The sequence below is a fragment of the Megalobrama amblycephala genome, linkage group LG5, assembly GCF_018812025.1.
Source record: "Megalobrama amblycephala isolate DHTTF-2021 linkage group LG5, ASM1881202v1, whole genome shotgun sequence".
Classification (NCBI taxonomy): domain Eukaryota; kingdom Metazoa; phylum Chordata; class Actinopteri; order Cypriniformes; family Xenocyprididae; genus Megalobrama; species Megalobrama amblycephala.
This window is the reverse complement of record NC_063048.1, coordinates 12397420-12541598: the sequence shown is the minus strand read 5'-3', so window position 1 is coordinate 12541598 and position 144179 is coordinate 12397420. Positions and strand designations below refer to the sequence as shown.

Here is a 144179-nt window from a genome sequence, read left to right as displayed (position 1 = left end):
TTTTACTGTATTTTTAATTAAATAAATGTAGCCTTGGTGAGCAGACAAAACTTCTTTTAAAAACATAAAAAATCTTAGTGGTTCCAAACTTTTGGACTGTACTGTATGTACATTTAACTTTTCTGGCCTCTTATTGCTACCTGTCCCAACTTTTTTGGAATGTGTAGCTCTCATGAAATCCAAATGACCCAATATTTGGCATGACATTTCAAAATGTCTCACTTTCAACATTTTATATGTTATCTATATTCTATTGTGAATAAAATATAAGTTTATGAGATTTGTAAATTATTGCATTCCTTTTTTATTCACAATTTGTACAGTGTCCCAACTTTTTTGGAATTGGGTTTGTAAAATTTTTAGGTAAACTAACCTTTAAAGTTTACTCTTGGTTAATTTCACTGATTAACTTGGTTAATTTAATCCACGCACCTTCAACAATAACATTTCTCAGAAGTATAAAAGGATATGATGGGACAACAGTGGAAACTGGAGGGTTAAAGGTGAAATTTTCCACCAAAACAAAACAGACAAAGTGTAATTGTCCAATGGTGGGTCGAAGTTTTGAGAAGAAGCCAAAGTCAGGGTCACAGAATAGAGCAACATTGTGAATGAAAACAAAGGATTCATCGCTGAGTGTTTTCAGTCAGTATTATGAGGCTCTGAAGAATGGCTGCATTACAATCTATAAGCTGTCTACAACACAAGAAGAGCAGTGGAGGACTGCCAGTGAAAACAAAAGAGCAGGCTTAAACGAGTCGCCCTACTGTTGTGTTCAATGACTAATGCCTCATGCAAATATGCGTGTGTGTGTTTTGTGTCCGTCTCGCCATTTCTGGTAGGAAAAATAAGAGAGTGAAAGTGGGAGAAGGGAGCATCAGAGAGAGAGAGAAAAAAAAAAAATCAAAACATGCAAAAAATTAAAATAAGTCATAATTTAGTAAGTAAAAATAAATAAAAGAAGTTAAAAGTTAATCCTACATTAACATGAATATATTATATAGGTTTCACAGGTGTTTTAAGTTTTGTATGTATATATGAGAAAGATCAAACCTGTCTCCATTTTTTTGTGACATAACTGAGTAAGTAAATTAATTTTTAAATAAAATGTGAGCAAAATGCAGCTTCTTGACCGTCATTGGCACATGTGGGGGAAAATAGTACAATAGTAAAATTATACCACTACCTCCCCAAAACATTTCCTCAGTCCTGATATTCTTCCTACAATTTAGGTTCATGTTTCCATCTCATGCATAATTAATGCTAAGAAATTAAAATTTCAATTTCCTTCATTAATAATTCAGCAGGGAGAAGGAGATATACATTTCCTGTTTGTAGTAGGCTACATGTTACCACCACAAAGACACCTCGATGTGTGCGCAAGGAGGATAATCTGAACATCTGAAGTCTATAAACTCCATCTACTGGGTTCATAGGATCCAAATAAATTCCTACTGACCTTCTCTAGATGTAGATTCATCCATCTGGTGAATGTCCTTTTCTGCACCACCTCCCTCTCAACTGGAAGAGAAACAAAAACAACAGTGTCACGTCAGCAGAGGTAAATGATGCACGGAGATGAAACGGCAACGGCAAGAAGTTGCTTCATCTAAAACAGCAGCTCCATGTTATTAATCACATGTAGCCTGAAGCAATGGCTCACTTGTGAGCAAGCCATGGCAACAAAGGCAAACAGCACAGAATCATTATGGTCAATGTGGAATGACCAGTGCCTATAAATGGCAAACCTTCACTGAGCTGTTTTATTTAATGAGAAGTCAATGGCAACTTTGCTTGTCTTTGCATTATTATGCTAAGAATGCACATACACTTGTAGAAACATCATTAAAACCCAAATGTTTTACACTTTGCTGTGTAGTGCTGACATGAAGAATAGACATTAAAAGGCAATGAGCAACGCAAAGTAAAAAACTACCATCATTCTGCTCTTGAGCAACGCACTTTACGTAAGGCTGCCGTCTCTAGCAAGTATACCATAAATTTCTTTGCAAATCAGTGCAATCAGGGTGTTTTCCTATGCAGTTTCACACACTGATTATATGTAATATGCTCAAAACATCATGAAAATGCCTCAAATGGTTTTTCTTTTTGTGATAAAGACCATAAACTGTTTATGCAAAATTCAGAATGACACACCTACATCTTTGCCTTTCACCCCAATTACATTTTGCATGTAAACTGCTTTTATTCAGGGTATCTGCAGGTTTTTAAAATCAAATTTGAGGGTTTTTAAGACCTGGCTTTTTAAGGCCTTTTAAAGGGAGGTGGTAGGGTTAGATCAAACAAAAATTAAAATTCTGTCATCATTTACTCACCCTCATGTCATTCCAAACCTATAAGACTTTAGTTAATCTTCAAAACACAAACGAAGATATTTTAATGAAATCTGAGAGTTTACTGTCCCTCTTTTGAGTCTATGCAATTACCACTTTGACGCTTCATAAAGTTCATGAAGAGATCATAAAACTAATCCATATGAATTGAGCAGTTTAGTCCAAATTTTCTGAAGAGACTCGATCGCTTTATATGTAATTTAGGCTTTTATTCACACATTCATAAATACACAAATCTGTTACGGTAAACGGAAGTTTAAGCTTACTTGCTTGACATGCGAGAACCAATGAGGTTCATTCTCATGTTACGCAGCACGTTTGAGCTTCGCAAGAACCAATGAGGTTCATTCTTGTGTGTTACTCAGCACATTTGAGTTTCCACAAGAACCAATGAGGTTAATTCTTGTGTGTTACACAGCACATTTGAGCTTCGAAAGAATCAATGAGGTTCATTCTTGTGTGTTACACAGCACGTTTGAGCTTCCACAAGAACCAATTAGATTCATTCTTGTATGTTACACAGCACATTTGAGCATCCACAAGAACCAATGAGGTTCATTCTTGTGTGTTACGCAGCACATTTGAGTTTCCACAAGAACCAATGAGGTTAATTCTTGTGTGTTACGCAGCACATTTGACCTTCCAAAAGAACCAATTAGGTTCATTCTTGTATGTTACACAGCACATTTGAGCTTCGAAAGAATCAATGAGGTTCATTCTTGTGTGTTACACAGCACGTTTGAGCTTCCACAAGAACCAATTAGATTCATTCTTGTATGTTACACAGCACATTTGAGCTTCACAAGAACCAATGAGGTTCATTCTTGTGTTTTACGCAGCACATTTGAGTTTCCACAAGAACCAATGAGGTTAATTCTTGTGTGTTACACAGCACATTTGACCTTCCAAAAGAACCAATTAGGTTCATTCTTGTATGTTACACAGCACATTTGAGCTTCGAAAGAATCAATGAGGTTCATTCTCATGTTATGCAGCACGTTTGAGCTTCACAAGAACCAATGAGGTTCATTCTTGTGTGTCACGCAGCACGTTTGAGCTTCGAAAGAATCAATGAGGTTCATTCTCATGTTACGCAGCACGTTTGAACTTCACAAGAACCAATGAGGTTCATTCTTGTGTGTCACGCAGCACGTTTGAGCTTCACAAGAAAAAAATGAGGTTCATTTTTGTGCGTTACGCAGCACGTTTGAGCTTCGCAAGAACCAATGAGATTCATTCTCATGTTACGCAGCACGTTTGAGCTTCCGCAAGAACCAATGAGGTTCATTCTCATGTTATGCAGCACGTTTGAGCTTCGCAAGAACCAATGAGGTTCATTCTTGTGTGTTATGCAGCACGTTTGAGCTTCCGCAAGAACCAATTAGGTTCATTCTTGCGTGTTACGCAGCACGTTTGACCTTCCACAAGAACCAATGAGGTTCATTCTTGTGTGTTACGCAGCACATTTGACCTTCCACAAGAACCAATGAGGTTCATTCTTGTGTGTTATGCAGCACATTAGAGCTTCGCAATATCCAATGAGGTTCATTCTTGTGTGTTACGCAGCACGTTTGAGCTTCCGCAAGAACCAATTAGGTTCATTCTTGCGTGTTACGCAGCACATTTGACCTTCCACAAGAACCAATGAGGTTCATTCTTGTGTGTTACGCAGCACATTTGACCTTCCACAAGAGCCAGTGAGGTTCATTCTCGTGTGTTACTCAGCACATTTGAGCTTCCGCAAGAACCAATTAGGTTCATTCTTGCGTGTTACGCAGCACATTTGACCTTCCACAAGAACCAATGAGGTTCATTCTTGTGTGTTACGCAGCACATTTGAGCTTCCGCATTAGAATTAGTTCTGTAACTGATGCTTTATCTGTATTTTATCCTTATGTTGCCACAGAGAATGGTGGGGAATGTAGTTTGTCACACAAGCCACATAAACCAGCTGAGTAGCATTTTCTGTCAAGCTTTATCATTATTCTTCATCAACAGTACAAAAACATGTAAAAAATAAATCACATCTGACCTACAGTATGACTAATAACAATCTGCTTCTACTGTGAAAAAGGTAGATATGGTACTAAGTGGTGACTCTATTGCTTAATGTTTGGGAGGAAAGGTTAGATGTTTCTTTGGACCTTGTGTACACGCTTTGAAATACAAGACATCTGGCCTAGAGAGATGGTGGCGGTTGGGGAGACTCCCATGAGACTGTGCCTGATTACATGATCCGTTAGGCAGAGCGTCTACACAGTCTACCTCATGATGAATGGTTTCTTCTCAAGTTTTCTTTTCCTCTGCCGGCGGCTCATTTGGATTTTATAGGTGTACAGTACACACATGGGAAGATCCTGATGGGGATATCTCTGGAGGCATGGCTTTCCTCATTCATATTTAGTGCCACAACATAAAGAGGCTCCATTTGCTGGAATCAATAACTGTGGTCCAAATGTCGTGATGGAATAATGACCCAACAGTCTAACAGGAAGTCTAGGCATGTCGCCACATACACAGAACTCAACAGCACAATAGTCCACATTCAGAGAGTGGCCAAGTTAAAACCATTTTTGTGACAACACATTTAATAAGACCATAAATGCTTCACAGTGAAGTGCTTTATAATAAAAATTATTTTGCCAGATAATTCATCATTCAGAATACAAGGCCAATGTTTGGGTAATGTGACCGCTCTTAAATGTCTCCTTGAATTCAGTTAGTGATAAATTACGTCAACTAAAACACTTTATTTTACATGTTTATCTACGTTTTCCATGTGACTTTTTTCATTAAAAAAGTTTAATGAAACAACACAGTGCTTCCTGGCTTCCAAGAACTAGTCGTTTCTGGTCGGCACTAATAAACAGTTAATCCTTGCAAAGGATTCTGGTTACTATTGGCTGATCTTGCATTACCAAGCCCAGTATGACATGCTGGGGGTTGGTAAAGTTTCGATCAACTATACAGCGATTAAGCTGTTTTGTCAAGCTCAAAGATAAATGGAGTCAGTTCACACTATAATGGCTGATATTTAAATCCTGTACTACTTTGAAAAAATAAAACACTCATGCTACAAATGAATATAAGCATGATAATATTATAATGTACAGAATGAAAAAATTCGAAATTAACTAAATATTACATTAAACAGTGCTATTAAATTAACCTAAAGTGAGAGTTTGATAATGGCAAAATTAATCTAAAGGTAAAAATAGAAGAAAAATGCACATATACACAATACTGACACAGAAAATAACATAAAAAACTCTAGTATCAGCCAAAACATGATATGATACCAATATACCTTAGTTTTCCCATCTAGCAGGTTCTGAACAACAATATTAGAAGTTGATACATGTTTGTGTACTATATAAAATCATAAAATATATGAAACAAGATAATAACTTTAATCTTTAGTGAAGCAATATCAATTTTACAGTACTACAAAAGCAATCCCTTTGTAGAAATCACAAAGAACATTAACACGCCAGCCTCCATTTCTTTTTTTCCTGCCAAAGGAGCTATAAAGCATTTCAGGCCAGGGGCCCCAGCCAAGAACACAGTCATCTCCATCTTTCTACACAGACCATGTCTGTTTAATGAGGGGGCCGTCTTCCAGCTCCAAAGAGCCAGCGCTCGAACACAAAAGGCCACTGCCTGGCTGTGCAGGACAGCTTTGAGCTCTCAAGTGTGACAGACGGGCCTGAACTCTGTTTGTCTGAAGGTTCAACATGAGCAGAGCTGGAACCCTTCATGAGAATGTCTTTGTTAGGACTGTTACTTCGTTTTGCTGTGGTCAGCAGTTCTGTTTGTGTTTCTGTTCACCAAATTTCATACAACCCGAATTCTGGAAATGTTGGGACGTTTTTTTTAAATTCAAATAAAATGAAAACTAAAAGACTTTCAAATCACATGAGCCATTATTTTATTCACAATAGTACATAGATAACATAACAAATGTTTAAACAGAGAAATTTTACACTTTTATCCACTAAATGAGCTCATTTCAAATTTGATGCCTGCTACAGGTCTCAAAAAAGTTGGCACGGGGGAAACAAATGGCTGAAAAAGCAAGAAATTTTAAAAAGATTCAGCTGGGAGAACATCTAGTAACTAATTAAGTTAATTGATATCAGGTCTGTAACATGATTAGCTAAAAAGGGATGTCTTAGAGAGGCAGAGTCTCTCAGAAGTAAAGATGGCCAGAGCTGTGAAAGAGTGCGTAAAAAGATTGGGGAATACTAAAACAATGGTCCTCAACATCAAATTGCAAAGGCTTTGCAAATCTCATCATCTACAGTGCATAACGTCATCAAAAGATTCAGAGAAACTGGAGAAATCTCTGTGCATAAGGGACAAGGCCGAAGACCTTTATTGGATGCCCGTGGTCTTTGGGCCCTCAGACGACACTGCATCACTCATCAGCATGATTGTGTCAATGACATTACTAAATGGGCCCAGGAATACTTCCAGAAACCACTGTCGGTAAACACAATCCGCCGTGCCATCTGCAGATGCCAACTAAAGCTCCATCATGCAAAAAGGAAGCCATATGTGAACATGGTCCAGAAGCGTCCTGTCGGCCAAGGCTCATTTAAAATGTTTCAAAGTGGAAAAGTGTTCTATGGTCAGACGAGTCCAAATTTGACATTCTTGTTGGAAATCACGGACACCGTGTCTTCAGGGCTAAAGAGGAAGGAGACCTTCCAGTGTGTGTTATCAGCATTCAGTTCAAAAGCCAGCATCTCTGATGGTATGCATAAGTGCATACGGTATGGGCAGCCTGCATGTTTTGGAAGGTACTATGAATGCTGAAAGGTATATAAAGGTTTTAGAGCAACATATGCTCCCCTCCAGATGCCGTCTATTTCAGGAAAGGCCTTGTGTATTTCAGCAGGACAATGTAAAACCACATACTGCAGCTATTACAACAGCATGGTTTCATCATAGAAGAGTCCAGGTGCTGAATTGGCCTGCCTGCAGTCCAGATCTTTCACCTATACAGAAAAATATGTCAAAGAAGACCACAACTCTTCAGCAGCTGGAAGCCTATATCAGGCAAGAATGGGACCAAATTTCAACACCAAAACTCCAGAAACTCATAACCTCGATGCCCAGATGTCTTCACACTGTTTTGAAAAGAAGAAGAGATGCTACATCACTGTAAACATGCCCCCGTCCCAACTATTTTGAGACCTGTAGCAGGCATCAAATTTGAAATGAGCTCATTTTGTGCATCAAATTGTAAAATTTCTGTTTAAACATTTGTTATCTATGTTCTATTGTGAATAAAATATTGACTTATGTGATTGAAAATCTTTTAGTTTTCATTTTATTCAAATTTCAAAAAAAAAAAAACGTCCCAACATTTCCGGAATTTGGGTTGTAAATACTGCATATAAACTGAATAATCTGAAGATTTTTTCATTGATTAGTTGAATTTTCTATTTTTTCCATTATGGTAATGACTACTAATATTTCCTTAATTGTCATGAAAATAATGTCACAATGCAAAAACAATGAATGGTCTTAAAAATATCTTCATTTTCTTTGTGCAAAAATAATTCTATGTTTCCTGTAGTTTTTGGTGAGAATTACGCACCAAATATTTTTTTGAAAGGTTTTCTTATGTGCGAAAGGTAGAGATTCACACATAAAAAATCATGAAAAAAAATAAATAAATAAATCAAGCATTTACAGCACTTACACCTGTAAATATGTTTTATGTTTATGGTTGGTGATTAGGTGGTTTTGAAGTTATCATTCTTAAAAGAAAAGAAAAAAAAAAAGGAAAATAAAAATATAAAAATATAAGCATCTGTGTTGCATATAAGATTAAGATCCATTTAAGGGTAATTCATTTATAACTTAACCTTGATGTTTAACAACAAATTGTTATTTTCAACAAAATGACTGTGCTTTCCTCCTCTGTGGGTGTGCTATTATTTGATTAAATGTGGATTTTTTATAGAAATGGATTTTCAACACTTCAAAGTGTCATCACTGATGGATGTTCTCTGTGCGAAGACTCAGCTAATTAATAATAAAATCGTTAATGAATAAAAGTGACTAATCAATAATGAAGCAGTCGTTTTCATTATTGTATTTTATAAAAGTTTAGGGGTTGCAGCCCTCATTAATGTTATTGTATAATATCAAGTGCTGAATGAATTTATAACATGAAGGCTTTAGAAATATTCTTATGCTTTTTTCATATGCTATAAGTATTAGCTGATTTGCAAAAATGTTGCCTAACAAAGCAAACTCTGCTCTATTTTCAGTTCCCAGGCTCCACATATAACTTCTTATTACATAACACTGACACATTTTCATTTTGTCCAACGTCTACATTGCGAGGTCCACAGAAGTTCACTTCAGAGTGGCTTTATGCTATGATGACTGTACATGCTCTTTAAAATAATAGTTTATAGTAAATCAATCAAGAAACAACAAAGCTAAAAACTAAATTCCTTCCGATATGTGTATGCGTCAATGAAAGCATGCATTCATGTTCTATCAAACAGAATGACATAATTCTTCTGGTGAAATGCAAATCCTGTGAAAGAACCTTCTCTCTGATATATAAGTATCTCTTAAAATGCTTAGATTTGCCAAATATTATCGAATTCAGAATCAAATGCAAACAATTCAGAACCAACAGAATCACTTAAGTCACAGTTACCAGATTCATTATTGTTCAGGAATCTTTACTTTCAGTCACCTGATAAACACACAGAGACTCTGAATCATGTGACTCTTATTTGCTTAACATGCAAAGAATGGGTTTGCCAAGTGAGATATCATCCAGCAGGAAACCAACCGTTCTTATCATCAGGCGACATTGTGAATTTCAAACAGGAGAGTTTTCCATTTATGGTGGGAGAGGGGCATAAAATACAAACCACTAGTTGATTATGTAGTCATCTCATGAAAAGGGCTTCCAAAAGCACAACATAAAAGTTTGATTTATGGTGCAACCAAGGAGGTCTATAAACTCTGTTACCCTTCCCATTCATCTCAATGGAAGTTGATCGGCTGGTGCAGGATCAGAATTTGAAATCTGTTCTATAAATAGTTGTTGAAGAGCCATAGTGGAATAACCGGCATATGTTGGGTAACACTGAAGCACTGTGAGAAAAACAATCCAAACAGCATGCTTTCAAATACTATCAGCAATGTAGGTAGAATTTGCCTGAATTCGCTTATTTGGGTAGGTTACCAAATTAAAGGTGAGCTAATGGCATATTTAAAATTAAAAATGCCAATCGCGATTTTCATTTTTGCAAAAACATAAAATGTAAATGCACTGGCTGGATCAGTATTGTCCCTATATTGGCTCCTTTGTAATATTTCAAATTGTACCAAATGTAATGGCACTGTGATTTGGTGGTCGTGAACTTATGTGCCTGCATTTTGCTGTCCATTCTTTCTAGTGCACATTTCTAAAACACTATACTACACAAAAGGTCTAGTGAAATGTATTTGGGGGTTTCCACACACAAGTTAAATGGTCAAAAACTCTACTGTATTCATTTAAAAGATGGCACACAGGATAATGTCACCAAGTCATGCTTCAGTTTTTCTAAAACTCTGAAAGCAGCCATTGTGAGCATGTCAATGTTTTCCCTGGTCTAAATAAATACATTTACACATGCTGATTAAACAGGTTTTACTCCAGAATTCTCATTGCCGGAATGCATTCAAGTGTTTTATTTTTTAAGGTCTGTAATAAGGTCTAGGCCTTATAAACCGACATAATTGAAGGAAAAAGATTGAGAAAAGGGTTTTTTTGCATTACGGTAATGACTAACTAATATGTCATGAAAATGATGTCACAATGCCACAAACCTCTTTATGGTCCTGAAAATAGGCTTTATTTTCTTTGTACAAAAATATTTTTGTATTTCTTCCTTTAGATTTTGGGGCGAAATTTGTTTTTGAACAGTTTTGTGATATTCAGCCATAAAAATATTTCCAAAGCTAAAGAAAATGAAGCGTTTATACTCTCAGCAGCACTTATACTCCCGGATAAAAGAGGTGAACACTAAAGTGTTTACATGCTTAAAAAGGGATTAAATGTCACAATTATATTTGTTTAGAGGCTTAAGGACTTCACAATGTGAACAGCACTTTTCAAACATCAAACGAATCATACGCATGTCCCCAGAGTGGGAATGTGGTAACTAGTCAGGCTGTGCGATGTCAAGAGAAAAGAGCTCACTTCCGATCACAGATGCGCAGAATGCATAAAGAGATGAAAAGAAAGAAATGATGTGGGTGGGTGAATGAAGAACAGTACAAAAAATATTACTTATAAATACATATTTTAGGGGTGTACTAGAATAGGTTGTCATGCTTGATTGTTCAAAAAATGCATTATTTTTCACATTTTACATGATTGCAGCTCTTCTCTTCCCAGTCTGTCTCAAACACCCCGTTTAGCTCCTGTTCTGATGAAGCCCTTCCTTCCGAAATGCAAAATGTGCTCTGATTGGTTAGCTGGCCCAGTGTGTTGTGATTGCCGAACCGCTTAGAGCGTGTTCTGGAAATGTCACGTCCATTACCATAAACACAAGTTTCATCTGATCAGGTGTAAAAATTAACAATGGCATCAATTTTGCCATACCAATTTGAGCCCAATTCAAACCATGAGAATAGGGGCTTTCACATCGGAGGAACCTTTTCATAGTTCTTAGAACTATTGGCTGAAGTACCCAGATTTTGCCATGTTCGCACCACAAGAACTAGGAACGATTTTAGTTCTAGGAAGTCCTTTTGGGGCTCCTACTTCCTACTTCAGAGTAGGGTCTAAACCAGCACTATAGGAACTATCAGTGACGTGAGTGTACGTTAATTGGTCAAACGCATGTCAAACACCAGAAAGCTGTGTAAACATATTTACTTCACAAACATGGAAAATAGCGATAACAGCATTTACCCGTCTGCACTCTACAGGGTTGTGAAAGTTGTCATGGGAGATTTTGTCTCTTAGCCCCACTTTTTGCTCTTTCAGTCGCGTAAATTATGCGTTTACATTCCATCTCCGTTATCACGAAACCCACGACACACAACAAACACAGCTCCGATCACGGCATCCTCCATTCACCGGTTTTGTAACTGCCGTTCTTAAAAGACGCCGCTGTCGGCCGATTCAGAGTTCCTATTCCCAGTGTGAATGCAACTAGGAACATGGCCCGGGGGAGAAATTAGTTCCTGGGGAACTATCCTGGTGGCTAGTTCCTAGAACCGAGTTCCTAGAACTATTTGGTGTGAAAGCCCCTGTTTACGAACAAGAGGATAATACAGAACTTTTGCAAGAAGTGCGCTGTAGTCCCAATGAGCAGTTTGTTGTAGTTCTTGAAAAGTGTTCCCTTAAAGAAAATATTTCTCTTTGGAGTGGACTTTGAGCTTTGTAATCTTGCAGATATTTTTTGTTCCCAAACAGCAACATTACACACTAACTAAAGTTAAAGAAGTGAAAAAGCATAATAGGACCACTTTAATGGAACATATGTATACAATCAAAAAACGTTGTATTATCTCAGTTTTGTAACCCTGGAGCATTTAGCTCTGAATATCAGCAGAAGTAGTGTTTTTGTTGGACAATGGCTATTATCTGTCAGCCGAAAGAGTTTAATTAATCCCTTCACAAAAGCTAAACTCTACTTGACACCAAGAGACTCTTATGCAAGAGCAATTAGAGCTTGTTTCTCTCCCCAAGCAAGTTGCAGTCAACAATGTAAAACTGACAATTTTGCAAAACTGCCATGGAAAAAAACCCTCTTGACTCCTGACGGTTTGTGTATCACGAGAACAAAACCATAGCGTTAGAGACAAAGGATGGATGTGTTGTTATGGCGCACAATGCAACTCATTTAAGTCCAAGTCATTACACCATTTGCTTTTAAATCAGACTTTTATCATCTTTCTATCAAGATGACTGGCTAATCAGGAAAGCTAGGTTTTAGACAATGAGACTATTTATAAAACTGACAGAAAAACACTGATACTATTCATCACCACTGGCCTGTGCCAGCCGTCAGAAACACCTGCAACTAATAAAACAGCTTTCTTGATGTTCTCATTACCTAAAACAGAAAAACTAGTTCAGCAACCATCACCAAAGTCACAAGGGTCATTTTTTCCCCACTTCTTTTTTTCTTTTGTCCATACAATGTAAGTCAATTGGCAATGTTTTAGAAAAGTTAAAAGCCAAAGTTTTGTACCATGACTCAAGAAAATCAGACGTGAACAATATAGTGATGATTTCATTGGCAACAATCACTAATAAAATGTACGCTGTCTCCATGATATAATCAATATGAAAATCTATATTGCATATACAAATTTACTATAAACATCCCATAAGCAAAGCTTCATCAGATTCACCAGTAACTGGCCTGGAAACTATAAGCTTACATAATTTCTCAGCTGCAGAGGTTTCTAGCACTCAGCTGCATCCTCCTTACATGCAGCCTATGTCAGGCGAGTCGCTCATGCGTGCTGGAGAAAGTGCCGGCTAAATATAGATAATGGTACACCTACAGTACGGCTCTCCTCCACCGATGATGTGGCTCTAGATGTTCCAGAGCCAAACAGAATCCCTCAAATCTAAAATAGAAGATCAAGGGAAATGCCAGCAACATTCCAAGGTTTCCAAGTTCCTTTCTGCACTATAACAACAACTTTTATCTTCAGACTCTTCAGGTAATTCCAAAAACATATAGAACTATGCTTGATGATAAACAACAGGAAAAGAACGTTTCAAAAAGTACATTACATTTTAGTGAATGGTACATTGTATTGTATGGATTCCCATCAGCAAATATATATGAATGCACATAAACTGACTGCATAGGGTTATTAATCATTTTCAGTAACATTGTGTAGGTCTTGAAGGGATAGTTCATCCAAAAATTAAATTCTTCATTACTCAGATTAAAGGGGTCATGAACTGCGTTGTTTTATGTTTTATGTTTTATGTTTCCTGTGGTGCACTCAGTATGCTTTTTACATCAAAATTTGTTATAATTAAGAAATAAAAGGCATTTTTCCTACCCTGATTTTAACCCTCTTATTTGACCGCACTTAGGGCTTTAATGGGAGTGTCTGCTATGAGACTTCAGTGTAAACACCCACTGCTGTGATTGGCTAACATCTTTGCCTATGAAATAGCTAAGTATTACTGTGGAACTCTCAAAAACTTTTCATTTTTACTATTACAGTTCTCAAGGTTTACTAATCGTGAAAAGTGTTCATAGCATTACATTTATATATATGGACATTATATTTAGATCAAGAAAGGTTGCAGTGATGAGCATGTAGCTGATCACAGACATGTTGCTGAACACATGAATTTAGGGATCTCATCATTGCAACTCAATTTCTGCACACTAACGAATGCTTTCATCATCACTAACAGTGCAAACACAATGTAACTAAGAGATTTGTTGAATAAAATGGGAGTTTTGCAAGTCCAGAACTCGATCACTGATAAACTTACGCTGCTTGATTGACAGCTCTAACGATTGTAAAGGGAGCGTTCTTTGATTGGTTTCTATATATAATTTAATCATGGTTTAAATAACAGATTAATTTCATCCTACTAAGAGAAACAATGTGAAGTTGACCGTTTGGTCACTGGTTTGATTTACTGACAAACAGACAAAGAACATCTGACTGTACATGAATCATTACATATCAGATCAGGCATTAGAATTAACACAGTTACTTACATGTTGTTGCATTACTGAGTCCATATCATAGGAGTCTGTTTGCAAAGCCTGCGCTGAAATGCGATTGATTCACCAAAGAATCCACAGTGAAATGTACCGAATACAAATAAATAATGCTCAACTGAGACATTCACATTGTTGAAAATAAATAACCATATTCCTAGCATTAGGATCCTTTGAAAGGTGCTATTTTTAGTCCTGTATCGCTCTTCTCTCCTCGTCATCTCACTAACACGCCAGTGGGCGGGGCTAGCACCGACTGCGGTGGCGGATTTAGGTGCATTCTGGGACCAGTCGTTCCCTGGGCCTGGTGTCAATAAAAGCTTTTATTAGACTAACAAGGAAGTTTTCAGTTCTGAAACTTACAGGATATTCGTATAATACAATGACCTCTTATATATATCGAAGACTCAAGGAAAAGTTAATTTCTCAATTCATGACCCATTTAATGTTTTTCCAAACCTGTATGACTTTTTCTTCTGTGGAACACAAAAAGGAGATAATTTGAAGAATGTTACAAATATTGGACCCCAAAGACTTTCACTGTTTGGACAAAAGTATTGTGATATTTCTTTTTCAACATCTTTTCTTATCGGTTCCAGAAGAAAGTAAGTCATAAAAGTTTGGAAGAGTATAATGAGGGTGAGTAAATGATGATCCCTTTAACCAAACAACATGCCACAGGACAGGAATGAACTATTTAGATTTCATCATTTCATCATGTTCCCTGCATAAACAGGGAACAGAAGGGAAGACTTTAAAGTGAGGCTAAATTTGTGCTGAGTGGATATCAGAGTTGCTTCAGTTGCCTGAGGAAAATTACAGATAAAAACAGGAGAATAACGGAAAAGACAGGGAGATACTATCCTGATTTCAAGTTGTTTCTGCAAACTCAGTCTTCTACCCTACAGTCAACTCTTTTTGAAAAGCCTTCTAATGTAGACCAGCACTTCCTAAAAAAAAGTGCCTAAAAAGTATGCAAGTGTGCATGTGAAACAAGGGAGGGAGGGGTACTTGAGCAATTTCTCATTCAACACTTCATATGAAAATCTGTCCTGCTTGACAACTCATCCAAACAGAGTCCAGTATAGTCGCACTGATCTCTACTTTATTGCACTTTTTCTACCCTAGTGCACACTGGCTCTGTTTCAGCACTTCAGAACGCTTCAGCAGATGTCGGACTCTTAGACTGCTATCATCAGTGGTGCTCTGCATGCTTCGTGGCAAGTGGTTTTGTTTTATCACCGTTTTAGAAGATTCGTAAACCTTTATGATAAAAAGCACTTACAGATCAAGTTCGAAACCTGAATACAAACAGATGCTTTCCTTGTAGCACATCAGTCTTCCTGCTTTATTAAGTCTGAATAAGGGGGGAAACGCACACAAAAGTCTGAAATATTCAAGCATTATTTCTGGGAGGAATGCAGCGATATGGAATTTCTGGGCCAATAATGATAACCAATGATCAACAGTTTGTTGTGGCCAATATGACAACAATTACAGTGTGGTTAAAAATATTGATTCTTATTTATTATAAGAAAAACTGCCTTGTGTGTAATTTAAATGTTTACTCAGCATTAGTTAAGTGTATATATTTATCTGATGAACTCTTAATTTGCAAAATATGCTCACAAAAAAAATTTAAATAATTAAATTAAATTAAAAAATAATCGTCAAAATAATTGACTGATTACTCGATTGGCAAAATAATCATTAGTGACAGCCGAATAGTTAAAATTTCAAAATGCAACCGCATTGTTGTACACATGCATTTTTAATAAAGATATGGATTTTGCCTCCTTTTCAAAACAAACCTGCAGCAGTAGACATGCACTGAGATGAGTCTGCATCCCATTTATCTGCTCTCAAGGGCCTGCAGACTATTGCACTGAAATTCCAGTGGTCCAATGCAGAGGGCATTGCTCTTTCAATGAAGACAAAATGTTATGTAATCTACTTCCAGCATCTGTTTTTTGCTACGTTTCATTTATATTCTCCAGTAATTTCTCTGCCACTAAGCCCTATACAAGCCACATTACATCCTAAATCCCTATTGCAATGAACAGCACTAGGGCACAGGAGCAGCCCAGAGGCCTTATATTCAATCTGAAAGTTTTCAGAGAGCTACTTTAAAGGCCCTAATGTTCATTCTCTCCCTTCTTGACATGTATTTAGTCATTCATAGTCATGAAACCTGCAATACTAAAACACATATAACAGCCTGGAATGCCATCGGCCAACACTGAGCAGCGATTAACGGTGCACATTAAAGTAATTGATGGCAAAGCCGAGAACATCCACAATCAGTGATGTGTAAAACTCCTGCTCATTAAATCAATTCTTTCCAGGGCAATGATTTATTCTTGTTTATGCGTCAAATAAGTAGGACCTGATGCTGCTTTGCAGGTGAAGAGTCACATGCAGATTATATTCAGATAACTGTTGCTTCCCTTCTCTAGAAAGTTGTCTTTGAAATTAAAAAGGCCGAAATTCATTCACAGCCTTTTTCAATGACCCGATGGTTCTGTTCTATAAATTCAACAGGTTTAGTAATTCAGTCTGGATAATTTGGTTGTCTGAACTTCTCAGATTTATAGGGGTCTTCTATCAGCCGCCAAGTTACTAATCATACAAAGTACTGAATAATAAGAACAACTATGGCAAGCCACTGTAACATTTATTCCTTAAAACTAAATACTTGTTACTTACATTATTTTAAGTACTTATTTAATAATAGAAATTATCCAGTAGTGACTAGAATATTTTTCAATTTTACAAGTACATATTACTTCTAACATCTCACTAGTATTTTATGTTTGTGGGTGAGTACATATTTTCAAATTTGACAATTTGGTGAGTTGCCTGAACAAGATGTAATCTGTCTTATTTCAAAGTCAGTTAATAACAAACATGTAAAGATTACATCAAAAATACAACATCAACATACAATAGAACATTCTAAAAATAATAATAATTATCCTCCTTTTCCTCCCAAAAGCAAATTCAATAACCATAATATTATACAGTGTAATAACATTCCACTGTAAATAATTTCTTCATAAAATTTAATAGTGTTTCTTTTTTGTTAATAATAAGCATTAAACAAGTCTATTTGGTAAAAAAAAAAAAAAAAAAAGTTACATTTTGCAACTTTTAAGCCCAAAGTATACTTTTTCTAGTGTTTGCGTAATGTGTAGCCTTTCAAAGCATATGCCATTTGATAGTGTGCACGAATGCAGGTGGTCGACACATGCATTCTAGAAAGTTTGTCCACTTTGTCCATTGTCTGCACTATTTTTCTCCAGAATCCAGTATTTTGTTGTTGTTTCGTCTCTTTAGTTTCTTTTTCTAGTGTGAAACTACGATCCAGGTTAGTGTTGTCACCTTGTGGAACAACTGATTTGTGCAAAACAAATTCAATGCGCATGTGTGACCTGCACGTACAAAGTTACAAACGGGCGTGCGTACAGTACGCACTATACTGGTGACGAAATTTGTATCATGCATAAAAAGTATACTTTGGGCTTTAGAAGACTTCGGTAAAGTTGGTTTTATATTCGCACATTCGGACATCCGTATTCAATAGCCTTGTTAATCACACTACATTGGACATTCAGTGGACATTCACAAGTAAATATGCCTTTAAAACAATACTTGCCTATTTTAATCGACTGTGAAAAATGTTGTAAGTTGACAATCGTTGGTTGTCAATATCATGTCGCTGCTTAAAATTCGCAAACATTCATTTATTGCACATTTATTGGAAAGTCTGAATTTATCAGAAGTCCGAATGTGCGAATATAAAACCAACTTTACCGAAGTCTTTAGAAGGCCAAGGAAATCTAAGAAACCGTACACAACTACTAAGCTGTCTTAATTCCAAGTCAAACAGGTTTCAGCAAATTTAAATATTGACACATCATCTCAATACTTAGGCCTATGGCAAGATGCTCAAAAAAAAAAAAAAAAAAAAAAATCGAAATCATTGGCAATGGCCTCTGTTGATAGTGTCACTGGAAATCACCGGCTATCATTGAAAATGAATGATGTCTGGTTTATGTCTCTCCAAATCGCTGACAATGTAAAGCAGCCCCTTAACAGCTAAAGTACAGTGCTAATTGAAGTACCCGCTAAATATATCTAAACTAAACTTGTATAGGAAAAGAATTAGATAAGCGAGATAAACTCACTATTTCAAAATTCAGTGACAATTACTGAATTGTTAGTAGTGAGACTGAAAAATGTAATAGTCACTACTGAATTAATTATTAGCTAGGCTAATACTTAGAAAGCAGGTACGAATAACATAAAATAGGTACAGTAGGCTACGTTTTAAGGAATGCATGTTAAAATGGCTTGCCATAATGGAACACTAAAGCGCAACGCTGTAATATCTCGCCGGTATATTGTTACATGTAAATGTATCTATCTTCTTCAAAGCGAATGGTGAATGGAGAGACTGGATCAACTCCAGTTACTTCTATACCAATGTTCGTGATCATACTCTTCTACCCATCCCATGCCTCCAGCACTCTTACCTTGCAGATTCTGCACTCGGATGTCGCTGATCTGCCCGATCAATTCCTCCCGTTCAAACCAATCATCCCATTCGTGTCCCGCCATCTGGATCAAACAGCGAGTCGCTCGTTTTATGAAGCTCTCGTCCCGTGATTTCGGTAGATTTCTTTCTTAAAAAGTGATCTGTGTGGCGGGTGGCCAGGCGGTGGCCATGAGTGGAGTTTGTGGGGGTTTCAGGGGTCTATATCCGAGGAGATGTTGGTTTTCGGCTCCCGCATTGCTCCAGTAAAGTTACTTTAATTCCTCGTGACGCACAGGAAAGCCTCTCCAGCGCAGCTTGGAGGATGAAAATGAGAGGGAAATGTGCAAGGAAAAACCACCTGGTTAATGTTTGCAGGATTCTCTCTCTGTGCACGCCCACACTACCTCTGATACTCTGAGGACGGGGCTGTCTCTCTCTCTCTCTCTCTCATGTTTGATTCATGAACGAATCATTGTATTGAACTGATTCATTTTCAGTCGAACCGATTGGCGAAGCGAGGGCAAAACTGAGGTGCAAACTATGGTTTGTATCAATAGCCTATTTGAGATATAGGCTTGGTTTCACAGACAGGGTTTAAATTAAGCCAGGATTATGTTTTAGTTCATTTAGGACATTTAAGTAGCTTTTATAAACATGCCATAGAAAAAAAAAAACAAACATGTAGCCTAATTAATTCTCATAATATGACTTAAGATTTATGATATTGAGAAATTGTCTCATAAAAATGACTCTAGATCTAATAATGATGTTTGATTGTCTTATAATATTTAAACCTTTTAATGTATTTCCAACTTTTATTTTATTTTTATTAAGGAATCAATTCAACAGATTGCAAGACGGTTGACAATAAACAAGAAAAGATTACTTTAAAATACATATATTATGAAAAGAAAGAAAGAAAGAAAGAATAATTATCTTCCCTTTTCCAATAAGCAAATTCAAGATCCATAATATTTAGGAGTGTATAGACATTAGGCCTACAGTAATATCTCTTTTAAATTTAGGTCCTATTAGTGTTTGTTTATGTTAATAATAAGCAAGTAAGTGAATCAATTCCTAGAAAAAATTACATTTTGAAACTACTGATACACATTCACTTTTAAGCAAGTAAAATGCATAAATAAATTAAAGTTCCCATATATGATGCTATACGTTTGCAAAAACAGGTGTGTACAATTTTTTCTTAATACCCTCTTATTATGAGAGCAATTATGAGAATCGATAACTCATAATAATAGCTTAATTATATCTTATTATTGTGTTTCAATAAAACTTTCCTAATGAAATGAAGAAAGAAGACTTATCAAACTAACAGGTGAATCAGTCATGCGATTCGATTCATTTGAACGGGTCGTCAGAATGAATCAGTTCACTAAAATGAATTGGACTTCACGGAGCTGGCTGCTCTCTCTCGCTCGCTCTTTATCACTGACGAAAGACGTCTTGGAGGAATCGTGTCTGTATGCAGCGTTGTGCGGCATGTGGGTCGTGTAAATGTGAAGGACACTGTAGTCATTCGTACGTGGCTTCGCTGCACGTTTTACACAATGACCGAGCTAAATCTGCTTCATGTGATGTGCAAATCACCTTACCCACCCCCATCTCGCGAGCACATATCCGACTGATCGTTTAAAGTGAGCTGTAATGGACAACCATCTATCGTTCGTGACCACTCCTGCAGTGCTTCTGTAATGACAGTATGACACCAACAAATACTGCACAAGACAATCTGATAATGAAGAATAGTCAAGGTGAAGGTTATCGATTAAGCCATAGTAAATGGTTACTGCTGCAAAAAGCACAGTAGCTCACAGTAGAACTACTGTTTTATCTTCATCTGTCCTGTTTTTGATGGAATGTAATCATTCGTGAGCTCGAGATTACTGATATATCCTCACTAGTGAAGCAAAATCAGATTCTAAATCAGCAAACATATTCTTTAAAGGGATAGTTCACTTTCAAATAAAATTTTCCTGATAATTTACTCACCCTCATGTCATCCATGAGATGTCCATGTCCTTCTTTCTTTGGTCGAAAAGAAATTAAGGTTTTTGATGAAAACATTCCAGGATTATTCTCCTTATAGTGGACTTCAATGGCCTCCAATGGTTGAAGAACGATTACAGTTTCACTGCAGCTTCAAAGGGCTTTAAACGATACCAGACAAGGAATAAGGGTCTTATCTAGCGAAACGATCTGCCATTTTTGAAAAAATAAAATAAAAATACAACTGTATATGCTTTATAAACACAAATGAATGCCTTGAACGTGCTTCCGCTTTCCGTATTCTTCAAAAAGCTTATCCTACGCCTTCCCTATTCTACTTACGAAAAAAACGGAACTGGCGCCGCGTTCGTTACGTAAGTAGAATATATAAAGCATACAAAATAATGCATCCATCCATAAAAAAGTAAGTAAAGTAATCCATATGACTCCAGGGGGTTAATAAAGGCCTTCAGAAGTGAAGTGATGCATTTTTGTAAGAAAAATATCCATATTTAAAAGTTAATAAATTCAAATAATCAGCTTCAGGTACGCAGAATGCACAAGTCGACTTGCGCCAAATGAGTAACCCCCTGACGTGATGTATGATGTATTGGGGGGACCAATTTTTTTATAAATCATAAAGAAACAGAAGTGAAGGTCTAAATCTAGTTGGGAAATAATATTTTTTTTAACTATTTGCAAATAATATTTGCGTTAATTTGCATTAAAATATGCACACATGTAGTTTTATTTGTAGCTATGCCTAATATGTCGAAAATGTTTGTCTCGTCATGTTAGGAATTACATGAATCACATAAATGCATATTTGAGAAGAAAGTAGAGTAGCTTTCATTACTGGATGATGTTACTGTCGGCCGTTTAACATTTCTATCACAAAACAGTTGACAGATGCTTTGCTATATCTTACCTCACTCTCTTTCAATGTTAAACTGATGCTTCCCGCGGGAATTCACGCTCTGGTTCTGTGAAAAGTAAGCCCTGCCTACTTTAATTTGATTGGCCATCTCAATCATTTTAGACATTGACGAGCGCTGTTGGACCGCTGAGGCAGACCAGACTAACAATGTAACTTTTAAAACTTTTTTGTCGTCCTAACAACATACAGAGCTGTGTAGTGCAGCAGAGCAGTGCAAGAATTAAAAATAGCTACTGGAGGGGACAATTTGGCCATTTCTAATTATTGGAGGGGACTTGGAGGTTACAGCTCTGCTGTGCAACAAATTTAAGCTCCTCTTCTCTTATATCGAAATCCTATGACATTTCTCTTTAAAAAATTATCGTTTTAGACTTATAATCCATGACCGGTGATTTGTTTTGCTCTATCCTCTGCACCTCCGCGTTCGTCATTATGTTGTGCGTTGGGTCAGGATACTCCTCCGCCGCAAGTCGACTTGTGCATTCTGCGTACGGTCGTCCGCCGTAAGCTAGTTATTTGAATTTATAAAGCTTTAAGGATGGCTTGAGGGTGAGTAAATCATGGGATAATTTTAATTTTTGGGTGAATCCCTTTAAGTCTCATGAGCCTCAACTCCAAACTTGGTAGCCTACAAGTCATGACATCATTTATGAAAAATGTATCACATTAATTTCACTCTTTACTGTTTAGTTTACAAAATTACTGTTTGCAAAAACACATTTATGATTACACATACATAAAGCCTAATATTTCAGAATGAATGCTTCTTTAGTTCAATAGTAGATTTATTTTGAATACAAAGTGAAAGCTTGTGTCTTGTAAATGTCTGTAAATGAGGCCATATTGAGTGTTTAACGTATTGTAGTAGTAAGGTGTACAGCCACTGGCTATAACATCCTGATACTTGGGCTCAAAACAAGCCACTATATTATCATGGATTTCCTGTAGAAGAGCAAATGGAGTTCTGAGAGAGATAGAGAGCAGGAGGTATAACAGCTCTGTTGTTTTTGCTTTGCAGTGATTATGATGAGACATGTCTGCGAGGGTCAGTTATGCAGAATATTCATAAAGATCGATGGGTAGCAGCTTTCACCCACCCTCTGTTCCAGGCAGAGGCGGCTGTTGTGTAACAGGGAAGAAGATGAGAAGTAAAATCCGCCCACAAACAGAAGCTGGAACTAAATATTTCATCTTTGTCCTTATAGCATTCTACTCTTATAATGCAATGCTCACTATAATAGGCATTTGATTTGTTAGACTGTTAGTTTAAGAGCAGGCTATAAGACTGTCCATGTTTCCTGGAAATGAAATAAAATTGTTTGAGGACCTTGAGATAATTACTCTTTTGTGTTTCAAATATATCTCACTTTGTAATAACCACTCAAGAATGCTGTGCAATTCACCACAAGCCATGTTGGGACTCAGTTTCAATTACAGCAGCCTGAGGGCTTCATGGTAGGTATGGTGCTGTTGCAGACAATCTCTTGGAAAACATGGCAGATATAATAGGGGATATGAACTGAAGATTGAATTAACCACTGGACCACTGGAACTCAATGAAGCTTATCAGGTTATAAAACCAACTACATGTGAGATCATTAAACAATTTGATTTACAACAATAGTGTTGGTGGATTTTCTTAAATGTCATTTTATTTCACTGGTCTGTTTATGCAAGTATTCGTATATGTGTCCAAAATGAACTCTACACAAACTCTACTGTTCAGAAATGTGACAGTCATGAGTGCAACTGATAACCCAATGCTAGTCATCTAAATGTTGCCGTAAGAGGCACTATAGCGGGAATTAATTTTTTTCTTGTTTTACAGTTTTCGGTCGTTTTTCTCTCTCAAGGATGATGAAGCAACAATTTTAAGAGAATCTTGTGCGCAGAGAATTTCAAAAATGTGGTGCATGGATGACGTATTTTTGTAGGCCAAAACACAGAAATGAGTTAGCTTTAGCACTTCTGGTTCCATCGTCCGTAAAGGTATAGTTCACTCAAAAATGAAAATTCTGTCATCATTCACTCACCCTCATGTTGTTCCAAACCTGTACGAGTTTCTTCTGTTGAACACAAAAGAGATATTTTTAAGAATGTTGGTAATCAGACAGTTGACGTTAGCCACTAACTTCCATATTTTGTTCCTAATTTTGAATGTAACTCTACCGCCCCCTTGAGTTTTTTTTTTTTTTTTTTTACTGATAGATCAATGCAAGCACTTGCACGTGCAAATGTTCAACCAGACCATGCATTTGTTTGGCGTACTTGCATATAGTACGTGCCAGCCAATACATTCTCGAAACATTATTTTAGTGACGATATCGAAGAAATCTGTACGAAAATGTACAATATACAAAAATTAAAAAAAAAAAGTAAAAATGAAAATCATACCCTGGCATACTATGGAAGCCCGTTTCCGCCACTAAATAATAATAAAAAAAAAAACAGTAATTGGTACTTTTTATCTTACAATTCTGACTTTTTTTCTCACAATTGCGAGTTATAAAGTCACAATTCTGTGATATAAACTCACAATTGCGAGTTATAAAGTCTGGGATATAAACTCGCAATTGCGTGATATAAAGTCAGAATTAAGAGATATATGCTAAACTCGCAATTGCGAGATATAAAGTCAGAATTCTGAGATATAGGCTAAAATCTCAATTGCTTGAAATAAAGTCAGAATTCTGAGATATAGGCTAAACTCACAATTGCGTGATATAAAGTCAGAATTCCGAGATATAGGCTAAACTCGCAATTGCTTGAAATAAAGTCAGAATTCTGTGATATAGGCTAAACTCGCAATTACGTGATATAAAGTCAGAATTCCGAGATATAGGCTAAACTCGCAATTGCGTGATATAAAGTCAGAATTCCGAGATATAGGCTAAACTCGCAATTGCGAGATATAAAGTCAGAATTCCGAGATATAGGCTAAACTTGCAATTGCGTGATATAAAGTCAGAATTCCGAGATATAGGCTAAAATCTCAATTGCTTGAAATAAAGTCAGAATTCTGAGATATAGGCTAAACTCGCAATTGCGTGATATAAAGTCAGAATTCTGAGATATAGGCTAAACTTGCAATTGCGTGATATAAAGTCAGAATTCTGAGATATAGGTTAAAATCTCAATTGCTTGAAATAAAGTCAGAATTCTGAGATATAGGCTAAACTCGCAATTGCGTGATATAAAGTCAGAATTCTGAGATATAGGCTAAACTCGCAATTGCGTGATATAAAGTCAGAATTCCGAGATATAGGCTAAACTCGCAATTGCGTGATATAAAGTCAGAATTCCGAGATATAGGCTAAACTCGCAATTGCTTGAAATAAAGTCAGAATTCCGAGATATAGGCTAAACTCGCAATTGCGAGATATAAAGTCAGAATTCCGAGATATAGGCTAAACTTGCAATTGCGTGATATAAAGTCAGAATTCCGAGATATAGGCTAAAATCTCAATTGCTTGAAATAAAGTCAGAATTCTGAGATATAGGCTAAAATCTCAATTGCTTGAAATAAAGTCAGAATTCTGAGATATAGGCTAAACTCGCAATTGCGTGATATAAAGTCAGAATTCTGAGATATAGGCTAAACTTGCAATTGCGTGATATAAAGTCAGAATTCTGAGATATAGGTTAAAATCTCAATTGCTTGAAATAAAGTCAGAATTCTGAGATATAGGCTAAACTCGCAATTGCGTGATATAAAGTCAGAATTCCGAGATATAGGCTAAACTCGCAATTGCTTGAAATAAAGTCAGAATTCCGAGATATAGGCTAAACTCGCAATTGCGAGATATAAAGTCAGAATTCCGAGATATAGGCTAAACTCGCAATTGCGTGATATAAAGTCAGAATTCCGAGATATAGGCTAAACTCGCAATTGCGTGATATAAAGTCAGAATTCCGAGATATAGGCTAAACTCGCAATTGCTTGAAATAAAGTCAGAATTCCGAGATATAGGCTAAACTCGCAATTGCGAGATATAAAGTCAGAATTCCGAGATATAGGCTAAACTCGCAATTGCGAGATATAAAGTCAGAATTCCGAGATATAGGCTAAACTCGCAATTGCGTGATATAAAGTCAGAATTCCGAGATATAGGCTAAACTCGCAATTGCGTGATATAAAGTCAGAATTCCGAGATATAGGCTAAACTCGCAATTGCGTGATATAAAGTCAGAATTCCGAGATATAGGCTAAACTCGCAATTGTAACTTTATATCACAATTGCAAGAAAAAGTCAGAATTCTGACTTTATATCACACAATTGCGAGTTCATATCTCAGAATTCTGACATTTTTTTCTCACAATTGCGAATTTATATCTCAGTATTCTGACTTTATATCACGCAATTGTGAGTTTATATCTCGTAATTCTGACTTTATAACTCACAATTTGTGGGAAAAAAAAGTCAGAATTCTGAGATAAAAAGTCACAATTACTGTTTTTATTTTTTTATTTAATGGTGGAAACGGGCTTCCATAGCATACAGAAACGTACAAACGAGATCCTAACGAAATGCTCCTTTGTGATACCAGGATATAGTAAATAAGAGTTGCCTAGTTAAAAATTGGACGAATGCCCTCTCAAGTCGTATTTCCATTTGGAATCTTGGGGATAATTTTTATACCTGACTTCCCTAGTTAGGCAGGCCATTTGCTTTAAACATGGCGGAGGGGAGAACGATTGTTGCTGTGATGGTATATTCTTTACTAGTTTTTTTCCACAGCAGCTACATTGCCTTGTCTTGTCTTTAAAATAATATGTTTACATATATGGATATATATATAACTTGGAGCGTACTGAATAGCAAAAATAACCTGTATTTGACCAAAATTCCACAATCATCACCAAGCAGACTATCTAGATAGCATGGTGAATGTTTATTGTTGTCAATGAATAGGACGCTAAATGTAATTTTGGCTTTAATAAGATTTTCCCAAAAAATAGGCAAGAATAACATGGTGTCCTCCACGATTCCTATTCTTTCCGACAACAAAGCACTTGAATGTGATGAGGAGAATTTGGGGGAGTGTGTTGTTTTGGCCTTTAGGTTTACAATTTCCAGAGCCAGCACTGTAGGATTAATGCTTCCATTATCGACCAGTATTGGAAACAATTATTTAAAACCTCAAGGGGAGGAAAGTCACTGAGCTTTGAATTTTGATTAATACTGACACCAAATGAATCTATATTTAATTTAGGCAGAGATTCTGCGGCTAGACTTGACACTCACCTTTATTTTAATGTGGGCCACAGCTGTTTTGTGTATCTTGTGCATTGACCCGAGGCTCTGATGAGATGCCACTAGTTGCTGCAGTAGCACTGATTGGATTTATTTTTTCTGCTTTACAGAACAAGTGCCCTGCTAATGCTGCCAGCACACTGGTGTCGACCATCTGTCCTCTGTGAAACATGGAGGAGTAGGCAACAGTGATGTCACAGTTGATGAGGGGTGAGTAAATGAACACTAATGGAGCACAATACTTAATCTATTCATTGTAACTCTCTGATGGTATTATCATTCTGTGACATCACATCACCCCATCTGGCACCTGATCCAAAGCTGAAGGTCAGTGGGAAATTTTAACTGGGTTTTGTGGTACACCATAAAGGGGCGTGTCCCACAACCCCACCTTATCTCTCTTCTAAACACAGACCACTACAAAGGCATCATTAAGCTGGGTTTAGCCAGCTTTAATTAAAAGGGTCATTTCATATATCAGGTCAGTCAGCCTGAGCCGTTTGCAGTCACTGCAGCTGAACCCAGCCTGTGTGGCTCTGAAGAACATAATTGCTGGCATACAAAATATTCAACTACAGTAGCTGCAATAAAGAGCTTATGATAGGAGATGTTATCACATGCTCTTCCCTTAGTGAATTATGTCTAAATAATATGCACTCGTCTAACTATTACAGTGAACACACTGTTCAGTTCATATCATGCACAAAAACTGGTATTTTATATCCTGTCTGGATGCTTAGCTTGTAGATAATAACCTAAAATTATGAACTAAACTAGACATTATCAACCATATCCATGACATGCTGTGGTTTGTGAAAGAAAATCATTCAGATTCATCTCCCAGTTTGTAAAAGGAAATAAAAATCATGTTTACAGTGATGCACTTATTGGAAGGCTTTATAAACAAATGAAGGGTATATTTTTATTAGATCATTTATATTAACTCTTCCATACAAAAATGTATGGTAATTAAATAAAAAGAAAAACCACTACAACATTTGTCTACAGCATTGTTTTAGTGTTGAGCCTGTTAGGTGGATGACAGTTTAATGTTCTACAGGTGTAATTCTTTTGGGTGGTGTTTGCTCTGTGTAAACAATAATTTGTGGATTATTACGTCATGTACACCATTTCTAAAATGCTCATGCATTGCAAAGTTACCATGTTTACTGGCTTTAAATGGTTGTGACTGGAAATTGAAAGATTCATTGTTAGCAAATCTTACGTTTAACAATTTTAATATTAAAATACTTTAAAAAAATATTAATAATAATAATGATTTCAACAATTTACTGTTTTCAACATTTATAATAATAATAAATGTTTGTTGAGCAGCAAATCAGCGTGTTACAATGATTTCTGATTACTGAAAACTGAAGTAATGATGCTCAAAATGTATGAAATTTTTCAGGAATAAATTACTTTTTAAAATATATTTAAATAGAAAACATGTCTTTTAAATTGTAATTACATTTAAAAATATTACTGTTTTGTAATTAAATAAATACAGCTTTGGTGAGTGTAAGAGAACACTTTAAAATAAGGTTCCATTTGTTAAAGGTGCCGTAGAACATCTTTTTAAAAGATGTAATAGAAGTCTAATGCTGCGTTCACACCGAACGCGTCTGGGGCGTCTGAGGCGTCTGATTTACATGTTAAGTCAATGTAAACGCGCGTCTAGGTGTCCTGCGGCGCGAATCAAGTGTCTAGCGCGGCGCGAATCGGCCGTTGACGCGCGAATGGCGCGGCGCGAATTGAGCGTTCACGCGGCTGACGCGCGAATTGAGCGTCTGACGCCCAAACGCCCGAGTTGAAAAATCTGAACTTTGGCGTAAATTCGCGGCGCGTTAACCAATCAGGGACTCTGCTTTGGTAGTAACGTGTTTATGATGTGATCAGCGGTGGAGACCAGAACAAAGATGTCGCTGCCACCCTGAGCTCTATGATGTGTCATTATATTTTTATCGAGACAGGAATAAAAAGGACCTTGCCTGGAAAAGAATAAGCGAAGAAATCGGACAATCTGGTTAGTTGTAAAACTTTTTGCATGATTTTAGCCGTTGATACTAGCCCACCTTCAAAATCCGGCCGGCATAACCGAGTTAAATTGCCGCTACAGGTTTCCATCTGACGAGATTATGTGTTTATTCAGAGGATCTGTGCAGAAAGAGATGAAAGCCCCTCCCATGACGCGAATTCGCGTCTGAACACACTTTGTTTAGACGCGCGAATTGAGCGAATTTTACGCGCGTCCGAAGCGTCTGACTTCAAAATGTTCAAGCGTCCAACTAGACGCGTCTGGCGCGAATTTGACGCCCCAGACGCGTTCGGTGTGAACGCAGCATAAGGTGTCCCCTCAATGTGTCTGTGAAGTTTCAGCTCAAAATACCCCATAGATTTTTTTTTTTTTTTTTTTTTTTTAACTGCCTATTTTGGGGCATCATTAAATATGCGCCGATTCAGGCTGCGGCCCCTTTAAATTCTCGTGCTCCCTGCCCGAGCTTGTGCTTGCCTTAAACAGCATAAAGTTCACACAGCTAATATAACCCTCAAAATGGATCTTTACAAAGTGTTCGTCATGCAGCATGTCTAATCGCGTAAGTATGGCATTTATTTGGATGTTTACATTTGATTCTGAATGAGTTTGATAGTGCCCCGTGGCTAAAGCTAACATTACACACTGTTGGAGAGATTTATAATGAATGAAGTTGTGTTTATGCATTATACAGACTGCAAGTGTTTAAAAAATGAAAATAACGACAGTCATTTCTCAGTGAATACAGTACATTAGCAACATGCTAATGAAACATTTAGAAAGACAATTTACAAATTTTACTAAAAATATCTAGCCTGGATGCCAGCCGAACTTAGCCCCGCCCACAACATTTTGAGGTCGGGGACTCTTGGAGTTCGGTCTGGACTCGATCCGTAGAGGAGTAATTATGCCCGAACAGAAACTGTTCGGACCAATCACATTGTCAGGGCGATGATTGACAGATTATCACCAGAAACGTAATCAGCCACGTCATCAAAGAGCGCTTGGGGAGTTTGATTGACAAGCGATCTAACCAATCAGAACGCCGCATCCGCCATTTTGTCCGACAAAGCAGTCAGGAGTTAGAAGATTAACCTCGGTGGAGTTAAACTTGAAAAATTGTGCATATTGACGTCTTTCCGCGTTTGAAACAACATTCATTCTCATGTTCATTCATGTTTATTTGATGCTATAAATGGACTAGTAGGAAGAGATGATCGGTTCACGAGCCTCTGCAATCTGTCACGATCATGGTCACAACCCATTAAAGAGCCACAAAACGGTTTTTATTGTTTGAATTTTTTTAATAACTACACAGTTTGAAAGCTGGGACTTTGTTTAATATCATAAGTAACCTGCTCTGTCTCGTCTGTCGATGTGTTGTCAGTTTCCTCTTTGCTCCGCGATGTATTTTCCACTCTGTGTGGCGTGACAGCGCCACGGCTTGTCAGACAAAGCAACAGTAACTAAGGGGGGCGGGTCTTTGCGAAAGGTCAATTAGTTTCCAACAATGATGGCTGTTGAAGAACTGAGATGTGTAGATTCCGCCATCGCGTCCGTTATAGAAGATATCGACAGCGCATTAATTTTAAAAGAGGAACAGAGGACCGCGATCAAGGCATTTGTCGATGGGAAAGATGTCTTTGCCGTCCTTCCTACAGGATTCGGCAAAAGTTTGATTTATCAGCTGGCCCCGATGGTCGCTAACAAGAGTTCTGTTGACAACTATGCGTCGCTCAACATACGTCACTTACTCTGTAGCTCTGATTGGTTGTAGGTCTATCCAATTGAGGTCTTTCCTGGATCGGTTGAAATACGCCCCCATAATCAAAGCCCAATGGAGCAGTATCAGACTCATATTCGAACTAGAATTGAGTATGACCACGTCAGGCTAAAAAATATCATGATATCATGGATCGTGTCAGTTATTATCGCTCCATCTGCCATTTTTCGCTTTTGTCCTTGCTTGCTTACCTAGTCTGTTGATTCAGCTGTGCAAATCCAGACGTTAATACTGGCTGCCCTTGTGTAATGCCTTGAACATGAGCTGGCATATGCAAATATTGGGGGCGTACATATTAATGATCCCGACTGTTACGTAACAGTCGGTGTTATGTTGAGGTTCGCCTGTTCTTTGGAGGTCTTTTAAACAAATGAGATTTATATAAGAAGGAGGAAACAATGGTGTTTGAGACTCACTGTATGTCATTTCCATGTACTGAACTCTTGTTATTTAACTATGCCAAGGTAAATTCAATTTTTAATTCTAGGGCACCTTTAACTATAACATGAGCCGAATTTACACTGAAATTACCTGGAACAATTTGTCCCAGGAACTTTTTTTCCTCCCAGACATATTGCTAGTTGTGTTTCCATAGCGGTCTAAAGTACTGTGAAAAAGAGTCCGGTGACGTAGGACTGAGTGCGACTTTCCAGTTCCCGCTGAATATTCGTCCTCCGCATATAAGCTTAATAAAGTCTGAACCTCACTATCAGTCCATCTGTGATATTTTTTAAACTCCATTGTTGATTCGAATAGCAAACAACTGCACGCACCTCAACAGACTTAAAAAAAACGATGGTTGAAATAAAATGCGTGGAGTCAACCAATCAAAATGCTGCGTGAACTCAACCAATCAGCATGTTCAACGCCCAAGTCCCACCCCCGAAAGTTTCGTAACTTTGAAAAAGTACTACCTAGGGAGCAGGTACTTTCTGGGGGGATTTTTTTTATTTATTTTTTTTTACCCTTAACTTCATTTAGACCCTGGTTCCTGCGGTTGAAACACACCGAGTACCACCCCAAAGTTCCTAGTTCCTGGGAAAAGTACCTGCGGTGGAAACATGGCTATAAACTAAGCATGAACTAACAATATAAATACTTCTAAAGCATTTATTAATCTTAATATTAAAGGTGGACTCAGTATTATTTCAATTACACTGTTTGGAAGTTAGTCAGGCCGATACCAACAACAAACGTCTAACCAATCAGCATTAGGGGGCGTATGGCGATCGAGGAGAGAGAACGAGCAAGAGAGAGATTTGAAAATAAGAAAGAAAAAAAACTGCAGAGGGAGAGATGGGATACAATACAAAACAGCTCAAAAGAATATCAGTGGAATGAAGGTTTATGCCTGGGCAAGCGCTTTAGGACCCGCGTTTATATTAGAAAAGCTTTCCAGCGCTGAAGAGAGCTAAGCGGGAAGGCCTAAAAACAGATGTGGAGGCTGCTTTGATTCCTTATCATGTAAATAACACTGGGTTTTGATTGTCTGGAGCTGCTGTGCTGTTGGCGATTAATAACAAACTCTTGTTTATATTTACTCGTGTGTACTGTACATTCATTTTTTGTGCTTCCTTGTCGTTCGTTCATCTGCGCTTTATTTTTTGTGAAGCATTTTGTTGCGTGTCACCTGTGATAAACAGACATCCACTCTCGCGTTGCGTGTGTAACAGCGGCCAGATAGTGAGAGTTTTACAGTTAAACTACTGCACACTGATGACTGCTAGAGAATGCAGTGTTTAGCATCATTGGTAGAGCATTCACCTCGCCTGCCAGCAGCGATCGGGCCGGGGTTGGAGTAGGGTGGTTAGAATTGGAGTGTGAGTTTTGGAGGCGGAGCAATGAAGAGAGGGGTGTGTTTGTTTGGGTTGATTTCAAATATCAGCAGTGTTCAACAACGAATTTGAGAAATCGCATACAGCACCTTTAATTTTAAAAATGTGATGATACCAGCATTTCCCCCTAGGATTTTGAGCGCCGTTGAGCGGATTCTTAAACACCTCTGATTGGCCATTGTGTTCACACGCTCAGCAGATATGTCTGTGATTGGCTACAATGATCAACGCATCAAAAACATGTTGTAAATAGACATCTTTGACGTTCTTCACCAAGCGCTTACACAGATACACACGGGAACATTTGAAAGCAGGCGTATAGTGGATCAGTCTATCAGTGGATATATTAAGGATCCGCTAATAGACGCCTGCTTTCAAACACTCCAGTGTATCTGTGTAAGCGCTCTGTCAAAGATGTCTATTTACAACATGTTTTTGAAGCATTGATCATTTGTAGCCAATCACAGACATTCTGTATCTGTTGAGTACATGAACACAAACGCCAACAACAGCGCTCAAAATCCTAGGGGGAAATGCTAAAATTTCAGGACTGACTTGGTACCGAAGTCGGTACTTTTGACAATCCTAATATACTGTGTATATATACATATATATATATATATATATATATATATATATATATATATATATATATATATATATATATATATATATATATATATATATGTGTGTGTATTTATACACAGTTCTGTCATGAAACTCTAGATGGCCGATAGGTCCTTAACTCAATCTGCTTGCCATTACATCATCTCAACAGGGCCCCACTGATTGGGTCCTGCTGTATCAGTAGCCAATGAGATCGCTGCTCAACCTTCAAATATTCGGTCAGCATTATCTGTAGCTGTTGCAGTGAACTTTCAGAAACCCTCCATCTTCCCATGCTCCACCTGTATAAATCCATTATTGGTAATTCATGTATGATATATTGTACAGCAGCAGCATGTCTTACTTGCTCACAGCAGCGTGTCGTGTGTGTATTGGCAGTAGCAAGACCCGTACTTGCTCTGCAGCAGCAAAAACCAACAGCAGCAGATCTGTTCCGCCAAGGCCAAACATATCAACATTGTCATATCCATTACCATGCCAAAAACTCAGCAAGTTGTCATAACAGAAATATATGCACATACACACTCACCCAACCTTCATAGATAATTTGCATTCGTAGACCTCTCTATAATTCAACAGCCAGACAGGGCAGTTCTTCAAATGTCTTCAAAAAGCTTTTTTTTTTCTTCTTCTTCTTCTTCTTTTTTTTTTTTTCAGGAGCTGTCAATTTGCATTTACAAGACTTTCCCAGTGGAAAGCACCTCTGACATGGAAACCTTGGCTGCCATGGCAACATGCCACAGAATTAAATATTTACTACAGAGGTACTGGACAGCCAGTGTAATAAACTAGATTCCTTCAGCCTCAACTTTAACAGACCAGGTGTACAACGACACTAACCTTTTGTTATGCTTACTGATTAATTAACAACGACAGCGCTAAGAGTCAACCAGTTTGCTCAAGTGATATTGCTGTTTGACATTTATAGTCACACAAAGCTAAAAAAATTTTTACAGACTTTGGCACAGTATTAAGGCAACATGAAAATCCCAGTCTTAAGCAATGTGAGTCATGTCCGGCACATTAACAACAGAAGTTCATCATGTGACCGGGAGCTCTTGGTGTGTTTTTCATATCCTATTTAAGCCAGCAAATGTGTAACTTGTACTCAAGTCAAAAGTTAAGTGGCTAAATCTGATTACGCCACATACAAGAGCACATCCGGCTAGTGTGACTAGAGCTTCATCTTTTAAATGTCTTCTGTCAAGATAATTCTATTACAGTGCAGATTTCCGTACACATTAGGTTAATGTGGTTCATCTTTATTTATTCAGTGAATGTGGAAGGACTATGCCAATAAAACAGAGTGAACAAAGTTATAACTTGATTGGTGGGTCAGAGTTTGTTATTTTAGTATTATTTATTTACTAGTATACTATTTATTAATATTTTGAATTAGATTGTAATTTATATTTTCAGTTTTCATTTTAGTTTAAGGTTTTGTAATTTGATTTTGTGCTTGTCATTTTTATTAGTTTGCTTTTTTTTTTAAATATATATATTTATATGCTTTAATTGTATTTTATTTCAGTTTTAATAATCTTAGTAGGCTACTACAACTTTTTAATTTCAAAATTTCTTTTAATTTTTTTAAAAAGGGTTCACCCAAAAATGAAAATTCTGTCATTTATTACTCACCCTCATGTCGTTCCACACCCGTAAGACCTTCATTCATCTTCAGAACACAAATTAAAGGTGCCCTAGAATCAAAAATTGAATTTATCTTGGCATAGTTGAATAACAAGAGTTCAGTACATGGAAAAGACATACAGTGAGTCTCAAACTCCATTGTTTCCTCCTCCTTATATAAATCTCATTTGTTTAACCCTTTCGAGCGTGAGTTTAAAATATTCTAACTGTCCCCCCAGAGTGAGTTTTCTTAAGGCGACCGTTATTTTAGAACGTTTGCCTTTAATGTTTCCATAGCGACGCATCTTGCGTGTCACGAGCGCTGAGCGCAGCCACAATAACACTGTATGACAGATGGATCGCTATTATTTTGTTTTTCCTTGTTTATTTAAAATATTCACAAACTTGCTTACCATGTCATCAACTATCTGATATTCCGATCCTCAAATATGTGTAAGTGAGTGTGTTTTGTCCTTTAAAAGCCTTTATAAATGATCTTTATCTTGATCTATAATGCGAGATGGGCGCCGCCATCTTAGTTTGCCCCGCAGTTCGCAGAGTCCTGTCAGTCGGATTTACAGCAGGTGAATTCATAATTTTCTCCCGAAATATATGCAAGTAAGTGGCTGGTGAACTGGAGGAATAATAGAGTAAACTTTGTAGTTACTTAGGCCCATTATGTGTGTCTGATATGAATAAATGTCGGCAAATTGTTATTGCTCCTTCCACTGATGTCTGACATCAGTGTGTGATTTATAAACTCTAAATATATTGTTTTAATGGTGCTTATGCGTATTTAAATGTCTGAAACCTTAAAAGAAACATTATGTGGCTGAAAACACTGCATAGTTGTGATATATGACAAGAGCTGCGCGCGTCCGTCTTTCAGCCAAAGCGCGAAAGAGCAGTTTGAATCTGGCAGTTATGTGACGTCGCTGAACGTTCGAAATCCCATATGTGGGACCGTACGCCCAGGGGCACTGAAATAAAAATCCCATATGTGGGACCGTACCGCTCAAAGGGTTAAAAGACCTCTGAAGAACAGGCGAATCTCAACATAACACTGACTGTTACGTAACAGTCGGGATCATTAATATGTACACCCCCAATATTTGCATATGCCAGCTCATGTTCAAGGCATTACACAAGCCAGTATTAACGTCTGGATGTGCACAGCTGAATCATCAGACTAGGTAAGCAAGCAAGAACAGCAGCGAAAAATGGCAGATGGAGCAATAATAACTGACATGATCCATGATATCGTGATATTTTTAGTGATATTTGTGAATTGTCTTTCTAAATGTTTCATTAGCATGTTGCTAATGTACTGTTAAATGTGGTTAAAGTTACCATCGTTTCTTACTGTATACACGGAGACAAGAGAGCCGTTGCTATTTTCATTTTTAAACACTTGCAGTCTGTATAAACACAACTTCATTCTTCATAAATCTCTCCAACAGGGTGCAATGTTAGCTTTAGCCACAGAGCATAGCCTCAAACTCATTCAGAATCAAATGTAAACATCCAAATAAATACTATACTCACATGATCCGACGCATGCATGCAGTATGCATGACGAACATCTTGTAAAGATCCATTTGAGGGTTATATTAGCTGTGTGAACTTTGTTTATGCACTGTATTATAGTCAAGAGCTCGGGGGGCAGGGGGCGCACAATTTAAAGGGGCCGCAGCCTGAATCGGTGCATAGTTAATGATGCCCCAAAATAGGCAGTTAAAAACATTAATTTAAAAAAATCTATGGGGTATTTTGAGCTGAAACTTCAGACACATTCAGGGGACACCTTAGACTTGTATTACATCATGTAAAAACTGGTTCTAGGGCACCTTTAAGATATTTTTGATGAAATCCAAGAGGTTGTTTTTTTTTTTTTTTTTTTTTATCCCCCATAGAAAGCAATGAAATTACCACATTCAAGGCCCTGAAAAGTAGTAAAGACATCGTTAAAATAGTCCATGTGACTACAGTGGTTCAACCTTAATGTTATGAAGCGACGAGAATACTTTTGTGTGCAAAAACAAAACAAAAAAATTACTTTATACAACAGTTTCATCTGTCCCCTGTTAGTCTCCTACGCTGTTTACGGTCACTGTATGTGATGTGAATGTGAATGACCATGTGAATAACCGTGATTTTAAACGGTAAAAAAACTGTAAAAATGCCATGGTGAAAAACAGTTAATTGGTTTACAGAAACTTTCCATATTATATACGGTGAATAATTGTGATAGATCTAACGGTACATTTATGTAATTTTACGGTAAAATACTGTTAAATTTAGTTTTTGGAAGTGAAAAATAACATCATTGTATAATTTACAGTGAAAAACCACAGCTGCCGGTGTTTTATCGTAATTTTTTTTTTTTTTTACAGTGTTGTATAGACAATGCAGCGCTTCCGTGTTCTACGTCCGAATGCCGGCTCATTATTGTCCGACTCTGTTCATGTGAGCACCACGACGCATGCGTGTGATGTTGACTCAGGAGCCGGCCAATAATGAGTCAGCGTTCTGACATAGAACCTGGAAGCTCTGCACTGTGTTTACAACATAAACTATTTTATGTCTTTACTACTTTTCTGGGGCTTGAATGTGGTAATTACATTACTTTCTCTCAGATTTCATCAAAAATATCTTAATTTGTGTTCCGAAGGTCTAAGGGGTTAGAACGACACGAGGGTGAGTAATTAATGACAGAAATTTAATTTTTGGGTGAACTAACCCTTTAAGTTAGTGTTTTTCCATCTTATCTTATTATAACTTCATGATTTTCAATAGTTTTCTAGTTCAAATTAACAAAAACAACACTGGTGTAAAGCCATACCTTTAAAAAATTTCATACCACGTAAGAACTGCTAAAGTCACCTCTTGTTTTGCAGATAAAGGGCACTTTTGCATTGGTTTTTGGTTAATGTTTCAGCGTTTAAAGGATGGAGAGCTGCAAAAACCGATATGTTTCATAGTCGCGCTGCAAATGAATCTGGGTAAAGGATCACTGTATTATTCAAACCCCATTACTTTCACCTGAATGGCTAATTAATTTCTAATGTACTTCAACCCTCGATCTGGTTCCTTGCTCCATAAATATTTGGGCATTAACAAACAAACCTGATTTAGATTGCACTGAGATGACATTTCCACACCAGAGAAATATCTTCTCAATGCTAAGCAGGAAGGAAACGGCAGTGTGAAATCTGTTGGTTGCGCACGTGGGTGAGCGTGTAGGATAGATCCAACTCTTTCCCACTCATAGGAATCGCATTTGAATTAATTCGGCCATGCGAATGTGCTTTCAGCGAGTGGGCTTTACCATAAAATCATAGATACAGTCATAGCATATCTTTATGCCAAATAGCCTAGAGTTCACATACACACCTCGAAGACAAACATCCACCTGACTACACAGCGAATATGTCAATAAATGGACTCTGCTATGACCAATGTTTAACTAACATGTATCAGTGCAGTCGGATAGTGACTTTAAATGCTTAGTTGTTCTGACAGTGCTGTGCAATATTCTTACAACTAGATTCCCTTTGGCTGGTGACCTAATTATATGGAAATGGAATAGGCATAGAAACACACATGGTTACTTAGGCAACCAAGAAATGACAAATCTATGCAAATAAACACACAAATGCGCATTTCTTTAACCATAGCTTTTCTGGTACTAAAATGTAAAACCTTCCTATAGCTTATTTGAAGCAAATCAGATCATTCATAGATCGTCAAGTAACCTCGGGCTGACCTCAGGACCTTACATGGCCCCTATATTCCCACCTGCATGCTGGTTTTGTGTTTCGTTATCATTGCACATCTCGTCAGACCAGTTTAATGCTTTGGTTTAATGCCGAATGCAGGCAAACAGATACGTTTCCTGCTAAAAGAGGATTTCTGAATGGGAATCTTGATACTGAGTCACACATTTATCTATTCAATCTCAAGTCCATAGCAACAAAAGAAACACAAACAGCACTGAAAATGCACTGCATGTTTATTGCCTGGAGTAAAATACAAAAATACTGTTTATGTTTTTTACTGTATATACTTATCAGTTTAAAGATACATCATACAAGTTTCACTCAAAATATGGTAATAAAATAAATGTTCAACCTTTTTTTGTTGTTGTTGTTGTTATACACGGTCTTACAACCCTTCATGCATTTGAAGTCTAAATGTTATCTCAATAATTTCTACATGCTTTCAATTTTGTTAGCTGTCTTTGAAAATAATTTCCAGTATTTTCTTTCCAAATGAAAGATTTCTTCAATGAGAAAACTCTCCCATGCACACAGTGCTGTAAACTAGCTCTATTAGCATACGTTTAATGATCTTGAACCATTTAACAGAATTTTGTACAGTATAGCATTTGCACCCTAACACACAGTATCATTGATGAAACCTCAATAGATCATTAAAGGGTTTGCATTGACATAAAAAGAGATTAAATTCAAGCAATAAAGCAGTGCAATAAATTGAAGAGCCGAGCTTCAATATTACAGTTTCTTTTTAGAAAATGCAGCATATTTTCTGTTAAGTCTCTTTCAGACTATGCACTTAACATTACATAGTGCATCACATATTAACGAGCATTACAGTTTTAGCATAGCAGAGATATGCAGAGAGGTCTGAATATGATTTTAAAAATGGCATTTTGCTACAGGATAAAAGCAGCTCAGTGCATTGTGCGTTTGTTTAATACTTAAAGCTGAAAAGCCATGCAGTTAGCCTCTAAATAATGTGTCTCACACTGCAAAAAGAGTTTTGACTTTTGCCAGCTCTGAAAGACAAAGAAGCCTTCGTTCTGGATCAAAAAATAAATCAAAGCATTCTTTTCATTAAACCATGACCTTAAAGAAGCCGTCCTGAAAGAATAACTGAACTCAACCTCTGATGGTTTTGGGCCATTCGAAATCCCAGCTGAGACACTGCTTGTAAAAAAAAAAAAGGAAAGAAAAGAAAAACAGACCAAGAAGGTCACAGAGTTCCAAAATTCTGTTCAAAAAAGGACATTTTCCCCAAACAGAGCTATTTTTACTCCATAATCTATGCCTGCAAAACACGCTTACAATAACCTATAACAACAATCAGAGGCCAGCCAATGCCAAAACTAAAGCCCAACAATGTGATTCTGCGATCTCAATTTCCAAAAACCGTTGAAGGAAAACTGTGCAGAGCACCTTTGTTAAGGAGTGACACAGTAATGTCTGTATTGATTTTGCCAATTTCCTCTTGTAAAGCTCACCGATATATGAAGAACACTTTAAACTGAGCTTATATTCTTGTCTATCGTGACTCAATGAGATCAGAATCAATACCCGCAACACAGTGATAAGTTAAATCCTATTTTTAAACACAGTTTAGTTTTTGAGTGGCCTGAGTAAAATAGATTTTAAACAAGTGGTATATATAAAAACATGCACAAAAATTCTGTTTAAATATAAGACATACCACAGTTAAATTATTGAGAGAGAGCTCACCCAAAAATGAGAATTTTGAAATCATTTACTCACTCTCATGTTTTCAAAATAAGTGTTTTTATCCATACAATGAATGCCAATGATTGGACCCTACTGACTTTAATTGTAATGACAAACAAAATCTCACAAAAGAAAGTCAAACAGGTTTGGAATGACATGAGGGTGAGTAAATGATGACAGAATTTTCATGGTTTTGTGCGAACTATTCCTTTAAAGGATTAGTTCACTTCAGAATTCAAATTTCCTGATAATTTACTCACATCCAAGATGTCTTTCTTTCTTCAGTTGAAAAGAAATTAATGTTTTTGAGGAAAACATTCCAGGATTTTTCTTCATATAGTGGACTTCACTGGGGTTCAACAGGTTGAAGGTCCAAATTGCAGACGAGGAATAAGGGTCTAATCTAGCGAAACAATCAGTCATTTTTAAAAAAAAAAATTAAAATTATATACTTTTTAACCACAAATGCTTGTCTTGCACTAGCTCTGCGATGTGCCACGCATTACGTAATCACGTTGGAAAGGTCATGCGTGATGCAGGCGGAAGTACTGCGGTAGGGTGAAATACGGCATCTCATTTTCTCCTTCAACTCCAAAATCGTCCGACATCATTGTTTAACCTTTTTTGTAAAGGCAGTTTGACTTAGTGTTTGTTCACTTTGTAGACACTGGATCGTTACATCACACATGACCTTTCCAACATGACTACGTAATGCATGGCGCATCACAGAGCAGTGCAAGATGACCAATGACCAAAATGGCCAATAGTTTCGCTAGATAAGACCCTTATTCCTCGGCTGGGTTCGTGTAGAGCCCTTTGAATCTGCACTGAAACTGCAATTTGGACCTTCAACCCGTCCAAAAAATCCTGTAATTCTTTCCTCAAAAACCTTAATTTCTTTTCGACTGAATAAAGACAGACATAAACATCTTGGATGACATGGGGGTGAGTAAATTATCAGGAAATCTTAATTCTTAAGTGAACTAATCCTTTAACATGTAGTGACTAGCAATAACATAGAACAAACATAAAAAAACAAGGAATTTGCAATGGCTCCTGAGAAGATATCTTTAAGGGAGTTTTGCTCTTTGTAAAGGCTGCATTGGTTTCTCTAAAGCCTGTAGAGAAATGAACAGCTTGAATCATGTTGAGCAGGTTGTGAGCATCTATGCCATCCACCCACTCACTCTTTCACTCTCTCACACACAAACACAGTTTCTGATCTGCCTGGGTCCACTGGTGGGTGTATGGTGGAGCAGCTGAGAACCAAAAATAAAATGACTTAACATTAACGGAACAATGATAAAAAATATAAGTATTTGTTACATAAACACAAGAGCAGATTGGCGTATTTAAAAAAGCTGCTTTCGACTGTCGGCGCTTAAGTGGGCGGAGGTCCGTCGTAGCGGAGCATGATGTTGAAGGAGCGGGCGAAGTTGTTTGACAGTGAACAGCTGGTGCCCTCGTCCATCATGGGAAGCAGGAAGGCCAGCAGCAGAAGAGCCAAGAGGAGGAGCTGGAGAGGAAGAGCCACGCGACACACACGGTACAAGAATCCCAGACTGCTGTTCGCCTGCAAAACACACATCCACAGATGCTGTTACATGCTGAATGGCTCGATTACAAAACCTAGTGAGTTTCTATAGGTGCGTTCAAATGACTACAACTGTTTGAAACACACTAGTTTCACTGTAGTTACTGCTCAACTTTCCCGTAGGAAATTGCAAACTCTCATTGAAAATGAATGACTTGCAGTCACTGCTCATCACTGTCGGTGTGAATTACCCATAAGGCAACATCCTAACTTGTATCAAAATGTGATGAATTTAGTTAATGATGAAAAGCTTATAATTATAGAAAATAATTTAAAATGATATATAAATGTAAAATTAAAATGAATACATAATTTTAAAAACAAATCAAAATAAAACAATACAAAAGGGATTTTTTCTTTAATATTTTGTTTAACCAACATAAGAGAACAGTGAATATGTTGTTAAATTAATGAAATATTTCAAATCTAAGGGGATACTTAAAATATTATAGGACAAAAGGGGTTCAGCTGAGAAATAAGTGTAGGAATCACTGCTCTCATAACACAAAAAATACATAACCAAAGTCCCTTTAAGAAAAAAAAAGTGTGATTTTTCAGGCTGGATCAAGCTAATGCACATGCGCAGTCCTAAGTACACGTCTCTATCCACCTTATTCCTGACTATCCTACTGCGTTTCGAATTTCCGGTTTGGGGAACTTCCATTCAAAAAGACTGAAACAAATCGTTTCAAATCATAAGGTTGCCCTACAAATAAAGCTTATCCAGTCAGTTTGACTGAATGAGCTGTCAATTTTTCTTTCATGTTTTATTTTCAGACATCATGAGAATAACGTAACGCTTGGTATTTTAACGTGACATATTGTAACAAGAATATCTATGGCAAGAGCTCTTCTCAGTCACTGCTTTCTAACCTCGTGATTATTTTCTTTTGTCCTTTTGCATACCGCTGTAATAGTATGAAAAGGGACAACATATGCTGCACATCTGTGGTCTGTTCTCCCGATTTAATTTACGATATATCCCATTAATAATTCACTGGAATGCACAAAGAATCTCTCATTTTTCTCATGTCTCTTTTCAGGTTTTTTTCACAGGTAAATACAATTTATTATCTGTAAAAATGATGGAAATCACTTTGAAATAGTATCACGCAATGCTGAAGTTCATGAACATTTTTTATTAAGGCAACGTATATTGCATAATACAGTGCTTTCCACACATAGACTTTACTTGGGCGGGCCGCCCAGGTATAATAACGGCCGCCCATGTATATTGGAGACACATTTTTGCTTTTATTATTTTTATCCTCTTTTACTTTTATATCTGCCCAAAATAATGAAACCATCCGCGATCGATTAACTAGTCGTTTCGTACCTGCTCATTATGTGTGCGTCAGAACTGTTTACTCCCTGCTGACATTCCCACAGGTGCTGCATGTTGCAAAGTCACAAGTGGGCGCTGTTGCGCTTTCTACAAGCTCGTGCAAAACAGCGCTTCAGACTGCTTCAAAGTGATTCTCAATCAGTGAAAAGCGCAGATTTATGCCAAGCGATTGCTAATGAACTCAAGTTGATGAATTATTACAATGTCTACTTTATGGCCTTTATATAAAACGTTTTATACGGTTGTAAGAATCTGAAGGATCAGCCTGCAATAGTACAGACATTTCAAAATAAGAGTCCTGGTGTATTTCGGGCTTGTTTATAATTAAAAGTCACATGCCAAGTTTTTTCTCTTTCTTTTGGGCATTATTGGTATTTTGGTTACACAATAAATTGCATTTAATTTGATTTTCATTTAATTCATATTAAATTATTGTAGTCTCCCCCACAGGAAGAAAAGACTAAGAACATTATTTGACACACAAATTATTCATTATATAAATTTTACTAGTAAAATCTGTGTCCCATTCACTGAGAGAGACAGCAAGGAGAACATAGGAAAAGGATAACCATATTTAAATGCTATATATATATATATATATATATATATATATATATATATATATATATATATATCACTACAGTTGTATTTAACCTTTCGGTTATTGCTGTGGAAGAATCACGCTTTTTCATGACCTGTTGAAAGTACCTTGTTGATGTTTTTACACTTTTAATGTCCTTTTAATGTTTGTTGGTTGAAGGGTGGGTAGAATAATGTTATCTCATTGTACCCAGTTTAAAAAAAAAAAAGTATTATTGCGTTCATAGAGCGAGCCTTTCACTGACTGTTTACAGCTTAACGGAAGTTACACCCATAATTCGCGCAAAGCATCATGGGGCGTAGGAATAAGGTGGATAGGAAGCGTGCATCTGACTGTTTCTATAGGAACCGGAGCTTCTAACGGCCGCTGCAGTACCATCAGAAATTGGCTCTTATTTAGAAAGCGGGACTTATTCCGCCATATTGCGCATTGCACTTTCTCCCATTCAAAACAATACGCAATCTATGTATTATTCTATAGTCTTTGACATAACACAAATATAGTTCATTTTTTTATAAAGTTATATTTATGGGCTTTTTGTGCCTTTATTCGGAGAGGACAGTAGAGAGCAGACAGGAAATCATTGGGTGGAGAGAGGGGGGGTGGGATCGGCAAAGGACCTCGAGAAGGGAATCGAACTTCGGTGTCGCCATGAACGCATTTGCGTCATATGTCGGCACACTAACCACTAGGCTATCGGCGTCTACATTCATTTTTTATTACATGCAAGAATTTTCAACTGATGCGTTTCAGTTTTTTTTTTTTTTTTTTAAATAGCTCATTAAAATCAACTTTTTTATTTCCTTTTGTATAAAAACCTCACCTAAACTGGTTGCAGTGCATTCTATGGTTTTACTGTCTATGGTATCTAGCGGTGTTTCTTGCCACACGACTCCCATGATGCAACACGACAAACATAAACAATGACGTCACAAAAGATCCGCCTATAGGAGAGCATCACCAAAAAATATTTTTTTAGCGATCTTATTGTGTTCCTGAGTTATTCCATGTCAAATAAAAAAAGAAAAATTATTTTTAAAAAATTATATATATTTTTTTGTCTTTTATCAGCTGTTTCTCGGCAAGAAAATGTCCATATGTAATGTAATTTATATTTTCTTCTACCTTTTGACTCTCCTTGCTAGAGTTTTGGAGTTATGAGTCTTTACTTTTGTGTGTGTCGCTCAGAAAAAAAAAAAAAAAAAAAAAAAAAGAACTCTAAAAAAGCCTTCAGGTCTTAAAGTGTTAATTCAAATAAATACTTTCAAATAATTTGAGCTTCAGCCTGGTTTAGCATTTATATATATAAAAATGTCTTTGGTCAAATTAAGCTGTAAAATAAATAGTTTATCCCTTTAAATGCAATGGATTTTGAAAGATATCAACAAAAAAAACGGGCAAAAAACTTTAAAAAAGATTTTCTCAGGTTTTCAATTTGAAAAAGAGGGCAGACGACCATAATTAAAATGGGTATATCTTTAAAACCATTCAAGGTATGACTTTGACTAGGATATCATTTTAAAGCTTATTGTCTCATCTTTCCATTGATACCAAAATCTCAATTTTGAAATTTGGGTCACTGTGACTCATTTTGCTGGATCAGGTCACATATAGCCTTTAATCCCTTATGATACCTAAAAATTGTTGCCAAAGTAGGTGACTCACTAGGGTTTATTACACAAATGTGTACACACGATGAGCTCAGATTGTGTAAAGGTACTTCTCTGAGTTTTAGAAGTCATTTTAAATAGCCAGCAAAAATATATAAAACATTAAAAAACAATGTGCTATCACTTTTTTAAGCTATTGGACTTATACTTTTCTCCTGGTGGATGATAAAAGGGAAGGAAAATCCCATATAAATCTCTTATAATTCCTCAAAGTCTTAAAGCAGATTATAAATAGATCTTGGCTTGTGACTTGATGCACAAACACAGTGACAGCACCCATCTCTCATTCAATATACATCTGATAAAAACCTCACAACGATTGCGTCATTTTGCCGAGATGACTCACTGGGTGCCGAAAAACAAATTCACAGAGACAAATGTATACCTGATGAAATCACAGGGGAAGTTTTTCATGCACCTGTGGAATTGTGGGAGTGAATGTCCACCCACAGCTGCTCAACAACCGCCATCGCTCTGAGCGGTGGACTGTCAGATATCTGAACTTAGTACGACCCTTTTCTATTTAACGCCTCTGTAGCAAAGCTGAGGAACATGGGAACTTTTACTTTCCGTTTGAGAGAGAGTGTAGAAGTACGAGAAAGTGAGGAGGAGGAAATGTGGGTGGATGAAAAGCAGAAATCTCTTTCCACTCTTTTCTTTTGTCAGTCTCTATTCAGGAAAACCTAATTACACTGAAAGGTAATTACAGCGGTGCTCAGGCCTGGTGTAATGTATAAAACAATAGACTGTCCTTACAGATACACAACTTCCAATCATATTGTTCTGACTTGATAATTATACAATAGGAAAATAAACTTTATCACAACAAATAACTATATATTCTATGTGAGGAGCCTGTAATTACAGTTGCAGAAAGATTACCTCATTGACAACTGAAGTGTCATCTTCACAATTAGATGATTGTATTTGGTCAGTGACGGAGACAAACATAGTGTGTGCAGAGGGTGTATTTACCCTGCATGATAATGACAGGACCACCAAGACAGCAGAGGCTGATGACAGTTTCCACAACAGAGTCAGACGCTGTGGTTCAGGTGAGCAACATTTACTTGTGCCGTCTTAGGGTGTGTTCACACTTGTCATGTTTGGTTCGATTAAAATGAACCCTGGTGCGATTGCTCGGATAGTGCGGTTCATTTGAACATATGTGAACACTGCCATCCGAACCCTGGTGCGCACCAAACAAGCGGACCGAGACCGCTGAAAAGATGGGTCTCGGTCCGCTTCCAAACGAACTCTAGTTGCGGTTTGAATGATATATGAACGAAACACGGACCAAAGACATGTAAACTAACCAAAAACAGGAAGACGAGACCCTAAAAAGGACAGAATCATCACGCATGTCGGTTTTTCTTGTCATAGTCGCGAGTTTGCCCATCACAGGCATCAGACGCGCATCTCCACGCAGCAGATTGTTTGTGTATGACGGATGGATTCCCGACGCTGTTTTGACTACTTTACACTTTACACATTTTATAAGCTCTTCACAAGTTCCCAGCTGGCCAAATTACCATCACATACAGGCTACGCACACACAACAAGCACATTTACCTCAGCACACAGCATTGTTTTGAATGTTCTGCAAGTTCTGTCTCAAAATAGGCAATACGTCATAAAATCCGACCAATCACTTGTGAATGTATCCCTATGCCTTAAGGTTTGGTATCTTTTGGTTAATAAGTATTTGTATAATTTGTATAAAATTTGTATAAAATTGCCAATCTGAACGCTAATCGGACCAGGACTAAATGGTTTTTTTTCTTCTTTGGTCCGGACCAAATGAACCAAAAGAACCGAACTACAAGTGTGAACGCACCCTTAAAGGGTTAGTTCACCCAAAAATGAACGTTCTCACCCTCATGTCGTTCCACACCCGTAAGACCTTCGTTCATCTTCAGAACACAAATAAGATATTTTTAATAAAATACGAGAGATTTTTTTAATCCTCCAAAGAAAACAATGTAAGTACCACATTAAAGGTCCAGAAAGGTATTAAAGTCATTGTTAAAATAGTCAACGTGACTACATTTTGTGCGCAAAAATAAATTTATTTCTCATCTTTGTTTTTTTGCACACAAAAAGTATTCTCGTTGCTTCATAACATTAAGGTTGAACCACTGTAGTCACATAGTCAACAATTGCAGTCTATCAGAGAAAAACCATGCTTTACGAATCTTTTGTTTCGAATCGGTGCTTTGGAGCGTCACATGATTTCAGCAAACAAGGCTTCGTTACATCATAAGGGTTTCGATATTTCAATGTTTCACGTGACTTTGGCAATTTGATACGTGCTCCGAACCACTGATTCGAAACATGAACTGTTTTAAATATAACTTTAGTAGCTTTTCTGGGCGTTTGAAAGTGTAAAATAACTTGCTTTCAATGGAGGCCAATTCAAAAATATCTTAATTTGTGTTCCGAAGATGAACGAAGGTCTTACGGATGTGGAACGACATGAGGGTGAGTAATTAATGAAACAATTTTCATTTTTGGGTGAACTAACCCTTTTAAAAAAGGTTTTTGTGCCTATTTTGCAGAACTAGTTCAACCAAAGCGTCCGTAAGTAGCCTTGATAACTGGAAGGTAATGCTGCATGTGCAAAACAACGTTTCTATCTCCATCCACTAATATCTGATAATGTAAATAAAGCAGGCCTATCAGAACAGCCTTTCATATGCAGTCCAGCAGGGCACCTGCGTCTCTTCTCAAGCAGACGTGACCGCTCACGAACAGATGGCCAGAGAGTGAAGGAGTGAGAAGAGAGGTGCTAAAAAAGGTGTGAAGATGAGAAATTTGAGAAATTACTCAAAGATTAACACGCTCCCCAGAGAGACGCAGTGGAGCAACTGTCTTGATGTTTCCAAGCGGTGCCACAGAGCCAAAAAATAGCATTTGTTTTTGGAGGCTAAGACAGTGCTTTGGTTCAGGCTTTCAAAATGCTGTTCATGTGCCTCTATTTCAAAGCCCTCTTACTAATCCAGCAGAACAGTGTCCCACTTCACTTGAGAGTGCTTACAAATTCTTTAAGTCAACATGAAACGGCATTCACATCCCATTTAACTTCCGTAATGTGACATATTTTGAAACGCAATATTCAACAAAAACATTAAGCAGTTGATTTGAACTGCTAAATGAGCTGCAATTTATTTCATGTTTAATACAAAATGCTAATAAAAATCCACATACCCTCCTCCAATATATTACATTAAATCAATTTGTGACTATTAAACACATGACGACATTGCACTGCATTGCACTCCAACAGCCCCAGTTGTGTGTCAACAAATAAACACTGCATTCAATTCTGTTCTCAGCCTGAAGAGGGAATACTTATTTTTCAAAGATTGTTCAAACATACTTCACTGTCAGATCAGAAAGATTTTTGAAACCCACTTTAAACACAAGCCCACTCACAGCATCAAGGCCTATGTTCAATGAATAAAACCTACCTTTCCAGCTCGGACAAGCTCCTGTTCTCGTCCACTGACACCCTGAAACAAAAAAGAAACATTTGCTTTAGTTAGTTAGATCCGGCTACAAGCTGCTGCCCCCTTCTGGTGGACACATGATACTACACCAACATCTTCACTGCTTAATATATGACTGTTTCCTAGTATTCCTTGATTGTATCTTACTCAAACGTGAAGCCTATTGGATATATAAATTAAGGACTCTTATCCCTTACGGTCTGAATGTTGAATTCGATCTAAGCTGTTTTCTATAAGTTTCTCTTCTACTTTTTATTGTTGGTGATGTTTTCTATTGTTGACGTGTATTTATTCTTGTCATGTATATTGGACAGTTTCTTAGAATACTTAATTGGTTGATTGTATATTTGATTGGGATTAATTGTATGCACCTGTTGATTGTCTATTTATGCTCTTTCCACTTGGAGTGAAATTATACCTTGACAAAGGCTTTTTGCCGAAACGTTGGTAAATAAACTAGTCGCAAGTTGAGTGTGCGGTCATATATTTTTTATATACATTTGAATTCATCTCTCCTGACTGGCACCTCAGACGGTAGTGCGTTTGTTTCTTTTTTCTAAAATATGTTTCCTAGTATTCAACATATAACAATTTTGTTCACCATTTTTCAAAATGATGGCTTCAGGTTAAAAACATTTTATTTTCATGGCACAAGCAAATAAATGTAAAAAAAAAAAAAAAAAAAAATGTACAGACAGGCTCTTGAGGAAAAATTGAATAATAATTATTACTAAACTCTAAATACAAAAATCTAAATAAAAATATACATATAATGTAATATAAAAGGAAAATATATTTTTTCTTTGTACCTTGTGTTTCAGCAGTCCTCTGAGGTCACCAGCCTCTTGAAGTTTGGATTTGTATAACATCCAGCGATAACGCAGCTCTTCTAGTTCCATGTCCTCCTCCGCCGCCATACTTTGCTGACCAGCCATCAGTTTCTGGAACTGACTCTGACCCCAGGCCAAACCGGCACGTAAACCCTATAAAGACATCAAGACAGAGTTACTATTAGGGGTTTGTGTGGGTGTGGTTGTTAGAGATGTGTGCTAATAATTGGATCAGAACTCATTTGAAAAATCTAAAATTGACCTTTTGTTTAAAAAAAAGTTACCAATTCTGCCTTAGCATCTTGCCAGCTATAACCAAACAAGTTATGACTATAAAATACAGTTAAAACAGTTTTTTTCCAATTTAAAATACCTGCTTTCTATTTTAATATATTTTAAAATGCAATTAATTCCTGTGATGCAATTTAGCTGAATTTTCAGCATTACTCCAGTATCCAGATTTCCTTCAGAAATCATTCTAATATGTTGATTTGCTGCTCAAGAAACATTTCTTATTATTATTAATGTTGAAAACAGTTGTGCTGCTTAATATTTTTTGGTAACTGTCATAAATTTCAGGGATTTTTTGATGAATAGAAAGAACAGCATTCATTTAGAAATAGAAATCTTTTTACATTTGAAATGTCTTTAAATTGATCAAGTGATAGTAAAATGTATACTTTCTAAATAAAAGTATTATTTTCTTAAAAAATAAAATCATACTGACCCCAAACATTTGAATGGTATTGTACATGGAAGTCCTGTGCATTTGTATGGAATTTTACAGTAGTATTACAATGAATTTTATGAAAATTTTCCAAAAATACAGTAAAGCATTATTACTGGAGCACTTAATAACAAGGAAACAAGTGACAAGAAAAGGTACCCAGAGAACATGCAGTGTTTTCCCCCTTTCTAAAACTTTAAATACATCTTGAGATGCGCATGGTGTGAATTAAACTCTCAGCCCACATTCAAAAATGCCGAACATCAATAAGAACATTTGCTCTAAGGTAAACTAATGTTTACATACTAATTCAGCTCATAGAAGAGGAGGTAGTTACTAAAGAGTTCACAGTACCATACTGAGTATGCTGAAACTCCAGGAACAGCTCTATTATCAGCTGTTGTAATAGCGATCACATGAATTATCTTATTCCAGTTGACTGATAAGCAAATCTGATTCCGTCGTCAGTTTTTAATCACATTAAAAAAGTTTTTAAATTACTCCATATTGAAAAAATGGCTGATAAAAATTTCTTAATTCATTTCAGCCCATATTGGAATAATTTCCAATCATTTTTTTAAACACTTTATGAGCACTTTATAAGTTATTCCTATAAGATGTTCTGTGTGACTGCATTAGCAAATAGTAACTTAGGCCCTGTTTACACCTGGTATTAAGATGGGTAAATGTATGGGTTTTTTTTTTCTTTTCTCAGATCTTTCGATCTAATGGACAAAATAAGCTCACGCAATTTACAAATGAACGCGAAAGGAGAGGATGGAAAAAACACACAGAGCAACAGCTGTCGTTTCTGCTCTGATAGCTGCAAGACCAGCATGTTAGAAATCAGGAATGGTGAGAGAACATTGTTCTTGCTGTCTTTAAACCAAACTTGGGTCTTCACCAGTTTAAATCCTGAATGGCTTACCATTATGTTTACTCATTAAGTCAGCAGGAGAGGGTGGTCTTTTCTGGCTGTCGAACGCATTTGACAAGCATCTACACTAAGAAAGCAATCTGGTCAAATGCATTTTAGATTACCTCGGGAAGCGGTAGACCCCGTTTACACCTGTATTTACCTGTATACACCTGTATTTGTCCACTTGTGATCCGTTCGACCAAAACGCATCTTAACCCTAAAAGGGGCGACGTATCCTGGGGGATACAAACATTCGAGAGGCTGCGGGGAGTCAGGGAAAGTTTAGGTCTCATTTCTTGGTTTCATGTTGAAAGGCTGTTTGTTGTGAATAATTAGCTATATTGACTTTGTTCATAAATTTTTTGTTTACCTTACGGGCAGCATTCAAAATCAGCATGACCATCTGTAGTTGAAAATCTACTAACCTTATGATAAAAGTTGATATATTTCACATATTTACAATATTTGGAGGGGACGTACATGTTCTTACTTACATGTAAATTTTTCATTATTTGTCTTTAAATGTTTGTATCTCCCAGGATATGTTGCCCCTTTGGGGGTATAAATCAATTGAAAAAAGAATGCTTGTTTGGCAATGCATATTACAACATTATAGCCAGATTTTTTAAACATTTAAGAACTTTTAATTTTTAACATTAAAATATGGTGTATGAATAATCAAAGTAAACCCAAGTTGCAACAGTACATTAAATGTTTATCTTACATTTACTTTATAAAAATAATTAAAGATTTCTGTCACGGTTTGAGTTGTTTTGTTCTGTTTAAAGGTGCCCTAGATTCAAAATTTGAATTTATCTTGGCATAGTTGAATAACAAGAGTTCAGTACATGGAAAAGACATACATTGAGTTTCAAACTCCATTGCTTTCTCTTTCTTATGTAAATCTCATTTGTTTAAAAGACTTCCGGAAAACACGCGGATCTCAACATAACACCAACTGTTACGTAACAGTCGGGGTGTACGCCCCAATATTTGCACATGCCAGCCCATGTTCCCAACATTATGAAAGGCATTAGACAAGGGCAGCCAGTAACGTCTGGATCTGCACAGGTGAATCAACAGACTAGGTAAGCAAGGACAATAGCGAAAAATGGCAGATGGAGCAATAATAACTGACATGATCCATGATAGCATGATATTTTTAGTGATATTTGTAAATTGTCTTTCTAAATGTTTCATTAGCATGTTGCTAATGTACTGTTAAATGAGGTTAAAGTTACCATCGTTTCTTACTGTATTCACAGAGACAAGAGCCGTCGCTATTTTCATTTTTAAACACTTGCAGTCTGTATAATTCATAAACACAACTTCATTCTTTCTAAATCTCTCCAACAGTGTAGCAGCCGTTAGCCATGGAGCATAGCCTCAAACTCATAGAGAATCAAATATAAACATCAAAATAAATACTTTACTCACATGATTCGATGTATGCACACAGCATGCATGACGAACATCTTGTAAAGATCCATTTGAGGGTTATATTAGCTGTGTGAACTTTGTAAATGTACTGTAATATAATCGAGAGCTCATGTGGCAGGGAGCACGCGAATTAAAGGGGCGGCGCGCTGAAAAAAATCAGTGCATAGTTAATGATGCCCCAAAATAGGCAGTTAAAAAAATGTATTTAAAAAAATCTATGGGGTATTTTGAGCTGAAACTTCACAGACACATTCAGGGGACACCTTAGACTTATATTACATCTTGTGAAAAAGCATTCTTGGGCACCTTTAATTCATGTTTAGAGTGTTGTTCTTGGGTCACATGTTCCCCTTTGTTTTCAGTTTCCCACCACTTGTTTGTTGTCATGGTTCCTGATTTGATTAGTGTTTGAGTTCAGCTGTGTCTTGTTAGTTAGTCTCATTTAGATCTTCTGTTCACTGTGTATTTAAGCCCTGTGTTTGTTCAGTTCCTTTGTCAGTTCTGTTATGTATACGTTGCTGTTCTGTTTCTGTTCATTAAAACTTGTAAATTGCTGCAATTAGATCCTACATCTCATCCTTTGCTGCAACAACGTGTGACAATTTCTGAGCAAAAAAGACTTAATTAAGACATAATAAAAAAAATGTATGAATTATCAATCAGAGTGCAGAAGGCATGAAGTAGATTGTGTACAACAGATTTTTCAGCAAAATCTTGGTCGTATTGATAATTTACAGGCCCTAGCAATTTGCATATTAAATATTAATGTATATATTAAATATACAGCATTATACAGTATATTCATAACAGTGGTGTGCGGTGGTGTTTTAAATTGAGGAGGCAAAGTCCTCATTTATGTCCCTGTTACACAATTTTAAGTTAACATTACATAAAAAGAGAGACCAAATACAATTCTATTGTGTTATTTTTACACTATATGTAATGTTCTATTTATTAAAACCGAGTATAAATTGTCAAGTTAGTGTTTTTACTCATTTTTACATTTATTCCAAAATAATAACTAAGGCAGTAACAATTTAAACAATATATATATTTAGAAATTAATATTCAGCTTTTCTTTTTAATAGTCAATTTATTTTCAGTAGTCATCAAGCTTGTACACACTGGTCAGTGGTCAAAGACATGAAGATGTACCTTTAATTTCACCACGCTGATTGCTCACTAAAAAAACCCAGAGTCATCATGTTTTCAGACCATTTCAAGCTTGATTTTAACATGACAAAGCGCTGATATGTAAGTGACAGTTGTTTTCTTACTTTTTAATTAGTCTTCCCATTAACGCCATCACTGTCTTCATTCAGGACGATTCGACGAGAATGCGCATGAAAACAAGAGGCGGGATTTATCGCAGGAACCAATCATGTCCAATCGTAACCAATCATATCCAATCATGGCGCAATGGAGGCACTGCCTCCTCTCACGTGACTTTCCCCCATTGATTCTCATTTACCCCCCACTAAACCCACCGCACACTTTAGAGGCTCTGCTTTATTTCTATGAGCTGAAGGGAGGCACAGAGACGCGGACTCCCCGCTCTAACTTTACCTGCGGGTGACGCTGTTTGACTGTTTCTTTAGAAAACTTAGTGACTTTTACACTTTTTAATGTCAAATTTTAAAACATTTGCGTTGTTTTATTTTTGTAATATCGATTATTTTCTCATCCAGTTTTTTTGAGGAGGCACTGCCTCCCTTGCCTCCTCGGAGGAAACGCCCCTGATTCATAAATAGGCATTATACTTATTGTTCAATAGAATTTTAAAAAGAATGTTTAGTTTATGTTATGAGAGAATAAATGGTTTTAAAAATGTGGCTAAAATGTTGAACATGCATTGCCAAACATGCATTCTGTTTTCACTTAATTTATACCCCCAAGAGGGCAACGTATCCTGGGAGATACAAACATTAAAATTAAAAATAAAAGTCATGTTTTTTTAAAAAAAATCATGAAATTGTATTATTGGTGTCCTAAGAAGATGGAAAATAGCAATAAATTAATTTTCTGATGTCTCTTTATGGTCTTGCCATTTTTAGGGTTAATACCAGGTGTAAACAGGGCCTTATGGAGGAGGAAGTGGTTTCTACTATCATAAAGTCAGATATAGCATTGAAGTGTCTGGGCACTTTGTCAGCTATAGGAGAGATTTAAATAAATGAAAACAATCTTCAATGTGGCTTTTTCACATAGCACAATCTGAAAAAATGTTTGATGTTGTTTCATGGTATATTCAACAGGAAGACCACCTACTGTATGAATTACCGTTCAAGAGCTTTTCCAAATCTGAGCGGTGAAAGCTATGACTGAACAAAAAAAGTCAACGTGACAGTGGCTGTCAGCTCAAATGTTACCAGATATGACAGCTTCCAGGTACTTGTGAAGTTTGAATTTTTCCAAGCCTGAGGTAAAACCTGAGCACAAGCCTTTCAAAGCTTCACAGATCTGCAGCTACAATTGCATTGATGGAACAACACACAGCAGACTCTCACAGATATGTAGCTTCACATACTGAACATTATCCAGCATGTTCTGTGTGACCAAAGTAAAACATCATGCTGCGCTTTGTTGAATAAGATATCAAAGCTATCAAAGATTGTTTTTTACTCTAACACTTTTTGATATTTTGGACTCTTTATGAAACTTTAATCAAAAACAGATAAAAAGAAAGCAAAAAAATTTAACAAACACCACCAACCTTGAGTGTATTCTGTCTTATCCTCAGTTCTTTAGCGCTCAGGGATCTTTGGTTGTTCAGAATTCCTGTGAGTTTGTCATTTTCCTTGTGAAGCCACACTTCAAACTCCCTCCTCTGGGCCTCCATATCAGCATGACGCTGGGGCCCCTGAGAGCCCATCTACAGGAGAAACGGAAAGAGACATCTCTCTGTCCATTTATTATAGCCTAGGTATCGCTTGTTTAATGGTGGCTTTAGGGCTGAGAGATCTAGCTAAAAAAAATTTAAGTTCTTTTGATGATATATCTCTTAATGCATTTGCTCTGAAATAATTAGAAGGTTTTTTTTTCCCTTCAAAGTAACATTTTGACCAAACAGCCACTGGTGCCAGAGTATGACTCAAAATGTTTGATAAAGTAAATTACAGGAAAAAAACTTTACAAAAAAAGTCTTTTTAAAACTTAAAGTCCCTGTAAAGTCATTTTAAAGTATGTGTTTTGAGTTTGTCACACCACAGAAAAATGTGTTATTAACCACCCTGCCAAATTTGAATGATTAAAAAATCCGTAAGTAAATGAAATAAGTTATCAAAATCTCGAAAAAATAGGCAGCGCTCTCTGCTCTCAAACGCTGGGGGCGTGTCCGCTGTCGGCGCTGAAACCACACCCACTCGTGAGAGCTGCCGTCTCAACTTACTTGTCTAATGAGTCAAACATACTGATGCATATAAACAAAAGAATCACGTTAGAGGGTTGCACATTTTAGTAGAGTTACTGTGGACTACACTCATTGGTGGGCACAAACTGCCAAACTGTTGTCGAGTCGACAAATGACGGTGCCGCGAGACGGGAGGATGAAGGCCGGGACGGGAAGGCCTCTGTCCGGCCCCATATATCATCGGTTATCGTCGGGACGGTAAGCTGTCTGATGAAAGTTTTTAAATAAGGAGACCGAGCATATTGTATATTTTAACAACCATGTAATATGCATTTGCGTGACGAAGGCATTACTAGCTAAATGTGCAAAGGGCTATATGACTGTAATGACACTCGAGATTGAGCAAGTGAACCGCTGTAGAGTTAGAGGCGGCGCCACACTCGGTGCGTCATCGACAGTTATATAGTGTTAGGGGAGGGGCTATGCTCAGGGGACGATACGCGTCATTAGACCCCCGTTTTAGCTCCGCCCAAAAAATCCTGAACAGAGTGAAAAACTGAGAAAACTTGGTGAAAAACTCTAACTTCACAATTAAGCATTACACAATTCACAGACTTTGTAATGTGTTTCAGCAATACATTTGTAACATTTATAAAATGTTTAGAAAGAATTCTCAGAATTGACTTTACAGGGACTTTAAAAACGGCATAAAATCATTGCAATATTCACTATGTAATTTAATTATATTGCATACAAAATCGCTGCAAATACATTGCATATTTTTGATATAATGCAAGCCCTAATGTTGACAGTCAGAATAACAAGAATGATATTTTAATAATCCTAACCTGATTGTCATCAGTTGAGCCAATAGTTGCACTGGTCTGTGACAGCCGTGCCCCTTTCTGTGCATCATCAGAGTCAACCCCACGCAAAAAGCTGTATCTGCCTTGCATATCCAGGTCTTCAATCCCAGAACTAGCCATGTGCTCTTCAACCCATTCACCAGTCCGACCAACGCTCCTGAGCAAATCACCTCCGTAAGAGCCTTCCATCCCTATCTGCTTCCTGTTAACAGTGCGGTCACTTCCAGACATGACTGCATCCACCTCATCATCCGTGGACCGGTCTTGGTAAGTCCTCTCTCTTCTCCTGACCTCAAAACGTCCAGGTCTTGCGATGCCCTCAGGGACCAAAATTCGAATTCGATCCTGATTTGCTTCACTGTTCCTCTCCAGCTCTGGGTGATCTGTTGATTCTGATCTGTGCAGGAATCTCTGATGCTGGTCCGAATCTTTGTCACCTGTGTCAAATCCCACTTCAAAGTCTGAAGCCGTTTCCTGATGATGCCCTTCTGCCCATCTGTCCAGGAACTCAGTTCTCTGTAATAGGGAATCTTGGTCGCCTGTGGCAGCATGTCCATTTAGAAGCCTAACAATGTTACGGTGAAATTAATAATTATGTTGTCAAAAATTCCCTTTTGAATTTTATTTTATATTCATTAGTGATAAAGAGAAATATATTGGCCATGTTGGCAATTATTGTTGGCTAACACTTGTCTATTTTTAAATTGGCAAAGTATTTTAACAATGAAAAACTACAAATATCACCTTTAAAGGGATAGTTCACTCAAAAATGAAAATTATCCCATGATTTACTCACCCTCAAGCCATCCTAGGTGTATATGACCTATCTTCTTCCAGAAGAACACAATCGGAGATATATTTAAAAATATCCTGGCTCTTCCAAGCTTTATAATGGTAACGAATGGCGCTCCTGATTTTGAAGTCCAAAAAATGCATCCATCCATCATAATAGATAACCACACAGCTCCAGTTGGTTAATAAAGGCCTTCTGAAGTGAAGCGATGCGTTTTTGTAAGAAAAATATCCATATTTAAAACTTTATAAACTAAAATAACTAGCTTCCGGCAGATGGCCTACGCAAGTCGACTTGCGCCAAAAGAATAAACCCTGACCCAATCCTGGTGGCACCCCAACACTGCACATTTTGCATGTCTCCTTTCTCTGACACACCCTTTTCAGGTCTTGGAGCAAAGCCACTGGAAGGCAAGCCTGCAACCTTTAGCCAAAAAAGCGTAACGGCTAATGCTAACACACCGCGGTACGCTGGGAATGAGACCGGAGGCTGTTTTTTTTAATGGAAGTCAATGGATGAGAGGCTTCACTATGCTGATTAAACAGCTTTTGTGGGGAAATAGCTAATCATTTAATTAATGGACAGCCTGTTTGCTAATCTTCAGAATGTTTTACACTAAACAATACTTTCATTGGAAACTGTATGTATATTTTAGCTTGATAAAAATGTATTTTTTCAAGAGAAGGCAGACTAGGGAACGTTGCGACTGCCATTACACGATAGGCTGAGAGGTGAGCACGTGATTAAGTTAGCCGTTACGCTTTCTACAATGATAAGAGATACAGACCCTCTTATCTCCCCATTATATACAATCTCTGCTTGGAGTCTCTACTAATGAGCTGATGACCTGGATCAGGTGTGTTTGATTAAGGAGACATGCAAAATGTGCAGTGTTAGGGTGCCTCCAGGACCAGGATTGGGAACCACTGGCTTAAGACACCTCTTGCAGTTCAAACAAATAGGGCTGGGCAACTCAACTCAAGCTCCACTTCTCTCATATCAAAATCCTCCAATATTTCTCTTTAAAAATTCTCATTTTATACTTCTAATTCGTTACCTGGTGTTTTGTTTTGCTCTATCCTCTGCGCTTCCACGTCGGTTCAATACGTCATGAGACAGGTCATAGATTACTCTTTTGGCGCAAGTCGTTTTGCGTAGACCGTTTGCTGGAAGCTAGTTATTTTAGTTTATAAAGATTTAAATATGGATATTTTTCTTACAAAAACCCATAGCTTTACTTCAGATGGCCTTTATTAACCCCCTGGAACCATGTTGATTACTTTTATGATGATTGCATGCGGGTTTTTGGACTTCAAAATCAGGAGCGGCATTCACTCCCATTATAAAGCTTGGAAGAGCCAGAACATTTTTTAATACAACTCCAATTGTGTTCGGCTGAAAGAAGAAAGTCATATACACTTGAGGGTGAGTAAATCATGAGGGTAATTTTCATTTTTGGGTGAACTAACCCTTTATATTACGTTGTTCAATAGGAAATGGCACATTCTAGATCTTTTTCCCTAAACTCCTGACTAATAAACACAGATCTGATTCACATAGCAGTCAACAATAATTGAAATCAACATGACCAGGTGAACCGGTTGCAATTTAAACAGAATGTGAATTATGCTTTTGGAATTCCTATTATGTTTTTGAATATGTCTGAAAAAATTATATCACAATTATGCTTCTTGAGTCATAGTTTCTGTCCATGTAATACCATCAACACCCTCTATAACTGCAAGCATGACTTCTTCTAACCTGTAAAGATTGAGACTAAGCCTGTGGAGGGACGTCCAGGACTCTCTGAGGCGTTTAAGGTCTTGCAGGATGTGAACTTTTCCTTTCTCAGAGGTTCTGGCCAGCACAGTCTGACCCTGAGCCTCCGTCTTATGAAGCTGAAGTTCCTTCTCTGGAAACTCTCCCAACGCCCTCTAGAGGACAACAACAGTGATATAAGATTGAGTCTAAAATACTACAAAAACATGCATGCACAGGCATTTGCACATACAGTGCTTTTGTGACATGACTCAAGTGACTTAAAATGACAGTAATACATCAAGGATTTAAATCATGTCAAATACCTTTATGAATTGGGTTAAAGTGTAGAATTTTTATGTCTTACAAAAATACTATGGCATTCATGATTTCAGCCAAAATGCAGGTGCAATTGTGTGACAAAAAGTGACAAAATGTGATAAATTAAATAGCTGACAACAAATGTTATTATTTAGTTTTTTTCTGTAATCGTATATGCAGGGATTCCACTTTTTTTAACCAATTTCCATGACTTTTCTTAAGTTTTTCTAAATTTCCATGAGTGAATTTTTAATTGCCTGATATTTCCCAGTTTTCCGTAACATAATTTACTGTATATTGCATCAATCATAAACATTTTAATTTATCAGTATGTTATATTTTATATATATATATATATATATATATATATATATATATATATATATATATATATATATATATATATATATATATATATATATATATATATGAGTGTCACTCATGGGCGTACCTCAGCCTCATGCTGGCGGTTATCAATGCTCCATTCCCCATCTGATCCACGAAACGACTCCAGCTTCTGTCTCATGATCATTAACCACTTCTCCAAATTCAGAATATTTTCATGTAAACTCTCATGTTCCGCAATGTTCTCCTCACTTTCATTCACCTTCATCTGGTATGAACAACAACACATATAGATGTGAATACACACATACATTATGAACCTGAAACATACGTGAGAAGGATTTTAGTGCAATAAAATTCTGGCATCTGTTCAGAAAATAAAAAAAATATATATCTCTTCGGGCCACAAGTGCACATTAAAACTGAAGTAAGGAGGTTTGATCAAGGCCTTCATAGTCATCTTCTTCATCACCATCATGATCAACACACAGCATGAGGTACGGAAAACGGGGTGTGATCTCAGCGGTTTCCACAGATCTTCAGGGTTAAATCAGAATCACTTGTGAAGTTGGGCATTTTTGAAGAGGCTAGTAAAAAGATATGTATCCTCCCCTCATTATTCAGAATTTCATATTTCTATCAATTAACGATGCAAAAAATATATGGAATAAAAGTAGTAGTTCAGAAAGAAAGAAAATTAATTTTATGAAAATATGCCTTTTGCAAAGGTTCTAAAATCTCATTTGTGCATAGCTAAATTCGCCACAGACGCTTTCACACAATTTCTGTACAGTTGCGAGTGCAATGTACGAGTATGATAATATGATTGGATAAAATTTTCAATAGACTGCAAGTCTGGGAGGATCTTTAGATATGTTTTTGTAAATTCCACAACAAATCATTGGTTGGCCCAAAGAATCATTACACAAACACACACACAAAAAAAAACAAGTTACAAAAATATATATTTTTAAAATAAATGCTGTTCTTTTGAACTTTCTATTTACCAAAGAACCCGTGTAACATGGTTATCACAAAAATATTAAGCATCCTTGGGCACCCATAAAATGATTTCTGAAGAATCATGTGACACTGAAGACTCAAAATTCCCATCCTGCTGTGCTCACAAATACTCCACACAAAGCTAGTGTATGGCTTTCAAAAAATTGGAATATAGCATAAGAAACAACTTCATTGTAGTTTGCTTTCGTTGTACAGAAAAGAGTCGCACAAACACACTTTAAATGATCTAATTTTGTGTTCCACAAAAAAAATAAGAGTTGTTTTTTTTGGGGGGGTCAACTACAACTTGAATTAAAGGGTTAGTTCACCTAAAAATGAATTACAGACGCTCATGTCGTTCCAAACCCTAAGACTTTTGTTCATCTTTTAAACACAAATTTTAATGAAATCTGAGAGATTTCTGTCTATGCAACTACCACATTGACACTTCAAAAAATATATAGAGAGATCGTAAAACTTATCCATATGGTTTAGTTCAAAATTACACGATACAACACGATCGCTTTACATGATGAACAGATTGAAATTAGGCTTTCACACATAAACATTGATCAGTGAGCATAAACAGAAGCTCAACTGTACTTGCTTGACACAAGAATAAACCTCATTGGTCAAGCAAGCGTGCTTGAGCTTCCGTTTACCATAACTGATGTGTGCATCGATGAATGTTTATATGCGAATAAGAGCCTAAATTAAATCTGTTCATCATATAAAGTGATCACGTCTCTTCAGAAAATTTGGACTAAACTGTTTTATTGGATTAGTTTTACGATCTCTTTATTATCTTTTTGAAGTTTCAGTGTGGTAGTTGCGTGGACTGTCAGTGGAAAGACAGAAATCTCTCAGATTTCATTAAAAGATCTTCATTTGTGTTCTGAAGATGAGCGAAGGTCTTACGGATTTGGAATGACATGAAGGTGAGTGATTAATGAGTGAACTAACCCTTTAAATTTAAAACCATTTATAAGAAATTCAAAAAACCTTGAGCAGAACAGATCTTACCCGAACTGCCTTATAAAGCAATTTCCAGTCCGCATACAAACGCTCAAACTTTGTCCTGTTTGCAGGGTTGGATGAAACCAGCGTCTCCAGAGCTATGATATGGGCTTCGCAATCTTCCAAGTCCTTTCTAATGACCTGCAGAAAGATGCACATTCATTTTACATTCAGTCTGCCACTAGCGAATCTTTCCCGCTCCCACCTGGACAAGCCACTCTGATCAACCAGTGCAAACACATTGAGCTCAGCGTGACATAACTCCTAGCTCCTTAAATTATTCACATAACTCTTTTAGTGTGTGCCGAAAGACGATCTAATCAAAAGTCACTGTACATCTACAGCTTACCACATGCAGAGATTAAAACCAAAACAGCTGTTTAAAAAGAAATTCAAAAAGCTGCGTGCAAAGCAAAACTTTTTGAAGTCGGAAACAGCTATACTCTTCTGTTTTCTCTGCTGCTCACCCGGAGTTGATCGGCCTGGCTCTTCTTGGCTAGAATGTCAGGTTGAAGTCCATCCGTCTTGACAAACCGTTCCTTTATGGAGGTCAGTTTTTTGTGTATGGAGTCATAGGCATCGGAAAAGTCCTTCGTCTTTGATATCAAACCCTAAGGGTGTACATAGGATACCACATGGTTCTGGGGTGTGTAGACAACATTAATAAGATTTAAGACAGGGATCAGCATCTTTATTCAGGGATATTTGACATAAAGCATATTTGACACACACACACACACACACATATATATATATATATATATATAAATGCCGCTTAATGTCAAATATCCCTGAATAAATATGAATAATAAAATAAATATATATATATATATATATATATATATATATATATATATATATATATACCCACTGATAGAAATCTGAAAATGGCGCCTCATGTCAAAAAGGATGCAGACATAATATAATATTATAATAATATATATATAATACTCTTAATTTCATAATAATTTAATAAAATAAAATAAAAAAGAAAGTGATTTTGAATAATTGAATAAAATAAGTCCTCTTTTACACACCCCTTTTATCTTATCTCATATGAATATTCTTATAGTCATAAACATATATGTATGTAGATATATATTAGACATTTGTCTTAGTGTTATAATTAACATATTGCACATACGTATTTTAGTTTTTTTTTTTTTTTTTTCAATATCACAACTGTTCTTTGCTGTAGACATTGTTAAAATACCAATAAAAAAATCCTCTAACCCATCAAAAATTAGGAATACACTGTAATTTTTACAACTTTATCTGCCTGCGTAGATTTACACCAACAAACAAGGCTTCTCATTTTTCAGCCTGACATGATAAGCTTTGACTTTGACCACACTTTCTGTTATGTAAGCCTATGCATGTTATGGCTAATGGCGGGGGTAGAGATTGTTGATGTAGCTCAGCTCATCTACAGTCTATATACAGCAGTAAAATTTTGAGCTGTGGCTGGTAGGGTACCTGCAGGCGGTTCTTGCGCTGTAGGAGCTGGCTGTGGAGTAACTCTCTCTTCCTCATATCCCCGCTGAGCTCTTCCAACAAATCGTCAGCTTTCTCTTGGCCAAAAACAGAGCTGAGCAGATCACTCTTCACCTGAAGCAAACTCAAGCGCTCCTGGAGCTGCACGCTGTTTTTAAGTAACTTCTACAAAGAACAAAACAAAAGAAGAAAGAGCACACTCAATAACTTCAAAGAGAACAAAGCACTAACACCAAATTAAGGTGCCAAGACAAAGGCAAAAATCACTGCAAATGCTTAAAGTACAATATGATCATATCCACAACAGATTGTAGCATACAATGGATTTGTAACCTTTATTTTCTCAAAAAAAGAAGCGTAAATCAGGTGTCAAAAGTACATAATGGGAAAAAACATTGCAACATTCAGAGTGAAAAAAAGAAAGAAAGAGGCTAACCTTCAATACAGCTCAAATCTCTGCATCTCTTCAAGGTTCAACAAAAACCCAATATGAGAGAGATTCAAACCACAGTATCACACAGTAATGTTATTTAACTGGCTAACATAAATGACAAGAATTGTAAGAATAACTTAGGATAACCCTAAAAGCACAATTTAGAATGAACTAAAATTATAAATAAATTATAAAGTATTTTGCGCCGTAAGCATGTTTAGGAATTTATAGCTATCAAGTTACATAACTATATAGTTTCTAGCTATTACTGCAAATTAAAAAAAACATAATACATTATTTGTTAAATATTTATTTATTTTTAATTAATTTATTTTACATTTTTGGAATGTTTTTGTTGAGTCCTGGGGTTAATATTTGCTCTGAATGATTTGATTCATATACAATTCTTTACTAAACGATGCAATGTATGATGCAACATGAAGTCTGGGCATAAAACAATTGAGTATGATTCATAATTATTTAAAAAAAACCAATACTGTGAAATATTACTACAATTTAAAATAACCATTTTCTATTTTAATATATTTTAAAAGTAATTTGTTCTATGTAGGCAAAGCTGAATTTTCAGCATCATTATCCAGTCTTCAGTGTCACATGATCCTTCAGAAATCATTCCAATATGCTGATTTGGTGCTCAAGAAACATTTCTTATTATTATCAATGTTGAAAACAGTAATATGTTGAGATTCAGTATATGCTTAATATGTTTCTGAAAACTGTGATACATTTTTTCATTATGAATAGAACAGCATTTATTTGAAATAGAAATCTTTTATAACATTATAAATGTTTTACCTGTCTTTTTTGATCAATTGAATAAAAGGATTAATATTTCGAGAAAAACAAATCAAATATTGATCTGGAGGGACACATTTTACACCACCCTGCACAAGAAAAAAAGTCTTGTTGAAAGTTCACACGCTTTATGGCTATAAATAATTTACCTCTATATTCTGCACGAGCAGAGCGATATGGGAGAACTCCGTCACCTCAGCGGAAGCCTCCAGTACCTGAGAAACCACCTGACTCCACTGGCTGAAGCCATACAGAGGGTCCTGCAGTATCTGCCGGAGAGCTGTCTCACTTTCAGAGGACAGCCTGAAAGATCTGCCTTTCACGCTGTCACAGGAAACACAAAACAACAACTCTACAGAGTAGTCCTTTACAGTACGAGCTTATAGAGCTTTCAACAGATGGCTTCCACAAAACAAATGAATAAATAAATGCGGTAAACCCTGTGTGTAATGCACTAATTGTTTGAAGTGCTTACATTAGCACTCTTTTATTGCTGGATACACATTGTTTACGGCTGACTAGACCTATGTGAGTGACATCCCACTGACAGTAACACAATGGGGATGAAAACCTACATGTGACGAGCCTCCCACAGTTTCTGCATGACAGAATGTTTACCAACGTCAGTATCAATAGCTAATGATTAATAAAATATCCATCAAAGTATTTCTCCTTGCCTCGTTCCTCCTTTGCCGGAGGCTCTTTGGGTGTGCGTGTAAGGTTGCTGCTCACCTCTGGTACTCTTTCACCACTGCTAGCACCTCATCAGACAAGTTTTTGGAATCTTGTGGGAATCGGAATAGCTCTTTCAACCGGGATTTTAGCTGTTCCACCCTGGGCTCCTCTGCGATGAGCTTGTTGCGCACCCCCTGAAGTGTGGATGTAGAGAACAAATCAATGAAATTGGTACACACATGGGGAGTTTGAAGGGAGCTCATTCAAGCAGGGCATTAATGCAGAATTTCTCCACATGGGGTCCAGACAGCTTTCATTGATCTAAAAAAGGTTTTCATCCTTGTTGGTTTCTCCCCACTGCTAACAGTAAACTTGGTCCAATTAGTAACTTTGTCAAAATGAAATAAAAACATTAGTTTTCAAATACCATTATGATCATCTACAATTGATTGGGTGTTTTTCAGTAAAAGTTCAACTGTGTGCAAACAGCATATGGGTACTAATAATGGGTACTAATAGTGCTAAGATCGAACAAGGATAGTTTGAGTGAAACTAACAACAGTGAAAGTTCATTTTTTTGATTGTGTAGATATATCTATCTATCTATCTATCTATCTATACACACAATAAAAAAATTAACTTTCACTGTTCGTTTCACTCAAACCATCCTTGTTCAGATTACTTAAAAACTCATGTAACTACATGAACTTAATTTAACCGAGTTGCTTCTACTAAAAATGAGTATTATCAGCTTTACTTTATCAGCTTTTTTAAAGTGTTTGTTCAGTCAGCTTAACATTGCTGAGTGAAACGCACAAATTAATGTTGACATAACTAACTGGGCAGTGCATCCATAGTTCCCAGCATGCTTTGCAAGGAACTGCATTAGGAGAGTAAATTTAGGGATTAAAGTGTTATTTTATGTGTTTTTTAGTAAAGGGAAAGATGTTGTTAGTTTATGTTAGTGTTTAATGTTCAGTTATGTTGGACATTTAGAGCAGTTTCTGTAATGATTCTTCATGCTCTCTGAACCATTCTTTCACAATTTTAACCCTGATGAATCTTGACATTGTCACCCTGGAATATGGCCATGATGTGTCTTCCTACATTGTTGTTTAAGAAATTAAAAGCTACACACTCCATCTTTTAGGGTTAAAAGAACCGTTGCCAAACATATAACATGCTAGAAACATAATAATCACTGTAATAATGATCCATTGATAGATTCTTAAGTATTTGCCTATTAAAATCCAAACAGCGACTTTTTTTTGGCCGGGCAGTGTATTATGTAACAGTGACAAATTCCAATGATTTGAATTTACTCAAAGAAGTTTTGTGAGCTTTACTTGAATTTCTTTTGTTCATACAACTAAATTGTTATTTGTACAAACTACTCAATATAGTTGCATCCCATTTGATATATATCCATCCCATTTGACACTGCTTTTTTAAATAAATCCAACAATTGATTATATATATATATATATATATATATATATACACACACACACACATATACACACACACACACACACACTACCAGTCAAAAGTTTGGACACAGTAAGATTTTTAATGTTTTTAAAAGAAGTTTCATCTGTTCACCAAAGCTGCATTTATTTAATTAAAAATACAGTAAAAACAGTAATATTGTGAAATATTATTACAATTTAAAATATTTTGTTTTCTGTTTGAATATATTTTATAAAGTAATTTATTCCTGTGATGCAAAGCTGAATTTTCAGCATCATTACTCCAGTCTTCAGTGTCACATGATCCTTCAGAAATCATTCTAATATGCTGATTTGCTGCTCAAGAAACTTATTGTGTGAAACAATTTATTGTGTACAATTGTACAAAATATTTGTGTACAATATATATTTTTTTCAGAATTATTTGATGAATAGAAAGTTCAAAAGAACAGCATTTATTTGAAATATAATCTTTTGTAACATTATAAATGTCTTTACTGTCATTTTTCTTTACTGTCGATTTAATGCATCCTTGCTGAATAAAAGTATTAATTTCTTTTCAAAAAATAAAAAATAAAAATTCTTACTGACCCCAAACTTTTGAACGGTAGTGTATAATGCTACAGAAGCTTTGTATTTCAGATAAATGCTGTTCTTTTGAACTTTCTATTCATCAAGGAATCCTGAAAAAAAGTGTTAAAAACTGTTTTCAACATTGAAAATAATCATAAATGTTTCTTGAGCAGCAAATCTGCATATTAGAATGATTTCTGAAGGATCATGTGACACTGAAGACTGGAGTAATGATGCTAAAAATTCAACTTTGCCAACACAGGAATAAATTACTTTATAAAATATATTCAAACAGAAAACAGAAAAGTTATTTTAAATTGTAATAATATTTCACAATATTACTGTTTTTACTGTATTTTTAATTAAATAAATGCAGCCTTGGTAGCAGACAAAACTTTTTAAAAACATTAAAAATCTTACCGTTTCCAAACTTTTGACTGATAGTGTATATATATATATATATATAGTATATACACACACACACGTCACATGTCAACATTGCTTATTATCAATGTTGAAAAAAGTTTAGTGATATTCGATATATATCTTAATATTCCTACTAAATAAATAGATAATTGCTCTGAAATGGCTTAAAAAATACTAAATGAAAACAAGAAAAAAAAAACAGACATTTCATAACAAATGTCATGTAATAATGAAAAATATATAATGCATATATTGTTGTTCTTGAACAACATTACCTACAATATCAAAAAAATTATCTAAAATAATGCTGTTTTTATCACATATATTATGCCCTGTAGTCACTTCTGTGAACACCGTTTAGTGATAGTAGAGAATTCTGATAGAAAAATGTACTGAACATAAAACTTTTGACACTATTTTTGCTAAGTTTAAATGAGAAAACATTATTAAATCTCAATGTCTAATAAGTCGAATTTAGATAGAAAAACGGTGATTGTGAGTGGTGAAGCCCTATGCAGTTAGTGAATAAGATAAGATGTTTGCACTGAAATACTAATTAGAAAGTGTTACAACATTTTACCCTTGTGTGTCCATCATTCAGGAGGTATTCCACACCACAGAGATCTTCCAAAAACAAATATGATTTACTACAGCTCAAATTACTGTCACACCCCCATAGGAATTTACCTAAGGCATTCCCTAAATCACCGTAGGTATCATGTACTGTCACAAAAATATGCTGATTCTCCATCTGTGTCCTACAAAAAGACATCAAAAGTATTTGGGAGTGGTGAGAGAGATGAACATAGTGCTAACCGTGTGCGTTTTCCATTGAGCTACCAAGTGTTCCTCAGTCCTCTCTCCATCCCTGCTCTCCAGCTCACTGCTGAGGTTCTGGACCAGGGATCGGACCTGTGCCAGGTCCGCCCACAGCTCCTTACAGCGGTTTGAATACTCGCTCTCAGAGTCCAGTGAGCTCTGGAGCTCTTTTTGAATCTCCATCAGCGCTTGGCGTAACTTCTGCCAGTCCAGCCTCAACTCCTCTATCTCTTCTGTGATCTTCTCCGCACCTGCAGGAGACGTGTTGGCCTTCACCACTTCAGACAACTTTTCAATGTGCTGGAGAGTGCGTTCTTCTTTGGCTATGCTTGCATCCAGCTCCTGATAGAGATAGGAGGGGTGGAAAATATTGAATTACTTATGATTCATTTCACATATTCTTCATAATATGTTTGCAACAAGGCCATACAAGAAGTCCATCTAGATGTGTACACAGACTAGTAATTAAGAAATACTGCAGATTGAATATACAATTACTACTAAAACTCATACAATCATTGTAATTGTTAATTAAAGCTACAGCTAAATCTAGTAAAAAATAGTTTTCGGTAATTGAAATAAAGTTGACAATATAAAACATAATTATTTTAAACGAAAATTAGAAATGCTGCCTTAGCAACTAACTGAATTACTTACAAAAACTAAAACTAAAAATAATAAATGCTATATAGAAATATAAAATAATAATAATAATAAAATGTCAACGACACATGACAAAATTACTAAAACTTAAAACTAAATTTTAAAATGAAATCTGAAAATGTAAAAAGTAAAGCGAATTCAAAATATTAATAAATACTATAATAGTATATTAATAATATGAAAACAGAAACTGAATCTAACATTGTATATAATCTACAATTATATTAAATTATATATATTGATATTAATAATTAATTGTTAATAGTTTTATCAATAATTATTAATAACTATAATTAATTATAGTTATTATAATTTTTTTAATCAATTTGTTTTTGTCCCACATTTTCAGTTCACACCATCAAGTACCATCAAGTTCACATCTGTCAAACTCTAACCACAGTCATATAAAAGAATATGCAAAATGGCAGCAGCCTCAACAGTGAAAGTCAGGCCAAGTTTATTTGTATAGCAATTTTCAAAATACATATTGTTTCAAAGCAGCTTTACTGAAAATCATTACTTAATCCCCCAGGGAGCAAGCCAAACATAACTGTGGCAAGGAAAGAAGCCGCATAGGATAGAGGCAGTCAGGGAGATACCTTGACAAATTTGATTATGGTTGATTTTATTGTTCAATATTTTGCATGGGAATATAGAAATGAATTAATGTAATGATGGAGTATCTTCCTGTCAACAACAACAAAGTCATGGATCCATTTTGGCATGTTGGACGTTGCTATGGAAACAAAGAATGAGTCCAAGGATGTGAACAGCTCAGAAAGGAATTTATGTGTTGTCAGCTCATAGTTGTATTTATTCTGATGAGAACATTAAGTACTACAAAATGGAGTATATTATAGTGAAGCATAATTTTCTTTGGGTGTTTAGCAATAATAGTATTTATCCAACTTCCTCATTATTCCTTCCAGTTCCTCAACATAGAATTTGTGTTTATTCATGAGTCGCTTTTGCATCTAAGATTGCAATACATGTTTTACTTAACTGGGGTACTGCGTGTTTACATTGTACTAGAGTAGTTTTAGACATAGTAATAAGATTTTACACATGACCCCTTTAATACAGTAGCCCGAAGTGAAAACGAGGACGCAAATTAGCAAGTACTCAGCCAAACTTATCCACAATTTGACTTCCAAATCAGGGATGATTTTCCCAGTTGACCATTCTGACCTCCCCTCCCCCAAATAAGTAGGTCAGTGTACCTGCAGGGCTTTCAGCCTATTCTGTGTCGTATCCTCCATGTCACTGAAACGTCTGACTTCTCCTGTTTTAGACACCAGCCAGGTTTGGAATTTATGAACGCAACTTTGGTATTGCTGGTGCTCCTCTGCTACCTTCTGTGCCAATGCCAACCTTTCCTGCAAATAAGTAATGCATTTCAATTAAAAGACAAAGTCATATCTTTGACATTAGTATTATTTTCAATTTGATAAACTCATTTATGCAGGTAACATCAATAAATATACAATTTATGCATTAAGAAGGTCAACATCAATACAGATTATAAATTATACACTACCATTCAAATTTTTAAAATAAATATATGATACAATAAGTGACGGTAAATATTTTGCAATTATTTGCATTTTTGCAAGATTTCTATTTCTATTTCAAATAAATACTGTTCTCTCTCTCTTTTTGACTTTTTATTCTTTCTAATGGCTGCTGAAATTCAGCTTTGTCATCACAATGATAAATTACATTTTAAAACATTTCGAAAACAGTTGGGCAGTTTTAATTTACATTTTAAAATATTTTCAAATAGAAAACAGTCGGGCAGTGCTCCGACATGTAGCGTGGTTTTGCTTTGGGCGACCTGAGTTCGAGTCCCGGCTCGTGGACCTTTCCCGATCCCGTCCCCCGCTCTCTCCCACTTCACTTCTTGTCAGTCTTCTACTATCTTAATAAAGGTAAAAAATGCCTTTCACAATGTTAATGTTTTACTGTATTTTCGATCAAATAAATGCAGTCTCGGTGAGCATACCTCCTTTCAAAACCATTTAAAAAATCTTACTGAAAAAAAAAGAAACTATATGTAGACCCCTAATAATACATACATTCTTTCATAATAACTATGGAAGAGCAACACAAGTTACAGCCAGTCAGTGAAAGTAGTGGAGAACTGAAGGGCAATGTACCTTGAAACTAGATAAACTGAATGACCTTCAAAAGTGGATATAAAAGATATGGAAGATTAAAAGGCTGTTTTTTTTTTTACTTATTTAACAACCTTATAAAACATTAACAATAGAAAGCAGCTTCAAAGGTTTTCAAATAACTGAAATGCATAATTTTAATGTGGAACAAAGGCATTACCTTAATTCCCTTTAAACTAAAATATTCTGAAATGATTCAACACACACACACATCTGTTCTGGTTGTCAGTGGTAACTAAATTACTGACCTGAACAGATGAAGGTTTACCTGTGCTCGGTCTCGAATGTGGTTGTAGGTATCTTGAAGACCTTGCTGAGCCTGCTCATTTACACTGGGGTCCTCGGTCCGGCTGAACAGGGCTGCAGCCTCATCCAGGAGCCTCTCCAGAAACTGAGCCTGGGCTTGGATGTCACTGTGAAGGACACGCAGATGATCTACCTGCCACAGCTTCTCTTGGAGACCCAGCTGCATCTCAAGCAGGGGCTCCAGAGCCCTGTGCATCTTCTCCAGCCACATCCCAAACTCCTCATGAGCCTTCAGGTATTCACTCCAGTGTAGCCACACCCACTCGATACGACTATCAGAGGGGCACAAAAATATGAAATAAATAAATACTTTTACATTTTGTATTCTGATTAGTCAATCATGCCATTCTGTAGTCAAATATTATTGTATAATGACTTCAAATTTAATAAATATTTTATACATAGCTGTGCTAGTTACATGTTTCTCGTACCTGCACATAATACTATATATTAGAGCTGCACGATTCTGGATAAATTGAGAATCATGATTATTTTGTTTCAAATAGACATCACAGTTCTGAATAGACAACCAAACAAAACATGTAATTTACTAGAGTATCGAACAAAATGGTAATTGATGCAGTCTATTTAAAAATATTTAATTAATTCGAATTTTTTTATTTTTTAAAGTTGGTTTGATCGAATGATTCAATGACTCACTCATAAAGACTTCACTTGTTTCATTATTGGATGAATTTTTGAACAAATCTCTTTACATTGAATGATTCAATGTAAATAGGCTTTTTTTAACAGTCAGTTGCCGCCACCTACTGGTGTAACAATGTAATTGATACAACCTTTATTTTCAGCGTCAAGTTATTTTCAAAATGTGATTTACTTTTTGATCGCTATACCATAGACATCAGTGTTTATATCCAAAATATGAACTTTTATCCCAAGTAATTGAACAATAAAAGTAATTGAAATAGCTCAACACAATGAATGTTTTAAGTAGTTTCCCCAAATTCAACACAAAAAAAAAAAGCAACTTTTAATGACTTCTGCAGTCTAAAAATTATTTAACCCCCTTCATGGCAAGAATTTTTAGTACTTAGTAGAGCACCTTTTTGCTGTTGTGACCTGCTGCGAACTAGATGCATAGCCAGACACCAGCTTCTGGCAGCATTCCTGAGGAATCTTAGCCTATTCCTCAGGAGCAATGGCCTCCAGTTCAGTTCTGTAATACTCTTAGGTTTGTGTGCTACAACAACCTTCTTCAAAACCCACCAGAGATTTTCTATGGGGTTCAAGTCAGGTGACTGGGATGGCCTCTGTAGAATCTTCCAGGACTTCTTCTGCAACCAAGCTTTGGTGGAATTTGTGGTATGCTTGGGATCATTTTCCTGTTGGAAGGTCCAATGATTCAACTTCAGCCTTCACACATATGGCATGATATTTTCTCCTAGGAGTTCCTGATACTTCAAATGAATCCATCTTGCTTTCCACACGCTTTCTAGTGCCAAAAGATGCAAAGCACCCCAGAGCATCACCATGCTTAACTGTAGGCAGTGTTCTTTTCACACTGTAAAAAGAACACTGTAAAAATGTACAGTAACCTGCTGGCTGCAATTAGCAAGTAAGTTGCTGTAGTCCATTCCACAGTATGTTTACTGTAAATTTAAATCACAACAACTTCAAAAATACTGTATTTATTACAGTACTAATCACAGTATGCTACTACTGTAAATTTAATCACAGTAACTTGCTGGCAGCAATTTGCAAATTGCTGTAGTCTATTCCACAGTATGCTTACTGTAAATTTAATCACATTAACAATATTATTACTATGATTTCTATTACGGTAATAATCACAGTATTATTAGTGCTGTATTTTCATAACAGCAAAAATAAGATTACTGTTAACAGGCATTACTGCTTTAATTTTGTGTACTTTAAAATGAAGACACCGTTTTTGTCACAAAATGACATTTAAAACTTTCAACATACCACTAATCCATAGGGCCAAAAAGGTCCAGTTTTGTTTCATCGCTCCACAGAACAGAATCCAAAAACTTCTGTGGCTTATTTATATGATTTTGAGCATATTGGAGCCAACTTATCTTGTGCTTTTGGGTCAGTAGTGGTGTACGTCTTGGAGTTCTGGCATGGAAACCGTTTGTGTTTGGTATGTGCCAAACTGAAACCTCAGTGCCTGTTGCCACCAAGTCTTGCTGCAGGTCTTTTGCAGTCACTCTAGGGTTTTTCTGAACCTGTTGTCTCAGAAATCTGGTTGCAGCCACTGATAACTTCCTTTTTCTGCCCTGTCCAGGTAGTGTAACCACTGTTCCTTTAACTTTGGACTTGCAAACTATGCTTCCAACAGTGTCTCTAGGAACATTTAGTTGCCTTCGCTATTGTATCCTGTTCCATGTTTGTGAAGGGTGATGATCTCTTCTCTTAACTTTTTGGAGCATTCTTTTGACTTTAAATGTGACACTCAACAAACCCCTAGCCAGTTCAGGTATTTCATGTGTTCTAGCTCAAGCACACCTGGTGCAATCAATGAAGCCCTTGATTAGCTGCATCGTGTGTGCTTGAGACAAAATCTGTTTTGCAGATTTTTGCTGTTGTGAGGGATTCTATTCAGGTGGTTGAATAATTTTGAGATAGCATAAGTTGAATTTTCAGTTGAATTTGGGGAAACCACTTGAAACATTCATTGTGTTGAGCTATTTCAGTTACTTTTGTTTGATTTGTTCATTGCAAACAGCTGAAAGTCTGTAAATTTAGCCAATTAACCTGATTTTTAATGGGGGTTGAAAAATAAATTATATATAGAATAAATATAATAATTATATTTATATAAATAAATATAATAAAATATAATATAATAATTTCTAATTGAAAATTGATGGAGCAAAATAATTTGTGTAAAAATGATTGTTAAAAAAATATTTGATTGAAAATCATGTAAACACAAAAGTCCCTACATCTGAGGTAAAAGAACCAAAAAGATCCATCAGGAATGGACAATGGCTGAAGTAATATAGTGGCAAAAGTCATATTGCAAATGTCACCATATGAAAATACTTTTTTTAATATAGGAAGACACTTTTAAGTATCATTTAAGTACAAATGAATATGATTGATGATACATTGGTGATATGATTGGTCTACCTGTGGACAAAATCTGTACCTGTGACAGTGAATGATGTAGGTTAACGTCTCATCCCAAAACACTTTCAGATCTTTGAGTTTGGAATGAGTCTGATTCTTCATCTCTTCATCCCCATTTCGAAGCAGAGCTTCAGAAGCCACAAGCACCCTGTCCATCTTCACATGGCCTTCAGGCTCTGAGCTATGGATTTTCTTTACAACAAAGAAAAGTCATGCTTAATTGAAAATTTAAAATGATGAGATTATATGCAATTTATCTCTGTGAAATAGAGCTGCAGGATTCTGGCTAAATTGAGAATCACATTTTTTTACGTTAAAATAGAGATCACAATTCCCACGATTCTGAATATACGACAAAATAAAATAACATGTAATTTACTAGAAGTGAACTTCTGACAAAATGTTATTTGCTGTAATCTATTAAAAATATTTAATTAATTAATATATAAATATATATAAAATCCAAATATTTAATGAATGTTTCAATGACTCACTTATAAAGACTTCACTTGTTTCATTACTGGATGAATCTGTGTTTTTGAATGAGTCTAATAAAAGATTCAATGAAAAATACAATTTCTAGCAGTCACTTGTCACCAACTACTGGTGGTGTAACAATGTAATTGATACAGTCTTTATTTGAAGAGTCAAGCCACTATTTTGATCACTACTGTAGACTTCAGTGTTTATATCTGAACTATAAACTTTTATCCCATCACTTCTGTGATGATTTTAAATATTGTAACACAGAAATACTGATACTGTGCGGTTGAAAAAAAGACTGTTTGTGGATGTTTCATTCCTATACATGACAACTGCTATACATATCTATACATGACAATTGATTCTACTTGTCAAAGGTTTAATAGACATAGCCGAATCATTGTCATTTAGGAATAAGATCGCATGGGTTTTTGAATCGAGATCGCAACCTTTCAACGATTAATCATGCAGCTCTACTGTGAAATGATCACAACAGCTTCTTTAGCAAACATGAGACACATTTGAGAAACTGAGATGGTTCTATTTCAGCACTACCATGCCCACAATAGGTTAAAGGTCAAGGAAGGTCTCACCTCTGTCTCTCGGAGCCTGACCTCCAGCGCTGATCTGGGCCCTTGGGTGTTATCATTTTGTTTAAGCCTCTCCTGGATGGCCTGCATCCAGGACAGGGCTTCCTCCAAACTTTCCCTGAACTCATGCTGCTCTTGCTGGGTCATTAGTTTAAGGCTGACCTAATGCAAAAACATAGGGGTCACATTTTCTAAATTGCAAAAAAACCTGTGAATTTACTTGTTTAAAATTAAAATTAAGAGAACAAATGAACAGTGTTATACTGACATGATCTGACTGGAACTTCGTTAAAAAATTAATGTTCATTCACAGTTTATTAAAGTTAGGATCACAAAAATGGCAATGCAAAGACTTTTTTCCACAACTTGGCACTTTAAAATGTCTTGTAATCCTCAAAGGCATCTCTGGTTTTGTTGCTGACGTAATCCCTTTGTTTGTATCAGTCTCGTATTTAATCCTACATGACATGTGAATTGGTGGGTGGGGCTAAAGAGGCAATGATGTAGAAGTAGGCGTCGATCTTCTTCTGAGGTGGTTTTTCATCGCACTATGACGTAATAATGTGAAAAATGAAAAATCCGAAAAAGTCGTTTTCTGAGCTTGGTTTCAAAAGCTGTTTGTGGACTAATGAGGAAGTTTTGAGTTCTAAAAATTAAAGGACACTTTTATAATACAATGGCAAAAGATCAAGGAAAATTTTATTTCTCAATTCATGACCCCTTTAAGGCAAGTCTGTTCACTCAGCAACCATACTGGTAACAGCTATTTTAAGTCACACAAGTGTAGTTTTACCTACTTGAAAGGGGAAAGACTGAAATCTGGAAAAATGTTGGTCAAAATTATGTCCCTATAAAATTTCAAATTTGTGATATAACCTGAAAACAATGGTATCAAATTGTGCTTCTTAGCTTAAATCACACAAAAAAATTATATATTATATAAGGAAAGGGCTGGACGACTATGACCTGAAAATTAAATCTCGATTAATTGAACATTTTACCTCAATTACGATTAATGAACGATTATTTTGTTTCTGTTTTTTTTTTTTTTTTTCACTGAAACTGTGAGTTGTAAGTAGTCACTACAAAAGTAGAAAAATACATGCTATAAATGTTGACTTTCTACTTCAGTGATAAATCACAAGACAGCGCTGACAACTAGTTTCTGCGTTCCTCTCTGTGCACGCGATCTTCATGTGATGTGCAGCTACTGTCAGCAGTAGCTCAATATAATAATACACATCCGATAGTCTAAAATCATTTGAATGTCCAAACTGGCAAGCCTTAAAAGCACATACAATTGACAAAGTTTAGTGAAGACGCAAGTGAAAGTGATCTCACTTCAGGGCTCACTGCTCGCGCGCCGTCTGTGTGGGTTGACTCTGCGTTCGCTCCATGTTGCTTCCATGCCGCTGACTGGACGGGGCCGCGTCACGTGACTACACATGCGGTAGTATGTTTTTAAAGGTGCCATAGAACGTCTTTTTGAAAGATGTAATATAAGTCTAAGGTGCCCCCTGAATATGTCTGTGAAGTTTCAGCTCAAAATACCCCATAGATTTTTTTTTTATTAATTTTTTTAACTGCCTATTTTGGGGCATCATTAAATATGAGCCGATTTCAGGCTGCGGCCCTTTAAATGCTCACGCTCCCCGCCCACGGAGCTCGCGCTTGCCTTTAACAGCATAAACAAAGTTCACACAGCTAATATAACCCTCAAAATGGATCTTTACAAAGTGTTCGTCATGCATGCTGCATGCATACATCGGATTATGTGAGTATTGTGTTTATTTGGATGTTTACATTTGATTCTGAATGAGTTTGAGGCTATGCTCCGTGGCTAAAGCTAACATTACACTCTGTTGGAGAGATTTATAAAGAATGAAGATGTGTTTATGAATTATACAGACTGCAAGTGTTTAAAAATGAAAATAACGACAGTCTTGTCTCCGTGAATACAGTAAGAAACGATGGTAACTTTAACCACATTTAACAGTACATTAGCAACATGCTAACGAAACATTTAGAAAAACAATTTACAAATATCACTAAAAATATCATGATATCATGGATCATGTCCTTGCTTGCTTACCTAGTCTGATGATTCAGCTGTGCACATCCAGATGTCCTGCCCTTGTCTAATGCTTGGACATGGGCTGGCATATGCAAATATTGGGGGCGTACATATTAATGATCCCGACTGTTACGTAACAGTCGGTGTTATGTTGAGATTCGCCTGTTTGTCAGAGGTCTTTTAAACAAATGAGATTTACATAAGAAGGAGGAAACAATGGAGTTTGAGGCTCACTGTATGTCATTTCCATGTACTGAACTCTTGTTATTTAACTATGCCAAGATAAATTCAATTTTTAATTCTAGGGCACCTTTAAGGGGAAAGTATTAACAGGATTAAAAAACCCGAAATAACCAACAAGGGAAAATTACTTTAGTTAGGGGTTCTGAATTTCGGTTTTGATTACTTTTCGATTAATCGCCCAGCTCTATACGCTGTTTCATTTCGTAAATGGCAATCAATTGACCATACTGTTTTTGCTGAATCCATTGCCTCTTTGTTAGATGGGTTGTCTTCAGCTCCCCTTAAGGATAAAAATGTTCTGTTAAATAATGACCACACTGCCAATTTGAACACATTTGCTCTTTTAAAATCATACACGGTCTCTTTTGTACACTCAGCTCCTTGGTATAATGACGATCTGCGCTCATAGGAGGTGCCTTCACAACTGAAAAAGCAAGATTTTCCTACTTTTCACAGATTATTGAATATAATCAAAATAATCACAGACAGCTCTTTCACACTATATTAATAGTCTACTCAAAGCTGATGTTGCTAATTCTCCAACTGCATCAGTTCAGTTATGCAATGATTTTCTCAACATTTTAAAATCTTCCATTCTTGGCAAAAAAATTTAGAGGGTGTTGTGGCTTCTCAATTACACAATCATTTAACTGTTAATAACCTTTTTGAGCCCAATCAGTCTGGGTTTCAGAAATTGCAGAGTACTGAGACGGCCTTTGTTAAAGTAGCTAACGACCTGTTATTTGCATCAGACTCCGTCGATCACTCACTACTACTTAGTCGATTTGAATCTGTCTTTGGTGTAACAGAGACTGCTCAGGACTGGTTAAGATCCTATTTTTCTGATCGCAGTCACTTTGTTTTTATGGATGGGACACAGAGGTTGGTTCTGTTAGTATGGGTGGCTCTATTCTTGGTCCTTTGTTTTTTAGTATTTATGTTTTCCCATTATTGAGATCTCTCGACCTTAACTATCATTTTTATGCGGACGATACCCAGATTTACATCCACTCAAAACCGGGTCAAGACGTGGACATCTTTCAAACTGTATTTCGGAGATTAAGATATGGATGTCTAAGAACTTCCTGTGCTTAAATAGTTGCAAAACTGAAGTCATGCTTCTTGGCTCTTCCCATCAACTGCGTAATGCTGGTTCTTTCGCTTTGTCTGTTGATGGTGTTGCCTTGGAGTTACAAAGTAAATTTAGAAAATCTTTGAGTTATTTTTTGATGCCAGTCTGTCGTTTGAGTCATTTGTGCAGAGCGCTGTTAAGACCTTGTTCTTTCATCTCAGAAATATTGCACGTCTATGACCTATGCTGTCTTTTTCTATTGCTGAAAGGTTTATTAATTCATTTGTATTCTCATGAATAAACTATTGTAATGCTCTTCTTCTTGGAGTTTCCAAATCCTGTATTAACAAACTTCAATATCTGCAAAATTCGGCAGCTAGAATTTGTCTGAGCCTAGGACTGTTGACCATATAACCCCTATTTTGGCATCGCTGCATTGGCGACCAGTTAGATTCCGTATTGATTTTAAAATCCTTATGTTAAAATACAAGGCTTTGCATGGTCTAGCCCCTTAGTACTTGGCTGAGCTTTTAACACCTAGTCACAACTTGCGTTCCTCTCAGAGTGGACTATTGCTAAAACATTTCCTAAAACACGGCTTCACGGTGTGACAGGGCTTTCTCATCTTATGCCCCCAAATTGTGGAATTCTCTCCCGTCTGACATCAGGAAAGCAAATTGATTAGTCCTCTTTAAATCATGTCTTTTTATTTCAGGATTGCTTTTAATTAACTAATTTTGTTTTATTTTGTTATTTATTCAGTGTTATTTCATGCTTCTTTTTCTCTGTTGCTCTGTACTTTGTGATTTATTATGTTGTGCTTGCTTGTGTTGTTGTAAAGAGATTTGAGAAAGCAACTTTTAAAGGCGCTATGCAAAATAAATGTATTATTATTATTAACAATATTTTACAAAGCACAAAGTTTTTAAAATTGATAATAAGAAATTTTTCTTGAGCGCCAAATCAGCATCAGAATGATTTCTGAAGGATCATGTGACACTGAAGACTGGAGTAATGATGCTGAAAATTCAGCTTTACCATCACAGAAAACAGAAAAGTGTAATTTTAAATTGTAATAAATAATGGTTTACTTTATTTTCGATCAAATAAATGGAGCCTAGCAGCAAAAGAGACAAATCTTATTGACCCTAACTTTTGAATTTGTATGTACATCAGGGCCTGAATTTCGGCGCGGATTTCGCGCATCATTTAAAGGGATAGTTCACCCAAAAATGAAAATTTGATGTTTATCTGCTTACCCCCAGTGCATCCAAGATGTAGGTGACTTTTTTTCTTCAGTCGAACGCAAATTATGATTTTCAACTGCAACCGCTGCCGTCTGTCAGTCAAATAATAGCAGTAGATGGGAACTTCAACTATAACAGTAAATAAAACATGCACAGACAAATCAAAATTAAAACCTGCGGCTCGTGACGACACATTAATGTCCTAAGACACGAAACGATCGGTTTGTGCGAGAAACCGAACATTATTTATATAATTTTTACCTCTAATACACCACTATGTCCAACTTCATTCAGCTTCCTGTTAGTGAGGTCAAAAAACGCGTTCTGGTGATGGAAGTGATGTCTCGCCCATATACTTCAATGAGCGCGAGACATCACTTCCGTTGTCAGAGCGCGATCAGACCTCACTAGCCGGAAGCTGAACGAAGTTGGACATAGTGGTGTATTAGAGGTAAAAAATTATATAAATACTGTTCGGTTTCTCGCACAAACCGATCGTTTTGTGTCTTAGGACATTAATGTGCCGTCACGAGCCACAGGGTTTAATTTGGATTTGTCTATGGAAGTTTTTTCGACTCTTATTGTTCAAGTTCCCAATCACTGCTATTATTTGACTGACAGACGGCAGCGGTTGCAGTTAAAAATCATAATTTGCATTCGACTGAAGAAAAAAAAGTCATCTACATCTTGGATGCCCTGGGGGTAAGCAGATAAACATCAAATTTTCATTTTTGGGTGAACTATCCCTTTAACACATTCCCGTGGTTTCGTGATTATAAAGCGGGATATTTTCGCAAACATTTATGCAATAGGCCTTATAGCAGGATGAATGAGAAGCCTAAATTAATCCACAAAGATTATCAAATCAAATCAGTTAAAAACTTTCTGCGAGACATAATTTCACAAACAGTGTGAGTGTTTCTCTCTCAAAATGTGCAAATGGCTTCACATCAAAACATTGCGTCTTAATCCCTCATTAGCAAATAGACACACAAAAAACTTCATACAATGTCATAAATCACTATTTTCCAGAAACTCAAAATTAGATTAACCTCAAAACTGTTTCGACTGACTAAATCTCATAAATATTGATATTCAGATGAAATGACAAAATAAAAATAGAGTAGCCATTCATCAAAAGTGCTGATGAATGGCTACAGTTTGTGCCATCTATGAAAAAATAAAGAAGGGCTCAGGGGGCATCTATCTTACCCCATACCCTATGTGTGTGTATATATACACCCAAATAATTATTATTGTGTTCAATGACATAAGCGTCAAATAGACATTACAAAAAGTAGCTTTAGAAAGAAATATTTTATTTGATTCCACATAGTATTTATTACACACACACACTTCCACCCCTTAAAATGCCTCTGGTAAAGCAATGCCAAGTCATAGATTTGATTTCTAGAAAACAAATATACTGAAAAACTGTATACTTTGTTGACCATACACCAAAAGTCACTTTGGATAAAAGGTTTTTGTCAAATGGATAAATATTTTATATTATCCATTTGACAAAATGGATTGACTTACAGTACACCTTAAGAAACTTCTCTTAAAAAATAAAATAAAATGGTAACCATCATTTCTGCTAAAAACTTTGTAATTGCAATAAAACTGCCATCTAAAAATAAAATTAAACAAAAGAGTAAGAGTAACAACGATTGTGACAGCATCTTACACTGCTGGAAGGAGATCCCCTATAAATTTACATTACTAACATACCGTAGTAATTATAGGAGATTGACGGGTTTGTTTTGCTCACAAATTCATGAATCAGTTCATGAATCACCCCTGGCAGCTGGTTTGAACTAAACACCTTTTGGTTGCCAGCCAATATTTGTAACTACTAAACCACTCCACCCTACAGCACAATGTTTCCACCAAACCCTGTACAATGGCAATGCCGCATAACTTTTCGTAGGGGGCACTAAACATAGTTCCCTGTGGCAACATATGTTCTTTCAAAACACGAGATTGAATTAAAAGCAAAGCCAAATGTGCCCTTTTTCCTCTTTACAGAAGGCGCCCTGAAAAAAAAGGATTACAAGCCACTTTTCTGCATGAGTCATATCTCCCACAGCATTCCCTTCTCTGGCATTCCCATATCCCTTTTCATATGAAAATACACAAACAATACATCTGGAGAACACTGTAATCCCCTAGTGCCTTGGTTTTCAACCTTAAGGGGTCTTCTAAGGTTATGCAGTAGGTACGTGAACAAAACATACAAATAACAAATATCTATAAAGTTTGACCATGTATAGAACATATAATATTTATCAATTATATATTGGTAAATTGCTCAAATTGCAGATTTTAAGAAACAAATGCCCCTTAAATGAAACCATCTGTCCACTTTTAACAAGATTATAAACATAAACACAGATAATCATGTCCATTCATAACCAAAACAAACCACACGCCCTCTTTTACACATGCATTAGGTATTTGCATACATTTGAAGGTCTATTCTCTGCTTGAGTCTGAATATAACATAAATTCAACCTTAAAGTCACGTATAATTCAGTGTAACAACAAAATACAGAGGATTACTGCCTCGACTGAACCATGTAGACACGGTTAAGTGCATTAAATCCCACAGTGCTGCACTTTATAAGCTGTAAACTTTGTGTTTAGAAAGTGACACAGCACAGCAATGCAGCTATACTGAAATGACTGCGTATTCAGATCTTAAACAATCGATAAAGTGGTCGTACTTACGGATATATGCGCATCTGTTGCGAGTATTTATGATAAGAAATGACCTTAAGTTGTTCTTCGAGCTACAAAGTTACTGTGATCCGTCAGGAAGTCAATGCAGGCCTGTCAGTTGCTTGGGCTGTTGGAGGAGATCAGGCAGAAGCAGTTCATCCGCTGAGTAACTGATGAGCGCACGTCACTGCGCGCCGAAACGATTCAAAAATAGAGCGGGCTTTCTGACCGTTAGAGGTTAACAGAAGTAAATAAATAAATAAATAAATAAATAAATAAATAAATAAATAAAATTGTAAAATAATTAATAAAAAAATTAATATAATAAAAAAATATATATAAATATTAAATATCTAGAATTACTTCAATGAATAAAATAAACTGGCAGGATGCAAACCAATGATCTATAAATATCTGATCAGTAGCTTCAGTCTAAGTTTCAAACTATCTATTGAATTATCACTATTAAACAGAAAATTATAAAATAACCTAAAAATTAAATGTTGTAGCTTTTTTAAAATTTTATTTTTATGGACAAATAATCTATAAATTCCACACAGTTTGGAAGAGAATTAGCATCTTTGAACCATGGACTCCCTCAAAAGGGTTATAAGTATAGCATTTATTATTATTATTTATTTATGAATAAAATAAGGCTTTTGTACACAGCTCTACTGCTTAAAATGAATATATATATATAATAATCTTACCAGAGCCTATATGACCTTGTTGAACTCAAAGAAAAATGACATTCAGGATAAAGGCTGACTTTAATACTTGAAATACATGATTTTTTATGTGCTTTCATAAACATCTGACAGTGTTGACAGAAAGCAGGGAAAGCCTTCTGTCAGGACACAGTAGTGATGTTGTTTTGTTTTTTTATTGAGTTATCATCTAGGACAGGCGATTTCAGGGGTACTCAGTGATAATGTATAACATAACTAACAATAACCTGAACTGCATTTAAAAAAATACAAAATATGTTTACGTCTATACATACATACACACATGTATATGTATATACACACATGTATATATATATATGCTATATATATATATATATATATATATAGGCTATATATACACATATATACATACACAAACATTTAATTACATTGCACCTTTTTCTGGTCAATACATATATTACATTCTTAACCTTTCAACAAATACAGAAAACATCTTATGGAGTGGAACTGCCAGATTTGATGATTTGGTTATACCTTTCAAATATAAACAAACTTCAAGTACATATAGTTCACAGTATTTTCATTTACAGTAACAGGTATTTTGAAATTTTGCATGTGATGCTTTTATGTGTACTAACGGGCACTAAAATCACCCCACCAAAATGAACCATCACCTTCAGTGTTTAACATTACACAAGGCAGTTTCAAGTTGTATTCAAGACCATTTCATCACAAACTAACCTTTAGCCTACACTGACTGACTACATAAACCAGCTTTGTACTCCACTCTTGTAAGGTATCATGGCAAGTTCAGGTTGGAGTATAACTGATATAAAATAATAAAACTAACATGCATTCAGATGAAGCACAGTAAAGACATACTGATTTATTTTGCATGAGAAATATAATGGTATCAAATACACACACACATACACACTCACTCCACATAACACGTACATCCACACAAACCTCAAATTGAAAGAAGATTCTTTCTCATTACTGGTAATTGCGATATATTAACAGGAGTGATTGCCTTAGCATAAACAAACGACCTTGCCTAAATTAAATAAAACTGGACATTGTGCAGATAAGCAAATACATACTTAAAGGTGCACTGAATCATTTTAAATTAGTGTTATTGCAATATATTTTGTTTATTAACAACTGCCACTTTACGTCAAAGCTGTTTAATTTGTTATTTGTTTTGTTCTGTTCCATTTCGTAGTTTTTTTTTTTGTCTGATGACAAATTTTGTTGAGTTGTATCCTTAATATGTATATTTTATTTGGTTTGTTTTATATGTCCTTTTCATTTATTTTTTGTAAAGCACCTTGAGCGCTGTAAAAAATTATGTATAAATACTTGCTATATATTTATAACAAGTTTATAAATATATCAATTTGCACAACACAGATAGTCACATGATCTCAACATGGCAGCTTCCATGAAGGTGCAATCCACCTTATGTAGAAAAAAAATATTTTCAAGGCCAATGATATGACTGGATCTCATGTGACTAACATATTTGTCAAAAGCACTATTAATTTTTTTTTTAGGTATAAAAAAAAGTACTTTTTTGCTCTGTACATACCATATCATTAACTCTTTCCCCGCCCTAGACTGAATTTTCTCTGTGTTTTCACTGTTGTATGGTAGGGGGCGCTATTACACATCTTCTGAAAGAGTACAGAATCTCCAGATCAAAACAGACAAAAAGAAGCAGAAACAAGCAATAAAAGCATTGCTTATGTACATTGTAGTCTTTGAAAAATATGTTCAATATGTTGTATTTTTTATGAAATTTACCCACATTCAAGTGTTGTTAAAAAAGAATGCATGGAGCTAGAATAAAACAGCAGTTTTATTAAAAGCAGAGGCTCTGTTCTTTCTTTTGTTATATATTTCATGTTCAGATATTCATACAAGAATATATTTTGGGGGCCATGAAATTTGCGTGAAAATTATCAAAAATACTGGCGGTGGCTGGCAACTTTTAAAAAAAAAAAACGCTGGTGGGGAAAGAGTTAATAGTCCAATAATGCAAACATGAGAAAACACATAAGCCTGTACAAAAGTCCAAGTGTTTTACAGTTAATTTGTCATAAACCTGAAAAGGCCTATATGAAGCACTCAACCGTTTTTCTCTTCGTCAGTCTTTTTGTGTATGAAAATGACAAAGGTAACCGCAGTTTAGTATCGCATGAGCCAATGTTTGATGTGCATCAAAAAGTCAGAAGGATGGTTGTATAAACCTCCAAAAGTCCAAAAGAGTGCAAGATGGATGTAGCTGGAGAATGATCAGCAGTACACCGACCAGTAAATAAGGTTGAAAATTATATAGGCTCCTGGGAAGATCATGCGGGAGTACTTATCAATGGCATGCGTGTTCTGGTAAATGCCCTTTTTAAATGCCCGGATGCCCTTTTTTTTAGTGGCGGTGGACTCGCTGCTCATTGACATGTGAACCACCATATGCTCCTGTTTCTCTGGCACCACTTCTTCTGGAACCATGGGAGCCTCTGTGTAGCCAGCCAAGCTGTTGGTGTCAGCCTCACTGTAAGTCCCATCCAACATCATGGTCCTGGTGTGGGACATACCGCAGGTGCATGGTAATGACTGGAATATGTTGAGTTGGGCGACCCAGAGAGAACAGAGAGCAAAGAGAGAGAAGAGACCATTAACAAGGGAAAATTATCAGTGGGCATTAATAAACAAGGGCACTGAAAAAGATGTTTGTGCACAAGATGGGATTAAAATTACTTTTAGTTTTATTTATATTTACATAATGAGGTCATGTGGGATATGACGTGAGGTTATGACAACAAAGTAACGGATTACAGTTGGAAAATACTGCATAATGAATACATTTTTGTTTTAAAATAGTAACCATTGTGTAGTAAGTATTATGCTAGTATTCAAATATCAATTCTAAACATAGCTTGAGGCTATGTCGCATACTACCATACAACTTTTATTATTGTTGCAGTATATAGTATGTATAATGAGCCGGAATTACTTGCAGAGCAACACAAGAGTATAAAAAGAGTATGCCGTTATCAGTACCATATCCCACAATGCATTAAGCTCAGTTTTCATTTCCAGTTTGATGAACTGGTAGTCATATCAGCCATGATTTTCAACAGCTCTTAAAAATCGAATTATTATATCTCATTATTTGATTGGATTGCTAAAAGTGAAGACATTTTATAAACATTAAAAATGCAAATAACCATATTTATTTCCGAGAAAAAAAAGCTCCACAAACAAAATTAAATATGCAATACAGTCTAGCATTCAATAACTTAAAATGTTTATATTTTTATAGCAATATTTTGGTCCAAATTTCCCTCCCAAAATATCACAATTTTAATCACATTTTTCAACTTATTTTTAGGTGTATGTTTGCAGACAGATTCCACTCAAAACTAGGGTTGGGTATTGTTTGAATTTGTCTTACTGATTGCTAATTTCGATTTCAATAAGGTAAAAAACAAACAAAAAAACGTAGATATCCTTCACATTTATTCTAAGTTTTTGTGAAAAACATTTCATTGTTGCTGAATACCATTACCAAAAATCAACAGGCTAAAGAACACTTACACAAGGAACCTTTGCCTATGGTTTAAAAATACCACAGAAAAAAAACAACTAACCTAACTAATATAAATTTTAAGCATTATTAAAGGCAAGTAAACACTCAGTAATTAAAAAAATGTAATTAATTAATGTCTTTTGTTGTTTTATTAACGTTATTATAGAGGCGGAAGCAGGAATATTAGGCTTCTGTCACTTTAAGAGCTACACAGATCCTATATACTGTTGATGAATGCACCAAAGACATAACCAACTGTGTTTACGAGAATATTTTGACATATTTTTGTGTGTATGTGTCTGTTCAAGTGCAAAAAGATGCGAAAGAAAAGTCTCAAATATTGGCTCATTTTGGATTTCATGAGAGCTACACATTCCAAAAAAGTTGGGACAGGTAGCAATAAGAGGCTGGAAAAGTTAAATGTACATATAAGGAACAGCTGGAGGACCAATTTGCAACTTATTAGGTCAATTGGCAACATGATTGGGTATAAAAAGAGCCTCTCAGAGTGGCAGTGTCTCTCAGAAGTCAAGATGGGCAGAGCATCACCAATTCCCCCAATGCTGCGGCGAAAAATAGTGGAGCAATATCAGAAAGGGGTTTCTCAAAGAAAAATTGCAAAGAGTTTGAAGTTATCATCATCTACAGTGCATAATATCATCCAAAGATTCAGAGAATCTGGAACAATCTCTGTACGTAAGGGTCAAGGCTGGAAAACCATACTGGATGCCCGTGATCTTCGGGCCCTTAGACGGCACTGCATCACATACAGGAATGCTACTGTAATGGAAATCACAACATGGGTTCAGGAATACAATCCACCGTGCCATTCTCCGTTGCCGGCTAAAACTCTATAGGTCAAAAAAGAAGCCATATCTAAACATCATCCAGAAGCGCAGGCGTTTTCTCTGGGCCAAGGCTCATTTAAAATGGACTATGGCAAAGTGGAAAACTGTTCTGTGGTCAGACAAATCAAAATTTGAAGTTCTTTTTGGAAAACTGGGATGCCATGTCATCCGGACTAAAGAGGACAAGGACAACCCAAGTTGTTATCAGCGCTCAGTTCAGAAGCCTGCATCTCTGATGGTATGGGTCACATGAGTGCGTGTGGCATGGGCAGCTTACACATCTGGAAAGGCACCATCAATGCTGAAAGGTATATCCAAGTTCTAGAACAACATATGCTCCCATCCAGACGTCGTCTCTTTCAGGGAACACCTTGCATTTTCCAACATGACAATGCCAGACCACATACTGCATCAATTACAACATCATGACTGCGCAGAAGAAGGATCCGGGTACTGAAATGGCCAGCCTGCAGTCCAGATCTTTCACCCATAGAAAACATTTGCCGCATCATAAAGAGGAAGATGCGACAAAGAAGACCTAAGACAGTTGAGCAACTAGAAGCCTGTATTAGACAAGAATGGGACAACATTCCTATTCCTAAACTTGAGCAACTTGTCTCCTCAGTCCCCAGACGTTTGCAGACTGTTATAAAAAGAAGAGGGGATGCCACACAGTGGTAAACATGGCCTTGTCCCAACTTTTTTTAGATGTGTTGATGCCATGAAATTTAAAATCAACTTATTTTTCCCTTAAAATGATACATTTTCTCAGTTTAAGCATTTGATATGTCATCTATGTTCTATTCTGAATAAAATATTGAAATTTGAAACTTCCACATCATTGCATTCTGTTTTTATTCACAATTTGTACAGTGTCCCAACTTTTTTGGAATCAGGTTTGTACAAGTATGCGACTCCTGACCTTAAGTATTTGATTCCTGACCTTAAAATTCTCGCTTCCCAACCCTACTCAAAACTAACAAACAAGAACTAAGAGTCACAACACTCTACATTTCATGTCATGGGTTCTTTAAAAAATAGCACACCCATAATTGAAAATAAATTTTCATTTTGGTATAAACTGTTCTCTTGTTTACCTGCTCTCGAGCTGCTCGATCTCTGAGCTTACGCTCTCTCCTCTCCTGGACCGTGGTCAGATAGTTGACTGCCGCATACTCCAAGACAGACAGGAACACAAACACAAAACTAACCCACAGGTAAATGTCCACAGCTTTGATGTAGGAGACTCTGGGCATGGAGGCGTTCACCCCAGTGATGATGGTAGACATAGTAAGCACCGTGGTGATACCTGGATAAAATCACCACATCCTGTTAAGATCTGCAGGTGCGTGACACGACATAAGAAGCAGCAGTGATGCCTGAGGCCAAAATACTGATTTGTGATAATCTTACCTAATGAAACTCTGGCTGGAACAGCCCTGCGATCAATCCAGAACGACACCCAGGACAACATAACCATAAGAGTGGCAGGGAAATATGTCTGCAGCAAGAAGAAGAAGATGTGGCGGCGAAGTGTAAAGTTTATGTACAGGCGGTTGTACCATCCTAAAGAGAGAAAGATAGATAAAAATGCAGATGGATGATAGAATCAAATATTAACGCCATCCACACTTATAAAACTTTCAGTGGATTAAATGGGAAAAAAAAAAAAATCAAAACAAGTGACATTTACACTACTGTTCAAAGGTTTGGGGTTGGTAAGATTTTTTCATGTTTTTGAAAGAGTTCTTTTAAGGGCCTGATATACTTCAAGCGAAATCGAAGAACGAACTAATGTGACGTCATTTCCAACAAAATCAATGCCAAATCAAAGTTCGTTTGCCATTCGTTTTGGGAGTTCGAAACAGCTTGCCAAAACAAACTTTGCTGAAAAGTTTCACTCTGACTAGTAAACACTTGCGAACTACCATTGGTCTGTGGCAAATACATAACAGGTAGGTGACATGAAACTCTTTTCCGGTTCATTTCTTCTGTTCAGTCCATCGAGGTCAGATGTCCGTGAAACTTGGTAAATGGTAAAACTTGAAAACACTGGAGAGCTGCTTTATAGTAAAAATTGAAGTTGTAATTCTAAATGAAAGGGACACTGACACTGTTTGTTCATGGTTAAAACTGTAAAGCTGTTTGCTTTTATACAGTCTATTGTATAAAGTGCTAAGCGTCACGTGATGTGACTTTACTGGAATGCAGAATCGGAGCAAACATATCTACGTCACTATGATCAGATGCTTTCTTAACTGCTATTTTCTCACTGCTTTAAAGCAAGACAGCATGCAAGCACACTTTTCAAGCTAAATATTTCACAAAAAGATGTAATAAATAAAAATATTTATACAATCAGCACACATTGTGGTTGTTGAACACAATCTGATGAACCAGTGGCACCAGTTGGTTAAATGTCACTGTAAACCCATCACAGAGAAGTGAAGTTTGCTTGCAGATGCCACTTGCTTTGATATTTATTGTAATAACATTCCTACACTTTTAAGTGTGACTTAAGTGTCCAAATCTGTCTTAGGGCCACAGTGTTTGAAATAAATCAACTTGACAAATAATCCCCAGATACCTGTGCTGCTGTAGAAAGCCAGCCGAGAGGTAGTGTGAAACTTCTGTATGAGGAACTGAGAGAGAGAGATTTTGTCATCTATACTCAAAGACTCATCTCCACTTTTCCAGTATAGCATCAGATCCTCATCCGTGTAGGCGTCTAGAAAAAAAAGGATCCAATTCAAGAAAAACTAACTTGGCAGAGTGGATTGAGCATGTGTCGCACTAAAATAACACAAATTAGTCATTTACTCACAGCTCTCCAACTCCAAAGTGCAGGTCTGTGAATCCAGTGGGAAACGGCTGAAGTCCATGTTGCAGGCTGCTGTAACAGTGACCCTGGGCATAAGAACCATGTATAACATGGATGAAAATACAGAAACCCACCGTCTTAGATCTTTATATTTCATCATATTTCTCACAGACTTTAGTTTTCGAGCCCAAAATCCATGGAATTTTCATTTGCAGTTACAAGGGAAGTGGTATCTGTATTGATAATTCACCCAAAAATGAAAATTCTGTCACCCTCATGGCCAAACCTGTATGAGTTTGTCAATAACTACTATGAGACTACTAACTACTTCTAAGATTTAAATTAATCATAAATTTGATAGAATGCACTTATTGTTATTATACCTGCATATAATCACATCTGTTATTAATTTCTGTAATTATATCTATAATTTCACTGTTGACCCTACACCTACCCCTTAAAGGATTAGTTCACTTTCTAATTAAAATTTCCTGATAATTTATTCACCCCCATGTCATCCAAGATGTTCATGTCTTTCTTTCTTCAGTCGAAAAGAAATTAATGTTTTTGATGAAAACATTCCAGGATTTTTCTCCTTATAGTGGACTTCAATGGATCCCAAATGGTTGAAGGTCAAAATTACAGTTTACAGCGATCCCAGACAAGAAATAAGGGTCTTATCTAGAGAAACCATTGCTTATTTTATTTTTTTAAATTTTATACGTTTTAACCATAAACGCTTGTCTTGAACTAGCTCTCTCTTCTTCTTCTCTATTTGAATTCCAGCAGTGTAGACACTTAAGTGTATTACTGTGCTCCACAGGTCAAAGTTTGAACTAAATTGTCATATACAATATTCTAGTGCAAGTATATAACAATTAGGTCAAACTTTGACCTGTGGAGGGCAGTAATACACTTAGCAGTGTCTACACTGTCGGAATTCAAATAAATAAGAAGAGAGCTAGTTCAAGATGAGCATTTATGGTTAAAACGTATATCAATTTGTAATTTATTTTTAAGAAAATGAGCAATGGTTTCTTTAGATAAGACCCTTGTTTCTCGTCTGGGATCATGTAGAACGCTTTGAAGCTGCAATAAAACTGTAATTTTGACCTTCAACCGTTTGGGCTCCATTGAAGTCCACTATATGGAGAAAAACCATGGAATGTTTCCATCAAAAACCTTTCTTTTTGACTGAAGAAAGAAAGACATGAACATCTTGGATGACATGGGGGTTAGTAAATTATCAGGAAATTTTAATTTGAAAGTGAACTAATCCTTTAACAAACACTTAAACCTAACCATACCACCAAACCTGTCTCTAACCTTACCCGTATCTCGCCTCAATAGAAGCAAAAGTATTTTGCAATACAACATGGACACAATAAGTACACTATACCAATTTTTTAGATGTAAATACATAATAGTTAAAGACATCTAATATAAAGTGTGACCTGACTTTCTTGCATTTGTGAAATGCAAAAGGAGTTTTCTAGCAGAATGTCCAAGCTGCTCTTTTCAATAGAATGGGTGTAAGGGTAGGGACACACCAAACTGACGCCAAACAACTAGCACTGATAAAAACCGACTGTGTTGTTGCCTCACGTCGCCTGCATCTGGGCAAAAACACCTGCACGTGAACAAACAAAGAGAACTAAAGCCGACTCTCAGCCAGCATGCACGTTTTTTCATATTTATTTGTCTACATTCGTAATTCAGAAAGGGAGACCGGCACTGCAGGCTGCAGATACACAAACCATAAACAAAGCAATTTTGAATATGATTCATGCTGATCACTTTCTATATTTGACTCAGCTCGTTCGCTAAACCAAAGTCTATAGAATAACACAAGATGCGTTACTCGTATTGTTTTGAATTGGAGAAAGTGCAACGCGCAATATGACAGAATAAGTTCCGCCTTCTAAATAAAAGCCAATTGGCTCTCAATCAATTGGTAAAGTCATCGCATCACTGCAGTTGCCGTTAGAAGCTCCGGTTCCTATAGAAACAATCAGATGTGCACCTCCAAAATGAGGCACAAGAGACACGCCAAAAAATACATTTTTTTTGTCATGATTTTAGCGTTAAGAAACAAAATTCATGAGACAGTTGTTGTCAGATTTCATTGGTGATTTCAAATATGAAATTTAATCGAAAGCTTGGCAAACAGCTTAGGAGAATTTGATGTTTCCTCATTCAAAGAGATAGGAGCTGCACTTGAATGCCCGAGAGGCGTTTCAAAGATGGCCGCCGAGTGAAATGACTTGTCTTAAAGGGACTTTGGCTAAACTGAACAGCCAATCAGAGTTCTCTCTTAGAACACACCAGAAAAACTTAGTCGATCGACGCTTAAAAACGATCGACGTTGCACGGCGGCCGATCATCGACTTGGCGTGTCCCGGGCTTAAAAGAGCATCTTGAACATTCTGCTAAGCATCTCCTTTTGTGTTCCACAGAAACAGAAAGTCATATGGGATTAAAATGACAGTGGCTTTAGTAAGAAAGCTTCTGCTAAGAATAAAAATGTAAATGTGATGCAAATATGCTTAGTAATGCTAGTCAAAAACAGAATATTAGTGCCATTTACTGAACTGGCACTAAGGCCATCTCATTTTTCTCTCAGTATTTCTTTCCTCTGTTCTCTGCAGTGGTGTCCATCATTTGTCGGACAATGGAAATAATCTGGGCCAGTCCCATCAATAATGACACTTTCCCTGGAGCCAGAACAGTGTCTGAAATTTGACTTTGAACTCAGCACTAGCCCTTGATTATAGCCTGCATGCAGGTAGCTTGGCCTAATTTTTTAACTTGCAGCACAAAAGACACGGCAAAAACATCACAGGCCAGAAGCATCGTTCTAATTTTAACACCACAGCAATATGCAAATGCTTAAGCCCAGCGATGTGCTTTTGTTTCAAACCACATTTTATTTAAATGAAACCACATGCAGTAGTTCAGTTGCTTGGAGGTGTAATGTAGCAACTGCTGAACAACTGGAAAAATATTAACTTTTTCTTACATTGTACAAAATAAACACGAATAATAAATATGTATAAGTACATTTACATAAATACATTTAAACTCCATACATATATACATAACTTACATATAATTGGAATTATAATGGCTCACTTAAAAGTCAGAAATGCTAGTGTTGATAATCTGCTTTTTTACCTCAGGCTGTAGAGAACGTGACCATCAGGGAACACTCTCAGCATGATATTTTCTGTGGTGGTGTCATGAATAAAAGATCTTTTAGAGTGGACAAAGAAGACATCGGGAACCCAGATCTTCTTCACCAAGCGGCCGTCGAAAGTCATGCTTTTATTTGTGGTGCTGGTGAAGGACAAGCGCTCATCCTTCCAGTAGTGTCTCAGGTATAATGTCATAGTAAAGTCCTTCACAGATGGAGGAAAAGAGATTGTGGAAGTTTTTACAATATTCAGTCACAACAATCTTTACAGGAGGCTCTATCATCCCTGTTTTTTGAACATGCACAAAGGAGATACACGACCGTTCAAACGTTTGGGGTTAGTAAGATTTGTATTTTGAAAGAAATTAATACTTTTATTCAGGAAGGACGCATTTAATTGATCAAAAGTGACATTTACAATGTTACTGAAAATTAAGCAAATGGTGAAAATTCAGCTTCGCATCACAGGAATAAATTACATTTTAAAAAGTAGTTTCTATTTTCTTGAAATAGAAAACAGGTATTTTAAATTAATAATATATATATATATATATATATATATATATATATATATATATATATATATATATATATATATTTTTTTTTTTTTTTTTTTTTTTTTTTTAACTGTACTACTGTTTTTACTGTATTTTTGATCAAATAAATGCAGCCTTGGTGAGCATAAGAGATTTCTTTCAAAAATATTTCATCTTCCTGCCAACCTTAAACTTTTCAATGGTGGTATATATTTGGATTAATGTCATGAAAATTTGTCACAAAAATCATAAGACAAAAACAAGATATATTTTCCATTATAGCCCTTTTATAGAACCATTAAGTAGTACCATTAAGATTTTTAGAATTAGGACATCATCTCCCTCAAAGCCTCTTATTATGAGGTGAAAAATATATGATTCTCATGAATGTAAAAAAATATATTTAAGTGAAAGAAAAACATATAAAGGATGAAAAAAGAAAATCCTGTGATAATTTGTTTGCTAACATTTTACTCATGTTGTTCTAAATCTTTATGACTTTCTTTTTTCTTTGGAACACAAAAGGAGACGTTTGGAGACTGTACATGTCTCAAGAATGGGGACTAGAGCTTAAAAGGGACACAGAAATACCATAAAAGTGGTTAATATATGACTTGTGTGCAATATTCCAAGTCTTCTAAATCTTATGACTTCTGATTCAAGATTGAAGAACATAGCGCACAAGTCATATGAACCACTTGTATGGTACTTCTGTGTCCTTCTGAAGTTTAAAAGCTCCATTCCTTGTAATTTCAATCAAAAGGGATACAACGTTTTTCAGAAATTCTCCTTTTGAGATCTAGGGAACAATGAAAGTCACATGTTTGCAACAACTTGATGAGTAAATTATAAAATTCCATTGATTTTCTGCATTATGGTAATTAGAACGGGATTTTCTTTGCATTACCACAATGAGAATTGAGAGGAGGGGATATGATTGATTGTCATAAAAATTAATGTCACAATGCTAAAAACCTTAATGGCCCCGTTAAATACAGTAGGCTTCATTTTATAAGCAACATGTTGTTTCTAATTTCTTCCTTTTGATTTTGGGGTGAAATATGATCTGGACATGCTCTTCAAAGGATATGCAAGATTCACTTATTTTCTTGATAAATAATGACAATGTACACACTGCAAAGTTTTGGGAGCAACAAAGGACAACTGTTTTTCACTGCAGCAAGCACATGGCCAATTTTCCATATACATTCCTAACATGTCTCTCTTTGTAGTCTAACTATGTACCTCTCAATCCTCAACATAACAGCTATGTCTCTTTAAATCAATCGAGCAGATAATTCGTTCTCTATTCTATCTTTTAGTTATACAACCATAAACACTTGGAACGGCCAGTAATTATATATGGTCAATAAAAGCACCACTAAGTTTCTTTGTTACATCACACAAAGGCTTCTACCAAGTGTGAAATCTAAAACATGAGAACGGAATGACAGAATGGGTGTCATATTCTGTTATAACAGAAGTAAAAAGAAGATTCATGATCAAAGTTTCTTCCATCAGAGACACAGAAGCCCTCTTTTTTAGAAATACCTTTGGGACACAGTAACTGTAAAACAGCCAGTAATAAATGGGCAAAAAGCAAGAGAATTATAAAATTGAGGGTGAATCTTACAAAATCTGTCAAGAACATGTCCAGGGCAGTATTTCCCAAAAGAATCGTTAGCCTAAGTTGATCGTAGCTCCATTGCCACCAATGCTTTTATATATATATATATTAAATTAAATGTAGCATAAAGCCTATATTATGCATATACATTTGCAAGACAATTATTCTTCAGTCTTTGTCACGAGTGGAGTGCCCATGAGTATAAGAGGGTGACTGCAAAACATGTCATCAACTCTTTTGTCTGAAGGAGACATTCAGGAAATCCCAATGCATGGCAATGAGGCGCCACGTCTCATTCCCCTTCTCAGGGAACTGGGGTTGCATACATAATCTAGACATTCCCTTTCGAAGTGGAACTTTGACATGTGCCATGGAGTTGACGCTATGGGGAACTGATTCCCACTCTTCCAGGCTAAGGGGATGCCTGCCTCACTAGGCTGTGGACAGTGATGGGAATAACGGCGTTATAAATAACGCGCGTTACTAACGCCGTTATTTTTTTCAGTAACGAGTAATCAAACTAATTACTTTTTCTCCCGTTACAACGCTGTTAGCGTTACTGACAAAAAAAATGCCGCGTTACTATAATTGAGCTCACTGAAGCGGTTTTCATCCGAGTAAGCTCTCTCTCAGCCATAGGACCTGCAAAGTTTTTTTTCTCTGGTGTGTGCTGCGGTTAGTCATACACAAATATAATTTTAAACTGATAATAATGTATGATGCGCTGTGTGTGTGTCTGTGAGCATGCACGCGAAGCATGAGCTCAAACCAGAATACCCTTTTTGATGCTTGATCGAAAATATGTGAAATGAGGTTTTTTTCTAGTCGACTAGTAGTTGTTCATTTAAGCTATTAGTTGACTAATCACATTTATATTAATTTAATTTCTTAAATACTGGAGAGAATAAACCATAATAAGGAGCGTTTACATAATATAGGCTATAGCACTCAAGGGCACGCATAATTGCCATAAAGAACCGGCAAAAGTAATGATTATGAGTGTGACAAAAACAGTAAGGAGACATTTTAATTGTTTATTAATAAAGTAATGTTTTCTGAATCAGTGTCGGCTGCAAAGATGAAGTTGACATTGCTGATTCTCATTGCTGATCATCTGCTCATATGGACGCGCCTATAGAGAGATAACGTTTTTAATAACTTCATTTTCGTTAAAGTAGATATTTCAAGCATTCTATGGATATATTTCTCATGTCTGCGAGGCAAGCAGCCTCTGAGTTTCGGTTCATTTAAGACGCGCTCCAGTTTACGCGCCAGTGATCGCACCCGCGCCTCCATGTCATGATTTTATTGTCTGCTATATTTGCTTGTTATATATTAAATCCAAGCAATTGGTTGATGAAACATTGATTAAAATTAAGATACAATTTTTACAAAACGAAATTCACTTTAAAGAGAGGCTTTCTATAAAACAAAACTTAATGAAGTGTTTAAAATCATGTCTGACCCACTCCATGTCTCCCGATTTATTTGCGCATCTTATGATGCATCTATGATCTTACTCACGCTGTTCACTTTTCATAATCGAATAAATGAATTTAAAACATAACATAGGACTATTTAAACATAAATATGAAACTACATTTTCTTTAATGGCTACCAACACAGTACAGAGAAATTTCATGTCGTGAGCAAGAGCGGATCATGAGTCAGAAGTCGCATCAAGAATAATTTATTCTTAGACTTATATGTAATATTGGGGGCATTCAATTTATTTGGCATATTTTTATTTTTATTTTTTTTTAAGTAATGCAATAGTTACTTTCCCTGGTAATTAGTTACTTTTATAATGACGTAACTCAGTTACTAACTCCGTTACTATTTGTGAGAAGTAACTAGTAACTATAACTAATTACTTTTTTAAAGTAACGTGCCCAACACTGGCTGTGGATATGCAAACCATAGTGGGCATAGAATAGATTGACTCTACAGATCACCTAGCTGGAGTCAATGCACATAAACCCACAGGGTGCAAATTACTTAGTGGAGCCACTCACTAAGCTCAATTTCTCTAATAGCAAAAGAAGGTAACCAAGCTTCCATGCTCTATACCAAGAGAAGTCCTGGCCTTTACAACCTTCCTCCCTCCCTTGTAGGGCAGGCAAAGAAACCTAAAAGGCCCCAAGAGCAAAAGCTCTAACAAACAAAGCCCTTACGGAGTAGCTTATCAAAGGAAGTAAATCAACTACGACCTTCAATGTACCACTACTTCCAAGGTGGAGAATATAACTAATTTTGCAAGGGATTCAAACATGAGAGTGGCATAAAATAAATGCCAAAACTCTTGCCATTGCAACTTAACCCCTAGGGAATCTGCAGGGGAGCTTAAGCTCTACTTATTTACACTAAAGTCATAGGTGAGAGCACTCAACACTGTTTGAGCAAAGAACCTCTCCAGGAACAACTAGGAGACTAATCTGCACTCATCTGATCAGAGTGCTGCCCTAAAAAGAAAGGAGGCCACCAGGCAGACTGCCTCTATTTGTCAGGTTTTCCCAGCATGGACCAACTAGAGATTCTGCACAATACCCAGCCATGAGGGAGCAAAGGGTCCTACTTCAAGACCCAACCATAGTTGGGGAGGGAGTAAATGAAACTGAGGAATTTTGTGAATACCGATCACAATCCCATCCATTCTGCTCTACCTCAATGGTATCTTGAGGGCAGCTCAATAAAGGGAGCATGGCTTAAGTGCTCAAACCCTTAGTAATTAATCCTTCAGACTATTTACTACTGTTGCCTCTCCAAAGGGAAAGCCTAATCCTTACTCCTATTCAGGGAAGAAAGGAAAATGAAAGCAAGGCATAATGCAGTGTGCCCAGTACTTCTCATTACCCGGGCTCTAGACTCCAAGGACGCCACAGGGGAGCTTAAGCCCTACTTAAAGACCCCAATGTAACAAGGGGAGAGCAGCTTATACCCTGCCCTTAAGTAAAAGCATTCTACCTAAGATCCGCTATAGCTAGTGCCTTTTTTTTTTTTTTGCACCAGACCATAGCATGTGACAGCAAACAAGGAGGAACCACTCACAGGCAAACTTCCTCTACTTATTAGAATTGTCTACCATAGTAGAGCACACTTCCAAAAAGGAACAATATCCCTACTTCAAGCCCCAATATTAATTGGAGAGGGAGATTAAAAAAACAGAGGGACTCCTGTGAGATGCCCATCGTAGTTCCATCCTCCTCGCTCTAACCTAAGGGTTATCTTGAGAACAGATTGAGAAAGGGAACATTCAAAGCTCTTTAGTAATTAGCTTAGTAATTACTAATTAGTAATTAGTAATTATTCAGGCTACAACCTTCAGTTATTTCTACCCTTCTAAGGGGAGACTAATCTTTACTCCTACTCAGGAAAGGAGGGCAATGAGAGCAGGGCATAATACAGTGTAGCCACCACTCTTATCACCCAGACTCTAAACACCCCAGGGAACCGCAAGAGAGCTTAGGTTCTACTTCAAGACCCCAAATGACTGAGGGAGGACAGCTGAACCCTGCTTGAAAGGCATTATGTGACAGATAACAAGGAGGGATGGCATAGGCAAACTTCCTCTACTTATTAGTACAGTCAAACCAGGGCCATAGTCGAGTGCCCATCCAAAATGGGGAGCAATATCCCTGCTTCAAGACCCAACAATAGTTGGACAGGGAGGTAAATGAAACAGAGGGAGTTATGAGTTGCCCAACATACTTCCAATTACCCTGCTCTACCCTAAAGGGTACTTAAGCAGCTTATTACAGGGAGACAGCAAGGTAATAAAAACCCATAGTAATTGGCCCTTGGGGCTCCATGATGTTGCTACTCCTCTAAAAAGAAGCCTTCATCCTTACATTTGCCTATTGAAAGGAGGTAAATTGAAAGCAGGGCATAATGCAGTGTGCCCAGTAACTCTCATTACCTAGGCTTTAACCCCAAAGTAACCATAAGGGAGCACAGATCAAAAATTACTCAACTCAAAACCCGCTATAGCTAATGATTGGTAATAGTACAGCTCCCATCTAAAGCGATATCCCTACTTCAAGACTCATCAATAGTTAGGGAGGGAGGTAAACGAAGCAGAGGGAAAATTGTAAGTACCCATCGTAATTTTGTCAACCTTGCTCTACCCTAAGGGGTACTTGAGCAGCTTTCCAAAGGAAGCATGCAAAATTTCTTAACTTTAACATTACAGGCTACAACCTTCAGTGTTGCCACTCTTACACTTCTCACCGCATTCTGAAAAGCTAAATATTGACGGGGGCACATCATCTCACCGCAGTCACTGTTTCAGTAAGCAACTGCCTCAGCAGTTTACTGATAACAATTCCAGAATATGGAAGGATTGCAACCGAAAGTGAGGGAGTTGCATCATATCACCATGACCAGCCCTTCTAAAATGGATGTCTCTCAGCAGTTTCACTATCTGAGCTAGAAGTGCATACTAAAAATGAAGGAGATCATCTCACCGCGACTACTCCTCCAGTCAGCGACCTCATCTGTAGGATGTAAGCAATAAGAAGGGTTCTACTTGAGAAGCAAGCAGACTCACTAGTCCGCTTTAATTTCTATATTGCTGGAGAGGGCAACAGAGTTAAAGGTCTGCCTCTTGCCACTTCTTCATAGAAGAACACCACAGGTCCATAAAAGCAGAAATATTTTTTTTCTCTGCTGATATACTCATCCCCATGGACCCCCAGAGTGGGATATATCTCCTGAAAGCTGCTGACTGACTCCTAGCCTCTGTAGACTTCTCTACCTGAAGAGGTCAGAGTGCGAAGAAAAGATCATCAAGGAGAAAGGTTTTCACTTTCCTTCTGCCTTTCTGTGGCAACTATAGCAACCACTGAATGGCTGATGCATTGGCCGTTTGCTCTGTGGCACGGATGGCTAGATCTGTGGCTTTTTTTTTTTTTTTCAGAAGATTATACCACTCAATGGGTAGGCCTGGTTTCCCTGCAACACATGTGCCTTCCTGGGGGAACACCACCCTCAATTTTCTTTATTTTCCTGGCTAGGAATATTCCATGGTGTGCATGGCCTCAGGCCCGTCTCGCCACCGTATATGCCTTGCAACAAGCCACAAGATGGTCCAACTATCTTATTTCTTAGACTAGACACTCTTAATATGCTCTCAGTCAGGTCGGAAAGGGCAGCAGAGTGGCTTCTTGAATCAATATGAGACCAATGGTGTTTAATGAATCTCCATTCAGATCAGAAGAATTTGCTCTCTTTGAAGAAGCAAGGCTTCCAAATTCACCAAATGGGATTGAGAAGAATGGATGTATCAGGAGAAGCCCAAAAATGGAAAAACTCCCATCAGACTTCTTCCCAAGCTCCACCTACAATCCTCACGATCGATTCTGCTCTGCCACCTCAGCAGCAGTGGAACCCGAAGCACAAAGTACAGATGCTCGACTCTCATCTCTCAAGAGGGAGTTGAACATGGGTGGAGCTTGCCACAGTGAAAGCATTACAATGAATGGATTCAGCTCCCTCGAGAGAACACGCTCCGTACAAACGCTGGACTCTCATCACTCTAAGAAAAAAAAAAGCAAGAACAGAGCTTCCTACTGCAAATGCATCGCTATGAGTGCATCCAACTCCTTAAAGAGCCGAACACGCTCTGTGCAAATGTAGGATTCTATCCCTCGAAAGAAAATCAAGAAAGAGTAAATGCTCTTACCGTGAATGCATCACAATGAGCGCATCCAACTCTCTTGAGAGCGGAACGTGCTCCATGCAAATGCTAGATTCTGTCCCTCAAGAGAGAATCAAGCAAAACAGAAGCTCTTGCTGCGAATGCAGCACAATGACCACATCCAGGGGCCCGTTCTTCGTACGTTGCTAACTCAGTTAGCTGGATTTGATTGATGACGATTTGGCATTATCTTGGATTGTTCGGTTCTTTGACGCTCATCCTGGATTTGCTGTCATAGCAAAAGGTCTGTAAGCTTAAACCTGCTCGGGAGCAGGCTTATTTCATGTAAACAGGATTAGATTGCATCTTTTTAAGCGGAGGTGATGCTCAAAGTTTGTCCCAGCCACTGCTACTTTCCCACAAGAGTACCCTAATGTAAACCAAGGACAATAATGATTTAAAAATAAATTTGCAAATAATATTATAATATCGTGTAGTATATCATAACATAGACACAGCCAGTTTTACTCATTGAGAGATTCATTCATGAGGGAATACCTAATAATTTTATTGGAGTCTCACACACATGATGTACAGATAGTCAATGCGTGACAGTGCAATGCAATGCATTAATTTGAAACGCGACAGCTATTATGGGAGTGGCTTGATGAAGTGCAGAAGATGCAAATAACTTGATCTTGACCCTTAAGAAACTTAAATTAATGCTGTCAAATCTGCTTCAAAGGTAAATTAGTTGCTAATTACAACATTGAAATAAAAAGTGCCTGTACAAATACTAGAAATCGTGAATATAGCCTAATCATGTAAAAAAAAAAAACAGTGCACATTTCATTTATCTATTATAACATTTATGTTGTTCTTCTGTCATTTTATTCGCATGGCTGTTTCCTTATAAATGTCTAGAAATTTGTCAAGTTTTTTGTCAGGTGTCTTTTTTAAATATATGATGTCATTACATTGCCGTCTTAACTCCAGCCAATCTCTGCATTGCTGATCGTGGTTTCAAGTATTGATACATCTGCCCTTTTCAGGGAACACGAGAACGTACAGTAATCTTAGGCAACTTAAAGGGATAGTTCACCCAGAAATGAAAATTTGATGTTTATCTGCTTACCCCCAGGGCATCCAAGATGTAGATGACTTTGTTTCTTCAGTAGAACACAAATGATGATTTTTAACTCCAACCGTTGCGGTCTGTCAGTCGTATAATGCGTGTCAGTGGGAACTTCGTCTATAAGAGTCAAAAAAACATGCACAGACAAATGCAAATTAAACCCTGCGGCTCGTGACGACACATTGATGTCCTAAGACACGAAACGATCGGTTTGTGCGAGAAACTGAACAGTATTTATATCATTTTTTACCTCTAAAACACCATGTCCAACTGCCCTGCACATCCTGTTAGTGAGGTCAAAAAACACGTTCTGATGATGGAAGTGATCTCTCGCGCTTAGCTTCAATGAGTGGGAGACATCACTTCCGTTATTAGAGCGCGTTCAGACCTCACACACCGGATGTGGAGGGCATTTGGACATAGTGGTGTTTTAGAGGTAAAAAATTATATAAATACTGTTCTGTTTCTCACACAAACCGATTAGTTTCGTGTCTTAGGACATCAATGTGTCGTCACCAGCCACAGGGTTTAATTTGGATTTGTCTGTGCATGTTTTTTTGACTCTTATAGACGAAGTTCCCACTGACACGCATTATATGACTGACAGATCGCAACGGTTGGAGTTAAAAATCATCATTTGTGTTCTACTGAAAAAACAAAGTCACCTACATCTTGGATGCCCTGGGGGTAAGCAGATAAACATCAAATTTTCATTTTTGGGTGAACTATCCCTTTAATCCAGATATTTTAATCCAATCCGCGAATTCGTTTTAAGAGCCAAATTAGCCAGAGTTCAGTTATCACGATTAGAAGATCTAGCATCTGTCAAATCATTTCAGATGCATTAATCAAGGTATGAAGAACGGACCCCAGCTCTCACAGATTCTGGTCTTACACATGCATACAAACAAATGGCTCCTGAAGACAAAAAAGCTTGATGACGTGTCTTGCAGGTGCCCTCTTATACACATGGGTGCTCACTCATGATGTCATAGACTGCCGTCAACCTGCCAATATTTGGCATGTTTGGTACACGTGTTCAGACACCAGTCACGCTGAGGGCGTTCCCCATCGTGTCAACTCCGTGACGCAGTGTCAAAGATCCACTTGTGAAAGGGAAACTCAAAATGACATCTGTAGATATCTCAATAATTTGATGAGAAAATGTGCTTAACTGGAATGAAAATAATGTCACAATGCAAAAAAAAAATAAATAAATAAAATTATAAATGTTTTCATGTAAAAATTATTTCTTGTTTTTTTTAATTAAAATGTAATTGTTTAATGTGTGTTCATATGTTCTAGAATTTAGAGTCAAAGAGTTGAGGATGTTACATAAAACAACACATGTGAAAAGCAAATGTTTAGGATTACCTACCATGTCTACTTCTGAAATACTGTCCAAGCTTTCAACTTGTACATCAACTCCCACTGGAATAGCAGGACCTGCAAAAAACAAAACAAAAAACATTTATTAAAAAAAAACAAAAAAAAAAAAAAATATATATATATATATATATATATATATATATATATATATATATATATATATATATATATATATATATTGATTTACACCATTTTCTCCATCCCACTGCTTTATGACCTCTTTTGCATATGCCATCATGCATTAATTTTTCATAATACTCATTGTTTATTGGAGTCTGACAGCTTCATACCAGTTGCAATTAGCAGGGTGTTCGCTAAGACTTCTGTGTGCATCATTAAATACGTCCTCACAGCCAGATCTGAATCTGTTTGCTTTCCACCAGATCTGTTCACAAAAGGCTTAGCAGCTGCTTTGACATCTGACAGATTGTAAGGAACGCTAGTTCTCAAAGGACAGGCCTTCAACCGGAACTGCAGCTTTGATATCCTACATAGAGCTGCACTTGTAAGGTCTTTTGTAGCAAACATAAACCCTTGCTCTTTCCCAGGATTAGTGTAATAGGGCTATCTGTCACTCAGAAGGTAAGACATTTAGGTAAATGGGCAGGGGGTAGCCGGTACATATGGAAGGGGATGATGCACGAACGTCGGACAGATTCGAAAACGAGATTTCCAGTGTGTTCCACTCCTAGTTTAAGTAATCCGACGAGATTACTGGAGATAGTAAATGGTGGATTAAACTTTGATGCTCAAAATGATACTGACACTGACTGAAACTTGCCATTATGTGTCACTTAATGTGTCGCTCATAAAAAACCTTCATATTAATAAAAAAACCTTCATATTAAGCACAAGCATTGCAGAAAATGCATTTGAGCCCTGTAGATAAATAACTGACAACTGGAGATGACTTTTACAAATTTGCTTATGTAATCCAGATCCTCATAAGTAAACTATTGCCATGCAACACCCACTGGACTCCATCCTGTCAATTTCCCTGTCATGTATCATCAAGGCTTTTCATTTCAAACAAATAAGCCTAAATAAGTACACAGCTTCTAGGTAAAATCGATCTGTTCAAACTAATCAACCCCCTGCTGTCAGTTTGAGTCTGAAACCATTAGAATGACCTTGAGTGTCCCATTTCTCAGTTGTAGTTACCACTTGGAGGTGGTTATTTGTGCTTTTCCCTTCAAAAACAAATGCAAAAAACAGTATATACTCTGTTATTTACACACTCTCATGTTGTTCCAAACCCATTTGACTTTCTATCCTCTTAAAATTCATAAATATATCTCCTTTTGTGTTCCACAGAAGAAAAAAAGGCACACAGATTTGGAGCAACTTAATGATTACAACAAAACCTTCATTAAAGGGATAGTTCATCAAAAAAAAGAAAAAAAAAAGATTTTATTGTTATTATTTACACATTGTCATGTTCCAAACCCACATGATTTTTTTTTATCCTCTTAGAAAATTCATAAAAATATCTCTCTTTATGTTCCACAAAAGAAAGGCACAGAGATTTGCACACTCTCATGTTGTTCCAAACCTGTATGATTTTTATCCTCTTAAATTTAATTAAAAAAAAGACATCCTTTTGTGTTCCACAGAAGAATGCAAGTCAAACCGGTTTGAAAGAACATAATGATTATGACAAAATGTTCATTTTAAATTGACAAAAAAGATCAAATCACCCCTTTCCAGGGTTGATTTCAATAATAGTGCTTTTCTCTCAAAGTTCCCGAGGCCACGCCGCTGAGCTGGTGATCGCTGGTTGATGTTTGGCGAGTGGGTGGTCTTTAAACCAGCTGTCTGCGGGGCAGGGCAGGCTGGGATAGTTGCATGTGCTAATCCACGAGGATTGGTCCGGTCACTACAAACCGCTGCCAGATTAATCTCGTCTCTAGCGCCAGAGCGCCCCAGTCCATAGCAGATCGAGCGATCCTCCAGATGGACAAACCCATCAGCGAGGATCGCTTAAGTCTTTAACGGACAAATAAAAAAAATTTTAAAAAAGTGAGAAAAGAGAGAGAGGAGCAACAAAATGTAATGCAATCATCTTCAGTTTTGTATGTAGATTGCAAGACTAACTGATCCTTTCGCCGAATGTCAGAGTTCAGCCAATTTTGGCTATACAAATAACGTGAAAAACACAGCTGGCTTTGAGATGTGGCATCCTGGCACAGAGAAGTTACTTGATATCTTTTGATCTTTCATTTCGGTTCGTATCTGATTTTTGGCCCAGCTGGCCAGAACATTAATATTGGAAGCAGCATTGAACATATGCAAATCTGTCATCATACAGCATGAGACAAATCCTTAATATATATAATCCTTCACATCAAGAAACACATACTGCCCTATAATGACCCATAAACACATAGTGAGTGCTATAGGTTTTCTGTGTACATCAACCGATACTTCCCTTGTGGAGGATTAGGCATAAGCTTTATGCACCATCAGTTAGCCGTCTCTGGATTTAAACCAGACTGCAGTCATGCATTAGCAATTCTCTTTTGCTTCTGAAGTAAATCTCATTTATTCAGTACACATGGCACATTATACCTGCACTACCTTTTACTAATCATTGCTTAGGTAGAATCCTGCAATTTGATGATGAAAAGCATGCTAAAAAACATTGTTTTCCATAAATTGTATATGTAATTTTTCCTGGTCCAAAAGTGCATGATGATTAAAAAACAAATACTGGTACTGACAGAGCTGTGAAAAGAAATGGTTCAACAAAACCATGCAAATACTTTTGATACAGCAAGATATTTTCGAGTAACCTCTAAATGCAAAAATAACCCCTTGTTCTGAACCAACCTTTTTATTTAGTCACTTGGCATTTCATAACCACTTAAGAATTTTTACTTAAGAAGATTTTCTCTATTATTACTTTGGTTTTAGTACGGTCTAATACATTCAGTATAGGCATATTTCGCAAATGCAAAGTCAAATAGGGCTCATTTTGCAGATCCTTCACAACAAATCTATTCCCTCCAATTATGGAAAACAATTTGTGCCACTTCAGTGTTTTCAGTGCCATTTTTGCCTTGGTCTTTGGCTTTTCATGGGTGTCTTTTAGCCCCTTGTTAAAGGAGGCTTTTTACAACACCTAAACTAAACTAAACACTAGGGCAGCATGATTTGTGGGGAAAAATCGAATTGTGATTTTTCTGGTTAAAATTGCGATTTGTGATTTAAAATGCATTTTTTTTTTTTATAACAAATGAACAAAAAAAATGTATAAAGTATACCAAGTTTGTTGTGCTTGTTTGTAGGAACAATTTGCCCCAAAATTTGTGCTTTTATATTATTTATGACTAATAATAATTATTATGATTATTATTGCTAAATAAAAAAAAATCAAACAAAATAAGAAATATTTTATTATTATTATTTCAGTATTAAAAATAAAAAGAGTATTTAAGAATAAATATAACAATTAGAAAATAATAATAATAATATTTTCACTTTACAAAAAAATTATTTTATGAAAAACTGCAGGGTTACCTGTTAACATCCAGGGGGTCTAAGGATTTATTATAAAATATTATATTATTATGATAGAAATCTCTGACAATAATTTCTTACTTTTTTTTTTTTTTGGGAGGAATGAAAAATCAAAATGGAGTCCATGTCTTTAAAATGAAATATGAGCCTCTTATGCATCCACTGTAAAAACACTCCTGTACACTGGAGACAAAACATAGGGATTATCATGTTTACTTCAAATTTCTTTAAAGAGTAGTATCATTTTTCCTATTTTACCCCAAATAGGATGGAGCGAGCATTACCTAGTGCTAAACGTATGTCTGTTTCATTCATACTGGAAGCCAGAGGGCGCTCTCGAGCAGAAACTCCAAATATGCCTCACAGAAGTAATATAATTTATGACGTTCCAGGAAATGCCTGCAGTAAGCCCTACATGCGTGTCGATCCAATGGGCCAGGGCTGGGCGGGGCAGCAGGGGGTGGGGCTGGTTTGTTACGCCATGAGAGTATCGCGGTTTGTACCGTGGGTGGTGTATCACGGTTTTTCGGTTCAGTTTGAATATCATTACACCCCTACTTTAAGCTCATTGCACAATTCTATATATAGGCTATTTAAAAAAAAAACTACAATTTTAAAAATCTGTTTAGTGCATTTAAAAAAAAAAAAAAAAGCTTCTTTTTTTCTTCTTCTTCTTCTTTTTTTTTTTTTTTGTCTATTTAGTGTTTTGGGAGAACATCAAATGAAAATGCTCTTTAACCCTCCCATGGGTGAAAATCTATAATACTATGAATCGATGACACTGGATGACAGTTGTGAACTCATTACATCATGTTTTGAACTAGCAGTGAGATTTTCACCGTCAAGCAGATGCAACAAGGCATCACTGAAAGAGATGACAGATCTGTGTATGCGTCTGAGGGGGTGAATATGTTTGGGCTATTTTCATTCCCTTTGCTGTGACCCCCTGCTGAACAGAGAGCAATTCCCAAATGTACGCCGAGTCAGAGCATCCAAATGAGTGACTTTTTAGATACTCTATTCATAGGAGGAACAGCATCAAACACTGGAGTGTTTCTTTTTCTTTGCCCTATATAGGAACACATCATTAAAAAAAGAATAGGGGAACTGTATGGACTGGCAGGAGAACTTTCATTAGTTCTTAGCCTTTACTGCTCAAACTTTTAAGTGTCGTACAAAGAGAAGCCTTGAGCTCCCCCTTATTTCATCCTTTAATACCATTCTAACCGTGGTAGACTAGAGGAGTCTCTGCATTAAAGGAATAGATCATACAAAAATTAAAATTCTGACATGATTTTTTTCACCCTCCTGTCATTCCAACCCCATATGCTGTTATTTTTGTCCATGGATCATAAAAAGGGGAAGTTTTTGAATCTTTACACTTTATAGTGGCCATTGGCCAAGACTGTCAAACTCCATAAAGGACAAACACCAAACACCAAAAATAAAAAGCATCATAAAAGTCTTCTGAAGCCATATCAAGTCATTATTCCATAATAATCATTACATTTTTGCATACACACAGACACAAAACAATGGCGTTTTGCTGACCATGACATTGACATGCCATTTTTGAATCATGTTTATATCATATGCCTACAGAATATATAAACTTAACATTATGACCACCTTCCTAATATTGTGTTGGTCCATTTTGCTGCCAAAACAGCCCTGACCCGTCGAGGCATGGACTCCACTAGACCCCTGAAGGTGTGCTGTGGTATCTGGCACCAAGATGTTAGCAGCAGATCCTTTAAGTCCTGTAAGTTGCCAGGTGGTGCCTCCATGGATCGGACTTGTTTGTTCAGCACATCCCACAGACGGCTCGACTGGATTGAGATCTGGGGAATTTGGAGGCCAAGTCAAACACCTCAAACTCGTTGTTGTGCTCCTCAAACCATTCCTGAACCATTTTTGCTTTGGGCGCATTATCCTACTGAAAGAGGCCACAACCACAAGGGAGTACCGTTTCCATGAAAGACTTTACATGGTCTGCAACAATGCTTAGGTAGGTGGTACGTGTCAAAGTAACATCCACATGGATGGCAAGACCTGAGGTTTCCCAGCAGCACCCTGACTAGTCTGCAGCTATGCAGCCCCATATGTAACAAACCTTTCTATCAGAACCAGCATTAACTTCTTGAGCAATTTGAGCTACAGTAGCTCGTCTGTTGGATCGCACCACACGGGCCAGCCTTTGCTCTCCATCAGTGAGCCTTGGCCGCCCATGACCCTGTCGCCGGTTCACCACTGTTCCTTTCTTGGACCACTTTTAATAGATACTGACCACTGCAGACCAGGAACACCGCACAAGAGCTGCAGTTTTGGAGATGCTCTGACCCAGTCGTCTAGCCATCACAATTTGGCCCTTGTCAAACTCGCTCAAATCCTTACACTTGCCCATTTTTCCTGCTTCTAACACTTCAGTGTTGAGGACAAAATGTTCACTTGCTGCCTAATATATCCCACCCACTAACAGGTGTCGTGATGAAGAGATAATCAATGTTATTCACTTCACCTGTCAGTGCTCATAATGTTATGCCTGATTGGTGTAAGTTGTATGGACTACTTTTATGATACCTTTATGGTGTTTTTTTTTTTTTCATCCTTTTTGGAGCTTCAAAGTCTCATGTTACTATGATTATCACTGAAATTCACTGAAAATATCACAGTACAGTATAAGGGTTATGAGACAAAATGAGAGTGAATAAATAATGGCAATTTTTGGGTAAACAATTCATAATTAAAAATCTTATCTTCCCAGAGGATCAATTTGCCAACACATCCAGCTGTTTCTATGTGATCTGCTTGTTAACGCTTATTGTTAACGCTCCTAAAAGTGACAGTGACAATCTCATTAAAACTTATGTAAAAACCTTGAGTAAAGTGTACAAAGCTCCATCTGCCAAGTTAAAAAAGCTTAAAAACTGCAATTGATTTGCGTGAGTTTAATAAGGTATTGCTTTGTAACAGGAAATATGTGGAATCAAGGTTCGAAGCAAATCCATGTCAATGCATAAATTAAATTTAATCAAAGCACGCAGACCAACCTTACATTGTTATTCTTAAAGGGGTACTTCACCGCTGGCAAAATGGGCTTTCAATAAAACTTGTCTGCTTTGCAGTAGAAAGGCAGTGGGGAAAAAATGAAATTGGTGCCTGACTAGAGAAAACAGAAAGAAGGCTTGCTGTCTTCCCTTTTGCTAAATAGGTAAGAAAACACCCATAATGCACTGGGCATGTTGCCATCCAAGGCCACTCCCATCAGTCTGCTATGGATACACTTGACCAGAGTCAATACTGCCTTGCTTTAGTAGCAAATACTTCTTAGCAAACTTTAAGTCATAATGGGTGTCGACTTGTATTATTCCCGGGTGCAAGAATTCAAAGAGTAAACGTTTAGCAGGAGTGAGTTACTTTCGGTTTTCAGTGAAGGATCCAGTGTGTTGTAGGCAGCAGCTAAAGGCTGCAAAGAAAATATGGAGAGAACGCCGCGACTGAATATCTAAATAAAAATGTTGTAGTTTGTAGTCAACATTTCAAACTGGATGACCATGAACACAGTTTCAAGACAAATGTAGGGGAAAAACTGAAAGAAACTCTGTTCTGTCAGTTCAGACCGAAGTAAAACGCCATTCTGTACAGGTAAGAAAGTTGTTGCCATAGTGTTCCATTTTTACCATAATGCTGTTTAAAGAGTAGACATAGTACAATACAATTTTCAGTGATAAACCTAGCTTTACAATAACCGTTCTGTTAAAGGCAGGGTAGGTAAGAAATTTTGTTCCAAATTTGTTTAAACTTTCTATATATATACATGCATAATTAAAATGTAAGAACTCTGGTAAAAGAGTATAAAAATCGAGTGACTCTAGACCGTTTAATCTGTATTAAACACAGCTCATTATTTCCATCCGGGACGAAACATAGGATTGGCTTAGGCGGCTGTCACTCTCTCGCAACCATGGCAACCACCCTTTTGCCACACATGACCTGCCCACTTGCGCGCGCACGTTTGATTTGGGGAATCCAAGAGGCACGGATCCTAGGAATACCAAAACAATGGCAGAGAAACAGCAAGCTAAATTCACAGTATCGGCCTATGCAGTTAGTGAAGGCAAACCAGGCAAAAAAAGGAAGACAGTAACAGTACAAGAAAAGGCAATGAACAAAAAGTCTTTGGATAAACAAAGAAATAAAACGCGAGTTAATATCGGCGTGGCTTTCCAGCGATGGCGAGAACTGAGGGAACTCAAGGGGCTGAAAAGTGACTCCTTGATGGCTTTATTTCTGCTGGACAGGTAAATCTTTCTTTTTGTATTTTGATCATACATATTTTTTTGTTTATTTTTTCATGAAGCATGTGTCATTAGCACACGTAGCTGCGTAATATAGCTAACATAACATTACTTAGCGAGCCGTAGTAGAGACGATAAATAATGATAGCTATAGTGTTGAATTGTGCATAATTTTACCCTCTGTCTAAGTCTTTTACCATGTTCACCTGCAAGTTTACCTGCACGTTTTTTTCGCCTTTGTTTTGTTTTTATATTCTCTACCTATGTTTACTGATGTCTTTATCTTGTATCTGTGTGTGTCGTACACACTTTGTTGTATGTGTGTGTTATTATTTTGTGTCTGCAATGCAGTTGTGAGTTGATATTTGAGTGTATGTTACTCTGTTGATCTGTAGAACAACGTATATGTTATGAATCTTACACGAAATTCATCTTCATCACAGTGTAAATGATGGTAATGGAAAAACGTGTATCATGCAACCTGTTTTTAGCTTTGCCTTATAGATAACTAGCTCGTTAGCGAATCAAAAAATATATATTTTAAACTTTACCAATATCAATATGCTAGCTTGATAGTGAGTACTAAAATACATCTTGTTTGTTTATCTTCATAATTTTAAAGTTATTTTTATTACATGTGATTCTGACATGATGTCACTACATGCACTGTGCTCCTTCCTCTCCGCTCGTCTCAGGTAAATAATGCGTCTTCCAGCTCAGTGGTCGGAGTCACACGTTCATGCGTTTTGGGGGCGTGGCTTTGGAAGGAGCCCAGAAGGGAGGGGGTGGAGTGAATGGAAATAATGAGCTGTCTTTAAAACAGTCGTGAGAGGTCTACAGACACTCGATTTTTATACTTTCTTTTTCAGAGTACTTACATTTTAATTATGTATTGATATATAAATAAAGTTTAAACAAATTTTGAAAAAAAGTTTTTTATACATTTTTTTGCCTACCCTGCCTTTAATAACCCTCTGTCGATCCGACTGTTTCTAGGCAGGGATACAAAAATGTGGAAGTATAATCTGTAGTTTTCACGAGCTGACAAAAGACTGCTGGATGATGCAAAACGCTGACAAATAAACATGAATTTCTCAGTCCAGGTAACATGGAGAACGATTAAACATACCGACATTGTAACAATACAAACCGGATTGAAAGTTACACTTTAACATGAAATAATATAACTGACTAAAACTGAGTGGAATATTTACCTGAAAATTTTGAAAGAATTTCATGAAGTATTTAGTTCCTTCCTTCACAAATTTGTGTAAAACCTGATGATCGTGTTCTCCAGAATGCTTTGAGATGATCCAAAGAGCATCTTTTGATTCAGTGGAAGCAAAAACATTTGACTGTCTGTACAAAGTCACATAATCAATGACACAAATGTACTTATTTAATTATAGTAACCTAGAAATTAATGCAGAATCTATTTCTTCAAAACTTTTCTTTGTTTCAGAATCATACAACTTCCTACTCATAGACTTCTTACGTTACATCAGCTAGAAAGTAGTCAATATTTGGAGATTTTATGCAGGTAACTATATGGCTTAATATCAAATAATAATAGTCTAAATTCACCTACCTAATGCACATTACAAATTCCAATTCTCAAAACCATATGCACTCCAGTTAAACTGAAATCCCAGTCTTATTTACAGCAGTGCTTGATAGGGAGATTGTTTACCCCTCTAGAGGGAGCCAGTGTAGATTTTATGCCTGCTGGTCAAATAACTGACCCGAATGTTCTCCAATTGTGCATACTAAATATGTGCAAATCTGTACATAAGACCAAAACAATGAAACTAAAAATATTTTAGTGGCTTTTAGGTAAATAATGGACTGAGGAATTTATAATAGTATTTTATCAGCTTCATTGACAGGACTTGTGTCTTTCTTAGTCTCATGCCCCAAAGTACAGTATTTTTGACTAATCTTCAGCTGCTCATGGAGGATGTTGACGCTAATCCTTTTACATTACACATGCTGTACATGTACATTTAAAATAGACTCCCAAATGAAGGTTATGGCATATAAATTAAGGGAATTCAGTTCACATTTGCAACACAGGAGAATGATGAACTAACCTCCAAATGCGGGCCTCATGGTGAAGTCGTGATCATCCACTTTCAACAACTGCTCCGTTTTCAGTCGTCGTGATTTTGTCACATCTGGCGGCTTCTTTGCTAGGGAGCTGCGGGTTTCAAAGTCACAAAAACACTCAAATCAGCCTCTTATATCATGAATTTGGACAATGTGCTCTATTATTATGTGAAAATGAGCAGAGGTTACATGAAAAATTCAGCCTGTACCCTCAAAGTCAATGACGTTTATATAATTTCTGTGAAAATGCAGCCACAAAAGTGTAATGACGGATTAAGATCATACACTGCGCTTGTATCAACAAATTGTTAAGGCAGTGATGAACTAGCTGCCGCAGCCGGATCTGTTTCAAATTACAGGAGATCTTATCGACAGACGCTCAGATGAGTCCCGAACACTGGATTTCATGAACTGTGCTTGTCCCAGTCAAGCAATGAACATAATTAACCCTTTATAACAATCACTGACAGTGACTTAAAAGAATCCAGCGAGTAGTCAGCTGCCTCATTCCTCACAGCTTCTTGCCATTTGTAATTTATTTCCTGTTGCGAATATGAGACAGAAGGCAGCTTGCCATGACTGGCACCCTGTCTGCAGCGATACTGCTGGATTTACTCATGCAAATTTGCAGGCTTTTGCACTCTAACAACATGTTAATTCTGAAGATTGCTTGTTTGTTTTAATTTCATAGAACCATGAGGCTGTACCCATATCAGCTTGTCGGGACAGCTTTGTGCCAATGTACTGTCCTTGGCAGATGGGCGAAACGTGCCCGTGACACGTGGCTGTTTGTCTGAGTAAAAGTACCAGTCCGAGCACACCCGTCATACGCATTTCGGTTCAGTGGCGGTATCATCTGTCTGGGTCACGTTAATTGCACCCCGGCCCCTGGCCTCATTTATGGCACTCTGCTGTCATATAGAAATCAGGCTAATAAAGATGGTGGAAAAATGAGTCTGATGAGAGACATCAATGGATGAGGATATACCATCACCTCAGTTCTTATGCGCAACACTGTCATCTCTGAACACGTAAATCAGAAACTTTATCATCAAATGATTGTAATTAGTAATGGACTGAGAAATATGAGAAATATCTATTTGGAGATTACCAGCATCAGCCGATAACTGTGCCCGCTTGGTCGATTAACAGAAGTGGGTTTTTTTTAGAAATAAGTTACAAAGTCTGACACATTTAGTGAATTTTTGCTGTTTTTGTTTTCATTTACCTAAAAATGCATGGAATTAGACACATTATCTGTATACCACAACTTGTTTGGTTAATGCAACGTAATTTTAATAATGATTTAGATTGTGAGACAACTTTATTGAAGCATTCCTGTATTGTCAGATGAAAAAAATTCATTCATGGAGAAGTATAGAAAAAATTGACAACCAGACACACGCATTTTAGGGTCAACTCATAAAATTTTGTATATCCCAATTGCTATAATTAATTAAATTATATAATATCAGCCACTCTGCACAGTAAAAATTTGAATTGGCCAACTAAAAACCTGCCTTAAAGAGATAGTTCACCCAAAAATAAAAATTTTGTCATCACTGACTCACCCTCAAGTTGTTCCAAACCTGTATGAGTTTCTTTCTTCTGTTGAACACAAAAGAATGTATTTTAAAGAATGTTGGTAATCAAACAATTGACGACACCCATTGACTTCCATAGTAGGAAAAAAATACTATGGAAGTCAATGGGTGGTGTCAACTGTATGGTTATCAACATTCTTTAAAATATTTTAAAATATTACAAGTTTGGAACAACATGAGGGTGAGTATATGATGACAAATTGTTCATTTTTAGGTGAACTATCCCTTTAAGTAAAAAAATCTAGATCTTAGCATGCAATAATTAATATGTTTTTCTTCCACTTTAAAATTAAAATTTGGGACTAGTTAAATAGATGGAATCAAAGATGTTGTGTGTACTTGACATTCTCAGTCATCTTCAGTGTGATTATTGTCATCAACATCAGCAACTTTTTCATCATTAGCAATGTGCAGGTGTAGTCTACATCATCATCAGCATGAGATGTCAATCCAAGTTTAGCTGTGAAAGATTGAATTGCCACTTACGTCCCATGCTTCTGAGTTTCCACAGCTCCGGTCCACCTCCTCTCTCTCGTTGCGTGTTTATTCCAGCATTCCCCAAACGAGCCCAGGAAGAGCACTAAAATCAGTAACTGACTCGGATAAGGCATTATGCAGAGTAGGTGAAAAATCTACAGGTGTGTCCTGAAATCCAGCTTAATCCATGAACGCGGTGGCTCGGGAAAGGCAGCATCTTTCCGTTCTCAGCGCAGAAATCGCTGCAGCTCTCATCTCTGGCATGCGCGATGTGAGAATGGTTTAAATATCAGCGCGACGCGACTCATGCTGCAGCTCCGCGCGGCGTCTGCTGCCTGTCATTGGTTATCAGCTGCACAGCTGCTTTGACCACATGGCATCAGCGGTGGGCATACACGCGCTTCCCACAGTTGTCTGTAGGGTTTGAGGAAAAGACGGATTAGACAGACACATATGACCTGAAAAAAGCCCTGCATCAGAGACTATTGTTTCAAATCTAATGCATGAGTGAAATGCATCCACTAAATGCCAAAACATCCTTTAAGTGTTTGACGCAATTCCACATGATTCTCTCTGGCTCGTGGGATCAATGCATCGCATTTCTGGAATTACAAGTTTGATTCACTTCCGATTATACGATGAATGGATTTCTGTTTAAAAATTTTGTGTATTACATAATCTAGTACCCGCTACTATTTCTATATGCCCATCTTATACTGTAAAACAATCAATTTACATTTCAACCCAACTCAAAAGTTTAATTGCTGCCTTGTTTAAGTTCACACAAGAAATTAATTAACGTTACTCACCCATATGTCGTTCCACACCCGTAGGACCTTCAGAACATAAATTAAGATATTTTTGATGAAATCTGAGAGGTGACTCGTCCATAGACATCAATTTAACTGACACTTTCAAGGTCCAGAACGGTAGGCGACTAAATCGTTAAAACAGTCGACGTGACTGTAATGGTTCAACCTTAATTTTATGAAGCAACGAGAATAATTTTTGCGTGCAAAAAAACAAAACAACGACTTTATTCAACAATCTCTTCTCTTCTTTGTTCATTATTCTTACATAGTCACCTGCAGTAAGCACAGTGAAGGCTTCCGTGTTTACGTCCGAATACCGGCCCAGTTTAGAGGGTATGCACGTGATGTCACCGTCGACCGTTACGGCTGCGGTCACGCCCACTGAGTGGCAAAAGACTGAATGACAGCATTGGTTTTCAGCGTGAATGTCGCGAAAAACACTCAAAACACTTCCAAAACGGGAAAGAGCTTTGTGATTGACTGTACAAATAGCTTTGACACATAACCTGAGGTATATTTTAAAGACTGCCGAAAGCTACAGAAAAAAAAAGCAAATGGATCACTGAAGTTCACAGAAACAGCTGGACTCCAGGCAGAGAAACATGTAGCTATTTGCAGTTAAAATTTTGTGTCAAATTGATGGATTTTGAGGTAAAATCATATCGTATATATTGTATTGTTATATATTATGTTGACAACTCATCAATTAAATATTTTCCATCTTATATTCTGCATAATTGGGTGTTTTTAAATAAACAACACTGACAAAAACTATACTATAAAACTATATTATGTTTTAGGGCTGGACAATATGACGATATAACATTGATATAAGTGATTACTTGGATTTAAACCTACCTATATTGTAGTTATATAAAATATCCACAGGCAGATTTGCTTTATGTATTTCCCCGCCATCGAAATCAGGCATATAGAAATGTCAGGAAACACGACTCTTGGCTGCATGTCAATATCCATGGATTAGGTTTATTTGACGTGTCATAAGAAACATTTTCGAGCCCAACCTTTAGAGTAATCCTTTGTTTTACTTGCTTGTTTTTCGCTTGTTTTTCGCAGTTTCTCCTATTAAATCCAGTCACGCAGCAGGTTCTTTCGCCACTCAGTCCAGCTGAGGGAGCGCGTTCCGGCGGGAAAGTGACGTCGATGCATACCCTCTATTGGCCAAAGCTGATCACGTGAGCAACACGACGTATGCGTGTGATGCTGACGCAGGAGCTGGCCAATGAGTCGTGTTGAACCTGAGAGCGCTGGATGTAAACAACGTAAGTTAATGACACAGAAGAGAAGATATTGTTGAATAAAGTCCTTATTTTTGTTTCGTTTTTTGCGCCCAAAAGTGTTCTTGTCGCTGAACCACTGCAGTCACGTGGACTATTTTAAAAATGTCTTTAGTACCTTTCTGGACCTTTGTTACCTTTCTGGAGTCATACCTCTTGGATTTCATAAAAAATATCTTAATTTGTGTTCCGAAGATGAGCGAAGGTCTTACGGGTGTAGAATGACATGAGGGTGAGTAATAAATGACAGAATTTTCATTTTTGGGTGAACTAACCCAAGAACAATCTGCAGCAATAACTACAACGTGCCTTTCTACCACTATGAAAATTTAAAGGTGCAATAGGTGATTCTCTACAGAAACAATTTTTGTTATACTGGTTGAAAGTCTCCTCATATCCTGATAGCAATCATTATGTTAAATGGTCTAAATGTATTTTTATAAATATATCATTTGTGGAAGGGGTAGGACTTGCTATAGAGAGTTTATTTAGACAGACGCCAGTCACGAGCACCACAACCAAAACAGCAGCCACGTTTTTACAGTTCCTTCCGAATCAAAACAACGAGCTTATGCTGCGTTCGTGCCTTAAAGGTTTTCTAAGCGATCCTGGGTGGAGTAACTTCCTGTTGACGTTCTTAGTGTTGTCAAACAAAACAGATGCTAGCTAGACCCTCCCTCCGCCTCCTCTTCCCCTCCCATCCGTGCTTCCTGAAACAGTCATGAACACGCATTTGACGTGTTTTTGTAGGCTAACCCGGAAGTTAGCGGCGCACGGGTTCCCTCGACTGAAAGCCTATGCATTTTTCCCATAGACTTTTGGAAAATCGCAGAAAATAAGCTCTGTGTTTAACAAAGGGTTATGACACTTACACGTTTTGTCTATCAAGATAATCTTTACAAGTTAACACAACATTTATAGATTTTGAAGCCTAAATAAAGTCGTCAGATATAAAAGGCTAACAGTAGGCTATAAACGGACTACAGCACACCATGGTCGCGGATCAACATCACCACCACCAAGCTTCCTCAAACTTTATTTAGAAAACAACTTTATTTATAAACATGCTCGCTGATTATGATCTGTGCTGTTATGAATACTTATCCACTTTTTCATGAGAAATGCTGTCCAAATGTCCCGTTTTTAATGATGACGTCTAAAGTCCCCGCCAAAGGAAGTAGTCCCTTTTAGCAACTTGTTAGCAACCGCTGATTTTAAGACACAGTAAAAGTTAAAAAAAAATCACAAGTGGGTTATAACTGGTGTGTTTTATGTCATAGATCAAAACGTGAAAGTATTTAGAGGCTTTGTTAACCACAGACCTTATTTCAGGCGATTTAGCAAAAACCCATTCAAAAAACCCATAGACTTTACGGCGTTGGAACCGAAAGTCCTAAAATGCTAACTCGCTTACGGGTTTTGCCTACAAAAATGCATCATCCCTAAGGCACTCGTGTTTATTATGATTCGTGGTCCAGGCTGCACCAGTTTGTTTTTGTCGCCGTTTTTAAGAGCTTGTGGCGACTACAGAGAACGCATGTTTTTTACAGTGTGTTCAGGGGACAGGCAGCTAGCGGATAGTGAGTTGATGTTTGCTGTATGTGACAAAAAATGTTTTGGCCGTGACATCGCTTAGAGGACCTTTAACTACCATAATTAAGAGATGGCAACACATGACGTTCTAACCAGAGCTGTTCACGTCCTCAGACTCAGAATAATGCGTTTCCATGTCAACAGTACCAACACCGAAATGAATCTGCAGCAGTCAGGAACAAGCTCTTAGTGGTGTACGTTCATTATTATTTTAACGTTAAGTGCTTTGAGACATGAGGTAGATTAACACAGTCTCTTGTGACGATTTGCAGAGAGCAGCTGTGTGTAGGGTTGCCAGGTCTGTGCAACAAAAATGCTGTTTTCTTCATCATGCGTCCGAATTCTTCACTGAATTTGTACGTCTGGGGGGTGTTTTGGGGCTGTTGGAGCACCGAAATCGTATGTACAGGGGAAACATTTTCACTTGTGGCAACAATTTAAAATTAGGCCAATTCCACGGGAAAACCGCAAAATTTGCATTACTGCCTTTATGTGTTTTGGAGGAGGCATGGCTTTGAAGAGTGGAAGGGAGGGTGGGATGTTGTGAGCCCAGCAAAGCTAGCTCGCTATTGCTAGAGCAGGCTATTGCTAGCCTCTCTGAAAATTATTATTTAAAGTAAAATTGCCTGATAATTTACTCACCCCCTTGTCATCCAAGATGTTCATGTCTTTCTTTCTTCGGTCGAAAAGAAATTAAGGTTTTTGATGAAAACATTCCAGGATTTTTCTACATATAGTGGACTTCAATTGTTACCAACAGTCCAAAATGCAGTTTCAGTGCAGCTTCAAAGGGCTCTACACAATCCCAGATGAGGAATAGGGTCTTATCTAGTGAAATAATTGGACATTTTCTAAAAAAATAAATAAAAATGTATATGCTTTTTAACCACAAATGCTCATTTTGCACTAGCTCTGCGATATTAAATTTTTTAATTTTAATTCTGAAGTGAACAGTAATTTTTAAAGCCCACTTCGGCTCAATAGGTGTTTATTAGCCGTTTTTGATTTCTGTGTAAAGTAAAATCTGTGGTTATACACAAATTAAAAGCAGTTTACCTCAAACATGAATTTTGAAGCTGCTGTTTGTTTGTTCGTTTGTTTGTTAAAAAAAAGCGTAGGCCTAAATTGCTAAGTTGCTACATACAAATTCACAATCCCTCAGGTAATTGTAGCCCTTACTTACAAACTTGTTAGCAACTTACATTAAAAAAAAGTTTTATCAAGTAATGTTAACCACAAGCCTTATTTTACTCACAAATCCAAAACCACCATTCTAAAAATACATAAAACAGTCCCAAGGGAATCCATGGCTTGAAAACTGTTCTGGATTTTAGGACTACAAACATAACAGCTCTGCTGGTTAGAAATTATTGTGCCAAGTTAAATGGATGGAAACAAACATGATGCAAAGATTGAAAATCTACTGATATGTTCAGTTTCTTGGTTTCAACTGCTTAAAGAAGTCTTTTAAATATCATAAAGATTATATAAACCATTCTATGAATTGTATGTCTTCCAGTCTTACAAGGATCATAATAAACTATTTATTTAGTGAATAAACTCTGATAGAAACAACCCAGAGATTGAAAAAGAATAAAATTATAGTAGTCAATGCCTTTCCCACTGTTTCTTTCCATTTGTAATTTCTTTCCTGTTGAGAGAACATCAGACAGAAGGCAGTTTGCCATGACTGGCACCCTACTGTAACACTGCTGGATTTTCTTTTGTTAATTTGCATGCTTTTTGCATCTGCATCAAGACAAACTGCATCCTCTGAGTGATGACCGCAATTCCAAATGTGTCTCTTTGAATGGTAATGATGCAGTTTAGGAATGACAAATTTGATTCACTACATGTGAATAATGTTGGGAAACATGCATAATGTGAAACACCAATGAAAATTTGATACAATTACAAATATCTGTAACACTTTACAATAAGGTCCCATTACTTCATGTTGGCTAAGGCATTAACTAACACTACAATGAGCAATACACATGTTATAATATTTATTAATCTTTGAACTGTCTGTTCTAGATTTTAGGACTACAAACATAACAGCTCTGCTTGTTAGAAATTTTTTTAATGGATGGGGAAAAAACTATGAAAAGATTGAAAATCTACTGATTTGTTCAGTTTCTTGGTTTCAACTGCTTAAAGATGTCAATAAAATGTCATTTGTTAAAGCTGCAGTACGTAAGTTTCGCCTCTTTGTTCGCCATCTCTGTTTGAAACCTGCAATTGCAGTTATTTGCGGAATTATCATCTTTGCGTGGGTTGTGCATCGGCTCGGCTCCTCAGCACGGATGAATCTAATGCTTTGAGGAGAATGTGTGGCTGTCAGTCACCGCACTAGTGGATACTGTGCTTTGGAATCACAGATTGTAGTCTTCGAAGTATGACCAAAATAAGAATTCACCAGATAATGTCATCTGAACAAGTAAATAACAAATCTGCCATTTTTGTTCTGACCAACTGAGAGAAAAAAAAATTGCGCTGCCAATGGTGATTAAATCTAACATTCGCTTAGTTCATATCACATCAAACCGTACAAATTATTATTATTGTTATACTTTGTTCTCAAATCGTTAATGTTAACAACATCAGAATTGCGTGACTACATGTATTTAGTGTGTATTAGCGTTACCTGTAGATTTCAATATCTGTACAGTCTAATCTCTAATGTTAATTTGCAGCTGCTGTGAGAAAAGGCTATAAATGATCCGCTACCTGCAGCATCCTCACATCATATAGCCTACTAGCTGGGACTTGTTCTTTATGTAAACAGACGTGACGTAATGACGCAAAGACGAACGGCTACGTGCACTGAAATCCACCAGTACCACTGGTATTAGAACACATTATTACAAGCTTACCGTTGTGAATCGGGCTAAGATAAGGAGATAGTTTTGAACACTGGCTGGTATGTACTTGATTAAAAAATGATTTTGGATCATTTTTAACTGAAAAAAGTTACGGACTGCAGCTTTAATAAATTTATAACTGTTCATTGATAGCTCAGGTCCATTAAATAATATTAACAGAACTTTAAATTTTAATAACGTAGTGTTGAAATTATACGGATGGTGATGGGAGAAAAAAAATCTCTCACAAAACATTTTATGTTCACTCACAAAACTTTTGCCTTCCCCTAAGAAACTTTAGGTTTGCCACAAAACTTTTGTCATGGAAATAGTATGACATAGTAATAATAAAAAAAAAATGTATTTCAGTGCTTTTGCAAGCAAACGCAAAGTTTCTCAGAAGAACACAATACTTTTGCATGAGAATACAAAAACGCAAAAACATTGAAATATAATTTTTCCATTATTTTCCAAATTTTTTCCATCACCATGTCCCCTTAGTGGTTCCGAGCAATTAACATCAACTAAGATTCATAAATCCTTTGTAAGTATTTTTCATTGTTAATTCATGTAAACTACTGTAGTTTGTCACCGTGATATCAAAATGGACAATTCTTTCAATTTTTTCAATCAATTCCCAATGGGCAAAATCAAGTCCTGCATTTTTTTCTTGTTGTTGTCTTCCGTTTCATGCTGACTGTAACAAACCTTAATTGTAAAATTGTGCAACCTTATTGTAAAATGTTACCCAAATATCTGATATCATGAAACATCAAAAGCAAATGGCTTTGAAATACAGTCAAACCAAAAATTATTCAGACATTTTTGATATATTTTTACTAGTGGGTGCAGGACACTATAGTTCATTTGTGTAAGTGAAGATAGCAAATTAAAGGTGCCCTAGAATTAAAAATTGAATTTTCCTCGGCATAGTTAAATAACAAGAGTTCAGTACATGGAAATGACATACAGTGAGTCTCAAACTCCATTGTTTCCTCCTTCTTATGTAAATCTCATTTGTTTAAAAGACCTCTGAAGAACAGGCGAATCTCAACATAACACCGACTGTTACGTAACATTCGGGATCATTAATATGTACGCCCCCAATATTTGCATATGCCAGCCCATGTTCAAGGCATTACACAAGGGCAGGACGTCTGGATGTGCACAGCTGAATCATCAGACTAGGTAAGCAAGCAAGAACAATAGCAAAAAATGGCAGATGGAGCAATAATAACTGACATGATCCATGATATCATGATATTTTTAGTGATATTTGTAAACTGTCTTTCTAAATGTTTCGTTAGCATGTTGCTAATGTACTGTTAAATGTGATTAAAGTAACCATCATTTCTTACTGTATTCACGGAGACAAGAGCCATCGCTATTTTCATTTTTAAACACTTGCAGTCTGTATAATTCATAAACACAACTTCATTCTTTATAAATCTCTTCAACAGTGTAGCATTAGCCGTTAGCCACAGAGCATATAGCCTCAAACTCATTCAGAATCAAATGTAAACATCCAAATAAACACTGTACTTACGCGATTAGACATGCTGCATGACGAACACTTTGTAAAGATCCATTTTGAGGGTTATATTAGCTGTGTAAACTTTGTTTATGCTGTTCAAGGCAAGTGCGAGCTCCGGGGGCAGGGAGCACGAGAATTTAAAGGGGCCGCAGCCTGAATCGGTGCATAGTTAATGATGCCCCAAAATAGGCAGTTAAAAAAATTAATTAAAAAAAATCTATGGGGTATTTTGAGCTGAAACTTCACAGACACATTCAGGGGACACCTTAGACTTATATTACATCTTGTAAAAAAAAAATTTTCGATGGCACCTTTAAAGTAAACTGTGATATATTATACCCAAAAATTCTTCATACAGTGGACTACCAGTAAAACTGAAAAAAAATTATCCAAAAATTATTCAGACACTTTGACCTGACCATGTTTTGCTTATCTGACATAATTAAGATTATTTTTTCTGATCTTGTCATATTTTATTACCATTTTTTTAGACTATAGCAAATAAACTGTATTAATGAATGAAATGTTCAAGGTGTCTGAATAAATTTTGGTTTGAGCTCAAGTAAAACATTTGGCAAAAAGTCTTTTGTTAAGCTTGAAATTTTAAAACACCTGTGAGGAAAACTGACGTAATACATTTCCAAAATTGATTTTGACACCAGTTGCTTAAAAGTCATTGCAAAACTTAATTCTGAGAAAAAGTCTATTTTGTTATCTAATGCCATTGAAATCTTTTCAATCTCATGAAGATTTCACAAGAAGATTGGGGGGTGGGGGGGGTGATCTCCATCCAGGGGCTTGCCTGAAGGTCTGCCTTTCTGCCACTGTCACAGCAGCAGATGGTAAGGCTCTTTTTTCATGCATTTGTCCTCCCACTCACTCAGCTCTGGCTCTACTGCCACTGAAACTCAGCTTATCTGGGATTTCACAGCAATTCAGCGCTGCCACGCCCCAGCTCCGTATCCACTTGATGCCTGCCACTGAGCTGGAGCATCGCCAGTGTGTCACTAAAGGATCCGTTACGTAAAAGTTTGTCAGGCCTCTCATATTAAAGGGATAAATCTGTCCCCTGCACAGCCAGGGCTTTTGTGTTGCAGTGTTTGCAAATCCAAATGGAGAAATTCAATTGGAAATATAAACAAAGCTATCCTTGGACGTTTTTTGAAAAGACATGGCTGATGGCATGTAGGAGGCTTTTCAAACGTGCCATGTCAACCTCATGATATCCAGTTTTAACTGTGTCCAAATGAGCGCTGCCACATTGGCTCTGCTTTAACAGCCAAATGACAAAGATTGGCAATCTGAGTGACTCTGATTGGAGGTTAGCGCTCATGCAGACAGGCGACATCTTTTGAAGTGCAGAGCAAAGCACTGTAGGGCCTCTTTTGCATTAAATTTGCTCATCTCCTCCCTAGATGATGGGTGCTGGAATCACTCTCGCAGTTCACACTGCTGGAAACCTCAAATTGTGGACTAATGTTGCATGCATTGCTCTTACAAATTTAGATAATAAAGGGAGAGTGACGTGCAAAGACTCAAGACTCGTGCAAACAACCTCATACTGAGATATACGTTTCGCTGGAGCTATGATGAAAGAATTACACAAAATGTATGTGCAGTAATGAAATAACATAACAGAGATAATGTACAGCCGTGCGTTGTCCCACTTAAATGGCTACTTAGCAAATAACTAAATCAGTGTTTCCCAACCTTTTTCAGTCACGGCACCTTTTGAACATTTTTTAAAAATTTGTGGCACCCTGTGTTGTCACGATACTAACTTCAATACGATACCTTCTTGAAAAGTATCGATTTTCGATACCACACCGTATATACTGTCATATAGGGCTGCAACAAACAATTATTTTGATAGTCGATTAATCTATCGATTATTAGAACGATTAATCGACTAATCATCGATTATTGCACTGATTAATCAGTAAGCTTTGTTTGATTATTCCACTTTAGCAATTAGTTAAAATACTGAGTTATACTGTACTTTAACTAGTAAATAAAAAAAGGAAATCACTTCAGCTTTTGAAAGTGTATTTTTAATGATTTTCACGCCAACTAAATAGACCAATATCCTTTAGGTTTTCTTTCCCCCTCAGAAGTCATCAATAGTCCAACTGTTACAATGACTGGTACTGTGTTTTTAAGTCTGGGAATTGTAATAACTTTTTAATAACAATAAAAATCAGGCATTATAAATAGTAAAAATATTAATGTATTTATATAAAAATTTAATGTAACGTTAATTATGTGTTGTTGTTGTTGTTTTTTTTTGTAAAAATGTCCCTCTCTAGATATATAATATATATATATATATATATATATATATATATATATATATATATATATATATATATATATATATATCGAGTTTATGGTCATTGAATGGCTTTCCTGAGGTAAATGTTACATTTTGTGTGATATATTTGTTTGCAAGTTTTATTGACTTCTTTCTGCGGTTAAAACTCTTGTTAGGTGATTACGTTAGAGATGGATTCATTTCAGTAAATTCAGTAAGTACTTTTTGATGTTCATTCATGTCTATTTCGCGCTGTAATAGAGAGGAATAGGTTCACATACCGCTTGAACTGAGGTGTTACAGCGATCTGCCACTCCACGTTAAACAGCGTCACAACCACAAGTATTGTTTGAATCCCGTAGTAAAATTGACAGAATTTAAAAGCTGAGACTTAGTTTTATATCATAAGTAACCTGATCTGTCTTATCAGTCGGCGCGTTGTCTGTGTCCTCTTTGCTCTGCGATGCATCTTTCACTGTGTGGGACGTGTGGCGTGAGAACAGTGAGTTTGAATGAGAGTTGGTGGCCCTGCATGACAGTATTCTGTAGTTATGCTAAACGTTATGTTTGTTATGTTTATGCTATGTTAATCTCCCACATTTCACGGGTTAGACTTCGTTTGCACTATGTACTCCAAAGCGCTGACTTCTTTTATTAGATTGGATCCGGGAGAGCAGCATTACAGTAATGCGCTACAGCGCCCCACTGGTTACACCGCGTTATTGCAGGCAAGAGACTATTCGACAACAAAAATATTTGTCGATAATTTTTTATTGTCGACGTTGTCGATAATGCCGACTAATCGTTTCAGCCCTACTGTCATATAGATATTTTTAATATTATATTATCTAATTTTTTTGTCCATCCATTGAATGTCTAGGCAATCAATAATTTCTTCTGAAGAGATCACTGTATATGATGACAGATTTTAATTAAGGCTTTTTTTCACATATAAACATTGCTCAATTACCATTACAACTATCTTACCTATATGTTTGCTCACTCAATGTATTTGTGTTTTTACAATGAGGGTAATTTTGTTGCAATAGCACAAGATATCTTGATTTCAAAATGAACAAATAAACAAATTACTAATGATAAAACAAATAAATACAATAGAAAAAATATACAAATTAAATAAATTGCTTTAAGTTTTTCAAGTAGGTCTGAAGTTTTTACGTGTACGCGAAGGTCCAACGATATCTCATGACCAATTCGTACGTATTTTACGAGTTGGCAAATTTGTATGCATTTGTACGACCTCACTCGTACGAATTTGTACGATTTGTCTAAACCCCAGTGACGGGTAGGTTTAGGGGCGGGGTTTGGGGTAGGTCATTCGTATGGATTCATATGAATTTGTCAACTTGTAAAATATGTACGATTGAGGTTGTAAGAATTCGTACAAATTAGCCACTTCGTAAAATACATACGAATTGTCATGAGATCGGGTTGGAGGGTCAGCGTACAGTGAGCATGATGCGAATTTCGTCATCAGAAGAGTACGCGCACCACTGGATTTTTGTAACTGCGCCCTGGGGGCGACGATTCATAAGGTAGTCAAAGAAAAACTGCATAAACAGAACAGACAGAACTCATGCAAGCTACAGTGACAATGGAGGCCTACATAGTCAAGAGATTGTGTGAAGAGGTTAGAAAATACCCACATTTGTACAACTCTAGCATGAAAGAATACAAAGATGTTGGGCTGGACGATTATGGCCTAAAATCAAAACCTCGATTAATTGAACATTTTACCTCGATTACGATTAATGAACGATTATTTTGTTTCTGTTTTTTTTTTGCCCCCATAGTTTACTGACAAGGTTTGTAGGCTACTGTAAATATGCTTGACTATTAAAGGTGGGATATTTTTTCCTATTGAAAGAGCGATCTGACATAGCTCACTATCAGCAGTTAGTCACTATCTGCTCGTTGTAAATCAGATAGCACTACCAGTGCGTAATGAGAGCGATTGCGTGTGAATTAGTCATACTGTCTCTCTATTAATTGTGAAGCTGTGGGTTGTTAATAGTTCCTTCAAAAGTAGAAAAATAAATGCTTTAATAAGTTTTGAGTTTCTAAGCTACTTAAGTGATAAATCACAGGACAGCGCTGCCAACTAGTATCTGCGTTCCTCTCTGTGCGCGCGATCTTCACGTTTTGTGCAGCTACTGTTTGTATGAGTGTTCGTGCCACAATGCAGCTGCGCGAACGCGGTAACTCGATATAATAATACACATCCGATCGTCTAATCGCATGAATGTCCAAACCATAAAATAAATACAACAGACAAAGTTTAGGGAAGACGCAAGGCTCACCGCTCGCGCGCCATCACTATGTGTTGAACCGACGTTCACCTCCGTGTTTTGCTTTTATGCCACTGACTGGACGGGGCAGAGTCACGTGCTATGTTTTTAAGGGGGAAGGATTAAAAAAACGAAATAACGACATGGGAAAATTACGTCGGTTAGAGGTTCTGAATTTCGGTTTCGATTACTTTTCGATTAATCGTCCAGCCCTACAAAGATGTTTACATAGGTGGTAACTCGTGGCGAGAGATTATTCAAAACTGCGCATGCGTTGAACGCCTGTCAAATGAAGTTACAAGGTTGTGCGTTCGACTGTGCGCATACACTAGCGAACGCATAAAAAAACAAAGTAGGCCTATACCCAGGGCTTTACAGTAGAAGGGCTATTCAGGTAAAAAAAAAAAAAAATACTACAAAAATTGAATAAAGCAATTAAATATAATATAACCTTGGATAGTTTTCATTGTTAATCAAATTAAGTTACAAAATTATTATTCAGTCAAAGGCAGTGAGTGATTTTCTCTTTGTCTTATGTTGTTTGATTAACATTAACAACACAGGCAGCATGTTTATTAGGCTGCTGTCACTTTAAGACCTGATGCACGGATCCAATATACTGTTGCACATGCGTTTTCGTTCTATAGCGTTTACATTCACTTAGGATGTAACTGATGTGTTTATGTGAATACTCAGCAAGACGGACATCTGTGACAATATTTTTGTGTGTATTTGACCGTTTAATAGGAACAAGCCGCGAAAAAGAAATCAATCTGGCACTCGCGGGCTGCTTGAGAGGCGGCTGTATGCGTACTTTGGATAGAGGAGCACCGAAATTCAGACCAACCTTTCTTACGAATTGCATTTTTATTATAAATTTGTGTGTTATTTGTTGTTATTGGAGATTGCTGGTACATAATAGATTTTTTTTTTTTTTTTTTTTACACATTTTAGCTATATATATATATATATATATATATATGTTATATATGTACAGATATATACAGATATATATATATATATATATATATATATACAGTGCCCTCCACAAATATTGGCACCCTTAGTAAATATGAGCAAAGGCAGCTGTGAAATTAAATCTACATTGTTTATCTTTTTGATCTTTCATTCAAAAAAATCACAAAATTCGAACCTTTCATTGAAGGAAAAGAACTGAAAATGGGTGGAAAAGCTCATTATGAAATAAATGTTTTTCTCTAGTTCATGTTGGCCACAATTATTGCCACCCAATTATTGCAATGTCCTTTTCCAAAGATAACAGCTCTGAGTCTTCTTCTATAATGCCTGATGAGTTTGGAGAACACCTGAGGAGAGACCAGAGACCATTCCTTCATGCAGAATCTCTCTAGATCCTTCAGATTCCCAGCTCCATGTTGGTGCTTCTTCTCTTCAGTTCACTCCACTCATTTTCTTTAGGTTTCAGGTCAGGGAACTGGGATGGCCATGGCAGAAGCTTCATTTTGTGCTCAGTGACCCTTTTTTGTGTTGGTTTTGATGTTTGTTTTGGATCATTGTCCTGATGGACGATCCAACCACAGCCCATTATTGGATTTCTAGCAGAAGTGGTCAAGTTTTGATTTTTTATCTGTTGGTATTTGATAGAATCCATGATACCATGAATCTGAACAAGATGTCCAGGACCTCTAGCATTAAAATAGGCCCACAACATTAAAGATCCAGCAGTATATTTAACCGTGGGCATGGGATACTTTTTATCCATGTGTGCACCAAACCCATCTGGTGGGTTTGCTGGCAGAAAGCTATTTTTTAGTTTCATCTGACCATAGAATCCGGTCCCATTTGAAGTTCCAGTCTTGTCTGACAACTGAATATGCTGGAGTTTGTTTTTGGATGAGCAAAGAAGGAATTTTCTTGAAACCCTCCCGAACAACTTGTGGGGATGTAGGTGCTGTTTGGTAATTTTTTTAGGCTTTCTGAGACTCAAGACTCAACTAATTTCTGCAATTCTCCAGCTGTGATCCTTGAAGAGTCTTTGGCCACTCAAACTTTCCTCCTCACCGCACATTAGGATGATTTAGACACAAGTCCTCTTCCAGGCAGATTTGTAACTTCTTTAGTTGATAGTGGAAATGGGGATTTTCAATGCATTAGCTTTTTTCTTATACCCATTTTCTATTTTGTGAAGCTCAACGATCTTTTGCTGCACATCAGAACTATATTATTTGTTTTTTCTCATTGTGATGAATGATTAAGTGGATTTGGCCTCTGTGTTTACGCATATTTGTACTCCTGTGGAACAGGAAGTCATGGCTACACAATTTCATGTTCATGATCAACCTGGTGTGCTAAAAAGATGTAAATATGAATGGGAATATACTTCAGAGATATTTTACTCAGAAGAATTTCTAGGGATGCCAATAATTGTGGCAAACGTGTATAGGAGAAAAACTTTTATTTCATAATCAGCTTTTTCTCCCATTTTCAATTCTTTTCCTTCAATGAAAGGTTAGAATTTTGTGAATTTTTTGAATGAAAGATCAAAAAGATAAACAATGCAGATTTTTTTTTTTCACAGCCACCTTTGCTCATATTTACTAAGGATACCAATATTTGTGGAGGGCACTGTATATATATATATATATATATATATATATATATATATATATATATATATATATATATATATATATATATATAAAAACATAGTATTTTTATTTTTTTTTTTTTTACACAGCACCCGGTTGGGAAACACTGAACTAAATAAATGTCATGAAATACTGATTTGAGTTGAAATTATTATAATTATGTAATAAAAAAGACCATAAGGTGACAAGATAAGAAACTAGTGACGTAGTTGCCTGGGATAACAGTCAGTTATGCAAAAACACACATTTGGCCAATCAGAATCAAGTTTGAATATTGTAATATTCACTCCATTATGATTTCTCATGCAAAATGACATGAAATACCAACCTGAGTTGAAATGATTTTATTATGTGAGAAAAAATACCATAATATGATGATACTACAGATATGAAACTACAGTATAGAAAATCTGTAGCTTTCAATTCTGCAGAGATTTTTGAATGGCTTTAAAGGTCCCAGCATCGAAGAATATTTTATTTTCAAATCAGATACTGGAGCGATAATAGATGTTAAATAAGTGGGAAATGACTGCAAGCTCAGCATAATCCATCAATGAAGAAAGATAAACCAGTAGTTATATAACTGTTGAAGAATACTATGGGATAATTATTAATTCATAGCAAACAGTGTTTAAAAGTACACTGAAGCCCATGCAGAGAATTTTAGATGTTATATATTTATTATGATTAAATTCACATGAGTGTAATGAATCAAAAGTAATTTTGGACTTGTTGCTTGTGAGTAAATAATGTAGATATTTTTACAATGCATAGTGTATTCAAACATGTTTGGAGTTTGAAATGCCCAAAATTAATTAAAAAATGTATTAATTATTAAACAACTAAAAATTTAAAACTCTGCATATTATTTTAGGGCTGTTGCTGCCAAAGAAATAAAAGGCTGACCCAATTTTTTTTTTTTGAGAACCTTTCATGTCCGTAAGTTTCTTTGACACAGACACCATAACTAAAGGCTTTTTAAAGTTGGAGAAAAAAAGTATGTCACATGTAAATGATTTCAATGCAGTCTCTCTATACACTAAGAAATAAAACCGAGAAACACACACAATGCTTCACAGAGCTCTATGAAGTGATCTTCAGTTGCCTTCAATAGAAATCTGTTTCCAAGGTGATAAACATCAAGAAAATGATTCAATACCGAAGGTTAAATATAGAGATTTTTTATATGGATGTGCAGTTTGTAACAATTGACTGAAGAACAGCTCACATGTGATGAGCTCTTGTTGTTTTGTGCCAGATGTATGATTACTGATCTGGCATTTAATCTAAACTCGAGAAACATGTGACATGCTGCATAACTGAAAAGAACAACAAAAACATCTGTTGTCATTAACCTTTAACCTAAACCATAAAACATGCAATCTCTGTCAATTCAAGAGAAAATAAGGACCATTGTTACCATTGCTAATACAAAGGAACATATGTAATTGAAAAGTTTTAAAATCATATATAATCTCATTTTAAAATCATTTATGTAGGCATATTGAAACTGTTGTTGTTTTTTTAGCACCTTCATTTCCTCATTGTGGGGTTGCAAACAAACTGTGGCATATGAAATTTAAAAATGGGTCACCAAAAAATAAGATTAAATTGTTAAATTGTTAATTTATCATTAAATTAAATGTTTGCCTCGGTTGCTGAAAAATTGAAATGGTTCTTAGATTTGCTGGATGCTGAGAGTCTAAATTATAAGTTATCTTTAATGAGGCACTTCTGAATTGTTAATAATAATATTCGGGCTGCATATTCATGTGTCAGCGGGAGGTAAATTCACAAGTCAGATCTGCTGTTTTTCCTCCAACTTTTTCATTCCGTCAGGGAAATAGCGAGGTCAAAGAAATGCAGGCTGGATGCTGGGCTGTCCTCACTCGTCACAGAATCTGGGGCTGTTGATCAGGGCCAATAGTTATGCAACAACAAAGATTACTTTTAAGAGAGGTTGAAACTGAAGAGAGTTCCTCTGGACTTCAGATCATCTCTTGAGCCATATCCGCTCTCACTGACTTTTACTTGAAATCAGAAACTGAAATCAACTTGAACATTGAGTTAGTTACTATATATACATGTCCGGAGGGGAGGGTTTTTTTTAATGACCCTACAAGTTTGATTAAGCAATCATCAAAAATAAGAGGAAAATATTTTATATATCTTTTAAATATTATAAATATAGCCTAAAGGAAAAACAAGACAATAAATTTGGTTAAGGTATTTATCAAAATTATTTGGCAAAAAACAAAACAAAAACAAACTACAGCTACAGATTTTATTTTACTATGCAAAAAAAATAAAAAAAATAAAAATACAGTACAGTCCAAAAGTTTGGAACCACTAAGATTTTAATGTTTTTAAAAGAAGTTTCATCTGCTCACCAAGGCTACATTTATTTAATTAAAAATACAGTAAAAAACAGTAATATTGTGAAATATTATTACAATTTAAAATAACTGTTTTCTATTTGAATATATTTCACAAAGTAATTTATTCCTGTGATGGCAAAGCTGAATTTTCAGCATCATTACTCCAGTCTTCAGTGTCACATGATCCTTCAGAAATCATTCTAATACGCTGATCTGCTGCTCAAGAAACATTTAATGTGTACAATTGTACAAAATATTTGTGTACAATATTTTTTTTCAGGATTATTTGATGAATAGAAAGTTCAAAAGAACAGTGTTTATCTGAAATCTAATCTTTTGTAACATTATAAATGTCTTTACTGCCACTTTTGATTGATTTAATGCATCCTTGCTGAATAAAAGTATTCATTTCTTTAATTTCTTTTCAAAAAAATAAAAATAAAAATTCTTACTGACCCCAGACTTTTGAACGGTAGTGTATAATGTTACAGAAGCTTTGTATTTCAGATAAATGCTGTTCTTTTGAACTTTCTATTCATCAAGGAATCCTGAAAAAAAAAAGTACACAACTGTTTTCAACATTGAAAATAATCATAAATGTTTATTGAGCAGCAAATCAGCATATTAGAATGATTTCTGAAGGATCATGTGACACTGAAGACTGGAGTAACGATGCTGAAAATTCAGCTTTGCATCACAGGAATAAATTACTTTGTCAAATATATTTAAATAGTACACAGTTATTTTAAATTGTATTAATATTTATTAATATGACTGTTTTTTACTGTATTTTTAATTAAATAAATGTAGCCTTGGTGAGCAGACGAAACTTCTTTTAAAAACATTAAAATCTTAGTGGTTCCAAACTTTTGGACTGTACTGTATATATATATATATATATATATATATATATATATATATATATATGGGGCCGTTCTACAGAATTGGTGCAAAGTCAGAGTTGGAAACATTTTGAAAAAAATGTATTTTTTCCACAAATTCTGTATGTATGCATATTGTATAATATCCATGGTACACATTTCTAGTAATTGTGCAGTTAATTCTCATATTGTATTTTCAGAAAGTTTGGGATTATTTTTCCTCCTCCCAAATTTTTCACTACTGAAATAACAATAATAAATAATTTAACAAGGGTTAAGGGTTATATTGACCTATTAACATTTTGTTTACATTAACCTCGTAAATGTAGTTTTTGCTATTTAAAAAAAAAAAAAAAAGTTTTCGCAGGTAAATCAATAACAATTACAATTTTAACAATATTTCAAGTGTAATTTATGAGATTTGTTGTATTTTGAATCCAATTTTTTGTTTTTTGTAAAAGGCATAAAGTTAATTATACTGATTTTCAAAGTTAACGATTCATTAGTTTGAATATACATTGAACTATTCAATATACTTTATTTTTGACAAAACATCCCATGTTTCGGTTGTGACTGCACATTTTGGCTAGTGACAGCTACTGCATCACAACACAATTTTAATTCGCACACTAAAACATTAAAATACAATGATTTGCAAAACTGTACTAAAATTTTGTTTATTTCCCCCAAATAAATGATCATGTGTTCCCTTTTGTCACTACCAAAACAATGATGACATGTTTCGGTCGTGACTGTTTCGGTAGTGACAATTTAAGATACTTCTGAGCCTCAGAGATGATAATCAGCACATGGTTACCTAGCACACATATAAACTAAATTTAATGGAATAACACCCAAAAAAGTTTGCTTAATTGCAGGAAAAAGTTGTTTGGTAGTGATGTTCCTTAAAGTTACACAGATTTTCAGACTTTTGAATGCAGTAAATGATGATTTTATATATATTAAGCTTACTGATATTTTAAATATTATTGCGGGATTCAGTAGATAATAGAAGGATCTTAGTAAACATCTAAAATTTGAATAGTTAAATGGTTTTTAAATGTGTTTTTTGGTTGTGGGACAGCAGTTTGCACCAATTCTGTAGAATGGCCCATATTATATATATATATATATATATATAAAAACACAGCCCAAAATGTATAGACACTTTTTGGCCAAAAAGTGTCCCAATCAACCTGAATTCACCCCTATATTTTATGTTATATATGCTATTAGTAGCATTAGTTTAAATTCAAAGAGTTAGGAATGTCATCAAAATTTTATTCATATTTATTTTTAATAATGAATAAATAATGACTCATTAAAGATGCAATATGCAAGATTTTCTGTCCGCTAGAGGCCTATTCAAAACAAAGGCGTAGCTTGATGACAGCAAGTTTGAGTGTGGAATCTTGGGACTCAGTCCTTCCTGATAGGACTCAGGAAGGACTCAGTTACTGTAGTAAGAAGCAGTGCAGGACCGAGTGTTGTGGGAGCTGAACGAGGCCGCTGGAGCGTTTGCGCAACACGCCGCGAGCAGCAGAACTTTTATTATGCCACAGTCGCCGGCGCCGCTTCCGCTTTTCTGGTCATGAGTATGAGGTAATGTAGCTCTGTTTATCATATTAGATACATTTGAGAGTGTTGAAAATGATGTTATAACTTTACTCTGCGCGTTCGCTCGGCGGCTGCTGTGAGACACTGTTGCACACTGCAGTAAGATTGATTGATTTTAGAATATCATATTAAATGCTGGATGGCTTGTGTTGATAAACGGCATGCAATTCATTTTAAAGCGTATTGTATAATGAAGAAAATTCTGTATTACTGTTAGTAATAAAGCAGCATCTGATTATGCTATGTTAGCTACTTCACAAAATAGTGTTTTTCTCTGAGGCATGGTAAAGCATGGTACTTGCAAAAAAAAAAAAAAAAAAAAATTAGATTTAAACAATAAGACTAAACGTGTTGAGCTATATAACAACAATTAGTTTTCTGTCTATAAACGTAACCAAACAGTTGTTCCCTTGTCTATTAAAATGTAAATATTAAAGCGTCTTTGGTGTTTCCATGGTTTTTACAAAATAAAACCGGAAACCGGGGGTTAACGCAGGTATGACGCAATTGACAGGCGACTCCTCACACGTCCCGGAGCCTTGATTAAAATTGCAATTTTCTCACGATTTACAAATAGTGGAAACATTTGGGATATTGTAAGTACTCAAGTGAACAAAATATATAACGCTGGCCTAGTGGTTTTTGGACATTTTACTGCAAAAATCTTACATATTGCACCTTTAATGTCCATTATCATAAAGCATTACTAATGAGTAACTCATTAATAATGCTCCTCAACTCATCAGCTGACTTAAAAAAAAAAAAAAAACACTTAAATAAGTGATTTTAAATAAAAAAAAGTGCTACACTCATAATATTACACAAAAAACAAGCAATTTGCAAAAACTATATTACAGTTTTTCTCAGTCGCTTTGGTGCATTTCTCACATCACTATTTACATTTGCACAACAGTTAGTTCAACCTCCACAACATTTAGTCATTTGTGCACATCATAGTAGCAGTTTCTCATTCCTTCAAACAAATTGCAAATGCTTTTGGACATGCATCAATTGCTTTCATACAACTCTCTGCTGTTTTATAACATTATCATTTGCTTATGTCATGTCAGTCAAAATTAACTATACTTGTGAATGCTGAATAGTCATTCCATATAAAACTAATAGTCCTCATTTCATTGCTTGAGTCATTACATACAAAAATGTTGAACTAGTTGTCAAAATCTGTCAAGCAAATTTTACACATTTTTTTTTTTAAATCTTTTTTTCCTGAAAATGTCTCCTAAATTGAACAATTTCTCTCAAGTGAATCTCAACTTTCACTGATGAGAAGCCACTTCTCTACAATCACTGTCAGAGCTGAATCCCATAAACCCCCACTTTACAAGCATATACGAACCAAGCAGGACATAGTGTGTACCATTTCTACAATACTGTGACACAGAAGTGGAAGGTCAGCCTCATGGAAGAGGGGTAAGGGTGCGGGGAAGAAGGGGAAGGGGACAAAACAGGGGAAGAGGAAGAAGAGGCCAATAGGCAGATCCCTGATGAAATCAGGGCTACAATTGTGGATCATGTTGTCAATCACGGCCTCACAGTGGCTGAGGCTGGTCGAAGGGTGCAGCCAAATGTTGGGAGAACCACTGTAAATTCAATTATTCAAACATTTCGTTGGGAGAACAGGTGTGTATAAATGGACAGTAATTCAGCACTAAACAATCTGCACTGCTCTACTGTCATCGTGTCATACATGAAGCTTGCAGTGGGACAAGAACTTGTCACTGTACATTTTACATTTAGACGTACAGCTTTAGTGCATCACACATTTAGTGTATTGTAGTGTACAGTAGTGTTACAGTAAAGATTTGCCATATGTACTGCAATATTGTTTACAGTTGTGCACAGCTCTACCCAAAGGGAGTTTATGTTTGTTGCAAATAAGGGTGTATTTTTTCTTTTGCACAATGCTGTGAACAAATTAGAATTGCAAAGAGCATATGCAGTAAAAATGTGAAACATACATATTCAGTGTCTTGTACTCAGTTACCTCACTAAATACAGTAATGTGTAACTTTACTGTATTTTTCAAATGGCTGTGCAAATAGTATATAGTGCTGTCTTGAGCATTTTCAGGTAGTGTCACCAAGATTGAACATTGACAGAGTAAACTGTCATAATGAAAACATGACAAAACCATTTGACTATCTTGTTCATAAACAATGGTGTCAGGACTTTTCATCTTGATGACACTGACACTTTCATTGACACAAATACTTGCTTTTGAGGAATGACCTATCCATTTTGAGCAAGTGACACGCTTTTGCAGGTTATCAACTAGGTTTTGCAGTTTGTACTAATTGTTTTGAGAACTGCATTAACTGTTGTGCAAATGTAAATAGTGATGTGAGAAATGCACCAAAGCGACTGAGAAAAACTGTAAGAAGCTTAAATATACATTAAAAATCCATCAACAGTGTTTGTGTACTTGGAAGAAAGGCAGTGGAAGTATCTGGATAACTTGACATGTGTCTGATGTGTACTCCATGTCTAACGGCACGAGTTACATGAAGACTGCTCTCTTTTCACCCAATCAATGAAGACCTTGTGAAAAGCCCATAAAGCCTTTTCTTAATGTGGAGCGACAGCTTAAGTCTTAAAGCAATCTAATCCTCTATGACAGCCTTTGATTGGTACATTCACTATAGCTACTGACTAGTTGTGACTGAGAACTATGGCTGATAGATTTAATTTACACTCGGTTTGACAGCAACGCCATTTAAAATGCTGTGAGGAAAGAGTCTTTCCTAGATTCTAATATATTCACACTAGGAGAGAGTTCCAACTTTCACTTCAACCTCACTTGTGTGCCTTAACAATACACAAGCGCAAAGGGAAAAGCCCTCAGTCATAGATGCGTCCTTGCTCTCGCTGAGTAAATAGCGCTTGGCCTGCTGATAGAGATTATAATACTAAACATGAAATTGTCTTACATAACACATTGTAGTTTCACTACAGATGATTTAGTGTCCATCCAGAGAGGAGCAGCTCTTGCGTAAGCGGCTCTGACCTCATGAGATTTACCCATCAGCCCTCATTGCTGAAGCAAAGGTATCCCCTGGGATTAGCGCTGGTTCTCTAACCCGCAGCGAGACACTTTCACTGCGTAGGCATTAAAGCCCTGACAACACACACCAACCTCTGAAATCAGTTACATGATATTAGGAGGCGGGACCATGTACTTCCTGTGGCGCCAAAGAAGTTAATTGTTCCTTGCGAGCAAAAGCTAAGTGTGGATGGCCTGGAAAGGGAAAAGCATTTGGGAGTAAAGATACAACGCTTCTTGCATTTGTCAGAATGAGAACATTGTAGCAACAATACATTTTCAAATATGTTAGATATGTGGGAGTGAAATAAAAGTATTTTTCCATACTGTGAGTGATAAAGTAAGAGACTTTTTATTTTTTATATATATATATAAAGCACTCATTTTTTAAACAAAATAAATAACTATTCTGCAAATTATTACACTTTTTTTTTTACTTTTAATGTAGGCAATCTGCCAACTGTATATGCACATGGTTCTCAGCCTTTTTGACTGGAAGGCCCCCCCATTGTCTGACACAATTTTCAAAGGCCCGTCCATATACAGTAAGATATTTTCTCCGGTATTTCTGTTTTGTTTTTATGGCAAAGCTGCTTGTTTTTCTTTTTTTCTTTTTTTATAAACATAAACTGTGAAACAAACAGAAACAATAAAAAAAAGAAATAGGTCTTCTTAATTTTATGTATTTTTTAATATATTTAATAATATATTTTTATATATTTTAATTTTTAATTATAATATTAAAAGGTGCTTTAAGTGATCCTGGGTGGAGTAACTTCCTGTTGACATTTGAAGTGTTGTCAAACAAAACAGAGGCTAGCTAGACCCTCCCTCCTCCTCCTCCCCCTCCCCCTCCCCTCCGTGCTTCCTGAAACAGTCATGAACGCGCATTTAAAATCATTCTTGTCGGTTATTTGCTGGAGCATGTTTATTATGTATGTGACAAAAAATGTTTTGGCCTAAAAACACGTGACTTCACTTAGAGCACCTTTAATATTAAAGTAAAAAAAAAAAAAAGAAAAAAAATGTAGGGCGGGGCTTGATTTTGCCCATTGAGAATAGAGTGGTTCTTTGTAGTTTGATTTCATGGTGACTTTAATTGTATAATAATAATAATAATAATAATAATAATAATAATAATATGAATCCTGCAGCCCCCTTGGAAGTTTTCTGTGGCCCCCTAGTGGATCCTGGCACCTTATTTGGGAACCACTGATATATGCAAAACAACCAATCATATGCTTGTTCATTTACTTAAATTTGCTGACATGCTTTTTACCATTTTACTAAATAATAATAAAAAAAAAAAAATCAGATCAAAAAACATCTTCAGGGGTAATAAAAATAAATAATTTTGAATTAAAAGAGGAAATTAATTTTTAATTTTAAGCAATCAAAAATGATTTTCTTGTTTTACAATGAATGTTTGTGCCCTCTGGCAGAAAAGATCTTGAACTAGTGTCTCTGGCTTTTACATGTATTTTGTGGGAAAATGTAGCATAATTGAGATTTTTTTGTTACAAAATGTGCCCAGAGGATGTTTTGTTTTATATTTTTGCATATGTCTTTACTAACTGATAAAAGACTATTTATTGGGTGCACTGAAAGGAATATTATTATATGTACATCAAAAGTTTGAACTAAGATTTTTAATGTTTTTAAAAGAAGTGTCTCTGGAAATGGCTTTTACCATGTATTTTGTGGGAAAATGTAGCATAATTGATTGATTTTTTTCAGTAAATACAAAATGTTGCATTCTTTGCAAAGAGTTAAAGGTGGTACAGAGGATGTTTTGTTTTATACATTTTTGCAATATTACTTGAAACTGTCTTTACTAACTGATAAAAGACTATTTATTAGGTGCACTGAAAGGAATAATATTAATATACATCATCTGTGCACGAGGTAGGGCCTTAAAAACATCAGCCAATCGGTTACGCGATCATCATCACGCATTGTAAACGTGCGCGGATTGGCCCTCTGGCTTGTCAATCACTGCCATGACGTTCCTTGTGAGAGACGCGCGGCTGCGCGCTCCAGTAACTTTCCACACTCCACAGGCGCTGCATGCAATGTTTTTGTCAGGAGACAGGAGTAACAACTGCAGATTATGAGTTACCTGCGGTGAGTCCGACATAATGAATCCACTAAGTGTGTGCGCGGCTTTAAGTCGCGCACACACTTAACGATTGTAAGGTCGATTATGAATGTAAATTGATACTTATGACTGATCGCGCTCAAACGCATCCAGTCAGAGCCAGTTGCGTTCAGTCTGCGATTACAGTCGGTGTTCAAATTCCATGTGAAAGTATATAAATCTGCTCCAGGAGCAGGAAACAATCGCTGTATGTTGAGCACAGTCTTAGAATGTTTTAGCTAGTCGCTAAATGTGTGCCCGGCTTAATAACACAGCGAATGCCGGTGGTAAACACTTGTGTTCCAATACTTGTGCACGAGTTTTGGGAGGCGTTCTGTGAAGGAGGGGGGTTGTTCTTCCGCATGCGCTCATTTCAAAAACTCAGTCGATGAAAAGATCCTCTGTACCACCTTTAAAACATGGATGGCTAAGTTAGATGTGCAAGATATTTAATGCACAAAGCAGACTGTATTGGATTGCCTGAAGAACAGTAAGCGACCCTAAAGAAATTTCTGACACACTTAAATGACAATTTTAAGTTAATAAAGCAACATATTTATGAAACTGAATAGCCACTTAACCATGAACAAATGACAAAGTAAAAAACATCAGCAGGGATAATAAATATAAGTAATTCTGAATTAAAAGGGGAATTCTTTTTTAATTTTGAGCAATTCAATTTCTTTGTTTTTTTAAAGTGCATATAGAAGTTAAATGACATGTTTGTGCCAATCTAAGCATATGCGATAAATATCTTGCATTAGTGACTCTGGAAATGGCTTTTTCCATGTATTTTGTGGGAAGCTGCAGCACAGTTGATTTTTTTGGTTTTTTTTTTTCAGTAAAAAATATTATTGAAAATAAAAAATGTGTTCTTTGCAAACAGTTAAAACATGGATGGCTAAGTTAGACGCACAAGATATTTAATGCACAAAGCAGTCTGTATTGCCACCTTGGATTGCTGAAAGCAGTAAGTGGCCCTGAAAAAGACTCAGAGCACAAGCAAAGTCTGTGTGAATCCTTCACACTCTAGTCACTGTAACAGGCTGGACGGCTTTCAATGCTCTTCAATGGGGATGCACCTGAGTCCCGTTTGGCACGGTCTGTCTGCTCCACCTCCTCTGGCTCAGAAGCTTCCGACTCCTCTGCACTTTCAAGCGCACGTCAAAAACCTCCTCTATGGCTTTCTTGAAACAGTGGAAATTGTAGTCGATAAGTCCTGCGTGAGCAAAGACAAGTGTAACTAGCCTGCGGTACGAAAAGTCGTTCGACCCATTCCCAAATTAGACCACTGCATAAATGCACTTTGAATTAAGACTGTGACACACATAACAAGAGATGTCATTTAGCTTTGATCCAGAGAGAAAAAAAAAAAAAAAAAAAAAAAAAAAAATCAACATAAAACATTTACTAACACCTACATGTAGCTATAATATGAAAGCTAGTGTAAAACATTCAGTACCACATGATGGGTACCAACTGGTTTTATGAACTCACAAATTATTAAATATTCAGTTTGAACCAAAGACTTTAGATAATGTAAAAATGGTGCACTCATATTACTATGAA

General features: G+C 36.5%; 4 protein-coding genes and 1 long non-coding RNA gene across 7 annotated transcripts in view; all 5 read right to left on the bottom strand.

Moving 5' to 3' along the window:
- The window catches only part of clmna (calmin a), a 32559-nt gene extending 13504 nt beyond the window's left edge, over positions 1-19055 (bottom strand). The window contains exons 1-2 of the mRNA XM_048190734.1: positions 18631-19055; positions 1460-1521 (exon numbers count right to left, since the gene is read on the bottom strand). Coding sequence (XP_048046691.1) covers positions 1460-1521; positions 18631-18715 — 147 coding nt within the window. The 5' untranslated portion in view covers positions 18716-19055. The remainder of the gene's footprint in view (positions 1-1459; positions 1522-18630) is intronic.
- Positions 19056-23380: 4325 nt separating this feature from the next.
- Positions 23381-34414, bottom strand: LOC125268499. Its single transcript, XR_007184899.1, has 3 exons — positions 33641-34414; positions 26823-26992; positions 23381-23642 (listed from the first exon to the last, which is right to left on the bottom strand). It is a non-coding gene; the product is annotated as an uncharacterized LOC125268499 (long non-coding RNA).
- A 6254-nt stretch (positions 34415-40668) lies between these two features.
- syne3 (spectrin repeat containing, nuclear envelope family member 3) lies at positions 40669-83930 on the bottom strand. 2 transcript variants are annotated; one of them, XM_048190733.1, is made up of 18 exons: positions 83803-83930; positions 76366-76524; positions 75309-75481; positions 72135-72444; positions 70913-71068; positions 69027-69371; positions 65800-65936; positions 65217-65391; positions 63801-63983; positions 62792-62935; positions 62331-62465; positions 60412-60573; positions 59643-59815; positions 57071-57653; positions 55587-55745; positions 49767-49940; positions 48919-48960; positions 40669-41811 (listed from the first exon to the last, which is right to left on the bottom strand). In XM_048190733.1, the coding sequence occupies exons 2-18, from the start codon at positions 76507-76509 to the stop codon at positions 41620-41622; spliced, it is 3387 nt and encodes a 1128-aa protein (XP_048046690.1). In that variant the 5' UTR covers positions 76510-76524; positions 83803-83930; the 3' UTR covers positions 40669-41619. The 2 variants fall into 2 exon arrangements, with proteins under 2 accessions (XP_048046690.1, XP_048046689.1); XM_048190732.1 differs by having other exon boundaries at positions 83729-83879.
- A 2321-nt stretch (positions 83931-86251) lies between these two features.
- gabrr2a (gamma-aminobutyric acid type A receptor subunit rho2a) lies at positions 86252-128067 on the bottom strand. 2 transcript variants are annotated; one of them, XM_048190731.1, is made up of 10 exons: positions 128014-128067; positions 117198-117602; positions 115092-115198; positions 105174-105241; positions 94844-95067; positions 91673-91755; positions 91436-91576; positions 90262-90414; positions 89946-90157; positions 86252-87024 (listed from the first exon to the last, which is right to left on the bottom strand). In XM_048190731.1, exons 2-10 carry the CDS (start codon positions 117320-117322, stop codon positions 86707-86709), a joined length of 1431 nt encoding a protein of 476 aa, XP_048046688.1. In that variant the 5' UTR covers positions 117323-117602; positions 128014-128067; the 3' UTR covers positions 86252-86706. The 2 variants fall into 2 exon arrangements, with proteins under 2 accessions (XP_048046688.1, XP_048046687.1); XM_048190730.1 differs by having other exon boundaries at positions 127882-128060.
- A 15184-nt stretch (positions 128068-143251) lies between these two features.
- The window catches only part of rragd (ras-related GTP binding D), a 14895-nt gene continuing 13967 nt past the window's right edge, over positions 143252-144179 (bottom strand). The window contains exon 7 of the mRNA XM_048190729.1: positions 143252-143829. Coding sequence (XP_048046686.1) covers positions 143678-143829 — 152 coding nt within the window. The 3' untranslated portion in view covers positions 143252-143677. The remainder of the gene's footprint in view (positions 143830-144179) is intronic.

Coding starts and splice junctions, on each gene's coding strand:
- syne3 (XM_048190733.1), bottom strand. CDS start 76,509: ATGACCCAGCAAGAGCAGCATGAGTTCAGGGAAAGTTTGGAGGAAGCC. Junction 75,482..76,365: donor TCAGGCTCCGAGAGACAGAG/GTGAGACCTTCC, acceptor TTTGTTGTAAAG/AAAATCCATAGCTCAGAGCC. Junction 65,392..65,799: donor GTGGTGAAAGAGTACCAGAG/GTGAGCAGCAAC, acceptor TTCCTGTGACAG/CGTGAAAGGCAGATCTTTCA.
- gabrr2a (XM_048190731.1), bottom strand. CDS start 117,322: ATGCCTTATCCGAGTCAGTTACTGATTTTAGTGCTCTTCCTGGGCTCG. Junction 105,242..115,091: donor CATGAGGCCCGCATTTGGAG/GTTAGTTCATCA, acceptor TGTTTTTTGCAG/GTCCTGCTATTCCAGTGGGA. Junction 95,068..105,173: donor GTATTTCAGAAGTAGACATG/GTAGGTAATCCT, acceptor CCATCTGTGAAG/GACTTTACTATGACATTATA.